Source organism: Haemorhous mexicanus, chromosome 1, assembly GCF_027477595.1.
Source record: "Haemorhous mexicanus isolate bHaeMex1 chromosome 1, bHaeMex1.pri, whole genome shotgun sequence".
NCBI classification, from domain to species: Eukaryota; Metazoa; Chordata; class Aves; order Passeriformes; family Fringillidae; genus Haemorhous; species Haemorhous mexicanus.
This window is the reverse complement of record NC_082341.1, coordinates 24523932-24668110: the sequence shown is the minus strand read 5'-3', so window position 1 is coordinate 24668110 and position 144179 is coordinate 24523932. Positions and strand designations below refer to the sequence as shown.

The 144179-nt window shown below is 38.6% G+C and overlaps 3 protein-coding genes and 1 non-coding gene across 12 annotated transcripts; 2 read left to right on the top strand and 2 right to left on the bottom strand.

Moving 5' to 3' along the window:
* Positions 1-30325: 30325 nt before the first annotated feature.
* On the top strand, positions 30326-63178 carry SGCE (sarcoglycan epsilon). 9 transcript variants are annotated; one of them, XM_059843385.1, is made up of 12 exons: positions 30326-30503; positions 38645-38749; positions 42595-42717; positions 45233-45390; positions 48099-48171; positions 48986-49184; positions 50848-51010; positions 54165-54376; positions 55133-55159; positions 55880-56068; positions 57659-57702; positions 61663-63178. In XM_059843385.1, the coding sequence occupies exons 1-12, from the start codon at positions 30395-30397 to the stop codon at positions 61716-61718; spliced, it is 1458 nt and encodes a 485-aa protein (XP_059699368.1). In that variant the 5' UTR covers positions 30326-30394; the 3' UTR covers positions 61719-63178. The 9 variants fall into 9 exon arrangements, with proteins under 9 accessions (XP_059699368.1, XP_059699384.1, XP_059699373.1 ...); XM_059843401.1 differs by having other exon boundaries at positions 60280-63178; XM_059843390.1 differs by lacking the exon at positions 61663-63178 and adding an exon at positions 58522-60190.
* Positions 63179-64120: 942 nt separating this feature from the next.
* Positions 64121-92998, bottom strand: CASD1 (CAS1 domain containing 1). The gene is made up of 18 exons (XM_059843376.1): positions 92734-92998; positions 87525-87621; positions 86696-86816; positions 85129-85173; positions 82940-83002; positions 81714-81758; positions 78807-78930; positions 76845-77059; positions 75456-75881; positions 74958-75047; positions 74279-74398; positions 73178-73334; positions 71561-71640; positions 70579-70680; positions 69142-69282; positions 68553-68630; positions 67459-67551; positions 64121-66449 (listed from the first exon to the last, which is right to left on the bottom strand). Exons 1-18 carry the CDS (start codon positions 92864-92866, stop codon positions 66183-66185), a joined length of 2397 nt encoding a protein of 798 aa, XP_059699359.1. The 5' UTR covers positions 92867-92998; the 3' UTR covers positions 64121-66182.
* Positions 92999-98372: 5374 nt separating this feature from the next.
* Positions 98373-98446, top strand: TRNAN-GUU (transfer RNA asparagine (anticodon GUU)). The gene has a single exon. It is a non-coding gene; the product is annotated as a tRNA-Asn (tRNA).
* Positions 98447-105012: 6566 nt separating this feature from the next.
* On the bottom strand, positions 105013-143936 carry COL1A2 (collagen type I alpha 2 chain). The gene is made up of 52 exons (XM_059843366.1): positions 143715-143936; positions 141563-141573; positions 140921-140938; positions 140178-140213; positions 138490-138573; positions 137136-137192; positions 134967-135011; positions 134817-134870; positions 134487-134540; positions 134058-134111; positions 133473-133526; positions 133146-133199; positions 131402-131446; positions 131145-131198; positions 130995-131039; positions 128984-129037; positions 127763-127861; positions 127636-127680; positions 127429-127527; positions 126795-126848; positions 126588-126695; positions 125705-125758; positions 125503-125601; positions 124582-124635; positions 124103-124201; positions 123294-123347; positions 122580-122633; positions 122413-122466; positions 122260-122313; positions 121500-121544; positions 119287-119385; positions 118534-118641; positions 117673-117726; positions 117048-117101; positions 116436-116489; positions 116274-116327; positions 116060-116167; positions 115044-115097; positions 114897-114950; positions 113826-113987; positions 112998-113105; positions 112452-112559; positions 111463-111516; positions 111247-111354; positions 110984-111037; positions 110546-110653; positions 109868-109921; positions 109629-109736; positions 108999-109245; positions 108417-108610; positions 106529-106771; positions 105013-105942 (listed from the first exon to the last, which is right to left on the bottom strand). Exons 1-52 carry the CDS (start codon positions 143782-143784, stop codon positions 105796-105798), a joined length of 4095 nt encoding a protein of 1364 aa, XP_059699349.1. The 5' UTR covers positions 143785-143936; the 3' UTR covers positions 105013-105795.
* Positions 143937-144179: the final 243 nt, after the last annotated feature.

Genomic DNA, 144179 nt, shown 5'->3' with positions numbered 1-144179 from the left:
TTGGAGAGAGAAACAGAGCCCAGAGTTCACAAAACACAGCACACCACTGCTGCTTTGCAGCGTGCAATCTATTGCCAAGTTGGAAAAATTTGTCTGGGTTGCTCCACCCTGAAGCTGATGCTTATGGCTCTATTTGAGCTCACATTTTAGTAGTCTGTGTTCCACACCCTCTTGGTAACATGAACATAGGCTTGTTACAATTGTATTCGTGTAATTTGTTTCTCCTTTTTCCTTTACAAAAATCTAGTAATTTAAGTAAATAAAAATGAGAAAACAGCTGTTTATCTCAAAACAGCTATCTGTCACTTAACGAATGTAACTCCAAATATTGTTTCTCATGCCTTGGTTACCTGTCATGTACTTTGATTCTCTTTTCCCTTACCTTACAGGTACTGTCTTGCAAACACACCATCAAGTGAAAGTTCTCTCTTAAAGCTAGATTTGGTATTCAATTTAATTTATTGCACAAAAGCATTAAATACTTGATTACTGTGTTCTGTATGGCATCAGATAATGAACATAGGCAAGCCAAAAATATTCCATTATTTTGGAAAAGCTCTGTTCTTTGCCAAAGCATAGAAACAATATCACAGTGCTGCAGTCACTGTGGAAGTAGAGGTTTCATTAGTTCAGTGCTAACACTAAAGCACTGGAGTAAGAGAAAGAGAAATCAAGAAGGGATCACACTATTAAAAAGAAAAATGAGAACACTGCCATCAGGTTGAAACACAAAACATAAGAATTAATGAATCAAAGTCTACAAATTTAACTACACCATGTTTAAGAAAGGAAGAAAAACTGCCGTTAATCAGTATAGGATTACAGAGGGAAAGGATTACATAAACATTTGCATGAAACAGAACAGAAATTGCACGATACAGAAGAGAAAAGCTGTTGAAGGGTCTGGGCCATTGCTCGGGAAAAAACCGCCCAGCAATAGTTGCTGTAAGGTAGCCAGTTTTGCACAGGCAGAACCATCAAGCCGCGAAGGTGACAGAAAAGCAAGCCCAGAAGCCCAGGTGCTGAAAAGCGGGTCAGACACCGAACTTTGGCGGATGTTTTACAAAGCCCGAGTTTTTCACACCCGAGCCCAGAGGCGGCGCTGACCAGCGGCTCTTTGGCGCCTCCCGTCGGCTGAAAGGGGCGGTGCCACCCCCGGCACAGAGCAGTCCGAGCCTCCTGGAGACGCCAAGGGGGAAAATGCGGGGAAAAAGGTGGGAAAAGTACTGGGCTTCTCTATTGCTCTGCAGGATTATGTCCCGTTAGCTCTGCATGTACTTTATGCATCTTTAGACAAGGGAAACCTCTTGTCATTTCACTGTCAAGTCAATGGCTGAATCCACACAAGACAGCTGATAAATGAAATCTTCCACTTTTTGCAAGTTCCACTTCCAGTCATTGGAGAGAAGGGCTGCATTCTGGAAAGCTGTGTTAGGTTGGGAATACTCTGATGCAATACATATTGCTGGTAAAAACGAAGTAGATGCACACTCTCTCAGAAGGGAAGCAGCCCCTGAGAAGCTGTAACCTGTATTGTCAAGTGTTTGCCTAGACCTGCGTGGTGGCTTTTGGTAACAGGTCCTGGTCACCAGGAGGAGAAGGTTCTGTTGAAACCAGAGGCAAACAGAACTCTTGCTAGCAATGCAGGGTATATTTGCATACAACCTGCCCATCCATTTTCACTTAACAAATAATGTCTGATTTGGTCATTTGTATCTTAACTGTGAAATGACAAAGAGACCTAAGAGCTCAGGGGTATATCTGTTGAATGGCACTCGGACCTGAGGGATTATTCCTGTGCCCCCTTTTAAGGGTGGATGTTTTTATTTATTCAGGTGTACAATCATGCACACTTTAGCAGAATAACAAGATCACTTAGTAAATAAGCTGATAGTAGGATTTGGACGTAAATATTTTTATGTGCTGGTGTCTGAACAGCAAAAGCAAGTGCTGCAAGCAGGATGCCTCATAGGTCAGCAGAAGCAAACATACCAAAATCAAAAGTCTACAACACGTGAACGGGAGGGGATGCAGAATCAAGAAGAAATAGGATGAAGAATTTCAACTGTTTTACCAAGGACTTCACATAAATACATAAATTTATGGAAAAATTCTATGTAGTGAGGTCATGTTACTAGTTTTTCCTCTGTGTTGTGTGGCATCACTCTACATAATACACCTCATACAAATGCCCATCCTCTCTTCTAAGCATTATCTTGTCATCTAAGAAAAAATGTCTGTAAAGAAGTGCGGGGGAAGAGGACTGGACTGAAGGGTGAGTGAAGGGAAGTGAGATTACAGAGGTCTAAACTAGTTTAGGCCTACTACCCAGCAGTCTGCATTAGTTTCACATCATGCAGTGTGAAATAAAAATCACATTTAGGAATGGATGGTAAGGAGGGAGAGGCAGAGGGGAAATACAGGTGGGTACAAAACTGCCAACAACCTATGAGATCTGAGAGGGAAGTCATAAAGAGTGCATGAGGAGCAAAATACTTGACCCTTATTATTTATTTATTTTCGATGTAGTGGAATTTTCAGACAGGGAATAAAAGGACAGTAATAAAAGAGAAGTTAGCTGCATGTGCCCACACCTCTATGAAGGCATCTTTGAGGGTTCCACCAGTGCCTTGACTCTGATGCCTATCAGGCATGAAAACACTGGTTTTGATTCATGTAGGTTGTATGGCAGAGACACCATCTAATCAGTCTCAAATAATCCCTGCTCTAGGTGAACAGTTTTGCATTATATTTCAGTAACTCCAGCTTGTCCTGTAATTGAAACAGGAAAAGAAGTTTTTAAAAATAAAAAGGAAGGAAGCAGCTCAGGCAGAGGAACAAGGGAATGATTAGCTTGCATGGCAGTGCTCCTCCCAGACTGTGCAGAGGACTCACTAGGAACCAAGAAACAACATGCTAGCAACCGGGCTGGGAGAGGCTGAGGACAACAGAACATTTTCCCTGTACCCTGTACTTGGGAACTTACTCAGTTAGCTTTGCACAACTGCTCTACAAGAGCATATACAGGCAGTGAAGAGACTGATCTCATTACAAAAAAATATTTTTTCATTATTTCACTGCAAAGAAAGAAAGAAAGTGGATATTTAATATAGCATGAGGTAGTAGTAATTCATGGTGCTACTACTGGTTATACTCAGTGCCATTCAGAGCAGGAAAAAAACCACAGTGCACCAAATTTTCCAAAACAGCTGAGAGAGTGAGAGTTTAATAAATCCCAAATTCACTAACACCACAGTTCGCCCATGCATGGTGTTCTCAGCAGTTTAAGTGCTTTGGGGAGGCCATCTGAACTATACATAGATGCATGCCTGCAAATGGGTACCACATTACTATTTCACTATCTTTCTAAAAGATAAAAGAATGCTAGGCATAAGTTTAAGTACGATCATTTTTCACTTCCCACAATTACAAAGCTGTCAAGTCTGTGCCAGATGCCTGAAGATTTGTGGATTGCTGGAGGGAGTCTGCACCTAGTAAATGAATTTGAGATTTTGCTATTTTTTCTTTTCATTGCTCTTCATCCTCTCTGGACAGCAGATGGTGGCATTATCATGAATGCATCATTTGTTAAGAAGAAACTTCTCAAGACTTCTCAATATAAAAATCATCTAAATATCAGAACACAGGACACACTAATGTATTACCTGTTTTAAGTTTAAAAGGACAACTGAAACAACTTACCAGGAAATAAAAAGTGGAAAAAATTATTTTCCATTGCAAAGAAAAAACACTGAATGAAATTCTGCTGCCTTAACTACTACAAATTTATATTGTATCAAGACACTAAATCCTGGGTTTTCAAATCAGGGTGAAGATTCTTAAATCTTCAAATTAGGCTACAGCTTTCTTGAATTCATTATGTTTAAAAATTAGGGGCCACTCAGTAACACTGTGAATCACTAAAGAGAACATCAAATGTCCTTCTGACTATACTGAAATATCCTGATTACTAGAAAAGGAAATGTCTGCAAACCTCTTAAACTGCAGAAAGCACTGGCTTGTTTGATAGTTAAGTTTAGGACTTTGAACCTGTGCTGTAAATGTAGAAATATGGGCAATACATGCATAAGGCTAAAATACTTCTTTTTAGGCAGGCCTTCTGATTGTTGTCCAGAGTATCTCCTACTATTCTTAAATGCCCCAAACACTTCTATTTACATTTTTAACAGATTTGCTGAAGCTTGCATTCAGTACTGCTATAATAGTGAGCTCACTAAACAGTCAGCAGAACTATGTGTTGGCAATAGAACAAAAATTGGGAAATATATTGAACAGTGCAGGAGGCAAGGCAAAAGATGGAAAAGATATTTTATGGAAATATAAATGTATATATTGTCACTTAGACCTTTCTTTTAGTATGCTGAGTAAAACTGGGATGCAGTAGTGATACAAAAGGGTAAGTAAAGCATCCTTCCAAGGATACTGTATCTCAAGTTACTAAAGAAAAAAGAAAAAACTCTATTATGATCAAAAGACAGGCTGGACAAGTCACTTTAGGATCTCAGTGTAACTAATCAGCTCCCCTCACCCCATTAATTTTTATGGGCCTGTTCATACAGATAAGTTTTAGAAAAATTGTCTATACTATTTTCCCCATTTATACATAGCACTCACTTTTTCTGACCTTGGGGTCTGAAGTCTAGCAAACAATGCCAGCAGGAAGTACAAGGATTCAGAATCTCAGAGTTGAGGCTTTTATTTTTTTCTGCCTTTTTTCACTGAGGGCTTTGCTCTATCAAAACATCTAATTGCAAGCAAAGACTTCTGATACTTTGCTCATTGAGAAAATCAGCCTCCTGCCCATGTTTATTCTTTCTCCTTCCTTGTCAAACTGTCTTGGTAGATATAAACCATCTGATTCAGCACTGGTGGAAATCACTGACCATGTAGCCTTGTATAACATTTTGCCTTTTTCCTTTCATTTGTAGTGAGCTTGAAAAGCATAAACTTGAAATTAAATATCCAACCATCTGCAATTAATACCATTACTAATATACACAGTATTTCTCAGACCAAAAGTCTCTGTAATACTTTGTACCACAGAATATGTGATTAACCATGATACTTACCAGCTGTGCTTGTAGTTAGATTGCAATGCCAGAAATCCTGAGTCTGATCATGCCTTCCATTTCAGCAATAACTCAATAACAAAATCCTCGTGGATACAATATCGAAAAGAAAATTAAGAACTTCTTGCTGATGAAATGAGAAAGCTTGCAAGGACATAAGTCAGTAGGGGTATGACCTTCAGGCCACATAGGTGGGGAAGTTCAAGACATTTTTTTCTAGGAATGAATCATAAACTTTTCACTAACTGATTCATCTGTAACACAAGAAATTTTAAAGAGGAGGCATACAGAGCAGTCTGTTTTTCATGGAAGGCTCAAAATTGGAGAAGAAAAATAGATGCTCCAGAAGAGAACTCTATTTTTTAATTAGCATGCTAATCTTGGGCATGATTATGACAATATTTATTTAACTTTTTTGCCTTTTGAGGGCTGTGCATAACTCATAACAAACCAGACTGTTTTTAAAGAGTAATTGTTGCAGGCTATACTGCCTTAAAGTGTTCTAATAGCAGCAATTCATGTTAATTAGAAAGTTGTTCATGTCTCATGAAGTAGCACTTGTTCTGTGTTGCTTTTTGAGAAGGGAGTTGTTCTGTTTATTTATTTATTTTATGTACTTTATGTAGGTGTAATTGATTCTGTAATTTCACAAATGTGCAGAATTACGTGTATAAGGTAATGTGAGGTAGTATTTCCTAAAAAAAAGCAAAAAGCAGAAGTCTTAAATATTGAGCTATGCCATAATTATTTTTATGTACACTTTGAAAGCTGATTGTGTATATTTAACCAATACCAGGCAGTAGGAAATTATTATGATGATGTTTATTTTTATGTTCTTATTTCATTGTTTAGCCAAGCCTATACAAACAAATTTAATAAAATCCAGATCAAAATTCTACATTCTTTTTAAACTTTTTTCCAACTTACTGAATTAAAAGGTTGTAGACCAAAATCAGGAGTTCTGCTGGGGGGTTGTGGCCATGTAGATCACTACAGTATACTGAACCCCCCCCATCAATAACAAAACAGACTACATAACCTTCTTCACAGTCAGTAGATGTAGACACTCTCCTTTTCCCCTGCTTCTTAGCTGAGTCAATCACAGTCCATAATAAACACACAGGAGAAAGACAACTACTAAGCCCTTCCTGTGGCATAATCCTATCCTACCACACAAGCTGTGGTCTGTTCTCTACATGGTAACAGAGCAGAGAGCAGCATGCAAAAGGTTCCTGCACCTCCAATGTTAGAATGCCATGTTTAGATACAGAAAACAAGAAGGCCAACTCCATCCCCCTTGACTACAGAGTCTATAGCTTTGCTTGCCCAAACAAGGCAGAGCAGAGCTCCCAGTATTGTTCTCTTTACCCATGCACACAGGCAAGGGTTAAGTACATAGGTACATAGGGCCACTGAGGGAGGGTAAGCAAGCAGAGCATTGTTCCCTGGAGCCATTGTCTTGAGAGGTCATGAAGGCCTGAAACATAGTGGTGCAAATCTCCCAAAATACTGCCCCAAATTCAGTCTTTTGAGAGCTTGTGTGGGAGTCCTGGTGATTGACCCTGGCTGGACACCAGCAGTCCCCCAAAGCCACTCTATCCCTCCCCTCCTCAGCTGGACAGAGGAGAGACCATATAACAAAAGGCTTGTGGGTCGGAATAAGGGCAGGGAGAGATCATTCAGCAGTTACAGTCATGGGCAAAACAGATTCGACTTGGGGAAACAAGTTTAATTTATTACCAATCTAATCAAAAAATTAAAAAAAGAAACCTTAGAAGACCTTCCCCCACCCCTCGCCTCTTCCTGGGTTCAACTTGACTCTTGAATTATCTACATCCTTCCCCCTCAGCACAGTGGGACAGGGGATGGGGTTTGTGGTCACACAATGTCTCTGACACTCCTTCCTCCTCTGGAAAAGGACTCCTGACACCCTTTCCCAGCTCCAGAGTGCACCCCTTCCACAGGGTGCAGTCACTCAGGAGCAGCCTGCTCCAGTGTGAATCCCCCATGGGATTTCCCTGCTAGCAAAACTCCAGTGTGGGCTTCTCTCTTCTTGGGGCCACAGGTCCTGCCAGGAACCTGCACCAACATGGGCTTTCCACAAGGTCAAAGCCTCCTTTGGCCATCCACCTGCTCTGGCATGGTGACTCCACAGTCTGCAAGTGGATCTCCATGGGCTGCAGGGGAACAGCAGCCTCACCAGGGGCTGCACCATGGGCTGCAGGGGAATGAATCTCTGCTCCAGTGCCTGATGAACCTCCTCCCCCTCATTCTTCTCTGGCCTTGCCGTCAGCAGGGATTTTTCTCTCACACATTCTCACTCCTGTCTCACCTGGCTGTAATTGCTTCCACCAATAATTTTTACCCCCTTCTTAACTGTGTTAATCCAGAGGCTCTACTACCACAAGTGATGAGCTCAGCCTTGGCCAGCAGTGAGTCCATCCTTGACCCTGGCATTGGCTCTGTCCAATACAGGAGAAGCTTCCATCAGCCTCACATTGAAGTCACAGTTGTAGCCCGCTGCTACCAAAACCTTGCCATGCAAACCAAATACATTGTGGGAAAGTTTTACCTCTAGAAATGAGCACAGTGTAAATCCCTGTCAGATTGCTGTGTAAGTCACAGTCATGTTACCAAGGACAAAAACATAACCCTGCTTATTAGAGTAGATCCTCTTTTAGCCTAAGTCAGCATTGCTTGAGTCACGCTGCACCAGCCTAACTTGTGTATCACCAGGGCATCTACTGAGTTCTTGTGAGCCCAACTCCTCTGCTACAAACACTGAGCAGAAGACAGCCTTGAATTTCAGCGAAATCAGGAACAGTCCCGGGGAAGGTTATGTTTCCAACATACAGAATTATAGCTGTTTCTTGGGTGCTGCTTTTACTTGGTCCTGAAAAAATTCCTTGCCAGATGCTCTAGGATCTTCTGATCTAGCAGCCCTTTCTTTTGTTTAAAAAAAAAAAAAAGTGACTTCAGTAACTTTAAGTGGTATAACTCAATAAGTGGTATGGTAAAGGGAATACCTGATATTATTTCAGACACAAACAGTATGATGCTGATGTAGTAAAAATAGTCCTAAAAATAATTTAAGCTATGTCATACATGTTGTAATATCCGCCTAAGAAATGAAAAAGAAATATAGCAGTTCAAGCAGTAGATGGATATAATGATAAATGGATTGTAATTCTTGAGCTGCTCCCCACAATTGTAAAAGTAGAAGAGAAGCTCTTTTGACACATAGCACACTCTTTTTGTGTCTTACTTAACCTTACTTACTTACACTTTTAGGTTTGCCTTTCATAAATTTAACAACTTGCAGAAAAAGATACATCTTGTTTGGAGGACTACTTAATGGTCAATAAGTTACTTCTTGCCAAATTATCAAATAATTGCCTCAAAGGTTTCTGTAAAGTAAAATATATTTGACATACATAATTAGAAGAGACAACATAGAACATACATTGCATCTTTTAAATAAACAAAATATTTTTGGTTTACACAAGACTACAGAAACAAGTACCAAAGACTTTGCTGGCAGAATTTTCTCACTGTGTCACTAAAATAATTCTGCTTTCATGCTTCTGCTCTTCCCTGGGAATCAGATTTTTCTTTCTTTTTTTAATTTAAAATGACTACTGTTATCCTTGCAGATAAAAACTTACCCCAGCACATTGATGTTAGACATGAATGTCACAGTAACAAGCCTCTTTTAAATGACTCTTGTGACATTCTGAACAGTGCTTTTTCTAACCTAGCGTACATTTTAAAAGTGCCTTCAAGCTTTTCATCTCATAATGCAGTTCAAATAGTAAAACACAATAAAATGTAGATCTCTGATAATCAAGCATAATATCAGAGAATAAACACACAGTGGACAGTTTTTTAGTGATTCTAAAGTATTTGATGCTTGTATTTATTCAATGAAAATCTTACCAAGAAAACTTTCCTTTTTTCCTGGGATGTGTAAGAAAAAAAATGTAGATCTGACAGTTTTGCCTTTTGCTGGAATTCTACACTTTAGAAAAGAGTGAATTATCCATTAGCATCGTTCTACCAAGATTCTCAACAATGAAAAGAGCATATAATGAACTCTGGCTTGTACCATATCAAACTTAGATTAATTCCAGCAGTGAGGCAGACCTTATGCAGTTTGAGAAGAGCATGGCTGTACTTTTCACAGTCAGGACTACACAGGTCCTTCTGTAACCTCTAGAAATGTAGGCTCTCCTGGGAGGGGAGAAGATACCTGTTGCTTCACTGAAAGCTTTCCTAAAGCACCTACATTTTTATAATAACAGAGGGAATTGAATGGGTTCAATATAAAGAAGACCACAGCATATAACCATAGCTACAGGAGAAAGTCACAATAAATTTGATGAGGTTTCAAAGCAATTTTGTTTGCAGCACACTAATCTGCAATAAACATTCATTTCAGTGAGTGTGAGAGCAATATTTAGAAAAAAATGAGTGTCTCACATGCAGGTCTGTAGATTAGGCTGATTACAATGAATTAACTTAAAGTTTGATTTTAAGTACAATTTTCTCGTGAAGACAAGCCCACTTTCTTGGAACATTGCCCACATTTATCACACTTGGACATTTTGTTCAGAGGAGACATAACATTTTTGATAATATACAGTGTGTAGGATAAAGCTACAGTAGTTTGTCATGGATGGGCTGATCCTCGCCCACTCGAGTTAGACAGGTTTTGGAGGACTTGTGAGAACAGCAGAGAGCTGCTCTCATGATTAATAGGCACGCAGTGTTGTTCCATCTCCCAGGAAACAGTGCTGTTGGATAGGGGCATGCTGTGATGAAATGGCACTTGTGTCAGCCCTGTCCTTTGTTCCACTGTCTCCTATCAGATGTTTGGGAACCGCCACCATTTCTGCTGTTCCCAGATGAATATCATCACATTCTTCCTCACCACACCACCCAGACCTTCAGAATAAGAAGCAGCCCTGATGCTTTTTTCTCAGGAAGAATAAGTGATTGAAATTTATAATTCATCAGTGGAAATAGTCTTCAGTTTCTCCTCTAATAATCATCTTGCCTGCTGTCTGTGGTCAGCAGTTGGGGATCCAGCTCAGAGAACAACAGGGAACAGCATTAAGCAACCTACCAATACTAGCCTTTGGTGGCCTGTTACACACCTCATCCACATAACCCCTGTTTTACAGACTGTTGGAAAGAGAAGAAGCTATCTCTTTCCCAGCCTAACTTCAATTATGCCACTTGGTCACAGGAATAAAGAATTTTTGTGATGTTCTTCTCTCCTCAAAGTTGAGGCAGGCATAGAACTGGGCAAACGCAAGCAGTAAGAAGTGAATAAACTCTTCTAGGCATTAAAAACATGAAATAGTTTTTATTTCTGTTTACCTTTGATCACCAGAGCTTTACAGAGCAGTATTTAACACGAAGACATTATAAAACATACAGTAGGAAATCTGATATTGAAATTCAAGCAAATCTGATATTAGAATTCAAGCACAAATTGAACACTACTTTGCAATTTAAACTGCACAGCTCTTGCTTGCAGGGTCTCTCTGTGCATGGCTAAGGGGGCCAAAATAAAGTGACCCAAAGACAGAGCATAACTGTGCTGCACTCCATCCTCTTCCTGTATGCTTCAATATTACCATTAGTATACCTGGGTTTTTATCTCAGAAGCCCACCAAAATACATCTTTAATGTAAAAAAGAATTTTCATGCTTTTTTTATTAATGCAAGCATCTTGTTTTATCTTAGCTTCATGCACAAGCTAAAAAAATTATTTTAGAAATCGAGTCCTCATTTTTCAATACAGTAACTGCCATCAGTGTTTCCAACACAGTAATTACTGGTAAGAGACAGAAATGGAATTTCTTGATTTAATCATTGGATTAGCTCATTAATCACATCTATATCTGATATATTGCACAATACAAAGTAACAATTTTCTCCCTCAGGTTCTATTATTTCAACTAATTGCAAAAGAGAAAAAAAAACTTCCAAGCCAATCACCACCTGTGATGATAATCTTTGTGTACTTTTCCTTTTTCTCTCTTTATGTTTGTGAAATGGAGATCAAAATAATTACACCAATAATTACACCACATATTAAATACTCAAACTCAAAACCACCGGAAAACCAAATGATGGTAAAGAATATAAAAATTAGTTTAAGATAAAATACATTTTTAAAAAACATACCTTGACATTTACCCCCCTATAATTCAAGTTTAAATTGTGCTATATTAAAACTCAGTTTCTTGGCCAAATTTAATTCTCTGTAAGGAAACACTTCTGGTCTTTTCTGTGCATCAGCAATTTTAGAGAACTGCAACTTGGCTGCAAGATTTGTGGAACCTGCTTTCTTCTCCTTTTGGAGGTCATCTTTCATAACAATATCACAGATCTAACAGAGGGCAGACATTTCTCTACCTTTTCCATATTTTTTTCTCACAAGAATGAAATGCTTCTCTTCTCAGTATTTCAGGAAAATAATCCCAATGACTGTAAGTGGGGCAACCAAGTAATGGCCAGTTTAGCAGAGCACCTCATTAGCCTTCAGAGTGACTTTATTCATTACCTCACATCACTCTTGAGGGACTCTTCTCCCCCCATGAAATTGCAATAAACAGCCCCCATTGTACCTAATACTCAGGCATAGTAAGAGGGCACTCAACACTGTGCAAAAACCAGCACAGTTCAGTTCTGGAGACAGGTCAATGTCAGCTCCTGGAAAGCATTCCCCAGGGATGCTTTCTTCAGGATCATTCAACAGCCTCTAAAATTCTGCATTCATGAGGTGACTATATCTCTGCCACATATTTAATTAACTCACCTTCTCATGACCACTACAGAGAGTTTCCCTTTCTATCATTCAGGAGTCTGCAAGCAGAATGCAAGGAATACAACCCTGCAAGGAGAACATAGTGATTTTCCCTTTTAACACAGCAAGAACGAACCCTTCAGGTATACAAAGCAGACTTGCTCTCCTTTCACATATCTTCCCCCCCCCATTCAAAACACAAGCTCTAGTGCCTTCCATTAAACAGTGGAGAAGTAAATCTTTGCCCACTGGTAAAAAGGAAGATTATTATTTGACTGTTTCAAGACTCATCAGTTCTCACTCTCCGGTTCCCATGGAAACTATCCCCAGTGAAGTTTGAGTGGGGCTTTGCATGCAGCAGAAATAACAATAATTATGGAGAGAATTAGGTTTCTGTAGGGGAAAATCATAAGTAATTTTCAATTTTTGTCCAGACCTTAGACAGCAAATCATCCACTAGTTTCATTTTTGCCAAATAATAAAGTATTAATGAGTATTTTGCCATGTTGATTTTTAGTTCATGAGGTTTCTTAGGGGAAAAAAAATTCTGGAATAAAGAAATATATTTTATCTGAACAGAGACCAATGTGATCAGCATAAAATAAAAGAGTACACTGTTAGGCTGAAATTAGTCCAAAAATGTTTTCTGAGAGAAGCTCTAGCTAAATTTATGGATAAATTTCTGTTGTGAGAGTTATATCTACCATCTCCCTTGAAAAAGTGATGCTATTTCCCTGTACCTCTACTATAAATTAATTTGATGGAACAAGAAGTAAACTGGGCCTGCATCTTCAACAGAAAAATACAGAGGTAAAAGGTTACAGTAAAAAAAAAAAATGGAGGAAAAAAAGGGTTGACTTAAATACAAAATTTTATAAGATGTTTCATTCCTTGATGAATGAAAGCAGTAGATTCAATAATGACAATATTTCCTAAAAAACTGTATACTTAGAATTCAATCTAATTATGTTCTGTAGAAAGAAGTTACACAGATTTAAAACAAGATGGATGTTAGAAAGAAGTTGTAATGATGAACAATATTACAGAGACATAACTATCAGGTAAAGTATTACAGAAATTATCATGAGTAACTATTCTATATATTTTTTTTTTAAGATTTGGAAATAGAATAGGCAAAGAGACAGGAAAAGGAAGAAGGACACTAACATGGGGGCCTAGTCAGTTAAGACTACATTCAACAGAAAATTTAAATACCTGTATAATTGTATAGCAATTCCAAAACCATAATCCAGGCATCTACAAGTGCCTACTCCAAAGGGCGCCTCTCACTTAAACCTGGAAGTTTTCTAAAAGATTTGCTTCTGTACAAGCTGAAAATGAAACATCTTGGCAGTTGTGTCACTTGCCTATTCTAACTGAAGACCCCAAAATCCCAGGTGACACTGGCCCTAAGGAGCCAATACCTATACTCTCAACACACCTAGCCTACAGCTGGAGCTAGCTGTTCACAAAATGAACAGGTAAACATTTTCTTTTAAAACACAGCCAGAGAGGACAAAAATGTTGCAAGTGTTTATGTTCATACAGTGTCCTGCTGGTTAGAGCACTCACTGGAAGAAAACATGAGACACCTGGGTTAAAGTCCTCTGCAGCATGAGGAGGTTCCTCTCACCTCTTCTCTTTCTTCTGCCTTAAAAACATGCTTAAATGGAGGGTGGACACAGGAGAGATGGAGGGGAGCAGAAGACATGAAAGAGTATACATTCACCACTGAGTAGTTTGGGCTGTCACCTGAATAACAAAAATACAGACTGGACCCCTTGGACTTGTTTTGGAGTTGTGTTTAAAATGCACAAACAAGTCTGGAAGGTGGGACTCTGCTCCCTTCCCTGTCAGGAAAGCCAAGTCCCGAATCATCCTCCTCCAGGCCCCAGGACTCCCAGCTTGCTCACATAGCCTTACAGCACAGCTCCCTCCCTAGCTCCAGCCTCCCAGGCAGCCTGCTAACTTGGGCATGCCCCCAGGATCTGGGAGATGCGACTTCAACATGCCCAAGTGAGCAGTAAGCCTTCTCAGTCAATGCTTATGCTACTGATTAATGTATATGGAATGTGAGGAAGAGAGAATCCACCATGGGTTTGGTGGGGGTTTGTGTGTTGGTTTGGTTTTCTCTTTTAAATAAAAGACATAGAAGGATAAAATAAATGTACCAAAACTCAGAGCTTGCATGCACTGGCAGGAGAGGCAGTGTGCCAAAGAAAGGAGGTGCCACAGAGAGCTAAATGCCAAAGCTTCAGAAGGAGGTGGAGGCCCTGAAACATCCCTGTTCTTGCTAACTGGCTCAGAGCATCTTCCTGCTGAGAATGTTGACACTTTCTGATCACTCTTCCCCATACGCAACACCCATCACCCCAACTGTTTAACAGAGGTAATTAGGGTGCCAAACACCTGGAAATTATGCACAGGAGCCTGCTATTTCTTCCCCTTAAAGGCTAGATGAAATTCTAGCCTCTACAAACCAGTTTTCCCTTTTTTAAAAATAGATAAAAAATAAGATTTATATTCCACTGGGCTGGCAAGGATAAATGTAGTGAACATTGAGGTGCTTAGGCATTCAGTAATGAGAGTTGTAGCACAGAATAAACCTTGCAGAAATAAGATCCCTGTCTGAAATCTTACCTGTGCAAGCAATAAACATAACCCAGAAGAGTAATATGAATGTGATACAAAACTATTGGAATACTGAGTTGGTTAAAATAGAATGATCAACCAACATTGTGGGAGGAAAATAGCCCTGTGGGCAATGCTAAAATCACAAGCTTTCTGCATAAAAGCAGCAAAATTGCCTTCAAAATTCTCTCCCAGTTCTGCTACATATGTGAAGGAATGACAGTAAGAGCTTAGGCCAATACTTATCCCCTCACAGCAGCACAGAATAACTAAGGAAGGCACATAAGGAACTGGCACAACCAAAAAAAGATAGAATTTTTTATCCCTGGACTGGGGAGAGATGAGCGACTGCAGAAGTGAAAAGCTTTGCATAAAATGGAGTGGGGCTCAGATTTTTACCCTGCTGCTAGGGCTGCTTAAAGAAAGACATTTCTGGTTCATGAAAGCTGGTATTTCAAAATCTGGCTTTAAGCCAAACCAAGATAGATTTTTCCAAGCTGATGGTTTCCAAACATGACTTTAGGAAAATAAGCAAGATGCTTGATTTTCCATCCAGCAATGATCCTGTAATGCAAAAGCAGCATTTGTCATAAAACCACAGAATTTAGACTTCAGCATCAGAATTTTTTGGTTTTGCCAATGCAGCTTCAGTTGTAACTACATGATTTAATAAAATTTTCTAAAATAACCGACTTTCTTGATGAATTTCTCTGTGAAGTTTCTGTCATTAACCATTCATAAGTAAGACTCATGGTGAACACAGAACTACAAAAAAGGCAGGAACCGGACACAAAGATCAAGTCAGAAAATAAGTACTAACCGAGAGAAAGGATGAATCTTTTAAGGTATGAGAATGAAGGTAGTATGAAGGCTATTTACCTTATCTTGTCTCAAGAGTGTATCTATCCAGAGTTATGCAGAGTTTCACAATGGTAGTGATTGTCATTAAAAATACACTGATGTGGGCAAGACTAGTGGTCTGTGCAAATAAAGCCTTAATAATTCTGTAAAACAAGAGCAAGTATACTAAAATTCATCAGATTAAATAGTTCCTTTCTCATTTTTTGCCAATCTATCTCTGCTTTGTCATTGTGCCACAGGAGCTTCTGCACAGATTGATAGCAGAGCCTCACTCCTGTATATAATCGAAGTCACAGTCTGAAACACAGATTGTAGATCTAAGGTTTCCTAACCTCCCCTTCCTTCAGGCACAGATATTCATTTCAAAAGTTGCCCATTTTTCAACTGAATCACATATATTTTGTCTTATATGTAGAAATATATGAAAAAGAGAATAGATGGATAAAAATAAGCTCAGTCTGGGACAACAGAATTTTCAAACATTCACCACTGTGAACTGTTAGGAGCTGTAGAGCTGTTTAGCAGAGGCCCCAGTTTGGAAGCCTAAGGTTGCCATCTTTTGGAATTACATGTGAATTGTGTAGCTCCCACGCGGTGCCATTTCATGAGGTCAGGAAACAGCAGTAGCCTAGTGAACAAAATTTTGGATCAGACAAATTTTCTAAATTGCTAAAAAGTCTTTACCTCAAAGTATTTTAATCACTACTAGCATCCAACTTCAGAAGAAATTTCCATGCTTGCCATCAGTTCTCACCTCACCTAGGTAAGTTTAATAATGGTTCTACACAGGTGAATGTGAAAGACCCCCAAATCCACCTCCATCTTCCATGGAAATGACACTGAATCTGCATTTGAAGGGAACATATGGCTTTCTATTTTAACCTCGATCCAGTTCTCCTGCCTTGCCCCTATACTCATTTAAGGTGTCTTCCTCCCATCCTGGATGAGAGCTGGCCCAGGGTTTACACAGGAGCTTTCCCATCTTCCTTCTGGTATGGAGTAACTTACTCCTTCCCTTCCATGTCCCACTCTGCACTCCAGCCTCCCCATATCATGCAGCTTGGGTTGCTCTCCTAGAAGATGCCATCTTTACTCTTCTTTGTCCAGTGTGCAGGAGACAGGACAAGAGGCAGCCTGTATTCCTCTCTTGGCCAAGATGCCTCCTTTTCAGCTTAAGGATCCAGAAAATGTCAGCAGGTTAAGCTGTTTTCCAGAATCACAAGATTCAGTTCATATCCTCAGCTTCAACAAGAGCTGCTCTTAAGCCTAATGAAATTTTCATCTACAGAAGTCATAGACACCACTCTAGTGATGGAAATAACATCTGTATAAAGCAACTTTTCTTTCCAATACTTCATGGTGGATATGCCTCGTACAGCTGGTGACTGAGAAAACCGGATTATGAATGACATGGAGACTACACCATCAAAAGTTCACTATATTCTTACTTCAACTCTCTGGCTTCTGTCAAGGCAAACTTTGTAGGGTGTTGACAAAGATGGCCAGCATACTTCTGGGCTATATTAAGAAAAATGTTGCCAGCAGGTTGACAGGCCCCCCTCCCTCCACTCAGCACTGAAAAAACACTCCTGGAGTACTGAGTCAAGTCTGGCCCCCACAGTGTGACATAAACAATAAACTGGAAGAATTCCAGTGAAGGGCCATGAAGATGACTGAGTGACCGAAACACATAAAACAGGCTGGGAGAGCTGGGGCTGTTCTTGGAGAACAGACAGGAGAACAGAAAGGGGCATCTTGTCAGTGTGTACAAATTTTGGATGGGAGTGTGTAAAGAAGATGGAGCCATGCTCTCTTCAATAGTTCCCTGTAACAGGATAAAAGCAATGAACACAAATTAAAATATTAGCAATTCCACTTACGTATAAGAAAATACTTTTTGACAGTGAGGGTGGCCAAACACTGGAACCCTGCTCTAAACTAGGGTCTAAACTTTCCATCAGTTCACAATGACCATGTATTTACTTCCCATAAATATATCTCCATGATCCTTTTCCCTCAAAGGCTCTCCTATTAAACATCCTCACAGTTACAATCTCATCAACCTCAAAGTCACATGGTAATGCTCTTTTTACAAAGTCTGCAAAACTTTTAGTTATTGGGTTGTTGATGGGTGGTGATTACCACAGGCAGTCTTACTAACCTTTTTTCTCTTTCTGTTTTCTGTGCTCTTCTGTCATGTTTTTTTATATAAAGTGTGTAAACTTTGAGAGTTAGGACTGGCTTCTTATTCTGCAAATATGCAGCCTTAAGCACCTTATGCATACCTAGTGTTCCTAGATACTATCTGTAAAAGCAAGCAGTTTAGCTTAAGTTTAGCCATTTAACTGTCAGAGACCTCATGTAAAAACAGATAAGCACCATCAGAAAGGCATTAATCTCACCTCAGGAGACTTGTCTCAGCCTGGTGTGATCCTGCCTCTCTCTTTATTAGAAAGTGAGCAGAGAGACACACAATTCAGCCAGCTGAGTTTATGCAAAAAAGCATTTCTTTGACTAGACTAAATCTACACACTCATCAGTAAAAATGTAGCTTTGAAAATGTTTATTTAGATGGCCTGAACAAAATCTCATCTTTTGTTTCTCCCCCAAAATGTCAGAGAGTAATACAAGATCTCTTATAACACATAATTCATATGATTTAGTTACAGTATTATGCTTTACTAGTTGCTATGTTTCTTTGCAGAAGCTGAGAGGAGATTCCAGTATGCATCTACTTCTTTGTGCACTGACACTGCTTTTTGAGAAAAAAACTGATTTTCTCATCACAGTCTGTAAAGCTGCTATGAAACACAAAAAGCCACTCAACTGATTTGTTCCATTTCAGTTAAATTTGCTTAAGATCTGGGTTAGGCATTTCTAAAATAACCTTCAATGCTTTGCTACTTAGATAAAATTGAAGAAGCACCAATAACCTAAAGTTGTGTTGAGGACTCTGAAAGTCATGCTAGACTAACTGCAACAGTTCTGGTAATTAAGTACTCCTGCAAATGGCATTCAGTATTCTGACACTTCTATTTGGGTGAGGAAAAGACTTGTTAAAAGTAAAAACGGATGACTGTTGCGGTAGAAAAATGCTGAACTCCAGCAGTCTGTGATTAACAACCAGGCAATTAATTCCTGCCTTTGCAATATAACCTAATTTACAAAATGCCAGTGAGAAAAATGAATTTTATTCCCCAACAAGCTGACCAAGGCTGTACAGTCTTCTACACAATCTGAAGCTAATTTTGAGTAAAAGAGATTGAGAGAACTTTTTTCCTTTGTTGTGAAATTCAGTCATGCAGAGAGAGAACAAGTGTTTACTATTCTTTCAGAAAAAAGAAGTATCTGTGATGATTGCCAACAAGAACTCGTTCATTTAATAATGTGCAAAATCTTGGTCACGGGCTGGAAATATTTTAAGTTGCATTTGAATTTCAGAAGGAACAGTGCAAAAACTACTTTGTGCATCTATAACAGTCATCTACAGGGCTAATAAAGGAGACAGCATTAATTTTGGACCTTGTCGTGCTTTTTAAGTTTATAGTAATGCAACTACAGGATTGGCAAGTATTAAATCTAATCATTTTTGGAAGGGTGCAGGAGGCAAAAAGAGGCAGGCAGGATTTAGGTTTGTTTTCAGCAGCTTTAACTCGTTTCTAAGCATGATTTTACTCACTAAATACTTTTAGTTATCTTTACATTTAAGTAGCTACAAGAAAATCTAATTTCTCATAAAAATGTAGAAGGGAGAAAAAAACAGATCAAACAGGCTTTTGAACCTAGATGTCAATTCAAGATTTAATGGCATTTTAAAATCAAAGGACAACTTAGCTGGCAGCATAATTCTCAGAATTATTCTACAGAATCTAATTTTGAATATAATTTATGTTGCTTTTTTTGCTGTGAACTCATAAAGCCAAAGCTTTGCTAAAATGTTTAAGACAGAGTTCAAGTTACAGACATTAAAAAGGAGGTGATATAAAATCTTTCATCTCTGGCAAAAATTGAAGAATCATAGGATAGCTTAGGCTTGAAGAGACCTTTAACCTCATCAAGTCTAACCCTTAACCCAGCACTGCCTAGTCCAGCACTAAACTGTGTCCTCAAGCACCACATTTACACATCACATCCCGCAGGGATGGTGACTCACCCACTTTCCCGGGCAGCCAGTTCCAATGCTTGGCAACTCTTTCAGTGAAGAAATTTTTTCCCAATATCCAATCTAAACCTCTCTTGGCACAACCTGAGGCCATTCCCTCTTATCCTGTCTCTTGATACTTGGGATAGGAGGTCAGCCCTCAGCTGGCTAAAGAACCTTCCAGGTAGTTGTAGAGAGCACTAAGTTCCCCCCTGGGGCTTCCCCAGGCTAAACACCCCCAGGTCCCTCAGCTGCTCCTGGTAGGACTTGTGTTCTGTAAAATACCAAATATTCTCATGAATAATGGCTAGTTGAACTCAAAGTAGGCAGTTGAAGTAAAACTAAACATAACTTCCTTGTTTTTCTTTCTTTAGCAATTACAGGAGTCTGTGAAGCAGTAAGATCTTATGGAGAGAGAATCTGCTATGTTCCATGAATGTTCCTGTCCCAATATTTAAAGCTTTAAGACAAAGCTCAGCTATACTGTGACAGTTGCACTACCAACACTTGAAGTCAGTCAAAAAAGAATTTCATCATGTGAGCTCTTATTGCAAGCCAGGGCCTGTCTTGTCACACTTAAGCATATCTGCTATACTTCCTGCACACATGAGAAAATATGTGTTTGTTCCCTACAAGCCAATTTTTGTTACATGATTGTCAAAGGTTGCAATTGTTGCAAAAGCATAAACAGGAAAGGCACAGAAATGCCAATTAAAAGCCATAACTTGCAGTTACACCTATGTAAATATCAGGATCTTCAGTCTGGAAATTTCAATGGGAATATTCAGCTTTGTTCGACTATACTTAGTACTTGACTGTATTTATAATCTCACAGCAGCTGCTCCATTCAAAACCACTCTTCTGTGCTTTCACAGCTCCAGCATCCTCCTGTTTGTCAGAACAACACATCTATCATTTTGTAGTTACTCTTCTCTCCCACCTCTCTGAGTAATTTGCCGAGCCCTGTTGATTACCCCTTTATAATATGTTCTTGAAAAACAAGCAAGTTCTTTCTCTCACTTCCTGTGGGGGAAACCTTTCTTGAGTTCTGACTGCCTATCTACTGAAGTTCCTAAACTACTGCTACCTCCTCTGCTGCCTTTTCTAATTCCTACTTGGTACTCTCACAATTGCTACAAACCCTTTCACAAAAGCATCACCTCTTACAAACCATGAATTACCATACTAGTTTCCTCCATCCTAGCAAGCAAATATTTCCAGTTGTGCTTATCCTGTTCTTTCTGATCTTTCGTGTTTTTCTTTCAATCTTACATTCAATTGTATTGGCACTTCCAAACTGACTCCATTCATGCAAAGTCAAATCCTACTCCCTGCAACCAATTTTCATTGTCTCCTTCCAGAATATATCACTACCATATAAATCATTATTCTACATACATCCTTTGGGCACTTTTTTCCCTCAGGGAAAGTAGGGTTTGAGTATTCCTGAGTCAAACAAGAACTTTTGCACACAGCTTTCTACACTGCCTGTGCGACAGGCTCACATTACAACTTCAAGGGGAATTAAATACTGTAATTTCTACTTTAATGCAGCTGATCTGCTACATACAGATCCTCCTACACAGTAAGTTCTCTCATGCAGAGATTTTGTCTTTGTTCTGACACTCTGCTGAGAACACACGTCTTCAGTTCATATACTATAGGACATCTATTCCTTGTAAAAGCAAAATAACTCCCTGCTGTTTCCTTCCTGCCAAAAATATAAACTACCCTCCCTCTCTCTCCCTCAAATAAAAGCCAATCAACAAACCTCTAATTAAACAAAAGGACTTGTATCATTAGCTTGTCTGGTAGCAACAATTTTACAACTCAAGGGATGGCACATGCTGAAAATGGAATGTTACTTTTTCAGGGAAAATACTCAAATTTGTTCTCCAGATAGATAATTTGGAGTGGTTTAACCTTTATAGAATTATGTATTTACAATGCACTTTCCTTGAGTTCCAGAATATTCCACTGGTTGTGTACAGTTCATTATTTCATTAGCAAGGTTATTACAAGTCTGCTGGTTAAAATCTTTTCTCCAAAAGATAAACAGAACTGTCACCTTTAGTAAGGTAAATAAACACTTTTGTCTTGGCATATACAAGGTGTCTGAGACTTTTCTTCCCTGAGTTCCCCCCTTTAGGCCTTACTAACCAGAGTGACAACATGTATTCACAAGAAGATACCAAAAGGGAATATATCGTAGAAAGGATGAAAATGACAAACAAGTCAGGCAAACTCCCCAAACCTGGGTATTAATCCCTCCTGCCATCGTTATGGGCATACAACTCACTCCTCCCAGCAGCCAAACTACATCATGTGGAAAAAGAGAGCATGAGAGACTGCACACAGACAAGCGGAGAGGTCTAAATACTGCTCTGCAATTTTCACAAATCTATACTAAAAGGAGCAAGGAACATTTCCATTTCTGCAGGAACATTTTGGAGAGAGCAAGGTACATGGAAGGAAATATAAGCATACACTCTCTTGCAGAGTTAAAGAAGGAAGAGATTGACAAAGGACCAATAAAAAATTGCAAAATTATTTTAAACCTCTAAAATTGTCTGTAGTAAAATTGTATGCATAGATTAAGGTTACATTTTAAACATTTGAAGAAGAGAAACTGAGAGGTTTAAAGATAAAAGTTCTAATCAGATGGAAGATACACACATGGTAAAAAAAGACTTGAAATAAATCTTCAAAATAATTCAAAGTTGCTGGGAGAAATGGAGGTCTGACTGGTTAAAACATGAATAATTTCAGAATGCCAGCAGATACAATCTATAATATTAAATCAAGGAGTTTTATATCTGTGGTCTATATTTGACACAGAATTTTATTTGCAGGAGAAAATGGCACAGATGAAGATTTTAATTTTGCAGAAAAACACATCAGGGCAATGAAACTCAATTGTATTTAAAATGCAGATTTGCCAACAATGCTATATGTACCTAAGAAAAACTATGGAAATAACAGATCACAACACCAATTTGACTTAAAAGTCTGTAATAATGCTGCACTTAAATTCCATTTTTTTTCCACCTACTTCATATCAAGCTAGGATTTATTGAAAGATAATATGTGAAAGCTTAAAAACATTATTATAAAAACCTGAGGAAACATTATGGGGCTTATTTATTGCAAGACTTGTGAAACCAGAACTGTCAAGTACTAATTATGTTTCGTGGTCAGATTCATTGACCTGATATGTTTGTAAGAACTTACAATACTCAGCTTTTTGCATTAAAAAAAAGGTGTATAATAATATAGGTTCATATAATCCAAACACTTTGCATGAAGGCAAAAACAGTGGGCTGCCAGAAAGCTGTAGTTTATTTCCACATGACAAACAGAGGAGCAAACCTAGAAGAGTCAGAAATCACATTCCTTCTCCTACTGCAGAAGAAGCTGAAAAGAAGAATTTTGAATTCTACTGATCTGAAGAAAAACATGCCAGCAGCATGTATGGATGGGACTAGACCCAAAAATCTGATAATTAGAGAAAGCTTTGCCAAATTTTCAGTACTGCACAAACACCTTCTAAAGGAGAGGCTCACAGGACTTCTGACTTCCACATTACCCCTTCCTTCTCCACCTCCCTATGATTACAGGGATACATTTAACAGCATTCCCAGTTCACAGTGGTACTGCCCACTTTCATTCATGAGATAAAAGCACTATTTACAGTCTGCTGCAACAACTATATTCTTAATCTATCTTGGATATTTTAACATTCACATGATTTACTATCATAAGATAGAGAAACCTTACCAAGAGAAAATTAAAATCACGTCCAAGACAGGTAAGTGAAAATCTTGAAATGTGAATGCTCAGAAAAAGACTAATGCATTAACTCTTTGGGCACCCAAATTTAAAATTATCTAATTTTCCAGGGTGCCAAATTCTCAATTCCTTCTGAAATTAATGAGAGTCACAAAGGGCAAGACCCTCTCTAGGCTGTCCCTTCCCAGATTAATTTCTAGCTTTTCTGATCACCTGCCTTTAGCTGGCTGGTCCTCCACCTCTCCAGATGAAACACTGTAATTCAGTAACTCTCCGTTACATTTCCCCCCTCAGGATCTGTAATATTTCATAAACTGAGACATCTGGCAGCTGCTAGATAGTTGATTTGAAAGCCAAAACACAGTGATACAGGATTAGCTTCCCCTAAACAAAACACGTCTTACTTGCCAAAAGAAGTAAGCACTCCATGTGTGAAGACATGGCAGTTAAACAACAACCACCTGAGCACAACCTTGTTTATATGTGTCACTTTTTCTGAAAACTGAAAACATCTGTCTCCTTTGGTACTTATTGTCTGGGGAAAAAGTGATAATGTTTGCTGCTCTCAGTCAATACACATCTCACAAAATCACATCCATACGAGACTAGGCTAGGCTAAGATTGTCTGTATGAACTCCACACTACTCAAGACTAGTTCTGATATGTTTAGATAAGGCACGCCTTCAGGTCCCAGTTTAGACAGAAGCACATTCAACAATCCTGAAACTACAGCTGCATTCCACCCTTCCAGCCTCCAGTTCTTCTGGATGTAAATCTGATAATTGTACTCTGTGGCATGCTCTTTATTTTTTTAGTCTTTCTTAACTGCTACCCTCAAAGAGCCACTTTCAGCCTGGATTTCTCCATATAAGGTCACACCTCACATAAACACATTGGAGAGCACATGATACTTATTTAAAAGAAAACATACAAGTATGTCACTTTTCCTCCAAGCAAAGCTTGTTCTGGAACAGAGAAAAAACTTGTTCTTTGTTCTATGTGAACTTTGGCCCTTCCTCCTAACATCACTTTCAAATTTCATGCCTTCAGGCTGAAAATATGCTATTTTTCATCAAACTATTTTCTTAAATCTGCATATAACACACCTGTCACAAACTTTGCTCTGCTCCTTTGAGATGTTCCTGCAACTCCCACACTCTTGGCAAGAGCTTACTCTAGGTAAAAATCCAACACCCTCCTTTATTCATCATCTAGGATGTATGATTAACTTGTTTTTTTCAAAGATGTTGCCTTAAGCTCTGGGTGTTGACTACTCCCATAGAAGGAACTACACCTTGTTCAGTGTTGGCCCATGTTTCCACTTCTTTGGGCTGAGAATCCCTAATCTATGTGTTATGTAACCTGGCCAACTGACATCTAAGGTTTGGCATTTGCAGGAGTTCCTGCTAGGTGTGTTCCATTCCACAATTATTTATAGATACCATTTTGACGTGGGAACTATTTCTCCCAAAAACCTCTTTGATTTATTGCACCAAGCATAACAGAAGACTTAAGTTCACAGACGTACACAGTCTCACCTATGAGGATGCACAAGAAACCCCTTACAAGAACATGCAACCTTCTGTCTAGTTACATTTCACAGACAGTAAGTTGCTTTCACTACAAATTCTGGTTCTAGGATAATACCAGCCCTTTCCAGTAAATTTTGTCATAAATTATTTGGTCAAGTGAGAAGAGATGGACATTTTTGCCAGAGATTAGGATTTACTCACTCTGCATTCGCCAATGTGCTCATCTAGCCCATTGTTTTCTCTAATAATTCTTTTTGAGCTATTTCTGTGTAGCCAGGGAGTGCATCATCATGCAGCTGCACTCCAGGGCCTGAGCTCTGTTGAAAAGAAAACAACAACAAGTTAATCCAAGCTATAAATATTCTCCTGTTTCCACACAGAGGACCTCTGAAGTACAGAGTATCTTAGTTACATTATCCACAAAAGGTGCATAGCTTTGGTAAGACACATGATAGCAGAATTTAGAAGCTCTCATTTTTCAGCCATTAACTCTGATAATTGTATTTCACAAATGCTTTTGAATAGACACTCACATTTACCTTCCCAGGTGGGGGAGATTCGTCTTGCTGAGGATTACTAAAAAGGCTGAAAAAAGGAATTTTTGTAAGAATTGTTGAACAATGAAGACACAATAATAGAATTTTTAACAAATTTAGTCATCAAACTAACTTCTCTCTGGAGAATTTACAAGAAATTAAGCCAAACCTAGCAGTTAAGGAATGGCAGAACTCACAGAAAAGATGAGGAAAATAGTAATTTTGTCCTACTTATACTGGACTAAGAAGCCTACTAATCTGAGTACTACAGACAGATATTTAAAGAGATGAGGCTTCTGGTACTATTTTTCTTCCTATGATAAAGCATTATATGTACAGTATTTACTCTCTGTGCCATTTTACAGGATGCAGCTTTTCCCAATACAGAGCAAGAAAAATCAAACTTACCACTGTCTAGCTATTTTTTGGATACCAATATTAATGCTTTAAACCAGTATGTTCCCTAAAAGCTTTGACCACAGGAAAAATTGTGATGAAAACCACAGTCAGTACTTTTTTAAATCTATAGTACGAGCCATCAGTGAGCACCCAGCAGCAAGTATGTATGAAATGGAAGCTTTTCATAAAAAAAAAAAGCACACCTCATTATTATTTTATTCATTGCTACCTGACAGTGCCTTGAAGAGGGAGAGAGGGGCAAATATGGGCTATTTGTTCACAAAAAGGTGTAAAGCTTGCTATAATGTTGACAAGAACCAGTATTTTAGACGCAATAGAGCATGTCTTAAAAGCCAGAAGAACTACATTAACATGTGAAACTATAATCTCTAAAATAAGGTCAAAGTTACTATCACATAGGGTGCTGGCTATACAAGTGTTGCTTCAGCGAACTGAAGACACCTGTGGGCTGTTTTAACTTACAGTGCACTTCTTGTTTCTTCCAAGTTCTTATTTTTTTAAATTTGTTCCTGTTTATCACTCCTATGATCGGATATAACCTTCTTTCTCCGGTATTTTCCAAAATATATGCCAGATTCTAGAGACAACTACTGTATTATATAATTTGATCTTCTGAGCGCCTCTTTGCACTTTAAAATTCTAGTAGAAAATAAAATACATGGGCTAAATCAGCTAAAAACACTGTTCACAAATCTATTTCTGTTCAACTCTGGAAGTTTTGAATAACGTGCTTTCAATAAGCATCTGTTGGGTGCAGTTGACATAATACCAAAATTCTTAACCCCCTAATTTTTAAAGAATTTTTTGTTGTATATAGTATCCTGTAGCAGTGCTGCATATAAAATATTTAGTTAAACATGGCATGAAAACAAATAGTGTACTGTAGTCACAAATTACTACATTAACATGCCAAAAAGCTTCCAGTAAACATTATAAAGACAAGAAGTACAAATGGAAACAAGAATCCTTGGAATGTAATGAAAGGTGGTATTATAAACTCCTCAGGACTTGCAAACTGGAACAAGAATTGCAGTTGCTCAGTTTATGTCTTACATAATGACTTGGTATACTAGTTGCTAGCCTTACTGAAAGCTACACAACAATATTTTTCAATGCAAAAATACAAACAATATAAAAATGTTTTTCTCACAAGAATGCTTAAAAAACAGGAAGGAAAAAAAAAAAAAGACTGCCCTTTCTCCTTTTGTTTAGGTGGGCTGATCTCCAGAAACAGCAAACACTTGCAAGCATTCAGTACCTATAAAGATCAAGCTCCAAGAACCTGTGCTCTAAAAGAAGAGGCAAATGGATTAGGCTGTAGTCCTTCTGCAGGAAATCAGCCTCCTAATGTGTCTGAACAACAAAATAAACCTTTGAAGTCTGCAAAATGCATGGGGAAGCAGTAGTTGTTACTTTTGCATCCCTGAAAAATGAGGGGTATATACTCTGGAATTAAAAAGCTTTAACTAAAAACTATTGTAGTTCTAGAAGCTCTTCTCCTTGCCAAAGTAAATGCAGTAAATATGGAACACAGAACCATTTCTGTAAAAATGTCTCATCACCTTTCCCTTTCAATTAGTTTCAATATAGGCAGTCTGTTAAATTACAGGAGAAAGAAATACTTACAGAGGGAGTATTTCTAATCAATATCAAATCACTGGTGGCTGATTTAAACAAGCTGCTGTGTTCATATCACTTCATTTTAGGAATGTAAGGGTAGGATTCTTAAGTGCACTGCATTAGCCGAAGGTTCCCAGGTGAGTCAGTCTGTCTTGCAGGGCTGGGTCAGTGATGTGTGCTTTGGAGTGTCAGCCTCAAGATACATTTAAAAATAAGACAGAGATACCCACCCACACACAAGTGCAGCCAGAAAGGAAGCAGTGGGACAAGGCAGGCTTTTGTGGCACTTCTTTCCATATCCATGACCTTTTCTTCTCAGGCAGGACATCTCACAAACATGTTTTAGATAAATGGACACTTCTTTCTCTGCAAAGCACTGAACACTACTACATTGCTGCTACTACATTAAAATGATGTTGACTGTTTTATAGTGTATAACATTTCAACATGCAATACTTGGAAAGAAAATGGTAATTAATAAGCTGATAACAGTACAGATGTTTACAAAAATCAGACACTTCACTAGCATAAAAAATTATTGTTGGAAAGCTACCAGTATATTATATAGACTTGTTAGTCTAAACATTACCATCATAGCATGAGCTGGCTATCCAAGATTCTTATGGAACAGCTGCATCTGTATGGCTTTTTATACTTACATAAGGGAATGAGCAAAAAAATCACATTAATTTCAGATAGGAAATAGGCCTACTCAAAATCAAAAAGTGTCACGAAACAGAACAGTACTTCTAGGCACAGGTAAGCGAAGGAGTGTGATTTCTGCTCTTAAATATCTTAGTAGTCAAATTAAAATTTAAATATATTCTGAAAGTCTCTGTGGAATGAGAAGAAAAAAAGTCTTTTATCTAGGATAATGAGCTGGCTGACTAAAACACCAGACTATTTTGCATCTTAATATCAGGCAGAATATTTATACTGAAAAGCCTCTTGCTATGTAAAGCTCTCCTTCATGAGATGGATTAATGGAAATTTAGAGCTGTAACAAGACTAAAGATGGATAGGGTAAAGTCTTCTACAGTTGTCTTTTTTCCCCAGCTTATAAAGAGTTCAATAAGATCAATACAATTTGAGTAAGACAGATTATATTTCTTTCTTCCAATTCTCAAAAGCATACATTTATTATTACTTTTTTGCAAATACGTTTGGCTTGCTAGAGGAAATGCTCATGAAATTTCATGAGAAATCAAAATTCTCTATGCAAAATGAAGGAAGGTTATTTTCATGGATAATGGAAGACTTACTGCAATCTTCAAATACCAAACATGACAGTTCAGTACAATGAGAAAATAAGAGTAAAAACTGATCTATTTGTTGAGATGGGAGTATGTAGTTCTAGTACAGGGACTACTCTTATATTAATCATTCAGAAAGCTGAGAGAGAGTAGCTCCCCAAAAGAAAATGCAGTATTTACATAGCACTGCATCTTAAGCAGTTATATATGACATATACATACACCTACTTTCAAAATACATCACCATTGACAAGAACTACATTTGGCAATATTCTTCCATCCTCCACAGGGAGATTTGCTTTCACAGCTCAGCAAAGACTGCCATAGCTTTTGAGCTATGCCACAGACATTAAATGACAGTCAAAAAACAGTAATAAGTATAGAAAGCATAATGCAGACAGTGGAAGTGAGACAGCATGGAATGGTCAGACCTGACACAGGAAATTGGATGCAAGCCTCCACACACAGGTCAGCCTGGAGCTGGGACCCCAACCAAACCCCCCAGACACTTCACTGACAACTCCACCAGCTGCAGGAACAGCTGCTGAACACTGGAAAAAACAAACCAGCCTTGTGTGGAGTAAGGATATAGGCTTAAAATAGGGTAAGTTGTCAGAAAACTGCAGTTGCAAGGGCTTTTGCTGTGATGTCCTCCAAGAGCATGCCATATCTGCGTGCACTTGGCAAGCCTGCCAGGTGCCCTACTGCTGGTGTCACAGAATCACAGAATTGGTAATATTGGAAGAGACCTCAGGAGATCGTCCACTCCAACCCCCTGCCAAGGCAAAGTCACCTAGGGCAGATCACACAGGAATGTGTCTAGGTGGGTTCCGAATGTCTCCAGAGAGGGAGAGTCCATAACCTCCTTGTGCAGCCTGTTCCAGTGCTTTGCTGCCCTCAGTGTAAAGTTCTTCCTCGTGTTGAGATAGAACTTCTTGTGTTTTAATTTATGGCCATTGCTCCTCATCCTGTCGTTGGGCACCACTGGAAATAGCCTGGCACCACCCTCTTGGCACCCGCCTTTGAAATATTTATCATCTCATTGATGAGATTCCCCTCAATCTTCTCCAGACTGAAGAGGCCCAGTTCCTGCAGTCTTCCTGCAGTCTCTTCTTAGACTCCAGACCCATAATGATCTTTTTGACCCTATGAACCCCCTCCAGTGTGATGGGGTAAAGTGTTCAAAAAGCTGTTGTTAGGAGGTTTCCCCACGATATTTTCCAAGAGCACCGCACATTCGTGTGCACCAGGCAAACCTGTGGGGTGTGGGATGTCTCCCTCCCCGGTCGGGTTTCCAAGGGAGGGCGCGGGACAAGGCTGGGCTGGGCAAGGCATCTCAGCCTACGCCTTGCCCCTTCACCAGGGGCACCACGGCTTCGTCCCACCACCTCTGCACCGCGGGGCGGGGCGGGGCAGCCCCCGCCTCCGCCGAGGGCCACAGCGATTCTGCCCCTGCCCTGAGGGGAACCTTGGCCCGTGGAGCCCGCTCCCTGCGGAGCCCGTACCGAACAGCTCCGCTGTGCCCACCCCGCCATGGCGGCGAAAAGCTCCTCCCAACATACCCGGCATTTCCCGGCCGCGCTGCCTGGAGACGGCGGCCGGGGCGGGGCGGGGAGGAGCGGGGCGGGAAGGGGAGGATGCTGCGGCCGCCGCGGGGCGAGGCAGCGGCGGCGGCCGGAGTAGCGGTACTTGGCGGCATAGAGGATGCGGCGGCGGTGGTGTCGGCAGCAGCAGGCGGAGGAGCGGGGAGCGATGCGGTGCTGCGCGGCGGGGCCGTGGCCGCACAGCGCCCTCACCACGCTCCTGCTGACAGGTCGGTCACGGCGCGTGTCCCCGCCGCGAGCGGTGGCGGGCCCCGCTGGCAGCGGCCGGCCTGCGCCGCGGTGCTGCCTCTGCTCGGGCTTCGCGTCCCCTCCTGGCCGAACCGCCCCCCTGCCTCGCCCTCCGGCTGCGGCTCGCTGCGCGCCCCATTCCCGCTGCCCCGTGCCCCCCCGTCAGTGCGGAGGCTGGGCTGTCCCAGCATCTCCCCATGCCGCGGCTCCCGGAGGACGCTCCACAGGCGGCGCGGGGATGGCGGCCTGCATGCCCCCACCCCGGGACCGCCACAGCCCCTCCCGGCACGGCGGGCGCGGCGGGGGCCCGGGCTGAGGGAGCGCGGGGGCGGCGGGTGAGGCCGGAGCAGGAGTGCCGGCGGGGCGCGGGAGTCAGGCCTGGCTCAGAGCCGCTGGATGGCGCGGGAGCCTCCGCTCCCGGGGACTGGGCCGGGCCCGCTGCGCTCCTCCGGTCTCTCGACCTGGTGCCTGACGCGAGAGCGGGCTGTTGTGTGTACGGGGGTGTCTTTTGTGTTGTCTTTCTTCTCCGTTATTTCCCATCTTGACCACTTAGTCCAACCGAGCTAGAATTAGGAATTCAGAAAAAGTCTTGATCCTGGTCCCTAAAAGCTAAATAATAGCTTTCATGCAGGTTTTTCACCTGCAGGTTCTTCGCAGTGAAATACATCAAACAGCTAACACTTAATAGCAGCCCAGTCACAGGACTGCCTTTGTGAGACTTGTTACATCAAGAGTAAGTTAACAGCAAGAAATGTGTTTGGGTTATTTTTGAGTTCTGAGAGGTCAGTGGTGTGTTATCTGCAAGCAGTCTGCTCTATATCCTCTTGAATAGTATCTAGGTACCCTCCTAGTACTTCTTTTGCTTATGGCCATACTTGTCATAGGTTATTAGCAGCAGAATTGACATGAGGCACTGGATATAGTAAAGATATGGTAAGAACTTAAGTGTGAAGTTGTTCAATGTGAGGATGAAACTTTGTTAGATGCAAGACAAGACTGCTTTTCCCTTACGTGGAAATTTTTCCTACCTCTTCCACCTTCCCCTCCATGACTGATTGTGGGATAGCAACCAAGCAAGAACTAGCATAATTGAGAATAAGCATTCAGTATCAGCTGAAATAATGTTTTTTACAAAGGTCAACTAAATTACCTTATAGAAATTGAATTATGAGCTTAATCCACAAGTCCTTTCCAAGCTACATGGTAAGGGACGAGGTCTTAAAGTTTTTTCATGATAGCTTTTCCACTTAAACCTTTCTAAGGTTGGTTCAGTGAGATTTCATTAGTTAAAACAGAATATATGGTTTGAAACTGATGTAAAAAGGGAGACATGAACTTTAGTTCAGTTACATTATTTTAAGAGATGTCTATATAAAATTTATTCTTCAACAAGGTGGAGATTTGTAGTATGTTCTTGATCTGAATGAAGCTGTCCCAGGAGCTCACCCAAGCTCCCCTCCATACTCCCTAAGTAAAGAAGGTCCAATCTCATCTGCTGGCTCAAAGATGCATTGCCCAGCATGAAAATCCATTATTTTGAATCCTGTCAACTCTACAGTACTGCAGCATTACTTAACAGGGCAAGAGATATCTGACAGACAAAACGGCATGTGAGAAGTAGCACAGGACTTGAAAATAGATTTCTTTTAGTTCTCCTCAACTAATATGGATTAGTTTTCCCCATTTATGTTGTAGCACTTGATTTACAGAAGAAAGTTGACTTATGATTTTTGCATTTCTTAAAAATTTGTGAAAAAAGGCTTTCTGGAGGAGGATAGCTGCTGTCAGAAGTCAGCAGGGTTGTCTGCCTCTCACTTCTTCCTATCTTCCTTGAGGCAAAACATTATTTCAACATCCAGGAATTTCACGAGAATGAAGAATTTAAAGGTTGTAAGAGTGATTCAGTTGCTCCTAGGGGTCTGGTATAGTACTCAAATTGAAGGTATTGACTCCCAAATGCAAGCTGATGATACTCCACTGCTAGGAAAACATGGGACTTCGTTGTCAGAAGTGATATATAGGATTAATCATCTCTACTTGAAACTAGTTAGGTGTTCTTTGACTCTAGCTTTGTAGTAACAGACTTCCTAGAAGTTTGCTGAATTACACTAGTAGAGCTGTCTGTCATATTGGTTTGGCAGAGCAATGAGTTGCCCCCATACTGTGTATCTACAGAGAGAGTGGTTGCCAAAACTATTTTTGAGTGACTGTGGCCAGTGGTTTTGCCCTATATTTCTGCACTTATAATTAGTTGTCAGTGCCTGTGTTGTTGCTGGAACTCCTGTTTCATCCCAGGGAGTAGAGCAATGGAGTTGTATTCTCCTTTCCTTATAAACGGGTCAAAATGAGGAAGAAGCTCATTAGTTCTCACTTTGCAAGCTGTGGTTATGTGGTCACATTAATTTGTCATAAGGCTGCACTGCTGCCAGAAAGCATTCTCCTGCCGTTGCACAGCTAGGGATTATTTGCTGCTTTCCCTAGTGACAAATAACTAGTATAGTGATACTGTGGATTGGGTCACCTGGCTCAAAACTAGTCGACCCACAGAAACAGTTCACTGAGGTGTATGTACTGCCCAGGACTGGTATGGGATTGTTTCCACTGGTGTGTGCTAGGTGATGAAGAATGTGCTGGGAATGCCCCTTTTGAGCAGGGCTGCAGACATGCCCATTTAGAACAGCTGTGAAATCACTGGCTGGGGCAGGGATCCAGGAGGCTGAACCAGATCCCTGCACTTGCCCTGCTGTTGACAGCAGAAGTGCTGTTGGCAACACTCCTCTGCTAAGCCGCGCCCTGTGCAAGGAGGCAGAACATTTCACAGATGGTCTGCTGTTTTCAAGCTAACACCACAGCACACCTGCCCTTGTTCTGTTGTGGAACAAACATAGGGCAGAGAAGTAGGTTTCCTTCAGAGAGCCTCTGGATGTCTGCCTGCCTATGAAGATGCTGCCTGTACTACTCATCTGAGCCAGGTCAATACAGTCTACTGTCAATAGGTACTTACTTGAGTAAGTAATTACAGGAGGGAGAAAAGTAGCTGTTCCATTAATATGCTTTTCATTACAGAAACACATTATTTATAGGCAGTACGTGGAGACATCTTGGAGGTCCTAAAGCCAGGCAATAAGAAGTCAGCTTTATAGCAGAAGATGTAACTGTTCAGTGTGTAGAGAGGCTTATTTTTGCTCCTTTATGTTTTTAGATTTGGTTGGAAGTTCATTAAAGTACTTCAGGAATTGCAGTCACAGAAGTAAAGCCCTTTCTTTAGAAGAAAGGTTATTTCCAATCAAAGAAAGAATTATTTAAAACCTAGACAAGAGTATCTGGTTTTTTTTTTCAGTATTTGAAGAGCTTTTGAATTCTTCCTGAATAGAGAGTGATAAATTTACAGTAGTCACTAAGAGTGTAGACTATCTTCCTTGGCAGACTTCTAGAGGAAAGAAGGAAGTTGCTGGTTTTGATTACTTCCATAGGAATTTCAGTCTGTGTCTAAATGTTGTATAATTGCAACACAAACAGCCTTTTAAATGTAGGTTATTTTAGTGACAGTCCAAGCCATGAAAATGAGAAGTTAGAAAGAACAACCTACTGAGCAAACAGAAATTTTAGTGTATTGAAATCAATGACTTTTCTGAATTCCTTAGTCTTTCAGAACAATTGCCACCTCTGAAATCTGGAATGCAATTGCAGGGATACCCTGATAGTTCATATCAAAAAATGATAGAAATGTAGGAGACATCCTGGAATAGCAGGCCACCAGGGTGGCCTGGTACATACCCCCTTGGTTACTTTACACTCGGGATGGAACCACAGGAACTGATGGTGTTTTCCTCTCCTTCATGGAAATGCTAACCTAATTTGGTTCTCTTGTCAGGCCTGCAGTAGGAGGGAGAATGGTGGTGGGTAAATGCTACTGTTAATAAATCATGAGGATTTTGTTCTCCAAGTAGTTAATTTGTAGCATTCCCATGAATGCAAGTGCTGAAGTTTAACAGTTAGACTGATAAATGCTTTATTTGGTTACTTTACTTCAATGATTTAGGAGAACTGTTCAGATGTTACAGTAATCAGTGGATAGCCCAGGAATAGATGGAAAACCATTGCCTACTGAACAAATATTATTAAGAATAGAGCCAAGAAATATTTCTGGGGTTGATTTGGACTTTTAAACAGTTTGAATGTAGAGGGTCCTGAGCAGTCTGCAATGGAGAACTAATACAAATTAATTCCTGTTTCTTATGTAGTAGCTGTTGAAGAGGGTTAGAACATATCCAGTTTCAATGTGAATTTCCGCTGAGAGAATCCCTTCTAAGTAAATTTCTGCCATGCACTAGCTAGTAGTCAAGAGGACAGTGCGTGGAAGTTGGGAGAGAAGTGAGAGTAGGTGGGTGCTGCAACTTCTGCCTCCTCTAAGGGATGATGTGATCAACTGAACAAGTATCCAGTGCGGACACCAGTGGATCCTCAGTAACTGCCTGGCTACAAGCTCTGATTTCAGCTGTGGGCTATGCACCTTGCAGGGGGTTCTCTCTTCACAGATGTTTCACTTCAACTAATGGTGTCGGTTTCTAACTGTTCTGCTGGGTGATTCTCAGCAGTCCTTCAGAAAAATGTGCTGTCTATGAATCTGCACTTCCAGCTCAGAATTCAGAGGAAGGAGGACTGACCAGATGGGATATGCAGTAGAGGAGTGCAAGGGTAGCTTTTTGCAGTGGGGTTGTGCTGTAAGAGAGTAAGGGGCAATGTAAGCATGGTCAGAGGCCCTGCTCTGTGGTGTCAAAGTAGCAAGCATGTGTTTATGTTAGGTCCCAGGAGAAGGTGGAGGTGTAGGAGAGAGGGGAAGTGGCTGGGTTTGGTAGCTTGAGCTTTGTGCTGCTTTAATAGTAGGAGAGATGGGCTTGAGATCCTACTTCAAAGAAGGAATAAGAGGATAGGCAGAGGTGCAAGATACTGTTTGGAGGTCAGAGTGCAGTAAAGGAATGGGGAATGTGAATTTGGTCCATGATACTTGTGTTCTTTTCTGGCTGTTGTGTGGTCAGAAATTGTTGTTGGTATCCACTCTGTTAAACATTCAGTTGTTGAATATTATGCAAATATACTTTAAAAAGGGGAAAAAAGAGTATAAATTAATATAAATGTGATTTTTATTTATAACCAACACAATTATAATTAAAGAATAATTTAAAGAAAACCAAATTGGAGAAAGAAGAAAAAACTGTGATGTGCTTCACCTGGGCATGTTCAAGTCCCAGGCACAGGGCTATGAATTGTTCCTGTTGAAGGCAGTGGTGGCTTCTCCAGTAACTCTGGCAACATGTGTAACAGACTGAAGAGCCTGACACTATTAACATTCTTTTCATCGTGAGTACAAGGCTGATTAAATTAATTCTAAACTGTCTCTTTGATAAAATGCGTAGTTTGAATCCCTGCATTCTGTAGTATAAGGTCTCTTTTGTCATCTTTTAATCATATTCAGATTTTCCCAGAGCCTTCCTTATGCTGACATTTGCTTCTTCAAGGCTCTGCTAGACAGAGCATTTGAACAGGGATCATATCTGTGTCAAGTACAAAAATAAAGTCTGCCTGTTCCTTCTTGATGTTGCTGTTTACATGTCAGCTGTTCTAGCCAGTGTTCTGGTGAAAGCTCTGTTCAACCTGACTTGCTAGGTTGTTACCCAAGCTGAGCATCCCTGAATTGTGTGCTCACAGTATGTGTTTGGCATGCTGATGCCTTTGTTCCTGCTGTGCAGTTACATTTTATTCCATTGAACTGCACATCACTGATCACCTTTTCACAGACAATGCAGACTGTTCTGTCATCTCTATTGTTTGTCAGTCTCCTAGTCTTTGTTTTTACCTGCAAATTCTCTCAGTATATTTGATACATACAAGTCATTCTTTGTCTCCCTCCCCATCTCCGTCTCTATCCTGCCTCTCTTCCCTCTGCCCCAGTTACATTAGGCTAATGCCAAAACTTTGAGAGACCGACTAGAAAGCTCATATAACTTTTTAGCAGCCCTATTCTCTTGCTTTTCACATCTGTCATTTGAAATCAAATCAGTAGTGATGTATATGAAAACATCACACTATAAACTAGGATCTGAGAACAGGCATACTGGTTGCTTTTCCAGTTCCCCTGTGAAATGCAGCATAGCATGGAGAGGTAGACAGGTGACTTCTTCAATCCACACAGCCAAACCTAGCACAACTTGGAACCCAAATATAAGATACTTACTAACCATTTATATTGAAAAACACAATGTGGAACTTGTCTTTATTTTTTTCTGTTTTTTAAATGCATTTAAATGTGCTAAAATGATTTAGTATCTACTTTTTCAATTGAAGTGATAAGTGACAAGCTTGTATAGCTAAGGGTAATGTCATTATTGCTGTCTTTATCAGGAAAAACTTGTGGGCTCACCAAAAGTGTCGAAAAAAAAGCGTTAAATCCTTAATAAGGATTAAATAAGGACTGTGATAAGTGTAATAATTTTGACAACTCTAATACTATTCTCCATTTAATAATTCAGTTATCTAATCTCGTATTAATTGTTTTGTCTGATACTGGTGCTGGTTTGTAGCTGACAAGCCTCTGATTGCCCAGCTCATACTATTGGAATAATGGAGCAACTCTATTTGATTTTTTTAGGAATTTCTTGAGTTTTTCAAGAATTACTAAAATTTAAACAAAGTCCTATGCAGTACTAAATTTTATTCGTAGGATGTTATTGTATTACGACCTGCAATATATGCAGATCAGTTCAGCAGGGTAAAAGTTGCTAGAAGTGTTATTGTGTTGGTATGGTAATTATTGCATTAATCAAATTATTAAATTTAATAAATAAGTCAAATTAAAAGTGCATTAAAAATTAGTTTTTAATTACAATTCATCCTCAATTAATTTTTAGATGTTTTGTATAAATTATCAATAATAGATATCTGTCTCACTTGTGTAGATTGAGTATGGTGTATCTTTATTACTGCTTAAGCCAGATCTGTTTGACCTCCTGAAACCTCCTGAATTCTGTTTGAAGAATGTCTTATCACTAATTTAATAGCTGCCTAGTGTAACAGGTCAGAAGTTTCCACAGATGTTTAGGCTTCTTTCATGTACTGTGCATGTTTTCCAATAAGTGCTCATTTCTTCCTGCAGACTGGTGTATCTGTACACAAGTACTGCTCCTTGATGTTTCTGGTATTGCTGTTTTTACAAAGAAATTAAGATGCTAGTCCAAAACCATCTTTGATTCAGGATTTGACATGAGTTCTCACTCCCAAACTATTTCAAAACAAAAATACCTACTCATTATGGCCACTTTCCCTTTCCTAGCATCTGACTGCAGTTCCTTCCCTCTGCACTTTCAGCTGGCATGTAACTGTACAGCTGGCATACCTATTATTCATCACAGAAGAGCAGGAACAAAAAGTGGGAAGTGAGGAGGGAGCTTTCTCAGGCACCTCTGCTGCTGTGAGATGGAATCTTTCTGTCAGCTCCACAGCTGCTTTCTGTCTCCAGTAATCATTTGCTCACTGCATTTAAAACTTCCACCTTCAGCTGCATGTATCCAGCTGATTTCAGGCTGTGTTCTAGTTGTGTAGGATGTAGGCAGCCATTTTTAATGGGTTCTTTTTTTGAAATTGATTATTGGTTATGCCTGAAAGGCAGTCAGCCCCATGAGTCTTTATATAAGCATCATTATAAAAGTAAAGCTTGCTTACTTTAATTTTCCCACTTTGACCAAAATATACCACCCCAGTGAAAGCTGCTTTATATATTTCTGCCTGTATGTGAGATTTTGTTAGTGCAAATATATTTATTAGAGAATGCTCTTCATCTTTGTTATCCATACAATTATGTCAGCAGAAGTGTCTGCAGAGGTTTAAATATTTAGTGTAGACTTAGTTTATTTGGAAAAATGGGTGTCAAAAAGATGATTGTCAGAAATATTATTATATGTTTATATACTCAAACCAATTAATTTTTTTACCTGTGATTCCTAAATTTTGACTAAAACCAAAACATGCTGTAGAAGGTGTCTGATCCCATCTGATCAGGTTGTTTGTGGCAGTCTGTTGATCTGACTAATTTTTTTTTTTTTTGCATTTGTTTTATTGTGAAAAGCTATTTTGCTAAGCTCTGCTGATGGCAATAATGGAACTGTTAACTGGACGACTAAGCGAGCCCACAGTTATGTTATCAGCAGAATAAAGGCTGTTCAGAAGAATGGTGAGTTTAGGTTGCAAATTTAAGTACCCTGTTGGTTCAAGCAAACCTGCTTTTAATATTACTCTTGCTTTTCCAGTCATGTCCTTGTTTTAGGAGTAGGGTGCTTTTTTAAGGTAAGTAATTTGGAAAACTTTACATTTCTTCAATCTTCAAATATTCACAGACCTGCGTGTACTTGTTAGTCTTCCCTGACTTTTCCTGTAGCTTTGCTTGAAATAATGGCTGTGTTTATACCTAATACTACAGATTTTCTTATCGTGGCTGGTTGCTTGAAGATACCTCTGCAGTTTGCTTAATACAATAACTTCTCTGTAACAATTTAATAAGTCTTCTCACACATGAATGTAAAAAGACTATTTTACTGTCATTTATGCAAGTACACATCAAATACGGTCGCTAGTGCACGCTGGCTGAGAAGAAGCTTTGCACTGATTGCTCATCTCTAGGCAGACAATCTGGATTGGCCTCCAGATCAAGTTATTTTTGGGATTGTTCTTCATCTGCTAAATATCAGTGGGGAGAGAACCAACTGAAATTTCTAGGGGAAAAAAACCACCCAAAAAACTTCCAGGTGAATTATTTCCTGAGGATCATCAACATACAGGCTGCAACAAATATGGTGAAACTTCTGAAATTTCTAGAGATGGGGGTTTTCTCTTTCTGGTAACAGGCCCTGGGCTGCAGGCTGATAAAATCCTGTCTGAATTCCTGGCTGTGCCTGTATTCAAGATTTATAAGGAGATCTAGGGATCTACAGAAAGTCCTCCAAGCGATCTGGAAACAAGAAAGAGGAAAGCAGTGCTGTCAAGGTAGCTGATTCTAGCAGGGATCTGATGTGATCCTAAGTAATGAAGATTTTTAGTTTCCCATGATTAGGTTTACAGAAGCTTTTCACAGTCCCTGAGACTTTTGTCTGCCACAGGGAATTTGCCCAGACAATTCACAGCTGGCAGTCTGCTGTATTAGATTAGTATCTATTTAAGTATATTCAGTTTCATCCCTGGATCACCCAAGATGATGATTACATGTTCATCTTTAGTCTGTCTCATGAAAATAATCATGGGTTTTAAAACCTCGTGAAGAAAGTAGCATTTCACTTGTTTCATTATTGAAAAGCTAATGATAGCTGTAATAGACTGAAGACTCATTATTTTCCTTCTAGTTTTGAAGAAACTTCTTGGGGGGAAAAACAAGGAGGGCATCTTTGACAAGAAGGGCAAGAACTTCTGAGTTTTTAATCACCATACTTGTGTCATTATGATGTGTTTGTCATTACAAGATAAAACAGGTTTCTGGGATTTTTCCTTCTGAGAGATGTTTCTAGACTTCCACCAAGATCAGTGTTTTATATCTGCATCAAATCCTTACTAGTATACTTATTTCAGCAGCAAGGAATGTCTCATTGCTAGGAATGGGCAGGCATTTAGTGGTGGTAATAGCAGACAAAATAAGTGTTATATAGTTTTTTTTCAGTAATTGCTGATTCTATGATGCTTGTTTCTTCCTGAAAGAATTATTTACTGCGAAAATAATGCACATTTCTTTTTCACTCTTCTTCCTGTTTGAAATGGATTTTCATTGTAGAGGAAAAGCATCAGAAATGGAAAAATGAACTTTTCTAGGTATTTGATGCACCTTCACCCAGCCACCATATTTTTGTCAGCTCTTCTGTTAATGTTATTTTTTCAGCTTTTCTTGAAAATATTTTAAAGCAAATTAGTTAATTTCCTTGTGCTGTTTACAGCCCATTCACAGAATTGTGTGCAGAGGTTTTTTGGATAATAATTTACTAATTTTAAGTAAGTAAATCAACAATCTTACTGTACATAAGTCTACATAATGAAAATGACACTGTTTTATGAACCACACAGAATAGTAACAATTTAAACTTCAGGATAATTTAAATTTTGTCACTAAGATAAACTTATTTGAAAGAATAAGTTTAGAAAAGTGCTCTGTTCAGTACTGTGTTAAAAGTGGTTTTCAAATATGGGAAAAAGCAAATGCTGTGGAATGTGATCAGTAGTATATCCAGAGCTATGCATTCTGCAACATTAAGCTTGAAGAGTGGGGAGTGTGTAAATGTGGAGGTCTACAGTTACAGATGTCTGCATCTCCTCTCAGATGCCTCTGCAGTCCCTGGAGATCTAGTCAGTGTAGTGTGGAATCTAGGACATGGTTCATCTCACTTTACAGGAGAAATCAAATAAATCAACCCCTAGAAGCATCTGTTTCTTCTACACTGACTATAAAAGGAGCCTGACTAACTTAGTGTTGGATGTTGTTTCTGTAGGCATCTAAAATTAGGTGAGATAGATTCCACTCCAAGTACGTGGTGCGAGGGCTGGAATGCCTGTGATTAATGCCTAATTAATGGTGCCTTTTTAAGCAGATCTCAATTAAGAAAGTTGGTATAATTATAAGGCTGGAGAAATTATACCAGGATTAAAAAATGACACCAGCATTGAAGAATTACATGAGCTTTATCCACATTTCAAATGTGTCCTGCTTATTGATCCAAGGTTGAAATTATCACCTTTGGGACCTACAAGTTTATTCCTATCAGTTTGTTACAATATCTCTGAAGTGTCTTTTGGAGTCTGTCTTCCCAGCGACAGTACCTCCAGGCTGTATGGCCTATAATTTGCATTTGGAGATGTGATTCCTCATGAAGTTTCTTCCAGCTTCTCAAGCAAGGCTGGTAGCTGTGTGTGGTTGTCTGTGGCTTACCATCTTTATCTACTACTTTTGTAATCTTCATCTCACTGACAAAGTCTGTTAGCAGTGATCAATTCTTTCAGGGCATTAAATTAAAATTCAGTAGTAATAAAAGTAGTAATACAAGCTACAATCAATCTTATTAAGACACTTTGAGAAACGCCTATTAAATCAGTATTCTCTGTTTATGCTTAGATTTTGAAACTTGTTGATAAAGTGGCTTCTTATCCATCTAATTTATTGTAATGATTTCTTCATTCTTCTAATTCATTAAAATGTGTATGTAGTTCTGCATCAAATGTGTTATACTTAAAAAAGCTATGCCCTTGTTGGCAAATTTTGTACTAAATAAAAACCACCTTATTGCTTTTACATATGCTGATTGTTCTGAATTTTCTTCAAGTTTTTGATTCTCAGTCCTGTAAACCATGGCTTCACTTTTTTTGTTTGGAATCAGTTTCACTTGACTGACCTATAAATACCCTTGTCCTTTTGTTTTATCCTTCAATACAAGCCCAACATCTTCAGTAAAGAGCTCTCTAACCAAAGTTTGAGTTGTATTTTACCCTGGTGGTCTGAGAAAGTCTAGCTCTAAGAACTCATAGGAATCAGCTGAAGTGAATTGCTATGTCCTTTTCTGCACAAGAAGTGAAAAATCTGCCATTTCTGTTCAGTGAGGAGTGACAACTGTCAATTGGTAAGGTTCCTCTGTATTTCTCTGTTGCTTTCTCTATGTAAAATATCAGGAAAACATGATTGTGTAATTCATTTAATGTACTTTTATTAATGTAATATTAAAAATAAACCAACCATAAAATTACAACAGCCTTCCTCATTTTTTCTTTATTACTATAAAAATAAAGAGCTTATACAACTTTTGAAATCTTGACATAGGCAGTTTTGCTTATTGCAATCTTGGAAAGGATCCTGTTGGGCAAAGAGAAGGTTTGCTCTGTGTTCTGTTCTTAAATCTATGTAACCTTTTAAAAATCTTATTAACAGGTGCCTAATATTTGTTGCTCTCCTTCTCCCAGATGCCTGCCTTGCTGTTGAATTGCATGAAGTTACCTAGAGCATGTCTCATTTTTGCCTTTTTTCTGTCTCTTATCTCTCCTTCTGCTTTTCAGTGTACACAATTCTGTCTAAGGTGCACTCTGATCGGAATGTATACCCTTCTGCTGGAGTTCTGTTTGTTCATGTTTTGGAGAGAGAGTACTTTAAGGGGGAATTCCCTCCTTACCCAAAGCCTGGTATGAGATGCTAAGATCTTCCATATTATTTGCAGATACAGAAAAAATATTTTAATAAAAAAATTGAAGTCTATTTAGCATACCTTGTGGTTCAACATATAAGATAAACAAGACAGGTTTTAGTTTCTATTGAAATATCTTCAAATTAAATAAAATGTGTAGTCCTACACTTCTAAAATATTCTAGTTTCATCACTTTTGCATTTAATATGAAATTGTGGAAATTTATATCTGTTAAAAATGCTATTTATCTGGTCATTGTTTGAGACCTAGTATGTATCAGGCTATATGAAGGAGCAATTTGGAAGCATATAGTAAATATAAGACAAAATAGAAGATTAAATCAAATATGAGATTTCATAATACTGTTTTTTTTCATTTTTAAAAATAGTCCTTTGGCTTCAGCCTTCTTCCTATATTTAGGAACAGTTTAATGTTAATAAGCAGATTGGTTTTAGAGAAGGAGCTGTGATTTCCTAAGTATGGTTTTGCCATACAGTAAAGCTAAAAGACTGGTCACCACAGGTTAGAATATGTGTAAGCAGTCTGGTAGGAGTGGGAAGAGAGAGAGCATTCAGCCACACATGCTTATCAACAGTGAAAAGGAATAAATGTATCCAGCTTATATAAATATGATTATTTTCCCATAACAGGAGAATAGGAAAAACCTTTGTACAGTGCACACATAATCAAAGCCTGTTTCATTAATAAACTTTTGAACTGATTTGGGAGTGCTGTTACTAAGACTCACTTTAAAGAAAAAATAAGCTTCTGTTAGCATTGGTTAAATTTTGAGTAAACATGAGTAAGTGCAAATGTTTTTAAAATTTCATCTCTTAGTGAAATGGGTGTTTTTCCTGACACGGATACCTGAGTCTTCATTTATGCTATGGTGACTGGCAGAGTGAAGTTTGCCTCTGTTCCAGTTTTCTCTCAGTTTTGGCACACAGGTGGAAGGAGCTGGGAAATTTTACTAATGATGGATTGTCCTACAGCTGCAGCCTCTTGACATTCATGTGATTCCAAGGCAATAGGAATCCGGTTTCACATCCTTTGAAAACTGTCTGTTCCCACAGACAATTGGGATTATGTCAGTAATTCACTGTGTGTTGTCATGGTACTCTTATTTTTGTCTGCTGAGCTGGATCATTGCTATGGCCTATCTTGATGAAGGAAGGGCAAACCACAATGTCTCACAGGTCGCTTTCAGAATTTTCCTCAAATCATTTGTGGTGCTGAATTTGTTTTGAGCAGGGTGCTGGTAATGCCAGCCTGTGGGTTCAAGCTCTGTACGTGCCATTCACTTAAGAGTTGGACTCCATGATCCTTGTGGGTCCCTTCCAACTCAGAATATTCTGTAATTCTGAATTCTGTGATTCTGACTGCAATAGATCAGATTACTGGGGTGTCCTGAGAGAATTGTGAGGGAAGTTGTGTTACACCCAAGTACTGGTTTAGTCTGGTTCTGGTTCATTTTACTCAACCAGATGTGGAAATGTATACCTAAAGATTAGTGACCCTTGGGCAACACACCTCAGTTTCTTTGTCCCTCTCTGGAGGAGATGAGAGCTGTTCATTCTTCACTGGGCTCAGTTTCTGCTTTCTGGGCCAGGCTGGGTGGTATCTCCTTTTATCACCTGTCCTATAATGCTGTTGCCCTCTCAAAGCCAAGGTGGAGCACAGGGCAGAGGTGTCTGTGCAGGCTCAGAATGGATTTGACTTGAGTTCTGTGCCTCAGCTGGACCCCGCCTTGGTGGTGAGTATTCGGTAGTATTCAGGCCTGATCTCATTTACCAAAGCTAAAATAAGCTGAAGTAAAATCCTGACTTCTATAAGAGTATCAATAAGAACCACAAGAACCAAGGTACTGGTTTCAGTTGAGGGGCTTTTACAGCTGGACCGCTGTATTTAGTAGCCATCAGTGGCTCCAGTTCACAGGAATGTCTGATCCTTTTTTGAATTAATTTGTTCTCTAAATTAAAACAATTGCCAGGCTGTTGGTGCCAAATACCTGTATGTGTACCCTAATGCTAACAGAAGCTTTCAGGCATTATTGATTACGAAGCCACTCTTTACAGTACATTGAGTACCTGGATCATTAAAAGCATCAATAAAAGTAAGTTGGGAGGGGAAATTAAAGTACTGAAATTTTTGTGCTTTTGTCTATAAGGAGGTTAGATGCTTCAGTTTGAGGTGGAGCTGTGCTCTAAAATCCAGAACCACTAGTTAGTGAACATAAGCGTTCAGTTAGCCAAAGCTCTAGGAAGTACCTGCACATTATGTCTGCAGTTGGTTACATTTTCCAGATATGAATTCGTTAATACCTAGAGGTGCTAAGTAATAGTTCACTTGTTTCTGATATGGTAAAGGTTAGCAATTTTTTTTTTTTATTTTTTTTCTTCTTAGAAAAGTTCAGAAAACAAGTGAAAGCAGAATGTGACTTCCTACTTGAAAAATTAAAATCAAAGCATTTAACATTTTCTTGTAAATATTCTAATATAATTTCTCTTATCTAGGTGAAATAAGTAATGATCCTATAACGTTTAATACCAATTTAATGGGTTACCCTGACAGACCTGGATGGCTGCGCTATATACAAAGGACACCGTACAGTGATGGAGTGCTGTATGGCTCACCAACTGTAGAAAATGTAGGCAAGCCAACCATCATTGAGGTATTTGCTTTTGAAAGTTCAAAAATATGTATTTTGGTTTAGAGTGTAAGGTTCAGAACTGTCAACAAGTACCCCTTTGTTTTTGAAGAGTTAATTGCTATTTCATATTCAAGTTTTATTCAAAATACAGAGCAAAAAAGACTTTTTAAGCAACTGTACTTGAAGAATAACTTAATCATAACTTAGTAACAATCAACCTAAATATGGGTCAGACTTTTCCCCACTAGAGCAAAGTGTTCAGCCAATAAGCAGTTGTGGGGTTTTTTTGCTTGTTTGTTTTTTTTTTTTTGCATGATTGGGGTTTTTGGTTTGATTGGTTTGGGGTATTTTCAGTTATTTTTCATCAAATATCCCACCATTCATTATTCATATTTATTTATTTTATTTTATTTTATTTTTTTAGCACTTTTATGAACTTAATTCATATGAGTGTTACAATGACAAAACTGTATTTTTGAGAGTTAGCTATTCAAATGGTTTAAAGCACTAATCATTCATTGAGCAGCAATTCAAAAGGGAAAAGGGACAATATTTTCTACCATGTATTTAATAGACAGCAGACTGAATCAGGCACTGTGTAGTTCTCAGTGTTAAGAAATCTGGACAATAACTTGCTCCAGCAATTTTGCTGCTTCAGCAGTATATTTGTCTTAAACACTTGATGAGTATTTTTTTTTCTAAATTGCATTTGATGTGGTTTTTCTTCCTTCAGAATGATAGCTCTGAATGTTGTTGTACTGCAGATAGTTTCACCCATGTTAAATTTTGTACTCATGCTTCTGTTTTGATTTCAGTAGGACTAATACCATCTGAGAATTGATCATGTGCAGAAGTTCTTGCAGGCTTTGCTTAGTTTTATTTAGAGGAAACCATTATTTGAAATTGGCAGTTTTTAAATGGCATGTACTTTTTGATTCTAGGATCTTTATCAAGACCTCCATTCTAAGCTTGACCTCGAGCCATATTTGAAGTAAATCATGCCTAGCATACAAATTAATTCCTTGCAGTTCCAGTCTTAGATGTGGCTTTTGAATTAATTTTGTGGCGTATGAGGAGGGCAGATGGCATTTGATCCTCTTCCTAGTGCCCTCTTAGAGGAGTGATTCCATATTCCTGGCCTGAATATAACTTCCATCATGTTATAATTCCTGAGGGGATGTCATGGGGAGCTCACTTAACTAGAGGAGACCTCATGATTAGGAGAGCCTAGCATTATGCATAGCACTGCAGTAGAGCAGGTAACCTTCTGAGCTCAAGCTCCTTTGAAAGTTGTGCAAGGACAGTTTGTGTCTGAATGAGTATTCAGGACAGAGGCAATCTCTGCCATGCCTGCCTGTGGTGTATGGGCTATGCTGGCAGCTCCCACTGCTGGAGTGCAGGTTCACAGTGATACTGCCCTGCTCCTGTGTAGATCTTGTATGACCAGGGGTTGATTTTCTGGGTACTAGTGGTTCAGCTGCTGGAGAAACCCTTTGAAAAATTAGCAGAATTAGGACTAGAGAAATCTCAAATTTATTTTCTGTTAATTTTATAATGAAATTGTAACTTTAAATGAGATCTGATTGTAAGCTTTTCCCTCTCCAGTTAAACAAACCTGCAGTAGATACTCCACAGCATTTTTCCTTTTCATTCAAATCCTTTAAAAGAAGTGCAACATCTGTTGCTTTTTTTATTTATTAGCCAGTGGCACAATGGTTTGTGGCTCTGCTGAGAAGCAACATAGTTCTGTCATTATTGTCACTCCTCTGCCTCTCCTTTGCTCTTGAAATGAGTGAAGTCTAAAATCAGAAATAAAATTAGTTTTTTTCAGTTTATTTCATGAGAGATTTATCACCTTGCAAGGATAAAAAAGGTAGAGAAGATAATACATAATTATACTGATAGCCAGCCTTGTTCTGTATTTCTTATGAATGTTCGCTTAATCATAGTACAGCCTTGGAGTGCAGTCACCACTGAGAAGTAACCACTTGCATGCATTTCAGGTATCCTAGATATTTTAACTTTTAGATTAGTATCCTTGCTTATTTTATTTGTGAAGGTGTATGTTTCAAAAGATTAGAGTCACAAATGTTGCATCTACCTTCTAGTTTTCACTTCCACTACAGCTTCTGGGATTTTTTTTAAAACTACTTTTATTGGAGCATTATTTTGAATCCATTCATGGAGTGAGACTTCACTGGGACCAGAGCTAAAACTAAATAGCAGTCCCAAAGATGAGAATTCCTGGCATCACAACACTTTTTCCTTCAAAAAACCTCTCCATGTAGTTTATTTCCTTGGAGCTATCGATGGATTTAGATCTTACAGTATTGATGGAGGTGGGGATTGGAGGCTGCATGCGAAAATGGAGAAACCAATCTGTCCTTATGGTGGTTCTTAAAGATAACAGAAGAGAAGTAATACACATGTAAGGCAGAACATTTCTATCAGAACCAAAATGTATTATTTTCACATATTCATTAACTTTATTTGGCTATAGACTGGCCAAGAAAATTCCAATATCCTGACTTGATGGTAGTACTGCATTAAGTAAATTGACCTTACCTTTCAAATTTTATATTAGTGAATGAATGTTCATAGGTTTCAAAATAAGGAGGCAAAGTACTTAAAAACTGATAAGTATTTCTAAGTTATCAATTTAACTTTCACTGATGTTTCATTTATATAATTTTCATTTTTGCATTGTTTTGTAATCTTTTTCACTCCAGATCACTGCGTATAACAGGCGTACCTTTGAAACAGCGAGACACAATTTGATCATTAATATAATGTCAGCAGAAGGTATGTACAGATACTAGCTGGTTGTATTTTTAACTGAATCAGCAAAACTCTCTTATGGGCTCCTGCTTTTGAAGATAAATACTGTAAAATAGTTGTCTGGTGTTCAAACTAAACACAGAGGCACAGGGGAGAAGTAAGAGAATTTTCCCTGCTTTAATTAATTGTGATTTTTTTTAATCCAGATTATTTCTCTCATTCAGGACTGGTTTTTTTCACTCACACTAAAATGTTTGCATCTTTGTTTTTCATTAAACTTCTAATTTGAAATTTCTCTTGTCTTTTCAAATGGACCTTACATGAAGGATTTCACTCTTTGCATGTTATTTAGTTTTCTTAGTTCTGTGTGTACCTTATGCAATGAACAGTTGTGTAGGCAGAGTCAGAAAACAGCAGGTTATGGCATATGGCATTTGGACCTTAAAATTAGTTCTCTATCACATTTACCTTCTGGAGTGTCAAGAGCTTGAATCCATTGTTGCTGCTGATTGGTTTTGACCCCCAAATTAGCCTGAAAGTAATTATATCTGTTTAATGAAGTTTTAGCAACTGAGACTCTTTTCCTCTGGTCTGCTTCTTCCCTGTTGTTTTACAAATAACTGAAGGTTTTCAGCTCAAGTAGCAGCTAATGGTACTCTCTATTGAATTTAACATAATCACAGCACGTTCAAAATTAGCTAATTCAAACACAGGATTTTTGGAAAGGTGAATCAATCTTAAAGTAGTATTACATTCATCATTACTCCAGATATTTTGAAGATTTGTTTTTGGATTTATGGAGCCTTTGTTTAATGCAACGCTCTTTCATCACGAGTAGATTTTCCTTTACCATATCAAGCGGAATTCTTCATAAGGAATATGAATGTGGAAGAAATGCTGGCAAGTGAAGTTCTGGGTGACTTCCTCGGAGCAGTGAAAAATGTATGGCAGCCAGAACGCCTGAACGCCATAAACATTACTTCAGCCCTTGACAGGGGAGGGAGAGTTCCACTTCCCATTAATGACATGAAAGAGGGGTAAGCATGTGTCAGTATGATGTTTTTGCTTCACTTTTTTTTCTTTTGTTACCCAGAAGCCTAATATTTTTTCAAGTTTTCTAGATACTTTGCAAGTGCTGTTTCATGTTTTGGAATTAGATATGAAAAGTTTACTCCTGTTCTGAGCCCCATTTATGAATTTATTGTGTTAGATATACTACAACAGGGCACGTTTCCTATATATGGATGTTATAATCCAAGGAATACTAATAAATTCCATTAATTATAAATGAGTTGGTAGTTAATATGGGTTTTTTTGTAATCCCAGTTTTACTTCTGAGCAGTTGCTTGGCATGCTTTTCAAGCTTTTAACCATTCCCAATTCATTAAACTCAAAATTTTGAGGCAAGTTATGATAGAGCAGAGACACTTCAATTTCTGAGAGCAGTTTGCATGTAACAGTGTAATTTTTAGCTGTTCTGACTAAGTGAATTAGTTATATGATTCAAGAGCACTGTTGGCATTCTTCTGAAAGTCGTAAGGTGTCTGGGGATCTCAGGTTACTGAGTGCAAACTGCTGGAATGGACTGGTTCCAGTTGTGATTTGTAACCATAAATACTGTTCTGAACAGTATTTAACAGGAAAGTAGTAAGGATTCAGTTTTTTCAAATATGGTTCTGACAGTGCTTTTCCCTGGTGAAAGTGAAGATGCCTAGTTATTTTTAGATAATTTTAGATATTTTGGAGTCAAATAGTATCTAAGAAAGGGATGAAGGTTCAAAATATGAGATGTGTGCAAAAAATACTGGCTTTTTCAGAGCCCTGTTGTATCTCTGAAGTTTTTGAGCAAATTTAAAGAAGTGACTTCTGTACTAGCCAGAGTAATAGCAGAGTCACTTAATACAAATAGCTACACTTCAAATATTTAGTTAGATAATGCCTACTGTAACAAGTGGCAACTGGGACCTAACTGTTTCTGTTTCAGAATCCATTGGTACCTTATAACCTGGTGCAGCAGACTGTATTTTACAGCAGCATTCCATATACCTAAATATGACAATGAATAATACAATCAGTGCAGTAGCTCTTATTTTATGTATGGTGATGCTAAATCAAGTATTAGGTTTACATTCAGCTTTCAGTATTTTAAGCAAATTTTGCTGGCCATGCATAGCTACAGTATGAAATCTTTCAGAAGCAGCTGGGGGTTAGCATGTTCATATCTATGTTAGGTTTAACAATAACTAGTCATTGTGAGTTTATTTTGAAAGCATGGGAAAAAACTCTAAAAAAAAAATCTGTGATGAGTAAGATTAAAGATTTCCTTACAACAAAATGATAGTATTTTAATGCAATTTTCAAAAATAGTACTGATTTACTTACATGAGGAAGCCACACTTGGAGCTCTTTGACTTCATAGACATTGGCACAACTGATGGTACTGAAACATTTACATTAACAAGCAAACCAGAATATGTTGTAATAAGCAGCTAGGAAAGTTGTTTTGATTTCAGTCTGTTACTCGTATGCTCAAAGAGAAAAAAGTATACTATGAAGGAAAATTATTTTAAAAAGTAATTTCAATCTTTAAGTAACAGCTGAATGTTACTGTGTACAGCAATAATATTTGGAAGAGTACATCATTGTCCACTGGGGATTTGTGAGACATCCTGCTGGTCTGTCACTCATCTCTTTCTGCAGTGTGTATGTGATGGTTGGGGCAGATGTTCCTTTCTCTTCGTGTTTACGAGAAGTGGAAAACCCACAAAATCAGCTGAGGTGCAGTCAAGAAATGGAGCCTGTAATAACCTGTGATAAAAAATTTCGTACTCAATTCCATATTGACTGGTGTAAAATCTCTCTGGTGAGTTATTTTATTGTTGCATAAAAGTGATGTTTGTAGAAGTACAGGTAAGAATTTTACCAGTCTGGTCAGACAACGTTGCCAATTCCACTTCATTGTGACTGATATTTTTTCCCACCTAGCAGACACTCTTAAGATTGTGAAAGGTTTTTGCTATCTGGGCTAAATTCTGTTAGAGTTGAGCCCCAGTGAAATCACTGTATTTGTTTTCACTAGCAGTGAATTCTACAAATGGCCAGAGAACTCCAGGGCTTAAAAAAATAAAAGTAATGAGAGGTGTATTCTGTAATTCAGAATGCTGCTAGTTACACTTCTCTAAAAAGTGTGTGCATACATACATGTTTTTTTCAGATTCTGATTCTACACTGACCAATTGATAATATGCTGTTAAAAAACTGTTTCTGAAAAATATCTAAAACATATTTTATGTTAAAAATTAAATAGAAAAAGGAATGAAAGTAATGCTGACTACTTAAATGATAAATAGGAACATTCTTCTCTGTCAAATGCAAGAAAAAAAGATAACCAAGCACTAGACTATTTGCCATGAAAGGAGAATAATTCCCAGAGAGGCTTTTTAAGGTTGGGTTTTTTTTTAGTTGCTGTAAGGAAAATCAAGAAATGATGCAGTATTGGAAGAGAGTGTTGCAGATAAACTTACATGGTTGTTGAGCTGCTTCAGACATTACCCAGGAGGAAGCTGAAAGGAAGATATTAAACACTGGATGGAAAAAAACTTATTGAGTATATAGAAAGGTATTCATACACAAAATTGATGGGATAACTTCCAGTCTTTTGTACCTATACACTGTAAATTAGGAAAGGTTCTAGAAGGTTGGAAAATACTTGTTTCAAAAGAATACCCAGATTATTTGCTTTTATTGGCTTTCTGTTGAGAAATTTTAAAAGGCCCAAGTGTATACAGTAATACTTACCAGCACCTGCAAAATAGCAGAAGGCAGGTGGTCTTTGGCAAGAAAAAACTATGTCAAGTCTTCCATTTCCTTCTGCAAGGAAGAAGTAGAACCAAGGCAGAGCAGCAAATATCATTCCTTCTTGGTAAGGTTTTTTGATACCGTCTCACAAGCAAGCTCAGGAACATGGCCTAGGTGAAGCTAGGAAGAGCTGGTTGGTAGCCATAATCATAGCAGAATTAATAATAATTCCTGGCTATTCCTCATTAATAGCTGGATGATGGAATGTGCTTATTAAATTAAATTTGTAGTTCCCCATGAAAGTGAAAGGATCTGCAGGTGCATTGAAGGACAGAAAGGTCTTGAGAAATTGGAGAAACAGTCTTGGAAAAAAGGGTGAATTTTAAAATAAGCAGCAGACTGATTGTGCAGTAATGCAAGAACAGTCAGCTGTGCCCGTGCAGAAGGAAAAGAAGCTGGTTAGGAGTACTTCTTCAGAAAAAAAATGCCTGATAATGGCAGTGGCTTATAAACTAATCATGAAGCAACATTGTCACGCTGGTTTGAGAAAAGCAGAGATCACCTTGGGATGTGTAACAGGAACAGGCTTTCAGAGAAGTATTATTTTCTGCAGCAGCTATAACACAGCCTTCTGGAATTCAGCACTTGTTTTGGCCATGTGCCACAGTAACTGAATTTAAACTGTCTTAGGGGTGTTTGCTGTTGCCAGCAGCAATTCTGCTGTAACCTGCTGCATCAAAGGGAAAAGGGACCAAGCTTCCCTCTATCTAATCACAGTCTGCTTTTCACAAGGCAGGCTGAGAGACAGGAATTCTCCCCAGACCTATGGGCTGGGAGGGAGTTGAGCTCTGTTTCCCATATCTACAATTAAAACAAGTGATAGAAAATAGAGCCATCATATCCTCATCCTCCCACTGTTATGAGGTGGTGTTGGCAGTTAGCACCCAATCAAAGAGTGGATGTAAGTTTGGGGTCACACATTCTGCAAGGAGGGGCAATGAAATGAATGCTCCACTTGAAGCTGCTGTCTGACAGCTTGTTCTCCCATTGTGTATGGACCTCTGTCAGTCACACCAATAAGTACATATTTTTTGTGCACTGTTAGGGTTTGAGATTCAGCTAAGCAGCCAGGTGGAACTCAGTGTACCTAACATAGGAGATACTCTGGAAATAATGAGCAGAGAATGCATCAAGTTTTGTTAAACAAACACTTACATGTGTGTGTGTGTGTGTGTGCGTGCACACATTTGAGGCTCAGCAGGATTTCTGGAATTTCATAAAAATCTCTTCACCCATTGCCTAAGCTGTAATACAGCATTTTATGACTTGAAGTGTAACTGATAAAGAAGTGACCATCATTTGCAAGATTTCTCAATGAAAAGTCACACAAAAGGTCAAGCATGTAAGCAAATATATTTTATTTGTATTAATGATCTGGAGATTAATGATTTTAAAGCTAGCACTGATAAAACTTGACAGTAACATATAACAAAAAATGGATGCAGAAAATTAAAGCATCTGGGAATGGCAGTCAAAAGCAATAGGAAATATAGCAGCAAAACAGCTTTGTATTTTTAAGACCATTGGGTACAGACAAACACACACAAAAATTGTGACTAGGGATGCAGTTTTTGGAGGCTAATTGAATTTGAATTTGTGTGAGGGAGACAATGAGCTGTCCTTGGCAGCTCAGTTGACGGCTCTTGATTTTTTGAGCACTGGATGTAAAGTGTGATATGAAGAAGAAGGAGGAAGAACATTGTAGGTATGTGACTCTTCATTTTTGCCATCTTTATACAAGAGAGGATAGTATTGTCATTTAGGAAGACTAGTAAGAAATGGATTAATTAATCAAAAAGAAATCAGAATCAGTTAATTAGTTTGCACTAAAGATGTTTAGGGAATCTGTACTCAAATACTGTTTGTGTGAGATATGTGTGCCTAAAATTAATCTTTAAAAGACATGGTATCTCTGCTAGGCACAAAAGAGAGTAGTAATATTATAACATTACTTATCACACTGATCAGAAGCTTCATAAAATATAAGTTTCTATTATTTAAAAAAAGTGGTTGGATTAAATTGTTTAGAATTTTTAAAACGAGTAATATGGATCTTTTTTATATGTTATGGTTAGTTAAATACCTGCCTGTTTTTACATTATGTTACTGTGTTATTTAATAGTCTTTTTTTCTTCTTTTTTTTTTTTCCTGGGTATTAGGTTGACAATACAAAACAAGTTTCCACCTTTCAGGAAGTGATTCGTGGAGAGGGAATATTACCTGATGGTGGAGAATACAAGCCACCTTCTGATACACTGAAAAGCAGAGACTATTACTCGGATTTCCTAATTACACTGGCAGTGCCCTCGGCAATAGCACTGGTGCTTTTTCTAATACTTGCCTATATCATGTGCTGCCGACGGGAAGGAGTGTGAGTACTTGAACGTGCTAATAAGTAACTCTTGATTTTTCTGAGATTATAATGCATAGAAGGTTATTTGTTAGAATATCTCCCTCCATTCAGTTCATTATAAACATTTAAAACAGGCCAAAAGGTATCTGCTTGTAATACTGAACTGTTTGACGCTTAAGCACATGCACTGATTTCCAAGCAAGTGGATGTAGGGCCTTTAGTTGTTCTAGAAAGGGTTAATATACTCAACATATGCACAGAACTCCCCAAAATCTCAACATATGCACAGCTCTCCAAAATGCCTCCAGCAAATAAAATACTAATAAAGGATCATTGGTTCAGGAGCATATTAAGTAATTTCTAAAATGCTAACTTTTATAACATAAACCTGGTTAAGGAGATTAACTGAATTTAGACATATTATCAAAGAAAAACACATAAAAGGAAAGCAGCAAGTAACGTGATTTCTGCCATTTCTTACACAAACTGCAATTTCATTTTGTCACAGAGTTTCTTTTAGCCAGAAGCTTGTTCTTTAACCTGCATTTTTCATTTCCCTGTGTGTGTGTCTGTGTGTGTCTGTCACCACTATCACATCTCTCTACGTGCGTCCATCAAGGCCTCATCACAAACCCCGTTGCAAATGCTGCCAAGCTGCGTTTAGCCATAACCTTGTCAGCATTTCTACATCATGTACTGTTTTCATCATCAGATAGATTAATGTTCCAACTATCAATGCTATTATTTAATTCATAAATTTTGTTTTGTTTTTAGGGAAAAGAGAAACATGCAAACACCAGAGTAAGTGTCTTCTTTCCTGTTATTTTTCTTTTACCATTTAATTTTCATTCTCAGTAGCTCGTCATGCTTCATACATATGTGTCATAATCTTCTTTCATTCTCTCTAATTCATGGTTTAATTCATAAATGTGAAAGCTGCTTTTAAATCAGTCTTGGCAAGGATAGAAGACCAGAATAAAAAGGGTTTGAAATTAAAGACTGTAATTCAAAATAAAATAGTGCTGTTAGAATAAATATGTTAATATGCAATTAATACTCCTGGCTGTTGGACTTCCCAGCCTGTCTCTTAAAGGCAGCGAACAGGAGAAGAAATATCCTGGAAGGTATCCAGTGCCTATAATACGTAGTGGTTTAAAATTAATTTACAAGCTTTTTGAATCTACCGCAAGAATCAGGAGTTAACCAAAATGAAAATGAAACCAAATTGCAGCAAATAAATGGAACATCAGTCACAAACTGCGCAGTCTTGAATCTTACGGAAAATATCTATTCAGACAGAAAAATCTAATGGAATAATTACTGCCTTAAAAAATTAAATAAATCAAATATTTATTAATTTAACTATGTGAAGGTTGTAATTGTTGCACTGTAGTCTGCAGCATGCATCCAAGTCTTTGTACTTTAATAATAATGATAATAATAATAATAATTGCAAACTTCTCTCTGTTTTGATAAAGCATTTAAAGTATGTATTCACTATTTTATTTCCTTCTGACACAGCATCCAGTTGGTGCACCACAGTGCTATACAGAAATCAACCAAAGAGCTTCGTGACATGTCCAAGAACAGAGAGATCGCGTGGCCGCTCTCCACACTGCCCGTGTTCCACCCCGTGACGGGCGAGATCGTCCCGCCCCTGCACACGGACAGCTACGACAACACCAGCATGCCTCTGATGCAGACACAGCAGTAAGTGTTCACACTCACTTCTGGCTCTTGATGCCCACTGTGCTGCGTGACCTCACTGTAGATCCCAGTGCTTGTCCTCCGAAATGTGTTCATTGTGGGAGGATTCAGTAATGACTCTCCAGTTCAAGATTGCTCTGATCTTTGCATTTCCAGCAGGAAGAAAGGCCTTCTGTTATAAGATTAAATGGCTGGCAAGAGGCTGCAGGCTTGCAAGAGGCTTTGCATGGAACAGTTAGATTTCTGCATGTTTTGGAGAAAAACTACTTTTGACAGAGGATTCAGTTAAAACTGTTCTATTTTAGACACCCTGTCTCTTGACCCATATCATACCCAAATCTGTGGTAGCTTTATACCAGAAAATCCAGACTTTGTAAGTGGTTAGTCACGCACCTGTCACACATGGTTTGTGTTTGAAACAGTGACATTGAACGTTCTCCATTACACAGATAATAAATTCAGGCTTGCCAAGAAAAATGCTCATAGCTCTCTCCCGTTTCCATTGTTGCTACTCTCTTTCCAAGACAGAAACCAGAAAAATAATTCCTGTTCCTTAGAGTTCATTTATCATAACTTAGTGAAACTAGTGAGGCAGACACCAATGCTTGCACATGTTCTAGTTCAGATAACTCCATAGAGCTGTAGCAAAGAGGCGTTTCTGGAAAGGTTTGGTTGAGGTGCCTGGGGCTGAGCAGATCTGAGGCAGTGGTCTCAGAAGTGGCTGGTGTTTTCCAGTGCTGTGCTGTAACACCAGCTCCAGCTGGTGCCTCCTCTGCTGGCAGGCCTGCATGGCCCCAGTGGTGCTGGTCCTGTGCCAGCTCTAACTCAGCCCTAATTTACTTGTCCTAAATTCCCTTCACAATGTAGATCCATGCTGCAGCAGTGTTTTCTTCTCCCTGTCCCAGAAGCTAAAGTCTCCAGAAAGGACAGCTGTATAAATTATTCCTTGTACAAGTGCTGCAAAGTGCTCTGCCCCATCTTTTAAAGCTTCTTCTCTATTCAGAATGGCAATTTTTATGACTGGGGTGCCAAATCCTGTACCAAAAGCTTTCTTGAATTGTACATAGGGTATTTATCTGCTTCACCTACATTGTACCCCTTAATTCCTTTCTGTAAAAACACCTCTATCTGGTAGCTGTTAAAATAGACACTTAAGCAGGGCACAGAAATGCAGCTTTGCCTTGCTAAGTGAACTGGTCTGACACATAGAAGTGGCTGACCATTCATTCCACACTCAATAACCATGTTGCAAATGCTGTCACCTTTGCTGTATTCATGGAATATGGAATATTCACTTACAGAAACCAAACTTTGCTGAACTTCAGAAACCTGTGGTGACTCTTGTTGCCTCTGGCATTTCAGCAAGTCTGAGCCTTTGAACATAGCTGACAAGTGAAATAATTACTTTAGCACTGATTGTCTTTATTTCATGGTCGTGGCTAACCTTTGGACATCTGTATTTGCATAGTGAAAATAGATTATTGCTTCATAAGCAAAAAAAAAAAAAAAAAGAAGTGTAAATACTGAGCATTCATCATAATACACTTCAGACTTCGTATGGAAGCATTAAAGATATTAAATGGTTTTTTATAGGAACCTGCCACATCAGACTCAGATTCCACAGCAGCAGAGTGCAGGTCAGTACTGAGAAAATACTGTAATTATTAAGTGACCAGTGTGGAGAAAACACTTGTCAAAATTTATACAGTCTGTGGACAGTGGAAATAATTTTCAAATAGAGTGAAGTATTACGGACTTGTCATTCTAGAATTTTTTTTTGATACATTAGTGAGAATTTTGGCATGGGATTGTTTAAACAAGGAAGAAATGCTATGTCAGGCTTCTGCATTATAGGCTGGAATTTGGTTCAGCTAACTTAGAAACCTCATATAAATAATTTTCTGTTACATGAAGCTACAGCCAGATTCCCAAATGCAGTTACATGGTTTGGATTTTGACACTTGATAGTAAACATAAATTTCTGATTCCCACCAATATTAGTTAAGCTTTGAAGAAGGAGCTCAGTTATTGGACAAAGTGTTGATACTGGGGAATCTGTGGTGAGGCACATCCATGCTTCAGGTTTCCTGTGTTCTAGTCATCACTTTTGTATCATTCTCACAAATGCTGGTGTACTGACTGAGGTTAGGAATGACCCATTAGACTAAGGCTGACTGTCCCCTCTATTTAGCATCTCAGGTTTGAGAAAAACCTACAGCCACAGCCATGTGAGAGGGGGTTAAGGACCACACAGGCAAAAAGTAGAGGCCAAGTGTAATTTTTAAATATTCAAGGAGTTATCAAAATCAAAACTCTAGAGAGATACATATGTTTTGAACATAATATGAGAACTACAGCTCCAAGCAGAAGATTTGTTTTAACTTAGGAGTTACATAAGCAACTCTTTCTTTTCATTGAAAATTCTTCTTCTTCATTACTGCTTTCGGGGATTAAAGGAGAATTTCGTATGACAACATTTCAAAGATTTGAGGCAAGTATATAATAGAAGTTTCTCTCCATGTGGGTTTTGTTATGTGGAAATTAGAAACACAGGTATAAAAAGTCTGACAGCAGTTCTGGTAGCTTTGCCGTTTGTGTTCTTCATTGTACATATGCAGGAAATGGTGGATGACCCTGGCAGTCACAGCCTTGATCCAGAGCCTCCAGCACTGGTTTGGGTTGACATTTAGTACAGCTCTTCTCACTCACACTGTTTAGAAGGCAGAATAAGTGACACACAGTGCTGCTCTTCTGCTATGACTGTTTCATTTCAAGAATTCCAGTCTGTCTTGCAGCAAATAAGAGGCAAAATCACCTGGTAATACTGTACAGTGACAGCAGTGAGGCATTTTTTCAAAGGTATGAAATACAAGCTAGCACAGCTCTAGGCTCAAGCTAGCACAGCTTTGGTCTTAGGCTACTCACTTTTGAGTAGCACTGAAAAACTGCCCTAAAATTAGATCTCAAAAATTCTCCTGTGTCTGTATTTTCTGCAGTACATTATTTCTGTAGAATACAACTGTTCTTTCATATTCATCACAGATGCTGCCTGTGACAAGCTCTCAGAAATCCAGGGGGGGCATATGGTGGAATGAATTTGGGACAGGGGGCGTTTCCTCCTCTTCCCTTGGTTTATAATGACACCTTGCTTTGTAGCTCAGATGTGCAGGTGACTGTGCAAGCACTTCCATGACATGATGGCATGTGCCTTTTGCAGCTTTTCTGAAAGAATATCCATAACCTGTTGCCAGAATGTTAGAATTTTAGAAAGTTATGATTTAAAACAAAATTCAGCCATTACTACGTGTTTTTTAGTAGCATGAGTACAAATTTAGCAATTGATTTTATTGATCTGCTCAAGTAAGAAATTCAGAGAAATGGAATGCCTAAGACCAAAACACCTATAGAATGAGACATTAATGGTTAAATTTTCTTCCTTTTCTATAGAAAACCCACAGTAATATACTGAGGGAATTTAACATACTATCAGTCACAGCTGTGAATGGAAATTTCTATTTTAAATCTTCAGTAGACCATATTTAGTAATTTGAAGAGCAAACCATGGATAATAACTGTTTTCCACTTCAGGAACTATCTGAATCCCCAGTAAGGAATAGTTTTATTTTAACCTTATATAAAAAGACAGACTTAATAGCTGACATAATACTTGACTATTTCACAAAGTTAAAAGTTAATTGGGAAAGAATTGTGTGAGAGATGACCACTCACATCTAATGTTTATTACAGTGATGAAAATTGCTACTGGTCTCCAGTATGAACAGATACATTAGGTTTTATAATTGTCTCTCTGTCAGTAGGCAGAATTCACAAGGACTGTTTGAGGTGCTTGGATGAAAAAGCTTATAGGGTATTCCTAAAATATAAAAGACTAAATATTGCATGTACATCATGTACCACCTTTTCTGTTTTGTGCCTCAGCCTCCCTATGAAGTCTGTTAGATCCCAAGTAGAAAGATAAATTCCCAGTTAAACAATCTTTTCCCAGCCCTCTCCCTTCCCGGAAGAATGCTTTGCCATGTATATGTTGTCTTTTGATCCAGGTTGCACTTGCAGTGTTTCTCCAGTGTGGTTGTTGAATAATAAATAAAGGAATAATAAATACTATTTTAGTGCTGTGCCCATAGTTGACAGTTCAGTACTGTTGAAGCATCATGTGCCACTGATGGGTTATATAAATTCTTATCTCTTTGCAGGTAAATGGTATTCCTGAGGAAAGAAAACTAACAGAAGCAATGAATTTGTAATCAAAGAAGGCAGCAAATTGTCTCACTTCCTTATTTGTTCTGGTTGATGCATGAGTTTTTTTGGTGTATATTGTGCATGCCCACAGTATTATGATGCTTTCAGTGCCAGGAGTACAATCACTTCCATATAACTGATGTACTGTATCCTTTTGTACTTTGGACATTTTTGACAATTTGTAAACACTGATAACTTTTTATATTTGTTACATTCAGGAAGTAATCTTTAATGTATATATATATATATACACACATATATACATATATATATATATATATATATACACACACACATATATATATGTGTGTGTGTGTATGTATATCTATCTATATATATATATATGTATTAATAAATATCAAGCTTTATTCTGTCTTATGATCTCTCCTGAAAGTTCTAACAGGGAAATCAAAACTTCAAAGGATTTCAGACTGTTAATGGGATGATATAATTGCCTAACATTTGCACAAGAAAAGAAGTAGTGTACAAGCATGAAAACTTGTGCAACATGATGAGGCTCAGAAATAATATTGCACATATATTAGGTATTAATTTTTTAGAGATTACCAAATATAATGAACAAAGTTATTTTTGGAAAATAAATAAAGAAATAACCCCTTAGAGAAAATAACTAAAACTTCTCATGATAAAAATTGGGTTTCTGTTCTTTTAACAGATATTTACACTATTTCAATACTTGTAAGCAATAAAGCATTTAAAATCTGTCCATTCACCTGGTTATGTTAGAAGAAACTGTTACAAACTATTGTAGGCAAAAATTAATGTCTGCAAATGAGCAAGGGTTTAATTTGGTATACTTGGACTAACTCTTTAAAAACACTCTTTAAATTTTCTTGTGGTATTCACAATAAAGAGCCCCAATGCTGTTTATTTTTTATATCCTCCACATTTTTTTTCTTTTTGGAGTGCAAACTGTTGTGGGAGAATTAAATATCCAGTAAATAAAGGATTATATTTTCACATCTTAAAAGGACTTAATTAAAGGCATACTTTGCTGGGAAGTGGTTTCTTTGAGAGGCATTTGTCCATGCAGTTGAAAGCCTAATAATATATGGACTTTGCTAAAAGAATTGGAACTGGGGCTTCCATGTTTTTCAATAGACAACTATAATTCATCTACTGACACTTTTCACCAGCTTTTAAATGAATTTCTGATGCTTCTTTAAATCTTCAATTTAAGGACATCATACAGGACTTCAGGGTCTGCAGCTGTAGCAGCTGACACCAAGAGTTCTTGGGGTTTTACGTCAAAGCATGGCTTTGTTTTAAGCTGACACTTATGCTTTGTCTTTTTTCTGTAATATTTTCTCTTTCAGAAGCTGTATGTTCATCAGGACATTGCATTGTAAGCAGAAAACTGCGTCTGCTTTAAAATTGCCAAGTGCTGGCTACATTTCCTTAGCTGAGGTTCCTGAAGTCTCTGCTAAGAGAAATTTGAGTAATTTTGGAATTTAAGACAGAGGATAAAAGGAATCTGTAAAATGAGGTCATTTTGTAAAAAGACCAAAATAGTTGCTCTTGGTTTTGTGGTTTTTCGTTTGTCTTTGTTTTTCTCTTTTTACAGTTATGACCCAGTTCTGTCAAAACACAGAACCTTAATTTACTTTAATTTTTAAGCATCAATGATGTGTTTGTAGGCTCGGACCTGAATGTAGGATTTCAACAGATAGAACGAATCCTGAGCTGCTTTTTAGACTAATTTTGAGCACAAACTATGATCACTGTGGCAGCAAAGTAGATAAGCAGTGCTCAGTACGTGGTACCTACTTGTATACTGTCAAACCTTCAGTATCAGTTTACAAAGCTGTTCTACATGCTCAGCACAGCCCACGGGACGTGGCAGCAAATCCTGCTGGTGGCTGTTAGACCAGGAGCAGTAGCTCAAGCTACAGGCATTCAAGTAGAGAAATTAAAGGCAGTTCCTGAAACAGGTGGAATAAAGAGCCATTCCTACTCACTTTTTGAGTGACATCCATCATGCCTTCCTACCTCATCCAAAAGATACCAGAGAAGTGACTTCACCAGTAAATCAGCCTCCTCAGAGAACCACCCCCCCTTCTTTCCAGCAGCTTGGATGGTTATCTGTGAAAAGCAAATCACTAAACTGCACACTGAGGTTTATAGTAAATTAAACATTTTCATCTCTTACCCAAGCTGCAAAAATAATTCGGGTACAATCATCATTTGGCTTCTATTAGTTTATACTACTCTTTTCAGATGTATCAGCTGTCAGTGTTTTGAAACCAAAATGAATGGAATGGATTTTAAATAATGATTTTTAATGCAACATAAGATTAAACTTTGTAAATAGTTCTGGGTGTGGATTATAGTAGTTTCTGATAACTCCAGGATGACATGACAATCAATGGATCTACCAGTTGAGCTGCTCCCACCTTATTTGTATCAATGTAACAGCACCAGTGTATTTAAGGAAATAAAGTGTTACATGCATAAAGAATTCATTTGTAGCAGTGCAGGCTCCACCTATTTTGGAAAGAATCTGATGATGTAGGTCAGTTGGGTATTAAGAATACCTGAATTATTTTATGATCGAAATCTTCATTTATCTGAGGTAAGTTTAATAACAAATTATTTATTTTTAATTATTAAAACAATTACTCTGAAAGCATAGATTTATAAAGCTGGTTAAAGACACTTAATGGCTAAAGAATTAGTAATAATTAAGACAGTAAATTCACAGCCTCTTTTAACATTATATGATGGCAATATGAATGGATATTGTATTAAGTTGCAACCAAATTAAACAGAAAGCCCTACACATCTCTTTGTACATACATGAAATGTATGATCTAATAAAACTGAAAACATTAAGTAGTGAAGTTGTTGCCTGATTATTTTACAAAAGGGTGCCTGAATAACATTGTTACAGCTTTTAATGTTCCAGCCACAATACTGCCTGGTTGGGTCTGAGACCTGGGGTGGAGCTAATGGTGCAGGGTTTGTTTAACTGGGGACAATGCCTAAACAGATATCCTGACTGGAGAGGATTTGCTGCACTTAGTATCTAAAGTGGACACTGAACTGTGTATCTCCCTAATTATAAAATCAGGAGCTTCTGGGAGCACAGAAGCACAGAACCTGCTCAGTTGGGAAAGGGACTCATCAAGATCATTAAGTCCAAGTCCCAGCCCTGCTCAGGACCATTCCCAAGGGTCACACCAAGTGCCTGAGAGCATTGTCCAAGTGCTTCTTGGACTCTGGCAGCTTTGGTGCTGTGACTACTTCTGTGGGGAGCTTGTTCAACCACCCTCTGGGTGAAGAACCTTTTCTGATATCCAGCCTGAACCTCCTGACACAACTTCAGGCCATTTCCTTGTGTCTTGTCATTGGTCACAAGATTAAAGAGATTGGTATTTCCTTTGCTTAAGGAGCCCCTTCTACTGAGAGTGGGATTTAAGTAGCTCAAGTAAAATCTAAATTCCGTAACTCAAGCAAGTCTTCAAGATGGGCTTGGTTTCTTGATGTTGCCAGACCAAAGAAAAGCTGAGTCTGTTCCTCTGCTTTCCTGCAGAGCTCTGCTGCAGAGTTCCTGGCAGGGAAAAGCATCTGACGCCTCCACTGCGGAGTTCTGCTAAGGGCTCCAGGCTGGTTTGGCTACTGGAGCTGGAATTTCATCAGAGCAGGGACAGTGCCATTTAGTGCAGAACAATTCCTGCATTGCATCTGCCTTAGTCTGTGATACAGTGACCTGCAAAGCAGCTAGAGACAAGCAATAGAGTTTTTACTTAAATGATGCTGGTCCCATTACAAAAATAAGCATCCACAGCACTTTTATTTAATGTTTAAATTACTTCATATTTTTACATAACCTGAAAAGAAAATATATTTATCCCACATACAGTAATAGTAAACAAGTGCATTATTTCAAACATTAAAAATAAATCTTTTAACCAAGTCTGTACAACAGATAAATAGAGTTATATCTACAATAGTTATGTTGTGAAGAACAAAACAAAAATTATCCCTCAAGCTCACAGTTCCCTGTTGCTCATAATACTGGCATAGATGAAGGTTATGCTGGTTATCCCCCACTATGGTGTCCACCTACACTCTTTCCTTCAGTCACTCAAATGTATTGATCAATGAGGTTAAATTCCCAAGCACTGGAAGTAATATGCACCCAGAACAAACGGCTGTGTATCTTTTCAGTATATTGAAAACAGCTGGCAGGCTTAGTAAAACTGATGAATTTGGGGGAAGTGAATGATTTCTTTTTTGGTTTTTATGATGAATGACTGCTCATTCTTTAAAAGAAACTGTTCTCCACCACACAAAAAAAAACCCCTGAAGTAATTATTTTCATAAATTTGTTTTGCATTCATTCATGGCTGCAAGATTGAATTCAATGTTTTACCTGGGATAAGAACAAAAACATGCATGTGACAGTATATATGGTACAAATTAGGATTGGTGTTGTTCATAATCATACATAATTGCACATATGCTTGGAAAATAATATTGCTCTCATGTTTTTGACTGCTAACAAATAATCAGAAGACTAAAATGAAAAAGCAACTAGAGGTCAAACAATTACTTGAACAAAACCCACAACCAACGAAGAAATGTCCATAACTTCACTGATTAGTAGAATGTAAACAACAGCTTGCCACTGCCACACTAAAGGACTGTTTCTTTCAATTTTAAGGTTTTTGCTAAAAGAAAAAATTAGTAAGAAAGACTGGGCACTCCTGAGAATGATGGGAAAAAAGTTTTCTCCAAACAGCTCCAATCTCATTTCACTTGTAATTCTGTGACTCAACCATCTGCATGCAACAAAGCTGACCACTCAATCCCTGCTCCTCATGATACCAACAGACTGACGTGCTTCCCCTTAAATGAAAATGATATTATAGCATAGAATATGGCACTACTTCCCTAGTGAGACCTTATTCAAGGTCACCTACAAACACAGGGAGAGGATCAAAGATCACCGTTCCCCTAAGATCTGATGGAGTGGATATGATGGGATTTCATCTGACTGAAAAAGGCTGGAGGGTCTTATACAAATTTCCCATCTTGAACTGAGTCTCTGAATTTTCATTTGTTTGTTCACTGGGATTGTACAAAGAACTACACAGTTAAATGAATTAGTGAAAAATTTATGAAAAAGCAAATAATTCTAGGAAGAAAACCCAAATTCTCTTTATAAAAAAAATTCATCTCAGAATTCACCATATTTGCTGAACACATCTTAAATTTCTAAAAAAACCCTCATAAAGTATTATGTAAACTTGTATATAATCTTCAACCACTGAATAGATGATTACTTTTTACTTCCACATACCAAGGGTTTCATATAACATGTATTACTATGTCCACCCCAAACACTAATTTCTAACCAGCAAATGACCACTTTGCTCAGAGCACTGCCCTGGTCCGGCTGCCTCAGCGGCGGCTCCGACGGCGGTTCCGGCGGCTCCCGGCCGTGCTCCTTGCCGAGGAGGGCTCCGCCTGCTCGGCGTGGCGGGCGCTGGAACAGCAGCAACAGCGCAGCCTCTGGCCCTGGGCTCGCCCAGCGCCGGTTGAATCCCGTGACGTGCCCATGATACTGCTCAACCACTGCACTACTTCGTGTCTTGTTTCAACAGATATGTAAACAGAAACAAACATCCAGTAGAAAAGACTCATTTTCACATGCAATTCTGTACAGTGCACTCTTGTTTCCCAGATTATTTGAGAAGGCTATTTCCACACAAAATATGTACATTTCCACTATATACATTTTCCACACGCTTAATTTAAATGTCTTCTTGTACCTCCAGTTGAGAATTTTTGTTCGGACAGACACAAAGTAAGCCTGAAGAAAGTTTCCAAGTTAATGCCTTGACTGATCTTGCATTGCTGAGAAGAAGTGTAGTCCAGAAAAAAATCCAGCTATGCATAGCAACCTTTTCAGCAGAGTTGAGTTATCTTTAGGAACCACAATCTGTGCTAGATCATTAGTGATCTGAGAAATCTCATGTGCCACACACACAAATATGAAAGTGCTGACAAGAACATTAAACATTGGATATCCAGGAATAAGCACCAAGATCCCTTTTGTGTCTGCTGCCAGCCAAATATGGTATTGGCAAATGAAGAGCTAAAAAAAAAAAAAAAAAGTTTAACAGTACTTACATATGTAAATATTTTTACTTACCAAAACCCATAGAATTATTACTATTGCATCAACAGATACACTTCTGCTTAAGTTGAAAGCTGTTTTCCACGTCTTTGCTACAGAACAAAACCATGAGCTCGTTAAATCACATGGGGTTTGCTTGGCCCTTAACCAAATACAGCTCAGGGGAGCGTTGGATACATTCCATCAGAGCAGGGAAGAATCTGCCTCCCCCAGTTACTGTCCCTCTGGTGAGGCTCTGAATTGACATGCCGGCAAATAAGAGAGAATGCATCACCTGCTGATGAATGCACAGCTCCCTGGAGCTGATCAGCACCTAAAACCCACAAGGAATTGGAAGAGTGAAATGTGATCCATTAAAAAACCCACAAAATCCTGTACCCCATATACACTGTATTGCAATGAGTTTCTCCTAGAAATGTGTTTTAGTAATACAATAAAATGTCACATTTAATATCACTAAACAGCAAATAAAGTGGGAAGGAAGATAATTCCTACTGTTTCAAAATACACACTCAATGGAACACTTGCAGTAAGAAGGGGTTTATTTGTAATGGTATATTTCTTTATTAGTCACAAAAAGCTTTCTAGGGCAAACACATTTATAAGTGTTCTTACACTAGTAAGAAAAGTTCATGCAAATTCTTTAACTGACCTCAATTTTTATCTTCCAGCTGCATAAACCTCACAGCATACTCTAGCATTTAATCCCCACTCCCACTGCCTTAAATCACCCCATCCCCTAAAACAGCACAAGAATTCAGCTTGCTACTGTGAGACTGCTATTTCAGCCACGATTCTTAAGTGCAACAAAAGCTATAATGCTAAAAAAGGTCAAACATGACAGGATGGTATTTAGTTGGCCAATAAATGTTTTCTCTATGTTATAGTCTAATCTAGACAATAACCACCTAACACCACCTTACATTTCTAAGTTTTAATTCACTGCACTTCTGGTCATTCCACTTACCTCTAAAGAAATTTTGCCGAACCAGGCGAAGAATGAGCTATACACAGATCGGACATATCCAGGAATGTTCCTGATGAGGATGAAAGCTAAAATCTTTGGGTTTTTTTTTAAATAAAAAGGTAAAACAAAGAAAGTGACTGCAGATGACAAGCCAAACAAACACATAAAAGGTGTATCCATTTTCGCTGCACTAAGTGAAGTGCATTAAGATTTCTTAAAGTGCATCATGCATTAAGATTTCTTTAAAAGCTAATAAAAATATAAACCAAACAAAAATCCATGCAGTTTATACTAAAAGTAGGTATTGAAACTAAAAATATTGTACACAAATGCTTACAGCATATCAGGACACATTTACATCTCCAGTAGAATCATGGCCTTGATGCTGACAGGTGTTACTACATGCCTCCTAGGCATGGTCACAAAACATGTAACACCATGCCAGCCTAAAATAAAGGAGGCCACAAATTTGAGTTAACCCTCAATTTTTAAAGAAAGGGTGTCAAGATGGACAAAGTAATATTAAAAATTAAGTCCCTCTTGCTGCCCCTCAAGAGAGGAGGACAAAATAATGAGGAAAGAAACAGGGCACAGAATGAGACAGCTGGAGTATAGTGGGGCAGGGCACACAGCAAGAGGAACATTTAAATTTAAGAAAACCAAATACATGGCTCTGTGGCCCACCTCTTCTCTGTCTGGAAGTGACTACAGGGTCCCATGGGTTGCTTCCTACACTAATACCTCCCAAACCCTCCTGCTTTTCTACACCTTCCTTCTCTTCCACAGTTTTCTTCTTTTCCACTGCTATGCAAATGGTCAAAATTTCGGTTTGGACTTAAATGGTGCATATGAAACCTACACTAAGGACATCCAGACAAATCAAAACCACAATCACGGTGTGCAATTTCAGGGCTTAAAGGCAATGAAAAACTGACTAATGTTGTTAAACTCTTTTTCACTTTCAGAGATGGGAATGAAGCTCAATATCTGACATTCCATGCAAAAGTAAAAATATATTTTAAAAGAATTTTTAAAAAGCTCAAATAAGAACAGACTAGATTCTATCACAGTACTCAAAAAGGACTAATAATTACCTGCACCACAGAAACAGAAGGATGTAGTTCATTGCACTCTGTCTTGTTTTTACAGCTACTAGCCCAAATAGAGTAGGTCTAAAAGATATTTAAAAATTAGTCTGTGTAGCAATTATATGTACATATAAAAATGAAACAAGAGTATGATATTTTGAATTGTTTTAGCATTAGTAGGTTCACTAATACGGGGACACTAACAGAAAAAAATACATGACTTAACCTTTGTGTTTCTCTCAAATTCTTCTTTGCAACTAATGAATAGTTATCTGATGAGTAATTCTTAATACAACTTTTTTTCATTAAAAATAGACAAGCAATCAAGTGTGGAGATAAGAGCTGTGTTATCTACCATGTTATTTTTACGATCCAATTTTCTTTTAAGCTTTGAAATAAACTGAAAGAGTAATGACTGAACAGAAAATATTTTAGTGAGTAGACAGGTAGGGCTGTACAGAAAAACCCAGCTAAAATATCTCCAGATAAAGATTTTCAAGGTTTGTTAGATAGTACTGACTAAACAACAACTTCAGAAAACTTGTTTTTCAGATATTTACAAACCTGATTATACAAGGTTATAACAGATACTTACCAAAAAGGACACAATTGAAATAAATAATAAAACATTTGAAACTCTGTTCGAGAAAAGTGGATCTCCTTTTCCTTCTGATATCATCTGATGTTTCTGCAATGCCAAATAAATAAAAGCAAACAGCATTCCATGAAAAACTACCTGTAAAAGACAAACAGAATGCAATTCATATTTCATGACTTTTACAAATACTTCAGGTATAAACTCTTACTAGAATTGCTACCAGATAAAATAGTTTTAAAGCTGTGTTTCAAAAGGTCCTTTCCCAGATTTACTGAAGCAAGTGAAATCAAACTTTCTGGTTTTATGACACGAGATAGTCATAAACTGAATTTTTAACTCAACTCAAAACCTACAAATAAAAAATCTTTACTAATGCTTCAGAGAGCATTAAAGACAAGACAATTAAATTTCAAGAAGCTTTCAAGTAACTACTATCCCCTCTGCAATCTATGCCACCACTGAAAAGGCTTTCTCTGGGAAAAAACCACAAGTCTTTGGCTTTCTCCCAATCTGGCAGGTGAAAACATTCAAGAAACAGGACAAGTGATTCCCTCTCTCACAGACACAATTCTTCAAGTGAGTGTTTTACAATCTTATGCCAAGTTCTCATCAGTTGGCAACATGAGGTCATTTCAGGCCCACACAGTTCTTGTCCTCTGTACTTGTTTTGAGCTCTGCTCTTCAGCAGCACCACCCAGCTCACAGTGCTCACAGAAGGCAGCAGTGAGCGTGGGCTGTCAGGCAGGGTGTGCTGCTGCCGGCAGCCCCAGGTGTGACAACACCCTGCCACCCAGACTGCCCCAGGGGGACACAGTGGGACCGATCCCCTTGAGGGTAAGCTCAGGGCTTAAAAAGGCTTCCATCTTAGAAACTCCACTCACTTTTGTCAAGAAGGAAAGAAAAAAAGACTAATGTCTCCCTGTTCTACTCCCACACATTGCAGAGTCAATAACTGGAAGGAAAGCACTTTCCCAATGGAAAACAATTTAAAAATACGTACAACAGTAGTCTGGTTTGGGCACCAAGACCCTGACTTTAATGTTTTAAATTTTACCTTAAAGGAAATATATCCTTAATTGATACAACTTCCAAAAAGTATTATTAAGAAAGCTACCACAGTAATTTTCCTTGTCTTTCTACAGGCTGAAGTGCTACAGGTGTTAAATTTTCACAGTAAAATTTTTGAGAAAAGACAGATCTATGATACTTGATACTTCATTTTTTTAAATCCAGAAGTAAATAAATAAACTTCCATCTTTTAAGCAAGGCTTTGATAGACATATGCAGCACTAAAGTGAGTACAGCTTTGTCTTTTATTAAACACTGGGGCAAACTCCTGTTTTCTCTGGAGGGAAGGAAAACAACCTTCCCTCTTCCCACAAATTAAAACATACATTTAAAAGACAAGTAAAAATTTATGCAAATGTTACATACGTAGCGATCCAGCTTCCACCTAAACCACCATTCATAGACATTCCCATTCAGTTCAAAACACTTGGACAATGGCCAAAATGAAAATATCTTCTCAAATGCACCCTGTAAAAGACAAACATGGAAAAAGCATTAACACTGATGTCAACTATATTTACTAAATATAAATCAATAACATGTTTAATATTATTCTCCCTTTATTTCACTAACTACATGGCACTAGAAAAACAACAGAATTCCTTAGAAGTCTTTGCCCCACAAAAAAGGAAAAGGAAAAAAAGGAAAAGGAAAAAACTTCTTCACATGAGAGAGTTTGAGGTTTGCCTCCCCTTAAGGTACTTGCACTTTGTACTGCTCTTCATAGGGAGAGATCCACTAACAGGTTGTGATAAGGAATATGCACTCCACAGGGTGTGATAAGGAATATGCACTCCAAGACTACAGTTCAACAGGCTGAAAACCAGTGAGGGATTAAAACCACACAACCCCCCTGTAAGATCCTGGAGAGACTCTACCCTGACTTCTGTCAGCTGTACTTACAGCATGCAGGGAGCTGCTAATTTTGCCTGAGAACCAATCTTTTGATGTGGTATCAAAGCCAAGACTAGGTCTCCAAGAGACACAGAACTTCATTATCACCATATCACCATACTCATCCCCATATGCTGGCAAAACCCAGTAACTCTAAGCACATGAAAAACCCCACCCCAAACCCAAAGCATAGGCCCTTGTATTTACTACATTCACAGTAGTACATTGAAAATATGTCAAACATAACAAACCAATGAGTAAGACACACAGTTGTGGGTTTTTCCAGCACCCAAACCAATTCAAATATGAGAAGAAATCAAAAGGTTCATTTTTTTTTTTCTTCTGTATTTATGATACTGGAGCAAATATACAAGTTATGAGTATATCAAAAAGTAGAGACAGGTCTAATATACTCTTAGGTCATTAAGGATAAATATAGCCAGGATTTACAAACCTGAGAATATGACAGAAAATATATACATGTCAGTAAGCAAATCAGTTTCAGCAGTAAACCAAAGTGCCACAGGCAGCTCCCTGAGGAAGAAATAAATTAATCATTATACTATCATTAATTTTTCAACAGCAAGCCCCAGAACACATTAAGTAATAACTGCCAATTATTTAGTGTAGCTATGCTTTGTAATAGATCCATTCATAAATAAATGTTCAAATATTGCTAGCAATATTTCATCACTATCTACATTTAAATTTTACTTTAAGCCATTAAAAAAACATTCACAGCAACTAAATCTACCCTCCTCTATAAAGTTTTAAGCCTAAACTAAGCCTCATTTCTAAGACAGGAGTAAAATACATAAAGAAGAGAATTTGGGTGTTCAAACAGAAATAGTTTTAAAACCTCTGCTTTCCCAAACACTCTGCAAAGGCAGTCCTTATTCTAGGTGAGTATAAATAAATATATACATAAAAATACCTTCCTTTTGTCATGTGAAATGAGTAAATATTATTAAACTTTGAGATACCAGTTTTACTCCAAAGTTCAACTGCAGGTCATTAAGGACAAGTATCTTGTTGAAACAAGCCTGAGAAACTACTCCTCAAAGCTGTTGACTGATACTAAGCTCTACCCAAACCTCAGCATGACAACAGAGATCATCTCCCCCTCCTACCATATAAATTGGCAGCTGCAAACAGGATCATAAACAACTGAAAGTTTCATTGAAAAATTTTCTACTTTTACAGTACACTATTGCTCCAAAGTACGTGAGAGTAATTTCTCTGTTTCTGGAAGAGAAGTGCCGTTGTAGGAAAAAAAAATAAAAAGATATTTGCCTTTGAGAAAGCTTGTAAAACTACTCAAGTGTATTTTTGCAGCATCTGTTCCTGGTATATATTTGGTATGTTTCATGGTCATTTCTTCAGGCTATAAAATAGGGATATTCCTCCATCAATAGGAAATGAAGATTTAAGGCTCTTAAGGTTTTTGTCCTAATTTAGGCAAATTAGATAATAAGCATTTACTACATGCTTTACAGCTTTTTAATGAACTGCAACACAAACTGGGATTTTACCTCCATTTTTATTTAAAATATTTGTACCACAAGACATACTTCTGATAGCTCATTTAATCTAAGATACTAGGATAGCAAGGCCCATGTTCTTATTTGGCCAGCTAAGGCAGAATTGGTGCTCAAGATGGACAGACACCTTGGCAACACAGAATGAGAAAGTCTAAACATTCCCTGTTCACACTGCACCCCGAGTGCACGACAGACACTGCCCCAGCAAGCACAGACAGTGCAACCTATAGTTTTCATTTCCATGCAGTAAAATTACAATTCTTACAATTCAGTAAAATACACAATCCTAATGATCCAAACCTATTAAAAAGTATTCTAATCTGACTGTAACCGGAGGAAGAATTTAGTCATCAGCTGTTATATTTTTCAACTGACCTAATTCACTTATGACAAACTGTATTTCTGTGAGCAGCTGTTTAGCATATTTTGGCTAACAAAAAGACTGAGATCTACAAACGATGCCATTTCTGTATGATTATCATTGTAATAACATACATGTTTTAGAGCAGAAAGAAAAAAATAAATCTTACCATTTGCTTTCTTCTGGACAATCTGAGGCCATACAGCTAAAGTGGCATAAATTATCATAAACCAGACAGTGACTAATGGCACAAAATAGTAGAATTGGTAAGGTCGGTCCATCACTATGCACAGTACCACAACCAAGAAATTGAGACGAAATAAAACCTGGGGGGTGTCAGAGGACAGAAGACAGAGGATATGTAAACTGGGAGGCAAAGCTGAGAAAGATGAGGACATGTTCCTTTAGCACTGTACAAAAATATCTATGTACTCTACATTGAAACATGGGTAAAGTAGCACACGGAACATCAGCAGGGCAATGCAAGACTGATTATGTGGTTCTGGACCTCTCCTACCCTGACCTGCTTGGGTAGAGATTGTGATGAAAATAAGGTTAACCCTGTCTGACTACTTCCCAGGCTGGGGACCAAGCGCTCTAGTTGCTGGATGCTATTAATGGCTCTCTTTTTTCACCCCCAAACGCTACCTAGGCTAGCTCATTTAAAGCCAGGGTAATGCCATCACCAGGCTCTAAATGTACATTTAATAAGCACAATGAACTGAGTTACAGGACAATATAAGACCTAATAGCAATAAAACATATACATTAGAAAAAAATAAAAGTACTACAGCATATGCTGCAAAACCTAGGAGGAAAGCCACAAAACCAGGTATGTGGTCCACTGTTGTTATGGTGTGAAAATTAGTTTTCTTTATTAATAAATGTAGGCTCCAATACACTGTCTTTGGAAGCCCACCTGGCTCATTACTTCCATATTGCTATATACTGTAAATTGCTACTGCAATGGAATCTCCATTGCTATTTATTAGAAAATACTTGTCTTGTAATTTCAGAGAATACATAATTGCATTTTTGACATTTTAAGTAATTAGCAGTTATATACATTTATAATTTACATGGTTTAAGTTTGTATTAGATAAACACTACCAATTAAACAGCTCAGATTACATAGACACAACAGCCATTTTTATTGTTTAAACCTTGGTTAAGTAATCTGATATCACATTATTGAGAGAGTATGGATATACTATGGATATTTTGCTATCTGAAAAATTTATTTATAAAAATAGTAGGCAGATATTCTCACCTGACACACTCTGTATACACCAAAGTCCCCTTTTATCCAAAAATATGAGAAGTGCCCATAACCTGTTTGAAACAGATACGCGGCAACCAGAACTCGAATGTGCATGTACACAGGCAAAAACTGTTGAGAAAAATAAAGTACCTTTTATAAATGTCCATGTAAATATGTTTGGCTTTCCTTTTGCCCCCTCTCTTTTATGCTATTTCTGCTTTGCACTACATCAGATTTAACTAAGAAAAGAAACACTGTGGTACATTGCCCTGTTTCTTACTAAGCTCTTTTGGTGTCCTAACCTCTGATGTTAAAATCAATTTTTTCTATTTATTTCTCTACACTTGCCATGTTCTATTACTAGTTATGAGAGACTTAAGAAGGGCTCTTTGAAAGCTCACCTTCAACAGTTTCAAGTTGCTAGCAATTAAAAAAAAAATAATGCAATATTCTACACAGAAGAAACACTTTTTTTACTGGTCAAGTAACATATATAAAGTTTTTATCAGTCAAATATACACTTAGAGAGAAAAACTAACTCTGCTAATACCATGTTTAAAACTACAGAAGCAATAGCATTATTTACTCATTCTATTCAGTTCTAATGTCCATTTACACTATCTTTCTTTTGAAATAACATACCCAAATTACATTCCCCCTAAAAGCAAAAGAAATTCAAATTACTTACAGTGCTTGCTCCAGAGATATGATAAATCAAAATAACAAGTTGCATCCAGCCCTTCCATTCATCAGTCTGTTCTCTATTTAACACTTTAGTCTAATGCAAAACAAAACAAGAGTGTTGCTATTCCAAAAAGAACAAGGAACATCTACAAAATGAGGAAAAAAAGTTCAAACAATAAACCACTTTAGGGGTAAATGGGTCTCTCTCAACTGTAAAAGTCTTGTCTAGTGGGCACAGATTTGACATTATTTAAATTCTCTTTTAGCTGAGCTCTGATCAATTGCAGTTTGAAAGAGCAAGAATGACTAAAGGGGTGACATCCACATGGCTTCAAAAAGCCTTTGCATCTAATACTATGAAAACATTATACTGCTTAGACAGCATTTTTTGCAGATGAGTTATACTGACTTTGAAAAATTAACCTTGAATACTTAGAAATGGGTTATTTTACACACACATTGGGAAACAACATTTTAAGTGCGATGTCAAGGTGATCATTACCTCTTTGGTATTTTCAGTATAAAATACCCCCAAAACCAAGATATAGACGATTGGTATGAAGAAAGATGAATGTGTGTAAAATTTATTTTCCTTCATGAAAAGATTTGCTCTGTCACACAGATAAAAATAGGTCATGATTAGACCAAGTTTGCAAAAGCAGTGTAAGAGCATCTCTAAAGTAGAAACGTTAGGTGTGCTGATGGCAGGTTTCTTCTCCTCTCCACTTTCCAAATCAGTGCATGATTTGTTCTTCCGATAATTATTCCGATGAATTAAGCTGATAATTAAATATCCAAAAATGGACAAAGTAAAGAAACAGAAAGCTATCTTCTGTATCAGAGTGAGAGGAGGCTGAGGCTGGCAGCAGGAGCCATCAATGGGCTTCATTATTTTATTGCAGTAGACATTCATAAGAATCATTGCATTCTGTAAAAAAGTAAGCATTTTTGGTAATTAATTTCTAATAAGAAAGTTAACATTTCCACCAAAAGAAATTTTCTTCTGCATATGCACTGATATCAAACATGCAATTCTCCCTTATCATTACAAAAACAAAATCTTCCAGTCCCACCATATATCCAGCTGCATCTAATAGTCCAGTCGAAACACTTCCAAACAAAAAAATACTTTAACTTCTAGAGGTAAGCAAAAATGGCTAATCTTAGAACAGGAGGGTTCTCTCTACTGGCTGCATTATTTCTGTAAATGAAAAACAAGTCACAAACTTGGGTTCTAAAGAGGCACAGTAATGCAAGTCTCTAAAACATGACAGTGAGACTGAAACATGTGGTAAGATGACATTTATTTCATCCAGTACTTTAAAGCAACTTAAATGAGCAAAGGAATAGAACCAAAAGTGACATAATAGGAGAGCTCTTTCACCAAAAGGGCAGGCTGAAAAGCTCAGAGGGGGTCATTGCATGCTATACGTATTGGTTAGTAAAAGAGAAGAAATAAAGTCAGAGGCACTCCACGCAACCAGGGAGATCTATACTGTGTGTTTGCTAGCTTCTTGATGCTCCTTACTAAACCAAATTTTCTGGACACATAGGGGGAAATTTAAGACTTACTTCTTAGCACTGCTTTACAAGTCATTACCACCTTAACTCATTCATACACATGAAAGCATGAAGTTTGCACTCAGGATCTAAAAGACCTAGTGGATTAACAGCTATTTTAAAATAGTTATGCACTAATGTGTTTGCTATTATGTTTTTTAAAATGCCTATAAAACTGACTGCACTCCCACCCACTGGAATTTTCTGAAAAAAATTCCCTGACGGATGCAGTCCTCATTACATCCATATTGTTTGCAGTTTCAGAACATTCACTTCAGATCTTGTTTTACTATTAATACTTTCAATGTTAACCAGTGATAAAAACACTTACTGTATCTCTGCTTGATTCAGGGAGATGCAGGCCATCTGTAGACTTCATGATAGTTTCTTGTGCTATCAATTTCGATACACTGAACACTTTAACTTTAGCTTTGGAATTTCGGGAGCTGCTGTTCAGAATACGAACAGCTGCTTCATTATAAGCATCTATTTTCTCATTAGTGATCATTTTCCGACTTTCACTCAGCATATCTTCATAAACAGGATCTGAATTTCAAAAGACCAAAGAATGAACACATTAATCTTATACTTATCAACGAGTTTCCTTAGCTCAAGTTGCACAGACTACTTTCTTTTAAGAGGTCACAATTGTATAACAGTACAGAAAAAGTGTACAGCAAGGAATAAATGACTGCTACAGTTACCAGAGCTGTTTATTGCTAAATGTTCTTATCACCATTCCCTGTTAATGCGTATGTAGTTGTAGTTTAGTGCGAGCAACCCCAAGACAGACTTGAGGGCAGGCTGTGGAGGTTCAGGGACAGGTTAGAAAGCTCTGGCCAGACATGAATGCTTGTTTAATTTCTCTAAATTCAGGAAAAGCAGATAATGCTAGAGTGCAGAGCTGCTTATGCTTTCTCTCAGCAATGGAATCACCCAAGAAAAGACTCCAAAAGGAAAAAGGGCAGAAGACAGGCAGCAGAATAGAAATAGGAAAAAAAAAACCCAACCCAAACTTTTTCAAACTCTCTTTTCTTCTGTGGAAAAAAAACCAGCTCCTCACTTCTCATAAGTCATAAACATATTCCACTTGCTCCTGTTGATTCCAGTTTAACTTATGGCAGAATCTCAGTTTTACAGAGAAAAAGGCTGACTTAATTGCCTACAGGCTTCAGAAATTAGGTAAAGCTTAAAAGAAAGTGATATGGGCTTCTAGATCAAAAGGTCAGCCAGAGATCTTTAAGTTCCTGTGAAAAGCTCCTGCTGTGACACACTCTGTGAGATGCAGATTGATTTACTTTAGGTACCTCATGCCTATATTTGGATAAGCAATGTCTTGACAACTCTGTACAGACTGCTTCTCCTCCCACTTTGGCTATGAAAGAGCTCAGAGATTATGTAAATGGACAAGGTCCTTAGCAGTGCCATGGTGGGACAAATCTGACAGCTAACTGCTTCTGGTATAAATAAACATGGCTTTGAAAGGAATGGGAAATTGATTTGTTGATTCAGATTTACCTCTAGAACCATATTTGATAGGAATTTGGATGTGACTGTAAGGGTACAGCTGGGTATATCGCTAGCAGGGCTTAACATCTGCCTATATTTGTAACTAAGGTGATGACAATCTAAAATCGTGTGTCCTGTGTCAGAGAAACCAGAACATTCTATCTATGAGCTCATTGGTCAGTTTCAGGGAAATATTTTAGTTTTGTTAATGAAAAGCAAAACAATGTAAGCTTGGTGCCATAATAAAAATCTCACTAACTCATTGTGAGCCATGATTTCTCGTCACAGTGTAGAGAAACAAGTTTCATTCTAGGGACTTAAATTCTCTATATTCTCAAGAGTGTGTCTATTCATTCTAGACACACATAGAAGATGCACTTGTTCAACTTCTTCTAATATTAATATAACCTGAAAATTCAATTGAACAAAAACCACAGGAATACTGCTGTTGCATGCACCTGTGTTCTTGACTCCCAGGAGGTATGCATGGAGCACAGCACAGGGAGAATAGACCTGGTATGTTGAGTCTGAGAGTAAGCTAACAAAGAATTAAGAGTTCATAAGGCAAAAGTTTTTCCTGCAAGAGCTTTGAAATTTCTATCAGTAGTAGCAGCTATTTAGGTATCAGCTTAGTGATGATTGCAAGAATGGAGAGACTGAAGCTCAACTAACACCTTTTTCAGTCTGCAAATAAGCAGTATGGATTATGTTTTCCATAGCCTACAACATAATGATTTAACAGACAGTGAGGTTAAAAATTGTTACCTACTGTTAATTACTTTACCTTGTAAGACCCAGTAAACATCACTACTTATTGCTAATTTTTCCAAAAGAGGTGCAATTGAAGTGATATTGATTTTATATTGTGCAAGAGCTTCGTTGCTGCCATTGTGAATCTTGATAGACCACTGGAGAAAAAAAGAAATAAATTCAGAAGATCTATGTCTGAGGACCCTTAATTAATTGATTCCCTTGCTCCATTTGTAGCTATTTTCATTATTTCAATACAGCTAGATTTCTTCAGTTTTCTATTCAAAAGTGCTAAAAAAATTCTTTTGGACCAAGCAGCTGTCCAGACAGATAATTACATTCAATCACATCATCCAAATACAGAGTATTTAACATTCAACTTCTGTGTATATTAGACTTTTCATAAATTAAATGACACAAAATGTTTTAATTCAAAGTCTTCTGGCTTTATCCAACAATGAAGTAGCAAAGCCACTCTTGTTATTGAAAAATCTTGGTCAGTTCAATCAATTCCTCTCTAGACTGACTACAGGAAGAGATGCATGCAAACAAAACTTGATGGTGGTATCAAGTTCCAATATTTCCATCTGTTTTGCGGATATCCACAAAGGGGAAAAAAACCCCCAAAACCAAACAAGAGCCAATTTAATTTCTGGTTTAATCTTCTATAGGAAATCCCTGGGAGAATGCTATAGCCACTCATGAATTCCTCCTAACTTTTGAAAATTATTTCCCACACTGTATGAAAAATGGAGGCAGTTTTTTTTAAAGTGTTACTGTATCTCTACTGACCTAGTAAAAACTAAAAAAGGAGAAACCATAACAATTAGCCTAAATGTAGGCTATTATTTATCTCTAAATAGGCACATAAAAATTTCATTGTAAGACAAGTACACTGATTAATGCACTTCCTGAAAATATTGTTCAATATAAATTAATACTTTGTGAAGCCAAATAACATACAGCTGCTCTGAGAACTCACACTGGAAAAAAAAGAAGCAGTTTCTCCCAGCAGCTAATACTTAATTTGAAACACCAACAGTATTTAAAAGACAATTAAAGTAGCATGTTCCATACAACAGGAAGTGAGGAATTAACAAGCAGAGCATGGTAGTGACATTCTCAGAGAAGCTCCTTTTCCCAAAATAAGAAAGCAACTGACTTTTGTATGAGCTGGAGCTCCTCCAGCTTATAGGACTTCTATTTATAAAGTGTTATGCACTTGCCATCTTAAGACAGACATGTCCAGGCTGAAGTAGCATGACCAGCCTAAGAGCTAAGTGAATGATATAGGTAAATTTCAAAATGCAACAAAGTCCAAGAGCATACACCAGTTTAATCTAGTGGCAGGTTACCACACCAGTGTCAGCTATGGTGAGGTTGCTGATATGTCTGATTTTTGAAGCTTTTATTTTTTTGGAAGCCCCTTAAAATAGAGGATGTTTATCTTTGTTCAACTCTAGATATCATATTAAATGTTTTGTATAAATATACTAGTGTTAAAAAGAGCAGAGCCTCTCCTGCATGTTGTTAGTTTCTATCTCCTGCTGTCCACAAAAGGCAACAAGCTAGGGCTAATATATACATACAAGTAAAGGGAATTATTTAGCAAAGTGTACTGCAGCTTCGCAACCTGACCTTCTGCATGCCAAAACATTATCCATATATAATGGCATTTTCTATATGGAATACAATGACTCATCTTAATAATAAATGCTACAGTTTCAGACTGAGAAATTATATTCTAGGCTTACTACAATTCCTAAAGCTCAAATGTTTATGTGGATTCTGCAATAGAAGGAAACTTAGGAGGTCACCTAAAAGAAAAGGAGAATTTTTGATGCCTCAGGAAATGTGTGGAGGGCTACATACACACATGACCTCCTCTTAAAAGTGAGAGAGTTCGTCCTTAGATGGGCATGCCCACAAGTTTCCAGACTGGTAGAGAGCCTCAACTGTCTCTAAAACAAACTGCTTTTGAAGGATTTTGTTTTAAATGCAACACATTTTCCCCCCTTTGCATTTCAACTCCTATGAAAATAAATTAGCCAATTCTTTCCAAATTCCAATTCCCAAATATTTGGAAGTAAGGGACATTAAATGTGGAAATAATGAGATGAGTGTTTGTTTGATTTGACTTTGTTACTAGAACAGACTAATTAAGGGCCCCTGCTGAATTCCATCCCTGGAAGTTTTAAAGAATTGGTTGACTCTTGCCAAGTGCAACACAGGTAGAAATATCCTTCCTGGTAGCAAACTGATGGGTCAGGACACCTCTTCTGGTACTTGTCAGCCCTGTTTTCTGTGATGCTGCAATGCATATCAGTGGTGGAATCTTCCAGTGCAACACGATTCCAGAACTCCAACTTCTTTAGTTGTTTAATTATCCATGTAAAATTATGATTTTTACATATATATATATATATATATATATATATATATATATACACACACACACACATATATATATATATATATATATACACATATATATATATTAAAAAAAAATTATGTGTGGTGAAAGAGACCATCCCAGATTGGGCCATGTTCAAAAGTAGAATTTTGTGACTGAAAAAGGTGTATTAAAAATACACTTCAGTTAGTATGCAAATACTTTAACTTTTAAAATTATTAATCTGCTTTTAACTAAATCCACTTTATTAGCCAGGTTAAAGCAAATTAATGCTATTAACCAGTATTGCTGACAAAAAGCAAGTACTTTACATCACACAGGTATAATAAAGCATACCTGGTATTTTAAAACTACTTTTTGTAACAGCAAATTGACTGAAAATGGATATTTTACTTCAGTAAAATTGTTAAACACAATTTTACTGAATTGTGTTTAACAACTTGATCATGTAACCAACTTGAGAACATTAAAAGTTATCCTAAAAGAACTTCCTTCTTCACTAAAATCCCCTATAAATGTATAACTTACCGTGGCAGCTCCTACTACAATTATATGAGGTTTTGCCACAGAACCCTAAGAAACAAACAAAAAAAGGAATTAGTTTTAAAATATTCTTAAACTCTTTTAAGACTCATATCTTCACTAACTGTGACTCACTTGCCCACCAGCTAATGGCTACAAAAGAGTAGATTGCAGATACATTGCAGAGAACATACAACTGATATATGCAATATACGTAACAGAATTCACATAACAGAATCTACAAAAGCATGAAGTACCAGTAAGCACCTATAATCCTGATCAACTGAGCAGCATAAGCTCTCTTTAAAAGCTATTTAGACGTCTTCTCCTAAGGGGAAGCAAACTGTGGATCACACTATTGAACATTTTATCCCACTCTCAGCATTGTCAAACATCTGTTAGAGCTGCTGCATTGACCATTGTCACCCCAGAGGCGTGTGACAGTTCCGTGTAGGACAAGAACAAGGGCCAGTGTACTCAAACAAAAGAGCACAAGGAAACATACAGTCCTAAGCACCTCAGTACCGGGTTTAACCCAGCAGAGCAAGGAAAACCAGCAGCTCTCAATTTTTGTAGAAACCACAGAAAAAGAAAACCAAATGATAACTTCAGCTATCCTGATGGAAAGTGTTGTGCAAGAATAATCAACAAGATAGTAAAATGATCACTGTGAGCTACTACTAAATAACTCCTATTGAAAGGTCAACAAAGGAAGAAACAAGAAGAAATTAGCTGCCAATCTGTAAATGTATTACTTGTCATCAGAGTTACACACAGAATAATATGACAGCCTGCATCATAACTGGAACACATTAAAAAATTAGCATGCTAATTGAGGGAGATATTGAAAACAAATCAAATCAAAGAATTCTTGACTTTGTAAATTACCTTTGCCCTTCAGTCTGAAACACTCAAATTAACATATATACAAAATCATAGAATCAAAGAATATCTCAAGTTGAAATGAACTCATAAGGATCCACTCACATTGAAGTGGAGTCACTGCAGCCACAGAGGAAGTAAAATGTCAAACCAGACAGAAATTCTTTTAGCTCTTAATAGGATTAATTAACCTGTTCCTATGAAGTAGGTTTTTTCTAGTTTGCTTAGGGGTTTTTAAGGTCCAAGTGATACCAGCCTTGGAAGACCGAGAGACACCAAGAAACATATACAGAAGTAAACATCCCCCTTCCACCACTCTGAAGTCAAATTATAGATCTCTTAAAACAAACCTCAGTCCAAGATTTGATACGTTGCCTCATAGAGCCATTAACTTCTGGATACCACAGAAAATCCTGTAAAAAAGAAGGCAGAGTTACTCTGCAAGCTTAATAGATAATCAGTAGACTAAAACCAAAAACTGAAAAAAACCAAACTAATTTCCATGAATTCAATTCTAAATGAAAAACATTTGGCTCAGAGTGTGATTTCCTTATAATTAGCATGAAAAGCCTGATATCTTACTCCAGCATGGAAAACAGAAAGCAAAGAGAAAAAAAGAGAAGAAGCCAACAAATCCACAAGACTTTTCCCTCACAAAAATCAAATTTTTATTTGTAGTTCAGGAGTCAGAATTTCACCAAGAAGGTATTTTTTAATGTCTGCCAAATGAGATGTCCTCGGGTTTCTATTGCAATCAGGGATAAATCCACATAAGGTCACATCTATAACTTATTAGAACTTGCTTTTTGCTTAGTTTTCCACTTCCTTACCAGCAGATTTTCTTTGTTTCAAAGCTTAAAATAATTGATAGCATGAAATCATCATTTTCAAACAAAATCAAAACCTAACAATTCTTTTAGATGCCAGGAGCAGTGCTCAGCTTTCATCTAGAAGGACACTGTAGACTAGTGCTTTTATGTCTCCCAGGGAAGGCCATGACTTCCTAGCATTTAGTTACTCCTCAGGACAGCACTATTGAATAGTCTAAAAATACACATTGAAGGGAAATGGCAGGGACTACACATACAGAAACTATTGTGAGGAAACTTTGTAACAGAATACTGTAACACTATCAGCAGAGAGAAAATATGCATCTTCCACTCCTCTGGATTGTTACATTTTGGTAGTTCACTTGAGTACTGTCAATTCCTTATTTGGCTGTGGAACTTGTGAACAATCATGCAGTCCTCTAAAGTGGCTGAAGGACAGAAGAATTACTGTGATGACTAGAAAAGGCAAAATTAAATTCTCCACTTGTTTCCAGTAATTTTCTCTTTTGATGGTCAAGTATTTTCCACATTTGGATTATTGGGTCACAGCCAGTCTGAATATGGAAATTAAGCTACCATGCCAATAATGTCAAAGAGCAATATTGCATTAAACAAGGAAGCAGCAGACTGGGAATATATTAACTATGAGACATCTCCCAAAAGCCCAGACCTGCCATCTCAAATCTTTGTGGTTAAGGAGTTTTGAAGATGTGACCCTGTCATGCTAGCCCAATGCAAATCACACTGCATCAGCCCCTTTCTATTGCCTTGTGTTCTGTCCCATCTTTTCCAGCATTCAGATAACCACATGATGAACCACATCAGACCTGACTGAAAAGGAATCCTACAAACTAACTTTTTGGCTGAATTGACTCCTGAAACAACCCACTCCACAGCTTACCAGTGCTAGCTACACCACAAACACAGGAACATACTGTGAAGGTCAGCACATGCTTAAATTGCCATGGGCTTACCACCCTAAAATGTTATTCTGTACCCTAGATCTTTACCATGTACACAAACTAGTACTGAAAACCCATATTCAGAGAACTCAGCAAACACACTGCTTCTTTGGTTTTGGTGAATAGAGAATAAGTTTTCTTCAGGGCATAAATAAATACGTGACTAGCACAATGCCAGCACTGCTGACAGCTGTCATGGGAAGCAAAGAAAGCTATTAATGACAGCATCTCCATTGCCAGGGCAGAGGAGAACAGACTCCTTCAGAAAAACTAGCCTCAAGGAATTTGTTTTCTTTTTTTAAATATCACATTATAATCAACATTGTGCTTATTTCTCCATGCAAAAACAGTGGCAGGAATACTTGTTGGGATAGCGTAGAAAACTCTATGGCAATTACAATTACCAATCCAAGGAGACCCAGATATATTTTTTACAGCATGAAAAGAGTAAACTTCCTGGCAAAAGATATGCTTGGAAAGGCCAAATTGTAAGGTCTGACAAAAATGATACACAGCTCCAGAGCTTATGCCCAAAACTAAGCCACAATACAAGTAAGCACTCCATGCCAAATTCTCTTAAAATGTAATATGTTAAGATGCACTGTGAAACATCTGTGAAATATTTATAAAGAATGTTGATGGTCTTAACTGTCTTTTAACTTTTCAGCTCTGACGGCATTTTCAATTATACTGTATGAAATAATAACATGATTATGGTTTGCAATTTAACACTAGATAAAAACTTACCACTTTAATTGAAGCAGATTTATCTTCAAATGGGATATTTCCATGCTGTCAAAAAACCCAAACAATAAAAACAAAGTAAGAGAAATTTTCAGAATGAAAACAAAATATTTACATACCTATGCTAACTTGCTCTCACCCAATATTTATCTTCAGTGGAAAGGATTTTTCTTGTATAAACTTGTCAGTGTACTCACACAAAATATTTATGTTGCTTTCTTGATAAAACAAGCTACTAAAATAAACAGTTATTTTTCCTGGAAGCAATCTAGCCAACAAAGTCTGAAATGCTTTTTGCTCACTCTTACAAAGGTATCAAATGTTTTCCTAAATATAGCCTTCCAACATCAGAAAAACTTATGACTTTTTCTCTTTATTTTCTTACGCTGCCTTTTTCCAGCCTTCGTTTTCATCTGCCCATCTCCTTTACCAAAATAACCAACACAGTTTTAATTAAAGAATAAAAGAAAATAGTGTCAGGCAGAAATAAAATCTATAATGTATTATTAACTTTTCTGAGTGAAAACTGTAAGTCAGAAAGGAAGGAGTCAGATACACATTCACAACAGTCCTTTAAAATTATAAAATACAGTGTTAATTTTGGTACTGATCCATAAGAACAAGTGTACTTCTTCAAACTGAGATCTTGATTTCAATAACACTTGACAAAAAATACTCTCAACTCAAGATCCATTACAGCACTCTATCATCTCACCATTACTTTTGGGCAGCAAGAGTAACCTATCCAATTGACTAAGAAAACCAGAGTTCTTGGATCAATCTCATTTTGATAGGTGGAAGTGATTGCATACTGCATGCTGGACAAGCTGCCACCTTGCATTTTTAAGTGACAAAATTATTAAATAATTGACAAATCTGATGTACTGTTGAAAGGTGTCTTTTCCATCATGTATGTACATAAATCTATGAAGACGCGTGCCCAAAAAGTGTCACAGAGCAAAAGAAATCTGCATTTTGTTCAACAAACAATACATCTAAATCCTTTCTTCCTCCTTCCACCTGGCTGCAGTTTACATACTTAACATTGTAAAATTCAGACAGCTCTTCATGAGTGATCAAAAAGAAGGTAAGACCTGAAGATATTTTTAGTTTCAGCTTCAAGTTAGACCTGGAAATCTGTCATTGCCCCAAGGATTTTTATGAACAGATTAGATCAGCAATTTAACTGACATTTTAAATGACAAATTAGAAGGCATGAATTACTACTATTTAAAAACACACAAAGGAGCAATCATTTTCTCATCAAGAAACCAAATACGAAGCATAAATTGCTATGGGACAAGTCAGCTTCATTAATTTATTCCCAGGCTGCTGCAAGCTTTCTCTTGAGCTTCCAGTTCTCTTCTCAGATTCACAATTATCTCATGTGTACCCAAACAATTATTTTGGTCTAATCTTGCTCTTCTTCAAAAGACCTTTCTGTGCTTCTCCTTTCACATGGCAAGGCCAGCAAACAGTATAATTTGATTTTTTGAAGTTCAGACAAGAGTTATGAGGTAAATTGGGAAGAAAGAAAAAAAAAATCAATCACCAAAACAAGCAATCTCACCTTAATTCCCTCTTCTTTGACTTGAGGATTTATCAGTTTTATGAATGAATAGAACAGCTGTCGAATTCTAGAATCTCCTATAAATACAACATGTTTGTCTATGAGGCAATTTTTTGCTTCACTGTAAAACAAAACAGCAACATTACAGAAAATATGTACCTTAGAAAGAAGTATTCTCAAAATCTACAGAGCTATATAGATAATTCTAAATATTATATCCAGCTCTAAGGCATGATACATTTTTTTAACATGCTGAATAAACAATTAATTGCAATTTATTGCAATTAATTGTTTAATAAACAATTTATTGCAATTTGTATAGAATTGAAAATGAACTCTCTTGCTAATGTGATTAGACAAAAAACTAAGAAGGTTTTCCTATTATGTGTGCTACAAATACAGCTGTTTCAAAATGGTAATATACAGCATAAATCTAAAAAAAAAAAAAGCGTCTTACTAGGAAGTGAAAAAAAGTCATAGGTGATTTTATTTGGGAAATATTTACTTGCAATTTGACACGTAAGGTCAGCAATCTGAGAGTGACATATGCAGTCTCATGTGGCTCTCCATAACTTGTGCCAGTACTTTCATCACCAACATTTATTTGTATTTTTATACAGAAATGCAACTATGGTAAACACTCTAGGCACAGATAAAGTACTTGGAAAAGACTTCTTTCTCATAAATGTACATTTTTGAAAGCCTAGAGAAGCGGATATAAAGCGAACAATAGATTACACTATTACTACAATTACAGCAATTACTACAGCTGCAGTCAAACAACAATGATGCTTATTTACAGATGAACAGAAGACATGAGTTTCCTTACCTATTTTTATACTTATGCATCATACAACTGTGAGGTTGCCATACTTTTTCTCCAAGAAATCTCCCACTGGACAGAAGATACTCACATGTATCACCACCTTTGAAATGTTATATTAAGATTAGAATTCAGACACATGAAATATAAAACATAGCTCTGTTGCCACTATAAAAAATAATTTGACAACAGCTGAAAACCAGAAATTGAAATAATCAACAGCAGTAAACAAATTTAACTGATTGTAAGGACATTTTGCGAAAGCTTCTGCAAGTTGCCTTCTCACTCATTATACAATACTGTTCTGTAAATCCCACCCCTGGCCACAAAATGTTAGTGATCCTACTTCTGCTGTCAGAAAGATGTTGTGACTTGGAATGGCATTTCCTTTAAGAGACACCAGTCCACTTTGCTATCTACTATCCCAAATACACTAACATGAAATTAAAGAATACAACTGTTGAATAAAGTAATCTTCTACACAGAATCACCATGCACAGCATCTTGTATAGAACATAAAACTCATTACAAGTTTTTCAAGACATATGGTCATGTGGTCACCTTAGAACAGGTGATATAGGTTAATACACAAAAAAACACCCCCAAACATTTACACGTCAATTTGGTGATGATTCTGAACTGCACTTATCTCTTCCAGTCAATAAGCTTTATGGTAATTAATTAATCATTTTACAGGTGCTGATGTTTCAGGTCATGTTAAATTTCAAATATCTCAGTTACGAAATCAGTGACTGTTATATTTCCAACTCGAGGTCAGATTCTGCTGCTTTATAACTGAACACAACTGAACCCATTCACTGCAAGAGAAGTTGCTCTCCAACATTTTTGTCATACTTGGCATTTCCGAGCACTGACAAACAGGGAAATGGTTGTGAATGAAGTGGTAGGGACTTGTTCTAGCTTGGGCAGAAACAATGTACCACTGCCCCTACCCAACACTTTCTCTGAAACCTTCATTAAGCTCAACTCATACTGTGGTTTTCAAGCAACACAATTTCCCTGATCCTCAAACTTGCAAACTCATGCAAACTATAATGTCAAGAAAGTTGCATAAAAAATGAAACTGTCAGGAATAATAAAAAAACTATCTAATCAAAAGCAACATGAGTTTGATAATGAGGTGGTTTAGAGTTACTACTGGTATGAAGGCCTCCACTTTGCAGATGATGACAGCTAGGAGATGTATGAAAGTGATGTAAGAGTGAACTTTGTAAAAGAATATCCACCACTAATCAGACTTTCTCTGACATCCATTAATTCGCTGATAAAGATGTGTAAGAAAATCAGGACGGTTATTCATGGTCAGTCTAGCGTAGTATTCCATCTTCAACAGGGGCAAAAAGCAGATGCTCAGAGATGAATAAGAAGAGGGAAAATAAACATTATGCTCTTGCCTAATATTCTCCCAACTATGTTCATTCCAAGGATTTAGTGAAATGGACATGCAGTCTTCAAGTTCTTAGAGCCCACAGAATCCTTCTAGAGTTTTCTATATCCAGAGCTGACACTTGAAGAATCATCTGCCTTTATCTGAAATATGGTTTCTACTAGATTTACTTGGGGCACTCCCTGGTTCTTCAATGGGAGAAGGTAGTTTGCACTTATATCTGCCATGATTTGTAGACCACTATCACTTCTTTCTCAATCGAGTTTTCAAGAGTGGAGGATGTCCTTACATAGAGGTCATGACCCAAGCTCAGTACTTGTGCACTTCATGGCACTCCCACCACAATAATTACCCATAAAGAGATCAATCCTTCCTCCTACAGTACATTCACTGAAGTTACATTCCAAACATCACACACTGTATACATTTCAAACATAGAGACAATATTGCATGTCAATGGGTTATGCCTTCTTTCCCAACTCCAGGTACTGATTATCTTACTATTGCCCTCAGCAATATTAGAAAGCTCCTGAAACTTATTCAGGCTGTTACTCAAGTTTGATATCTTCCTTTAAACATAATCGTAGAAAATAAGGGGAGAAGATGAAGCAGGGGAATAAAACAAAACTGAAACAGCAGCCAAGAAAGTAAAGAGTAGGTTACAAACCAGACAGTGCCTCCAGAAATGCTCAACTCTGGATTTAGCAGGTGAAATAGCAGCTAAAGAACAATGCTCATTTTAATACACCACAACTACTTCTTCTTAAGATCAATGAGATCTTAAAAGAAGAAACCAAACAAACAACAAAAAACCCAACAAAAAAACCAACCCAAAACCCAAGAAAAAGAATTTCAAGTGCCAATGTATACACAAAACACAGACCATTTTAAATTCTTTCTTTGTGTAAATTATCCTTCCAACACATTAGGTTTTATGCTTACTTAGATAACAACATTGTAGTTATACTAAGTGTATAATTTTTCTGAAATTTTTTATGTTCATTATTCTAATTTATCATTCTTCAAAATCATGGTTATTCAATTGAAATTGTGAAATCTCAAAGTCTTCATTCAGCACTAGAGAAGACTTTCACAAAGTTTTCTCTAAAATACATACTCTCAAAGAGCTGGAAATTCAATTCTACTCTATTACTGAAAGTAAAAAATGTAGTTTTAAACAGAGTCTACTACTGTTAATTTTAAGAATGCAAAATTTTAAATAAATTCTTATTTCCAAAATGGTTTAGGACTGTACCTTTGAAATATAACAATTGAAAACCACATAGCATTAACTTCACTGGATAGTATGTAAACATTGAACCCACTTAACTCTCCACAAATTAAAGACACCCTGTGCCTTCTCTTTATTCACATTCCTTTATAAAAAAATGTAGGTGACACCTAAATACAACAGTCTTCCTGAACATAAATGACCCTCCACAACCCCAGTCCAACATTTTTTCAAACAAGTAAATTTTATACATGCAAGTTTGACTGGAAGTACACTGGGCTGCTCCTATCTACAATACGTACTTGCATGGATATGGCGAAAATTAGCTAAAACCTTTCCATGTAATGACAATCAGACAAAAGGGGAAGTATAAAAGCACAACAAACAGCATTCACTTACGTGACACAGCCTGGCTTTCACAGCCTGGCTACTTTGAGCCTGTTTGCAGCCCTACCTCAAACACCTTCTGGAAAACATAATAACCCTTTTTGGGATATTTTGATATAAAAATCTTGGTGTAAAATGTCTTATGTGTAAAAGAAAGTGCTTTCTTGCGATCATTTAAAATGTATTACCCAATTTCATTTGTCAGTTGATACTTTTTGTGTTATGGCACAGTAAAAATCAATTTACCTTCCCCCAATAATCCCTAGCATTTGAGAACATTAAGAAGTTACTAGATTTCTGTCCAGGAACCAGAATTTTAGTTCATTATTTTTCATACAGAAGCTGTTTTATTCTTCTGCCATTTATGTTGCTCATTTGTACACACTTTCCAAATTCTATCATACCACTACTAAGAGTGGGTGACCAACACCACTGAGAGTAAGTAAGGTGCCAGTGAGTTTTAGCTGTGCACTATCAGTGAAAACCTCTGGTTTTCTCATTACTTATCAAAAGTATTGTGGCATTTGCTGAATTTCAACTGCATGATATCACTGCACGTTTGCAGAATGATCTCTTCGATTAAAGCACCTCTGCTTTTATCTATCCTAAAAATTCATCTGCTGAATTTTTCCACCTTCCTTTTCCAAACTTCCCTTTTGAACATTATATGTTCATAGAAGCCCAAATTGGTAAGTTTGTTTTCACTACAACTCCATGTCCTCCTACCTTTTAAACACTTATGGGAAACTCTTTCCCTTACCCTTTAATTGCTTCAAGAAACTAAAAGCCTTAGGTGAAAAAATGTGAAAGATTTATAACAATTCATACTGACTTTATCAATTTACATAAAAGCCAGCAGATTATCACCATTTTGCAATCTAAGACTCACCCCCCCTTCTTAACTCTCACAGAATATACTGAAATTATGCATATTTTATTTTCCTTGTAACCTGCTTGATATGTCAGCCCCCATTTGCTTAGTCTTGCAATCCCTCTTTAAAAATTTGCCACCTTCCTTTTGTCTAGTTTTGTGACTCTTTTGTGCCTTAAGGAACACTGCACAACAGGCAAGTTCAATTACCTCATGCTTGATCTACTCTAGAATTCAATAAATGCTTCCAAGTCCTCCAATTTAATACTTGTCAGTTTATCAGACTTACGACATGCCAGCTAGAGGGTGAATCTAGGGAATTGTAAACATAGAGAGCCCTACCCCTTTTTCCATTTCCACAATGAACTGCCTCGCTCAGCCTTGCCTCCCTTGAATGCTGGCAGCCAAGTGTTAGAACACGACACCAGTTGTGCTACAACAAACAGAGCCGCGGTCACCTCCCTACAAACCAACTTTTTCATTTACCCACAAAAACATACTACATTTTTCAGCGTGACACAGAAACAAGTAAATATATCCTTCAGCGGCTGCATGTGCATTTACGGATCATGCCAAGTTTCTCTGCTTCAGGGCCAAAACAACCCTAGCGAGGAGGAACGAGCCGAGCTCCCGGCGCCCCGCAACAGAGGTGCGCCCGTGGGCAGCCGGCCACGGCCACAGTGACACAAGCTCGCTCGGTGCCCAGAGCCTGGGCACGGCAATGTCCACGGCCATCGACAACACGTGAAGCCAAGGAGCTCTCTACGGCTCTTCATCTACCAAAGCGGCCGGTTTCGTTATGTTCGAGGCGATGGTTCAAAGAGTGAAACAATATATACCAGATCTCGTACCAATTAAAACTTTAACCACTAATTGCCAGGTAATTGGCCATTAATCATGCCGTAAGGAAACAAGTGACAGGGAAGAAGTCACCCTCTACCCCTGCAGCTTCACCTGCCGCAGGCCGGGCCCCCAGAGCTGAGGCGAGCTCTCAGGGCAAACGCCGCACAGCCACAGCCTCGCCAGCCCCGCTCGCCCCCCTCACTCCGCGGGGCCTCGCCCGAGCGGCGGGGCCTGCGGCGACCCCCAGGGCGGGCCCACAGGGCCCCGCGGGCCGGGTCCCCGCTGTTCCCCAGGGTCGCGTCCCTCGGCAGTCAGCGCCCCGCCGCGCTACGCTGCCCAGACCGCCCCGGCTGCCCCGGGCGGAGAGACCCTTCGTCCTCCCTGCACGGCCGCGGTTCCCGAGCTCCGGCGGGGCTCCGCCTCCCCTGCCCGGCAGCCGCGGCCCCCCGCGGAGCGCCCGCGGCCGCCCCCTCACCTCGGTAGCGGCGGGAGGCGGCGTGGCAGGCGGTGAGGAGCAGGACGGCGCCCAGCGCCAGCGCCTTGGCGCTCCTCACGCTGAAGTAGTAGTTGATCTCCCGCTTGCCCCCGGTGTAGGCCAGCGCCGCCATCTTGGCTCCTCCATGACAACAGCGTGCGATGGGGCGGGCGGGCGCGGCGGGGCAGCACTGGGTCCCCGCCGGCGGCCAACGCGGACCCCGCCGCTGCCGCTGCCGCCGTCCCCGCCGCCGCGGCCGAGAGCAGCCGCACACCCCCCGGCCCAGGGGCGGAGCCGGCGCCCCTATGGAGGTGCCGCCGCTTCCCCTCAGCCGCCAGCGGGCGGCCCCAGCGTTCGCCTCCCCGCCCCGCGGCGCTGTGAGGATGCGGTGGCTCCCGGTGGATTCCGCGGGACCGCACCGCGCTCGGCCCGAGCCCCGCAGCTGAGGGGGCGGCGAGGCGGAGAGCCCCTGGGGACTGTGCTCCGTGAATGAGGAGCTGGGCGAGGGTCTGTGCCGCACACGGTCCTTATCGGGCACTGGACCGTGAGGGCTTCGTTCCAAATAATGCGTTTTTAAACACTTGTCACTCTTCTGTTGACGAGGAAATGGTCATTCCAACCTAGGAGGCGTTCACTCCCTCTGAACGCGGGTAACTGTACGAGCAAGCTGACGCACAGAATCACATAATCACTTAGGTTGGAGAAGACCTCTGGGATCATCGAGTCCAACCTGTGACCGAGCACCACCATGCCAACTGGACCTTGTCACTGAGTTTAAGGAAAGACATGTAGTCTTTAAACACCCCCAGGGATGGTGACTCCACCATCTCCCGGGCAGCCCATAATCACCTTTTCTCTGAAGAAATTCTTCCCAATATTCAACCTAAATCTACTGTGTTGCATCTTAAGACTGTGTCCTCTCATCCTGTGGAGAAGAGGTCAACCCCCACAGGTTTACCTGGGTTTGGGGGATGAATTGACTGCTGAAATCAAACCTTGCTGAGATTTACAAAAGGAAAATTCTGCTCCTCCACAAGCAGCTAGCTACCTGAGCTGGGCAGGAAATCTGGGCACCGAATCCAGTCCCTCATCAGTGGTGCGGTTGGGAAGCTGCCACCAAACCCTGCAGGCCCGGAGCACGGCAGGCTGTCACAGGAAAGATTTTCGACAAAATAAAGTACCATATATAAACCGTATAAACAAATTTAAAACTTAGGAAATGTGTGCAGTATGTAGTATCATAATGTTATGTACATACAAAATTTGAGTTCTAAGTATTACTCTGATGTGTGCTGTTACTATATATTCAATGTATGTCCCATTTCTATCCAACCCGTGTCTAATATCTGCCAACATGTATAGACTATACTTTATTCAAGTCTGTCTGTTGATTCATTCACTTTTTCAGTATTCTTTTTAAATAATAAAAACACTTCACTATTTTAAAGCACTCAGGTTTATTCTCTCAGGGAAAGAGAGAGAAAAATGGTACCAAGTATGCAGATAGGTAGTTAGTTGGTTATGTTTTTCCAGGAAAACCCCGACAAAACCAAACTAAAACAATGACAACAACAAAAATCCGGACAAGGCAACCCTCCATTTCTGGTTGTGGTAGGAATTCTTTTGCTCCATGAATGAAAAATTCTCATTGATGCATTATTTTTTTGCTCTTGCCTCATTTAAAAAGCCAGGAATTTTCAAAGCCTTCTTACTGTGAACAAACTTTATTGTTAAAGTTTGTTTAAATTGTTAAAATATTCCTGTAAATGCTTCAGTTTCTTTGTCTTAATTTCATATGCATTTTACACTTTAAGAAGCAACTTAAACACTTTAAAACATATTCTTTAGCTAGAATATTTTGTAGCTTTTTTACATTGTTGCTTATTAATGATTTTTTAGTCTTATGAAATATATCTTTCCTGCAGTCATTGAGGACCACAGAGACTCTTCTTCATTTGTTTATATAACATTTGTTCACAAACAAGTGAGACTTTTCATCCAACCAAAATATATTTACTTCAGCCTGTCTCATTCTGCAATGTAAATATGTTAAGTTTGAGGGCTATGGGGCAAGTCTGCAAGGTCCATTTATGACCATGGGTGCAGCTCCTCAAAACTTACCCAGATTGCTGCTGTTACTATAAGCAGTGTAGATCCAGAAAGCATGGGGTTCTGTCAGAGCTCCTTGGATGTTGACTCAGCTTCTCATTTAGAGTGGGTACAATTCTTAAGCAGGGAAATTTAATTTATTATTTTATTCTCAAAATCAAAAAATTAATTCAAGTCTCCACAACAAGGTTGTCTCTGGAGAATTTCAGGGATTTTCAACTAAATCATCTCCCTTCTCTAAAAGAGCAGCAGGAACTAAAATGCTATCAAAACAACCATACTTCTGTTTATATATATCTCAGAAAATTACAACCCTTAGAAATAGTAATTCTGTCCTGCAGACTTTGGAGGGCTCTTTCAGATCTGCTGCCTGCTGCTGGAAGTCCCTGGGCATTCCTCACTTGCCACAAGACCTAACACTGACCTTTAGTAAACTCCTTGTGTGGATTTCAGCTGTGTTATTTTGGAACTGTATGTGTTGATATTGTTGCAGGTTGAGTATCTTAATTAAGATAATCCCCCTGTGTATATTAAATATTTATATGGGTGTGAGCAAGACATCTGCTTTTGCTTCCATGCTTCTTTGGAGACATTGCTTAGGAGTTTGATAATTGAGATCCCCTTCATTCAGTCAGAAGCTTTTGGCTGAAGTGCTGTGAGTTAGGAAGTGGTTTGCATACATGTGGTCTCTCTTCTAACAGGCTCCTCCTTGTTTTTCACGAGCTAATTGAATTTGGCATCATGACATATACCTAAGTAATTCACACCAAAACCGCTATATATAAAAGGCCTGATAGAAAAGGCTAATTAGGGATTGCAAAGTACCCTATCAAACCAACTCCAGATGTGAACTATTATTAGCTAGAAACAGCTTTGTACCTTCTTTATTTTCCTGTCTGCTGATCAACTTAATGTGCTGAAAGTAAACCAGAGGGCTGCTAGCCCTTCTGATCAGTCAAACCTCAGCTTTTGGTTTGCAAATACTACAGCTTCCTGTTGGCTTTCTGCTTGCTCTACTGGAAGCATCAAGGGCCCTGTGGGAGGGGAACACTTAGAGCAGCCACAGAGAGAAGACCCAGAGAAGAGAAAAGTGTTTCTTTTGAGAGGCAGAGGAGATATGATACTGCTGTGCACATGAGATAATGTGTATGAATATTAAAAGTAAAATGCCTCTGGAAGAATTTTAAATATGTTTTTTTTTCTACAGGGGTAGCCTTGGGTTAACTGGTTTAATTATTTTCATAAGAGGCTGGGGTGTTTTCTATGTTTCTTAATAACTGATGCTGTCATTACTGTGGTTTTTGGCTGCTCTATTTTCTCTATGAATCAATCTAACAACAGTCAGGAATGAAGGGGTTCATCCCACCTAATTCCACTCACTCACAGAGAACCAATCTATTTTAAACTAATCATCCTCCCTCTGAAGAACTGAGAGAGCAAGTAAGGTGGTAATTTACTTGTAAGTTCGAATACAGTGAATGACTTACCATGAAGAATGGTGACTTTCTGTTCAATTTAGAAAATAAATTAAAATTGGACAGATGTCATTTACACAGATGTAATTTAAATGAGGTAATTATTATTTTAATGCTTCCTGACCTTTCTTGGCAGGCTCAGCATAAATGGAAGGAGAACTTTGTGCCAAGGGTCAAACCTGGCAAGCACATACGAGTTTGCTGATAAACTGAGTTGGCAGATGTCCTTTTTTCCTGTTTTCAGTATTACAGCCATGTGTAGCTTCTTGTGTAGCTACTGTCCTCAGGCAAAGGCACAATGTAATCACAAGGACTGGGAAAGGACATGTAAGAAAATGAATCACAAGGACATGTAAGAAAATGAAGTGGCTACTGTAGTATAAAGTCAGATGTAACAGAGACCTGACATTTAATTATTGTCAGAAGAATAGTAGGGCATTCTCATGTGATATTTTCCCCTCTGAGTTTGTGTATAAGCGTATAATTAATTTTTCACGTCTATATAGCAAGGAATATAAGCACCAGAGCTAGAAAAAAAATTATCACTTACCTCTCTCTAATCTTCAAGCTTCATAAGGGAAATGATCACATGTTCATAAGGAACATTCTGTTTGTTATATAATATGTAGAATATTCCCTACATTAACTTACATGTTAAGTGTTGACTAATTAATTAGTAGGATCTGCCATACCCCAAACCATATAACTTCTTAATTTAAATGGTGCAGCATTGCCAGATTGCTCTGGTCAAATTGTAATTCCAGAAACAAAGTTATGTTTACAATGGGTTCCTGGGGGTTGTAGAATTTTCAGTTATACAGCTTTTGCCTGGGCAGCTTTTGGGTACCTGCCAAATGAGGGCATCACACATTTTAATTGCTGGGTTTTCAGCCTCATAATGATAATCAATTTTTCCCTAAGAATCAAGGTTCCATGTGGCATGTGTGTGCATGGTAGCCATCTATTGCAAATATTTGATTGCATTAATGAAGAGGGAGTACAAAGTGTAAGAAGTCTTTTTCTCAGTGAACTTGTTCAATCAACCAGTGTAGCTGAGTACTGAATTTGTAGTCAAATGCTGAAACAAATATGCCCTCAAATCTGTAAGATCCTGGAAATTCTGTCAGCAATTACTGCTTTTACAGATTTCTAATTTTGTAACAGTTTTAATAACAGTTTCTCAATAGTCTGTACTAAAATCAGACTGATATTAAGTGAAGCAATTATGAAATCACATGTACAAAGGCCATATTTAGCTTTATCACTAAGAGATAAATGCATCTGCTGTTCTATAACGTGAGGCTTAATAGTGTTTTCATTTCAGACTTCTGTGGGTCTGAAACAAAGATGGATCAGATGAAGACAGGGAAGGGAAATGGGCAGATAGCAAATATTTAAGTCATCTGTCCCCTTTAATTAAGGACAGTCAAGGGGCCACACCTTTCTGCATCATGGGATGCAATATTGCTGTGCAGCTGCACAGTCCTGAGAAAGGGGCTGGGACCCAGCTCAGCTCACTAATACAAATAATTTTTCTTTCAGCTGCTTGCATTTTTATCCTCAAAGCTTTGTATCCATCAAAGTAATGGGTTAGGAATGTTTGGTTTTGATTAATTTTTTTGGCATGCAGGTGTAGGTTTTTTCTATTTCCCCCCTCTCTTTTCTTGACTCCTGGTTGAGGAAAAATGGCAGTCACTGTTAGCTGCTTTCAAATTGAGTTATTCTCTTTTCATGAACACTTTCTTTCATATTGTTTCCCTTTTCATGGTTCTCCCTTGTGCTCCTAGTTGTGTCTTCTTAAAATTCAGAATTCTTTATATTTATAGGGCAGCCTTTGGAAGCCTACACAGCCACAGTGCAAGCTTTGCTCTGTTTGTGCAGCATTATAAGCCTTTCCTTCTGGCTGCCAGCAATACAGATGCCATGTGACGACCATGTTCTCTTTTAGCATCTCTGCACTAAATCCCTGCTACTTGAAATTGATGTTTTCAGGAACATAAATTTATTTTGGGTAGAAAAATTATTTTTTCTTATGAAGATTCCAGTGCCAAGGAAGTCTCTGTGGCGCAATTGGTTAGCGCGTTCGGCTGTTAACCGAAAGGCTGGTGGTTCGAGCCCACCCAGGGACGTGTCTTTGCTTTTCTTCTGCCATGGCAGGGGGTTGGAACCAGATGATCTTAATGTCCCTTCCAAACTTAGCCATTCAGTGAAACTCTAGAAATTTGGAAGTCTCTGTTTAGCCTCAGGTTCACTGAAACCCTTGTTTGCCTGAGTATGAAGCAATGGATTAACAGACTAAAATATTTCCATGCATCATTATTTAAAAATGAAATTACATAGAAATAGCTTCATTTTAGCCAAACATTGCAACGTTCCCTATTCTGTCAAATTTATGTCTGTATGGACTCTGTTGTGTTGTTTGTGAGCTGTAAAGGATTTGCATTATTTTATGGTGTTGAAATGTAAACACATATATACAAAATATCAACATGGGCTACTGTGCACCTCAGACTTAGCAAAGATTTGTCATTTAGGAATTAACAAGCAACTGAATCGTTGTGCTGTTTCCAGCAATTTTGTGTTACTGGTGAGTTGGAATCTACAGGAGAGCTATTGTTTTTTGCCCCTAGCTTTAAATCTCCTGTGCATAGCACACTTTAATAATTGCTAGGTGACTGACAGGTAGATCTAATTCTTTGATGTGTTTTTTTTTTCTTATGCTTTAAAAATACTTGAACTGAAAGTTTTAACTAATAGTGTATGGCTTTCTCTAAAGCCTAAAACCAGAACAAATCCATATGCCATGAAACAACTGGAGCTCATTTTTCTTCAGCAGCTTTCTTGTGGACTCTTTTTCAGGAGCTGTAGTGATAGGACAAGGAATAATGGTTATAAATTGAAAGAGGGAGAATTTAAGTTAGATATTAGGAAGAAATTTTCTACTATGAGGGTAGTTAGACACTGGGACACATTGCTTAGGAAGATTGTGGGTACCCCAACTCTGGGCATGTTCAAAACAAGTTGGATAAGGCCTTGAGCAGTCTGGTTAGCAGGAGGAGCCCCTGCAAGGAGTGGTCAAGACTAGATGAACTTTCAGGTCCACTCCCACCCTTTAAAATTCAATGATTCTATGATTCTATTTTATGACCCTACCCTTCTCTCACAGACCTCTCTTTCTACAGACCTGTTTTCCCAGTACATGCAAAGCAACTTGGAAATGGAATACAAATCCCAGCTGGTTTTCAACGCACTAGATCCATATCAAATAATGAATTTTAAATTTTATGTTTTTTAGGAGCCATGCTGTCCTAAATTTCAGAGTTTCAGGTTGTAAAAGGCTGTGAGTTTAACAAAAAAAAAAAAAAAAATTATTAAACTTCGTAAGCATACTAAGAAACAGATGAAGGAGTCAGTGGAAATCAATTCAAGTAGTCTCTGTAGTGTGTCTGGGCAGTGCAATTTCATCTGAGATGAAAAGACGTAAAGGAGTTTTCAGACAAAGCCCACAGAAAACAGCTGAGTTGTTGCATATGAAATTTCCACAGTATCACAGTATTTATGTAGAGTTAATATAGAGAATGTATTTCTAGACTAAGCTTCTGCAGCAGAGACTATGTAGAAGGTAAGAACATTGCTATGGACCAAGAAAGAGGGTGTGAGAGAAACTCAGTTAATCCATAGGTCAGTCCTTGGCCTGTAATTTTATTATCAGGGTATCATACCTGGAATGGATACCAAAGTCTTATTACAACAAAGAGATGTATAAGACCCTGATGCACAGACAACAGTAAAAGCTATAGAGATGGTAATATTGTATATAGGGCCAGAGAAACACTGCCTTAAACATGAGGTAGGTGTTAGAATCAGTATTGTTTACTCTTGGATGTGCTTGTCAAAATACATATTTAATGGTTAACTTGTGTGAGGGAGGTGGTGGGGGGGGAGGGTAGGAAAGTAGTTACTGGATCTCCAGAGAATCGAAGTGCTCATACTCCCAAAGCGGCTGAGGCATCCCAACACTGGAGGAGGAAGATCAAATGCTGGTTCCTCTCACCTGGAGCCAGACAAGGACACTGTCATCTGTAGGCACAAAGCACCAGCTCATCTTGCACAGGGTTAATTCTTAACCCTAGCCCTTAATGTCTCCAGAAAACTGGATAGTACTTACTAAGAGTTATAGGAACTACATGAAATAAAGTATTTGAAACTGTACTCCAGAATCACATATGGAACTGAAAAAGTTCCAAGGACCTCTTGTATCTGTCTGTATCTATTGCACCTAATGCATCTCTTGTATCTATATGAGAATTAAAGTAGATTGGAGAAATTAAGCAAAACTGTAATTCTACTTTTTGTCTACCATGGGTATGGTTTACTCTCTGCTGTTCCTGAGAAGAATAAGCAGAGATCCTTTGGATCTAATTGCAGAATCTGGGGAACAAATAATTTTGGCAATGGGCAGCTTCTGTAGGAATTGAGATTTTAGATGACTGTGGTAAAGCAAATGTGGTATAGGAGCAGGTACAGACAGCCATAACAACAATGGATGTTCTTTCAAACTGAGGAATTAGTCTTATTCCCTTTTAAATGCTGAAAAATTAAAATAAATAAGAAGGTAGCTCATTATTAATTAGAAAGAATAATGAAAAGCATTTTCCCCAAATTAAGTCAGGCTGTGTTTGGGTGAGTCCTCTGGTCACACTGTTGTAGAGACTATACTGGGATATATTGGGAGCAGAGATTTACACCTTGAGATGTTAAGTACTTTAACCAAAAAGTAGTGGTAAGTCCCTTCGGATAAAATTGAAAAACAGAAAAACTGACAGTCATTATGGAGGAAAGATTTAATGAAGAAAAAACCCTGTCCTTTATACTGCTATATAGAGAAGATAATTTCAGATTGACAGAACCTAACAACTGAAAGAGTAAATTTAATTATTGTCCTTTATTTGTGCCCTTAGTGAGCCTGCAGTTTGCTCCAAGAGCTTTCCTGTTTGGATGAATGTTCTTCTCATATGTTAGTGCATATTTAGGGTGAGTTCTGATACTGGTGTTTTGAAGAAATAGCCCATAGAGTAGTCTTGGCACAGAAGATTTTGGCAGCACCAACACTGAGATTAGCTCGTTGCTTAGAGCATGGTGTCAATAGCACCATGGTTGTAGGTTTGATACCTCTATGGGCTACTTACTTAAGAGTTGGGCAGGATGATTTTTGTAGATTCTTCCAACTCAGAATACTTTGTGATTCTGTGAATGACAGTGAATTTGGGAATAAAAGCCCTATAAAAACAGTCTTCGGGGGCTGGTAATTAGTATGTGAGGCAGTAGGTGGTGCACAACGCCTATGAAAATGCTGGAGAGCTGCTCTGCTGTTTGACTGTGTCTTCAGAATTGGCATTTGGGAAAAGGTTTCATTTCACCTGAAAGTCCAGTTTCTGCAGCTTGAACACAGTAAGATATTGATAATAATTATTGGAATTTATTTTATGTATTTCAAATGCTTGTGTTCAAAATAATATTCAAATGATCTGTTTGTTTTGATAGTTATATTTGCCTTAAAGAGAATCATAATTTCCTGAGTAGTTGGAGTGTGTATATATAAGCATGGATTCATGTGAAGAAAATTTTGCTAATGTAATATCCAACCACATGTTTTCCAGGAAAGAACAAATGCATTCCAGCCTTAGAATATAGACATGCAGTAATTTCTTTGTTTATGCACTGTGGATTGCATTCATTATGCATCTGAGATTCATGGGGGAGCCCTATAGAAAAATAGTGGATTTCTAATGAGCTCAGAATGAGGCACGATTAAAGCTAAATGAATTAGGGGTTACTTCTGTTTGCGTGTCTAATAGCTTTATTTAAGCTTGCTAATATCTCATTGGAATTGGATACATGATTCTAATACTGTAAAACACTGCATCAAGAGGGTGGTAGGAAGGCAGATTCTAGGAGATCCTGTCTGAAACCGCTACAAGAAAATGAATCAAAAGTCACATCAAAAGCTTCAACTTAAACCTGAGGGGTGGAAGTGTAGATATGTTGTCTGTTATTGTTGTTTTGTTACTCACCTGTATTAAAGGATATTTGTCTGTAGCACAGTATTCATATTTTAGACTGATAAATTCAGATACTGAAAATAATTGCCAGTGGCTAGTGTTTCTCCCTATGGGGCTATGTGGCTACAACTGCCCCTTCTAGAACCATGCTTCATGGTTTGAGTTTCTTTTTGCTCAGTGCTGGTCCTGTTGATGGTGTTCTCCTTGCCTCTAGTTTTTACTTACTTAGGCCATATTAATGCAAAAACACATGCTACAGAGATCCCAATGTGCTGCCAGCTGAGCCTGCTGCAACAGGAAACTGCATGGATACAAAAAGGAATATTGCACTGGAGATATCAGAAGTCAGCTTAGATACAATTTGAAGCACATGCTGACAGGAACCTTTTAATCTCTGTCCATCTCCTGGGGGGATGGTGTAAGAGAAGCTGAGAGACAGAACATATTTCTTGATCACACAGGTGAGGGTTATCAATCCTGCGTATTCCAGGGAGGAAAATGGTCTGAATGCTGCAGTACTTTGGTTTGCACAGTTGTGTCACAACTGAGCACTACACGTCAGCTGTCTCTCCACCCAGCTCTACAGAGCTTCCCCAGCAATTCTGTTCTGGTGCAGTACAGCCAGGGCTTGCTGCAAACTTTGCCTTTCACTTAGTTACTCCAGCTGTTTTCCTTTCCTTCCAAGACTCTTTCTTGTTACAAATGTAAACATTAATCTATTATTTTAGCTAATTTATGCTAATGCTCTAGATATATTGCTGCTGATAATGAAATTCTCCAAAGATAATGCTTATGGGGAGGCAGAGTATTCTGAAAAATAATTAAGATCAATTTAGCAGTTTATTCAACATCTTATATTCCCAAAACTAGACAATATTAAGGCTCTCTGCCCTATCTGCCCTTTATCTCTTATTTGCAGCTATGATCTTTGATAAGACAATTTCTTCAATATTGTACATAGCATAAGCAAAATACTTGATCATGCAATGAGTTCTGAGAAGCTGAAAACCTGCAAGGCAGACTGAATATCTTTCCAGCACTAATGAGGCTGGAATTTGTGAGGTAAACACTATGTATTTTTTCCAAATGAGGCTGCTTTTGGAGCAAAGATCTGAAAACACATAATTTGGATGTTATGAGTAAGCTGATAGAAAGAAGGTGTTCGCTGTCTAGAAGGACATGCCATGGGATAGATCACAGAGAGCAAAGGAGGAATCAGAAGACAACAAAAGGAGACAGTGTTTGTTAGGTGTAGTTTCCTTTCTGAACTCAAGTGTTCTTTTAGCTGTTCTTCGGGGCTTTTTTTCTCCCCAGGCAACAAAGGTCCACCTCCCTATCCTGGCAATAACCTTTGCATACCTTCTAGTGAATTGCATAACCTGAGGGATGAAATTTTAGCTTTTCAGTCTTTGTAGGAACTTTTTTGTCTTGTAGTTAATCTTTACAAAGAAAGAAAATATTTTCAAATATTGAATTATTGTTTTCAAAATAACAAACTTATTTTGAAATTATAAAAAAGTGCTTATAATAATAATATTTTAAGAATCATCATGGTCCAATGAGTAAATGCAGGTATTTACCTACAGTATGTTTTACTCAGTGAAGAAAAAATGAGTTCTATTTCATAATGGAAATTCCCATTTTTACTAATTCAGCACACACCTGCAGGCACATAGCAGCTGCACCCAAGATCATGTTTTGATATTTGCCCTATTTTTCTTAATCAGTTCAGTGCAAGCAGGAACAAAAAAAGAATCTTTAGAAACAAATTTTAGTGCTTATTCCCCCTTGCACCATTTGGAGCTGCCTTCAGACTCTCAGCTGCTAATCTTTGGAGTGGAGCTTTCTTCAGGTTACAGGGACTTTATTCTGGATATTTTCTTCATGCCACTCTTTGGGGGTTCTGTCTGTCCATCTCACCTCTTGCCTTACATGCTTTTGCTGTTTTCTTCATGGTCCTCTGTGGGTTCTCTCAAGCATCTTCCCAACTACAAAAACATGGCTGTTAGAATTGCAGTTCATTTAGGGCTTTCAGCAGTCTTCTAAATGGTCTCAGAGAAGAAGTCTTTGCTTCTTGTGGTGGTTTGTGTGACAGTAAATTTATTAAGATTAGCAAAACCATATGGTTCTGTGTCACATACACAACTGAACAAACTGTAAAGCCCTAACACTGACCTTCCTGACAAAGCAACTAAATTTGAGATTCTTGGCATAGACTTCTGCACACCCTTTCTAAAGTGCACAGGCACGGTTCTGCTGGTTACAGCCCAGCATCAGCCAGCACAGCTCTATCAACAGCCAGGAGCTTTCTGTCCTCAAGTGAAAGAGAGAAGCTTCATTTTCCTTTCACCTTTAAGTGAGATGATGATCCCTCTTGCAGCCATTAATCCTACTTACTAGTTGGAAAACAGGATGGAATTATTTCTGCTCCTGAACTTCTCATACTATGAGGCACTGAGTTTCTTGAGAACTTCTCAAAAGTTAGTGTTGAAATGAAGAGTCACGTAGACAATCACAGGCTTAAGAGAGTTGTAGGCAACCTTTTGAGGCTTTAACAAAATGTTTTGTAGCAATGTGCTGAAATCTTGGTCTGAGAATCTCCAATGCAATTAAGCAAGTAATTAATTAAATAGTTTCTTTTGGAACACTGGACATGCTTTATTTCATTTTTCCACAATTTATTTAAACATCTCACATATACAAAATACATTTTCTTTCTTTTTTTGAGAAATGATGACCTTTGTTTTTTTTTTTTACCCATAGTAGAAGATTGAAATGAAATTTGAAAGTGGGAACACCTGATTTTGGAGGAAGAAGACAAAGAGGAAGAAAAATTATCCACATGCTTAACCTGTGGGTGAGACAGGACATCTAAGTTTTAAGACAGACTTCAAAGAAACAGAGAAGCAATACTTTAAATGCTACTAGCACCATCAAAGTTCAAGTATTGGAAAGATACTCTGTAATTATGCAATTAGCACCACTGTATTATGAGTGGAATTGAAAGTACCTCAGATCATATGGAGAAGTTCCTACAAAAGATGTGGATCACTTTTGATTTAGTGTATGAGGTAGTTTAAACCTTTGGAAGTCATGGATTTAAACTTCCTCTGTGGAAGATATTCAAAGGCCACAAGTGGTGCAAACTTTCATGACTTTTTATTTTGTTTTTTTTTTTTTTCTTTACAAAGGTTGACATTTCCCAAAACAAGGTGTTAAATCTTGAAAGACTTCCAAGTCCATTTGGGGCTGTATTAAATTTCATTGCACAATGCTCCAATCAATTCTTCTCCTTCTCTTTCGCCCAGAGTTTAAGCAAGTAGATGAACAGAAGAAATGGAAGGAGTCAGCTTTCATTATAAAAAGAAATGACAAGAGAATAATTTGGGAGAGGCTTTAAGTTAATTTTAGTTCATTCATTTAAAACAGACTGGGCCAATGTCCAAACCGAATTCTTGGTCAGCGCCGCCAATATCCAAAGGTGCAATGTCAAGGATGGGCAAGCGGGATGGCTTATTTGTTCTGTATTCAATGATTGTTTTGCCCCATTCGTTGTTCTTTCTCTGTAAGAGAAGATTCATTGCAGTTGTTATTGCATTGTTCACAGTATTAAGAATTGTTTCACCTGAATGGGTAATTCCTGAAATAATTTCACATCAATTTTGCTTGTATTGCTTGCAAATCAGATACCCACATCCAACTATTTAGATTTCCAATAAAGAGAAAATATTTACTTGAATCTTCTGTAGTCCAATGTGATGCTGTATGCAAGCTACCATATTATTCAAAATTATGTTAGATCCTAAGAGAACTCTGCCTGGCTGTTTCAGGACTTAAAGATCCTGCCCCCTCTATAGCATGTGCAATGTTTTCTTATCAATCTTCTATTTACATAGAATTTGGATCTGGTCCCTCTGAAAACACTTTTTTTGGCCACATGTACAGTACAAGGTAGGATTTTTTTTGTAACCTCTTCCTTCCCACTTGTTAAGGATCTGCCATGGTTGGGTCTGTAGACTATGTAGCTTCACCAGGCAAAATTTTGCTGGTTTGACCAATAATCTAATTCTGAATTAAAGCACAGCTCTATCCCTAACCACATGCTTAGGCCTGGGCAGTCACCATGCCTATGGTTTCTGTGTTACTTACAGAGCAGCCATCCTCAAGAACACTGAAAGTGAATCTGCTGTTGCCTTCAGCTCGTAGCTCAACATCGTTGGATCCCTGCAGCACAACAGCCTTTTTAAGGTTGCCAGTTTCTGCATCCATGTAGGCAATGCTGTTCTTGCAGTGGTAGGTGATGTTCTGGGAGGCGTGGTTGGCCAGCAGACGCATGAAGGCGAGTTGGGTGGCCATATCCTTGGAGGTCACTCCTTCACTATTGTATTCAAACTGAAAAACAGAGAGGAACCCAGTCAGTTGTATTGTGGGGGAAAGGAGGATGCTCGTAATGAAAATGAGTGATAGCTGCTCTGGTGTCCTGGTTTCAGCTAGGGTAGAGTTAATTTCTTCTCAGTTGCTGATACAGTGCTGTGTTTTGTTTTGGATTTGAAATGAGAATGGAGTTGAAAACACACCGATGTTTCGGATTTTTTCTAAGTCAAGAGTACTTTTTTTTTTTTCCTGTGTCTCATGCTTTGCCAAGTGAGGAAGTGTGCAAAAGAAACTGGCAGGGAGCATAGCTGGGAGAGGTGACCTGGGCTGACCAAAGGGATATTCAACACCATAAAAAATAATGCTAAGTATATAAACTGGGATGAAGTAACCCATAAAGGTAGCCAGTCTGGGTCCAGGAAGCAGGGCGGTCTGGCACCAGTCAGCAGGTGGTTAGCAATGACATTTTGCATCACCTATTGTTTTCCTTTTTACTATCATTACTATTTACCATTGTTACTATATTTTATTTTCAAATATTAAACTGTTTTTATCTCAACAAGCCAGTTTTACCTTTATTCTCCATCCCCTTCTACCAGAGTGTATGGGTAGGAAGAGAGAGGGAGTTGAGCAGGTGGCAATGTACCTATTTCTATCTGAGCTTAAACCATGACAGCTAGGAGTTTAAAAAAAAAAAAAAATCACAAGTCTGGAATCACTTTTCCATTGCTACTCCAGAGCTAAAGAGCATGAACTAAAAGTAGTAGGAGGTAGACTGACAACCACGAGTGGTTGAACTGTAGAGTTCTGTTCCAAGGTATGGTGTTAGCAGTTTATATGGATTCAGAGACAAGATCAGATAAGTTCAAGGAAGACAATCTACTGTTCCTACAGCTACACAAACAACGCCTGTCTCAATAAAACCGTGAAACCTTTTTTGATAGAGTTTTGAAACTTTTTTTAATACGCTAGTGTCTGTGGATGGTACAAATGTTTTCTTCACTCTTATATTCTTTTTACAGCATCTACTTTTAGCCACTCTAAGAAACAGGACTCTAGACTGTTCTGATCCAATGTGATTAAATCTCATCTTAGATACTTCATCACAATATCAGCTCCATTTCATTTAAGAATTAGGTAATTAAATCTCCTTAGCTTTAAAAAAGTGATGTATTTGCAATTTGCTGGGACAGTGTCTAACATGCAAGTGGTAGTTCTTGTTTTCACTTACAGCAACAATTCTGAATGTTATGGTGGCATGCACTCAGAATTTCTGATGTGTAATATAGATATATCTTTCCAGGAACAGTGTTACATAAAAATATCAATTAAAAAGATTGATGTTTTTCTTAATTTTTCAGACATTTTCTGGAATGTCTTTATATGTACCATATTCCAGTTCAGGCTTCCCTTAGCAATAACCACTAGTCAGGCTGAATTGATCATTTGCAGACATCAAGAAAAGTTAGAATACTGAGAAGTACTTTTAACAAACTGAACCAAAACAGAATCAGAGCTCTATGCTCTTAAGAAAAAAGGTAGCTGGCTTTTTCATATTTCTCCCCTAAGAACTTAATTTATATACTTGCTTCTGAGAGTCAGTGAATTGAGAACTCTTCAGACAGTGCTGATGGAAACAATCACCCTGCCATACATCACTTACCTGGCTGCCACCATTGATAGTTTCACCAAACCATATGTGCTGCTTCTTGTCCTTGGGATTCTTGTTGATATACCAGTTCTTAGCAGGAATATTGTCAGGGTTGGCATAGATGCAAGTCTCACCATTGGAAAAATCACAGTATGCTCTAATGGCATCTGCAGTGCAGCCTTGGTTGGGGTCAATCCAGTAGAAGCCTGCCGTGAGGGAAGAAATGTAAATCATGGTTCACTCAGCATAAAATATGCATGCAGTTCATATTCACTTGTCTGATATAGGAACTCAGGCCATAAATATCACAGCTAGGGGCAGTGGGATACAGGTATTTTGGATTGTTAATATATAAGAAAATGTATTTAAAAGCACGGGTTAAATATTTTTCCATTATTTTGGAAAATTATTGCAATAACGTGCAACAATATCTACAAAGATCTTTTCAGGATGTATCTATTTTCAGCAGAAAGAACTTCTTCACTGTCATTTAGCATTTTTGCCACGTGGCCAAGGATACCTTTCACTGAAGAAAGCTAATGCCCTGGAAGTGCTCCCTGAGCCAGAAAGGGCAAACATCTGGCACTAACATACCGCTGCTCCATTCTGGGTGGCTAAGTCTGAGGTCACGGCAGGTGCGAGCTGGGTTCTTTCTGGAGCCTTCTGGGGTCAGCAGGGTCTCAATTTGGTTGTTCAGGGTTTTCAGAGTGGCATCAACTTCATAATCCTTGGGTCTGAGAGAAGGCTGATCAGCCCGGTAGTATTCCGCATCAAAGCCAACTTCATATCCACCACCATTGGGACCAGGGGGGCCAGGGGGACCAGGAGGGCCAGGGGGACCCTGAAGTTTTTCAAAAGTAGAAGAAGAAAGCATTCTGTTAGAGATATGGTGCTTTTAATGAAATGTTTCCACACATGCATAGTCCTGGTTAACTCCTGGCACCCTCAGTTCTAATTGGAGGCAGCACCCTGTGGTGTTGAAGCAGTAGAAGATACACAATGCAGGACTACCACATCTCCTTTGTGCATTTGCACTCTGGCCAAAAGGAGTGAAAAAAACCTTTCAGTTCAGGTCTATTAAACATTTCCCTAATATTACATATCTTTTTTAAGAAATAAAAGCATGTGCATTATTAAACTGCTAGGCTTCTGAAGTGATGTAATCACTAGGCTTATAGTATAACATAAATGTGTTAAATCAACCAAAAAAAAGTTTATACTCACAGCAGGACCTTGGCTACCATGAGAGCCACGCACACCAGCAGGGCCAATAGGTCCAGGGAGACCATTGCGACCATCTTTACCAGGAGGACCAGAAGGACCAGGTGGACCCTAAATGGAAGTTTGAACAGTTTAAATGACAGTAAAAATGCTACAAATAGGGATTCATATAGATGGGAGCATACATATATATTGCACAAAGAGAATGGGAGTTATTTGAATATATTCTGAAATTCACTTACCCTTGGGCCAGCAGGGCCAGTGTTACCAGGAGGACCTTGATCACCATGTTGGCCCTATTGGGAAAGATACACAGTCATCAAAAAAAGAGCAGTGGAACATGTTTGTGTTTGCTTGATTCAAGAGGGAAATGTATGTAATGTGTATTTGGGTTCAGAGAATGGGAATCTAGGGCTTATTAGTGGAGTTAGGGCATAAAATGCTTGTTTTGGGAAGAGAGTAGGGAGGGTAAAATTCTTTATATTGTTCCTTCTCATCTTCAGAGAAGGTTTTAAAAGAAAAGTCAGAATTCCTAAAGTTGATACCCAAATTTAAAGGGAAGAAAATCCACAAATTACTTCAGATTTTCTGAGATAAAAATCGTACGGTTTCTGGCCAAAATAAGAAATAATACTAAAACAAAGGCAGAAGATTTTTTAATTCTTTGTTAGCCAAATGCAATTGAGCTTCAAGGGAACTAATGGTAGTCACAATCTAGTGCCAATACCAGAATCTTCAATTTTGTACAAAAACCATTGAATGTTAGAGAGACTATTTATGACTCTTCATTTGAAAGTTGCTGCAGAGTGGACTAAGTGGTATTAACATACTGTATTGTGCATATGTAATTCCTTGCTAGTGTGACCTTTTTTGGTTTTTTTTCCTCATTATATTCAAAACCCTGAAAATCATTTACTTACAGCAAGACCAGGAAGACCCTGCAGTCCATTGTGTCCCTTCAAGCCAGGCAGACCTCTAGGTCCCTTATCACCAGGTAGACCTTTCTCACCACGTGGACCTTGTGGGCCCTAGGAAGGGATATAGGTGTCAGAGGAAAAATTAGAAGGCTTCAAACAACGCACTCCTGTCAAAGCCAGAATTAAGTGTAAATATTCTACATTAAGTCATATCCCAGTGTATTTAATGGACATCCCCTTTACACACCCAGGAAGAGTGCAAATCCTAAAAGTTTCAGGACTGATCCCACAAAAGAGAATTGAGATTCTAAGTTCCTAAAAATTTTCAGGTCCTTAAGCATTATTGTTTGGGCCCCTTGACCACAGTTATGAGTCCTTATCAATAAAGCATGTTTTCTTTTCTTGCATCAATGTGGTAATGTATTTAAAAATCAGACTTACAGCAAGACCTCTTGGACCAAAAGCACCAGCAGGACCAACAGCACCAGCAGGGCCCTGAAACAAGAATAGAGAATACATGTCACTGCTGTATATTGTTCTAATGAGGGTTCCATGCTCACACATCTCTGGAGAAAGTGAAGCAATTATCTATACATTGTAGAGGTGGGATGTACTTTGTATATATGTACATATTATAGACAAGTCTTAGTCCTCTTAGACCTTAATCTAGAAAGTTAAGGTATATCATCATATCATCAACTTACAGGTTCACCACGGTTTCCAGGCTTTCCAGAAGGACCAACTTGGCCATGAGGACCAGGAGCACCCAGAGCACCACTGGGACCAGGATTACCAGGAGCACCACGCTCACCCTGGGAACAAAGGAATGCAACAGGAGACACATTGTGTTATGACTGACTTAACACATATTGGAATATTTCTTCCATGACAATGAAATAAAAGAAAAAGAAACAAGTTACCTTGAAGCCAGGAGCACCATCACGACCTGGAGGACCATCATTACCAGGGTTGCCCTATTAAAATACCATGAAAAAAATTACTAAATTCCATCACCTTTCATCTCACACAGAACTGTGACTCAGTCTAATTGCTTACAGTGAGAGTAAGAGGATATTGAGATAGAATAGTATAAATCTTAAAGAGAAAAAACCTCTTCCTTATACATGTTATTCTCAAATGCCTTAAGTATACTAATGTTCTCAGAAAATTAAAATGGTCTTCAAATATTTTAGGTTCAGTAAAGGAAAAAATTACTGGGCTTTGCAACATTTCTCTAAATGAAAAAGCTAAGACAATAGTGGTCTTCACTAGCTTGCACTCTTTTAAAACTGAGACTTTCTTTTTAGATGAAAAATGCCAGTGGAGGGAAAAGAACCTAAACAATAGCCACAGCTAAATCACTTTATGTGGTACTTCACAAGGTTAAATGGTTTCCTTTGTGAATATTAATTTCACTTCAGCACTTAGGCTGTGTCCAATGAAGCCCATTTTCATTCAGAAAATTCCAGTGAAACAAAGTTAGGGACTTTTAAATTACTATTCTCTGTTCTCCTTGAAATTCTGCAAAGTCTCTGCAAGATTTTTATTCATAATGTATTAACTATATTTCAGGTTATCAAATAAGCTTCCCTGATAAGGCTGCAGTTTTTATACTTTCATGAAAGATATGTATGTTCCCCATTCCATCTTTCTTGGCATGTAAGTAAAAAGTGAAAATACTCTGAGTGACTTCAGGATGTATTTCAGACACAACTTTTGCTTTGAAAAGTTCTGTCACCTAGTTGGGCATAGGAATCCATATCCATAGAGATCCTGATACAATTTTCTCTGAAGACATTCTATAAGTTTGCTAGCAGAACAGCCTCCAGTTCTATCCACTTTTTCTGAGTATTTTTATTTGGATCAGAATAAAGAAAAATAAACCTGAAGAGGATAAAAGACAGCTTACATCACGTCCAGCTTCACCAGGAGCACCATTTGGACCAGGAGAACCTACAGGACCAGAGGGACCACGGGCACCAGGAGGACCAGAAACACCCAGGGGACCAGGTTCACCCTAATACAGGAACAGTTGTAAAAAAATGTGACATTATAATACAACACAAACCAGTCTTACATAACTTTTAGCCTTTATCTAAGATCAGCATTTCACTGCAAAGATTTTGGGAAGGAAAAAAGAATCAGGACACAAGAAACATACCTATCTATAGCAAATGTAATCTTCATTCTAAATGTTACTACTAGAAACCTCTTAACATTTCTGGCATTCAGAAATTTGCTCACTTGCAGATAATTCTGGTTTGTCTGCAACAAGCCATAATTTCTTCCATTGATCTAGGTTGGGTAGGTCCATATCCTTTGTTCCAACAGCAAGGAAAACAGCATAATCTGCATCTCCCAGGCATCCCATAAGACAGGACTTCAAGTGTGTGTGGGTTTTTTCTTTCTAATTACATGTTATCTGCTTAAAGCAGTTAACTAAACATATACTCACTGTTGCTCCAGAGATGCCTGGAAGACCACGTTCTCCCCGAGAGCCAGGCAGACCAAGGATACCAGGAGCACCAAGAATACCCTGAGGACCTGGGGTACCAGGAGGACCCTATGACATGAAGTGAATAATATTTATATTATTAAACAAAAATAAATGTAACATACACATCAGACAATGACACTGAAAATTGCATTCTCGGTTACAATTTTTGCAGATTACAGAAGAAATTTCTATAATTTTTTGTTCGGCAACAATTGTGGTATTTCACACAAGTGCTTACTTCAAGAAGCCAGAAACATGTATGACTTTAAAAAATAACAGTAATTTTGGATATGAAAGCTTAAAAATACTCCAAAATAATTAATTTATTTGCATAATTCTACGTCAACCTGTGGGCAGACAACTTTAACCTTGTGATCCCCACAAATCAGAGTTTCTGGTGCAGCTATGAATTGAGATTGTTCTAAATGGACTTTCACAGGTTCTTTCTTTCTCTATCCATGAGGATCAAGCTCAGAGCAGAAGATGTGCTTTCTTTTCTCAGACTAAATATCAAGTTTTTCTGTAGTTAGAGAAAGACACAACTCAGCACAAGAGAAAAAGTGAAAGAAAACCCTGACCCAGGGATCAGGCTCACTTTTTATGGCATGTTTGTCAAGCATGCCTATGAACAATTTCTTGTGTCTCAGTGGAACTTATACTTAAAGGCTTTGCTAAATTTGTGGATAAAGTAGAGAAGCACTTCACAAACACCAAATGTATCTCAGAAGCCATAATATTCACAAGAAGAGAAACATTTTTAATGAGATGTGATACTCAGTAACTTACAGCAGCACCAGCCTCTCCAGATGGACCTTTCTCACCAGCAAAACCGGGCGGGCCAGCAATACCTTGTTCACCAGTGCGGCCAACTGGTCCAACATCACCACGGAGACCTCGAGGACCATCTTTGCCAGCTGGGCCAGGAGGACCAGGGGGACCAGTGATGCCCTAGGATTGAGTATGAATATGATACCATTACAATATAGACCTGGGGATAAAATTTCATTTTAAGTCCAGATTAAAAAATAGCCCCTTGCAATAAACAGGTCATCAGCTGCTCCAAAGCAGCAACTTGTATTGCTTTGTTAGCAGTGGAGAGCTGGAAGCAGTAGAATCATTTGACTGCTTTTTTTTTTTTTTTTTCCCCTTAAAGTCTGGGCATGTGAAAATGGCAAAATTTGGTTGGAAAATATAGATCTGTCTGTCTCTTGTTGGAGACATTAATTGCCATGAGGAAAAAAAAAACCCCAGTATCTTCCATTTCAAGAGGATTATTTGCTTTGGATAATGGGACTTAAAATTTATTTAAATCTAGAGTATCTAAGAAAAGAAATGCCTTTTGGTAAAGGGGGGAAACACCTTTGAAAATAAAAGACTACAAATGTCAATCTAGAATTTCTTGCTGAAAATTAAAAAAGATTCCCATTCCAAAACAGAGTGAGTTTGCCCTGCTCAAGACAGGCACTAGAACTGCAGGTACTTTAGAAAATGTAGACATACAACAACCTTAACATTCTTCTGCAGATTGGACATGACCTTGCTTATTTCACTCCATCATGAGTAATTGCATAGCCATTGATTTGAACAAAAGCAAATAAACACTGATTTTTGGAAATGGTTGGGTACTTCAAGAGGCATAGGGATGCTTGATGGATTATAAAAACTCACTAATTAAATGCATAGGTTGTACTCTGGGAGTTTGAACAATTAGATTTTGTTTTCTCATCCAGTTCTGTAAGGATCTGAGGTTATTCCAGTGCAATTATGATTCACATAAATGAAAAAATAGTTAGGATTATCCCTAAGTAAAGCAGCTTCTGATTTATCTCCCGTTACATTTCTTCATTAGTTACTTACAGCAGGGCCAGGAGGACCAACTCTTCCAGCAGCACCAGGGAAACCAGTCATGCCCTAAAAACAAATTTGAAAATGAAGATAAGGTTTAAAGGAAACAATAACTTCATGAAAAGCAACACTGTCAGTACAAAAAGCCTGAAGACTTACAGGAGGACCAGCATCACCACGAGGGCCAGCAGGACCAGCAGCACCAGCAGGACCCTAAGTAGGAAGGATTGAAAAAGAGAGATGGATCAATCAAAACCAGCTAATGCTTGTTTAGAATAAGGGCTCAGTCTCACTTTAGTGAAAGCTAGGGGTGATTTTTACACCAGCAGGAGGACTGGGCCCAAAAAAATGCTGCCTGTCTTAATAATAAGGTATTAAATTCTCACACACATTTTGAATTAGTATCATAAGGCCTAAGAAAAGTTGCATAAGGCACTTATGATTTAGATTAATTTCCTTGCAAATGTTACATGCATCTAAACAAATGTGGAAGTCAAAATGTGAAAGCAGGGCAAAATCAAATCCTCTGTTTGCACTGTGTAACTAATACAGCCACTTAGTGCAAGAGCCTGGTATTGGTATTAAAATCATACAATAAATAACCCAAGCCACGCTATCCTGCAACAGTTTGTGGTATTTGAAGTATATGGGTCTGACTTTTTGCATCATTTCAACCTGTTCCCCAGTAATATCCATGTGAAGCAGTTTACAGCTTTGGGCTATAAAGGTAACAGCACATGAAAAGCCTATGTGCAAAAGGGTACACAGACAAATTTGCACACATTCTTCTGGATGACTGAGTCTGAAAATCAGACTGTGACAGCACATCCCAGCCTTGAGAGAAAAGTGTCAACATCCTCAACTCAGAACTTACCCACAATCACCCCCTGAATGGTCCAAGATAGAGTGATTTTGCTGATCTTCAGAGCAAGTTGAAAATTAGTTATTATTTTCTCTTCATTTCAGTTCCAGACTCACGATCTGAGCCCATATAAATAGATTGATAAAATTTACATAATGGGTGAAAATCAGCAGGGTAACTTTTCTCATAGCCTAGCTTGAAGTTCTGTTTCTTTCTTTCATTACCTTTTCAGAATTCAAGGCTTTCAGGCTAATGTATTGCTTGCATGGCCCAGTTGAGAACGATGCATTTCACAAAGACACAATTCACTTACTGGTGGTCCAGAAGCACCGACTGGGCCAATGGCACCTGTTGGTCCAGTTTCACCCTTAGGTCCTTTGGGCCCACGCTCGCCTTTAGCACCAGGCTGACCAGCTGCACCCTGTGGGCAGAAAATCAGACAAAATGAGGAACTGAAAACCTTGCAGAGGAAATAGAGGAAGGTTATGGCAGGAAGGTTTTATGAGGAAAGTGCAAACAAAACTCACAGGGGGTCCAGCAAATCCACTGGGACCTACAGGACCAGGCTCACCACGTTCACCCTAGAGAGAGGACAAAGAAGAGATGACTGATTAGAACGATCTTTAAAAGAGCAGTTTTCTGAACATCATGTCTTTGACACAGGAATAATTGTAGAAATTACAACTTACAGGGATACCACGGGCACCAGCAGGACCAGCAGGACCAGCAGGACCTCCTTCTCCCTAAAAGACAGACAAAACATTTTGACACTGGAAATGGCCTAACTGCAGCCAGAACAAGAATGCTCCTGTGGTACAGATACATATAGTGAGTCTCTTTGGATCTCCACTACAGAGGATGTTACTGAAAATGCTTCTGGTTTTGATCCACCCTGTATTAATTATATCTAATGATTCTTGGACAGCATAAAGTATCATTCTGAGCTAACGTGTGGTTATTCATCATTGTATCAAATCTCCTCTCACAGTGTGAGTAGGATTGAGGAGTTTACCTTCAGGTGGGAAAAATTCAGCCCAAGGCTGAATCAGAATCCTCTCCAGGTATAACCCCATGCCATGCAGATGTGCATCCCCTTCCCTGCCCTTTTAGAAAAAGATTTGGGGTCCTATGGCAAGCTTCACTGAATAGTCTCAAAAGCCCTTGCTTCCTGAATCTGAAAAACTTAAAGAATTGGTGCAAACTAGAAAGATGGAATTGGTTTTTATGGAACTCATCTTTAACATTCATGTGTGAGTAAACTGAACCAACAAGGCATTTTTTCATTCAAAGAGTAGACTTACCCGATCACCAGCACCACCGGCAGGGCCAGGAGCACCAATAGCACCAGGGAGACCCTACAGGCCAAGAGACAGGACATTAATTCAAACAAAATGCAAGTAGGACCAGCTACTTTAAATAAGCTTTCTCCTTCCCCCTGAAGAAGGGTGTGTAACTAACTTTCTTTCAGATGTTCTCAGTATAAAGGATACATGATTTTATGAAACAAAACCTATATTCTTATTTTCCTTCCCAAAGTATGAATCCTAAGAAAGACATCTGAAATCTCAAATTAAAGATCGATTTGTGTAACTTTGCAGGCTGCCTTTAAAATTAGCTGCCTGGGCTGAGCCCATGAAATTAAAGTTCACTATCACACCGAACAGCTGTGCAATGTCTGTGACATACTCTGCTCATGTAATTTCTCTGCTTGCATGCATGAAAAGTGATCCCTTTTCTCTCTCTCTCCTCCTAAATTCAATCATCCTTGGACAAAGGGCAACAAAATTACATTTATTTGTATAAAAAATGAGCAGATACAAGCAGTAATACAGTACAGTGGGAAATGCAAATTCTGAACATTCTTCTCAGTTATTTAATTTCTGAGGTGTAGCAAGGTAAAGTCAAGTAGAACCACAAGATACTTACACGAGCACCATCTCTTCCTGTTGCACCTGCATCACCTCTCAGACCTGGGGCACCCTGGAACACACAGTGGGAAAAATTGTATTGGTAGTGAACACAACAGTTTTTATAAAAGAAGTCTTGAGCTGTTTGCTGAGTATCTATGCATTACTTAGACATCATACAAGAACCTTATGCTAGGTTTTCTGGAGAAATTGGTGTTGATAATTTTATTCTTATTGCTGAGTGGGTACTGACTGGAAAAGTGAATGTTTGGAAAGAATATTGGCATGCTTTTCAGAATAAACCTACTTCTGTCATGGGAAGCCTTCTTGGCTTCTCTCGGGTAGCAAGAATTTTGAATGGAATTAGAAATTGAAAATGATGTTCATGTATATTACAAATGATGAATATAAATCCCCCTCAAAATCTCTTTTCTTTTGGTCAAGAGATAGCCATCTGTAAAAGTTCTTCTAGGTATTAATGTTATACCTTCTATATGAAGCAAGAAAACAGCTATTAAAATGCTGTCATGTGGGCGGACACATAAAACGCCACATGTTTCATGTAACAAAAAGTTATTTTCAGACCATCACTAGAGTCAAGAAACCAGATCAGCACTCTGTTCTCTTTTTTTCCTTAATACAGCCTAGTGTTCTTCATTATTCTGCATGTCAATACATAGTGTTTTTTAAAAAGTTTTAGGATAGCACCTTAGAGAAGACAGTCCATTAGACCAAAACCTCTACTTGCGGACCATTGAGTAATACATTTTCACAGTAAATAAAAGTCACATTGGGATAATCTACAGGTTTTTCCAACCTAATGAAATTTAGGCATCTCTCAAAACTGTGCATGCAATAACAAGTCATTTGTCCACCTTACCTTTTCACCCTTGCCTCCTGGAACACCAGCAACACCTCTCTCTCCTGGGATTCCACCAGGGCCAGCAGGACCAGGGGCACCAGCAGCACCAACATTGCCAGGCTCACCCTAGCAGCAACAGCATATCATATAAGTCAGGGTCAAGTCACTCACACAATTTGGAACAAAATCATCATTACTATTCTGCCCACCATTCTAATTGGTTGTAAACAGTGTGAGTAGTAACATTTTTGTCTTGAGCTATTGTACATGTTTTACTTTTCCAGCTACTGAATATGCCAGCTATGAACACTCTTTCTGACTTTGTGGGCTCCTGAGGTTTTAGGTCCATTTTCCAAACTAAACTTCAGTAGAAAGACTAGCCATGGAAATCTAGAAAACTAAGGCCCAGATTCACTTAGCCAACATCATAATTTGCTAGATGACCACTTATCATTGCCCTAATATTTCGGGGAAAATATTGCTAACTAGAGAAAAGGGCTTCCTGTGTACAAGTAGGTGTGGGTATAAACAGAAGTCAGTATGAATTTTGGTCAGAATCTCATATCCTATCTCCAAACAGAATGAAAGCATCCCCAGCTGACAATCTGCATTCAAACTGACTTCCCTGCCCATCATCCATATTACTAAACATAAATCTAATAAATATTAGTGTGGACTATCTGGGATGGAACTTCACCACTTGGAGAGAGGTTTTGAACAGCATTCATCAGGAATTCAACAGTAAGGCAATGGCAGCTGGAAAAGTCATACCTTGTTACCATCGGGGCCTGGTGGGCCAGAGGGACCACGGCTTCCAATGGGACCAGCAGGACCAACAGCACCGCTCTCGCCAGGAGGACCACGCTCACCCTACAGGAGACAGTCTGATCTGAGTGCTCCCCTGAATTGCTCTCTAGCTGAAAGCACTGGCTGGGAGCAATGACAGCGTGCCACATTTTTATCTGAACAAACCTTTAATTAGAACTGTGCAGCTATGAAATAAATTGGTCATAAAAACTGGCTCTAGCTTTTGACACAAAAGTATCAAAATGAAGTAATAAAATCTTGCATCGTGACAACAGCTGAAAACTAAAGTATTAATACTTCTTGAACAAGGATTTTGGCTACTGTGCTTGTTCTGTTAACATTGTCTGGCATTCTACTGTCAAATGGAGATTCTGTTTTAGGACAAATAATGGAATCTAGTGAAATTAAAGAAATAGTTATTGGCAAGAAATTATTTATACAGTGGCAAATGCCTGGTGACAAGAGAATAATAAAGTTAACTAACAATAAAGCCTACTAATGTGACCTGTACATTATAACAGGTATAAGGATAAATTCTGAATCATAGATCTGGAGACATGGAAGTAGCCAGAAACTTGATTTAAATGCACAATAGATCTATCAGAGATACAAACATTAATTTTACTAAAGATATCTCAAATTATCTCATTGTGATCAAGCTGGACATCAGTGAATAATCTGATAAGATATAATGGAGTTTTTAGTTATGCTGGAGAATTTGGAATTTGTATAAGAACTGTAATGTGGTTAAAGAACTGACTTAAGGGGAGACGGCACATGAGCAGAAAGCACCAATGATGCAACAGATAAACTTATATTGTAGAAATGTTCCTAAATTAATTTTTTTCATACATTTTGTTAATTACAGAGAAGCAGAAAAAGAAGAAATATGCAGATATCACATAGGTGAAAGCATTTGTCAACAGGAAGAAGGATTGGCAGACTACACAGGAAGAAGTGAACAACCTGCTAGATGGCTGTCACAGCAATGAGATAAAATTCAAGAGTGCAAGTACCAGCCCATTTATTTAAGCACCAAAACTGCAAATTCTGCTGTAAGTGGAGGTTTCACTGGTGAAAATGACTGAAAGGGAAAGGTAATAGCCAACAATACGACACACACATGTAAAAGGAAAATGTGATCTGGAACAAGCAGTGGGGTACTTTTAGGAAGTGCTAGTTTTGTGTATAAAGCATCAGTAAGACCTAATTTGGAATACTGGATGAAATACACTGAGGGCTTGATATGTGATGCTTAGGGCAAGCTAGAGCAGAGGCAAATACCTGCTACTGCTCTGACAAAGGGAACTTGGCTTGGATGAAATGGCAAAATGAGAGTTTAGAGCACACATGGTTTTTAATACAGGCTCAGGGCACTAAAACATAGGGAGAAAAAGTGCTGTTTAAACTGATTGAAATAACTTATACGAATGATTGGGAATATTTGTCACTGGATACATTTAATCTGGAAGTCAGAAGAAAAGAAAAAGCAACAAAAGTAGGTTAAATATCAACCTCTTTAGAGGCAGATTTGGAAAGCAAATACTTAATTGAGCCCTTTATAAACTACACCTTGCTCTGCATAAATGGGATCCTCCTGCCATGAGGGAAGGCATCCACACAAAGCCCTTTGAGGATGTCTATTGACAGTTAACTATTGACAGAACTAAAGGGAACAGGGAGGCAATACCTTCTAATGACTATTCTGGTTTCTGAATTCAGTCCACTATTTATTCAAAGACAGTACTGGGGAGGTAGGAGCTGCCTAGCAAGTGATAGTAAAGCTGAAATGGTCAGGCTAAGAAAGTCTGTGCACAGGCACTGCAGATGAAAACTCTCATATTCATCAGGCCTCAGTGTAACACTGCAGGATCAGTCCTTTATCATCCACAGTCTCATTGAAAGGTTAATACAGGATATCATTATTTGGATAATATTCATACTTCTTATACAGAAGTTTACTAGCACTAGCAACTGTGTTAACCCTAACTCAAATACCCTGACACCTGCAAAGAGCAAAGAATATTATCCTTCATTCCTGGGAGTCTGCTGCAAAACACTATTCTGTAACGGAGAAGAGCTTTTTGCCTTGAGGAACATGGAAATGTACATAGTTACAATTATTACTGAACACATTATTAAGACAGTCTGTACCAGATTTCAAATGAGTTACTCACTCTTGGGCCAGCAGGACCAGGGACACCAAATTCACCATGAAGACCCTAGAAGAGAGTAGATATAGAAGTAAAATTTATTTTACTTGCTTAAGTTGTACTTTGTTTCTTAGCAACAAACGGAAATTCTCAGTTTCAGACAAATTTTCCGACAATTTATTACATACATGTAGACATTAGATAAAATGTTTTCATCTGAAGAGCTATTTATTAAATTACAAGCTCTTTTTTCAGGTATACACAATGTAAACTCTTTTATACAGGGACACAGAGTGAACTATAAATGTTAGAGGTGATTATAACACAAAGGATCCCACACTAACTGTGCAGCAGCTAGAGCATGAATTACAACTGAACCACCTCAGCTGGATGACATTGTACATTCCCTGAAATCAGCTGAGGTGCAAAAACATAAATGGAGGTTAGACTGAACCTTGAAGATTTTGAAAGAAATGGGAAGTAAAATATTTTTCATGTACTGTCTCTTCTGGGGGAAGAAGCATAGTTTATTGCTACTTAAGGCCCCAAAAGCAAAGGACTATCTTTGCTCTATTTCATAGCAAAACTTTTAAAAAAGAAGTATGATGCAAGTTCCAATGCAAAAGGGACTATTAAAGTTTGCATGATTGCTTTTAAAGTTACCCTGACTGCTTTTCTTTGGCAAATAGATTCAACAGGCTCTTGCTCCAGCACATGTGCCATTGCAAACCCAGCCCTCATGCAATGCCTGCCCCATCCATGGAATGCTGTGTCTGTCACTCACCCTCTCGCCTGGTTTACCAGCTTCTCCAGCAGGACCCGAGGGACCTGGCAGACCCTGAGTGTAAAGAAACAAGAATACATATACAGTTAAGGCAGAAGCTCTTCATGCTTTGGGAGCCATGGATAAGATTGAACAGAGCACACAGTTACTTGCCTGGAAGCCAGGAGGGCCAGCAGGACCTGTTTCACCCTTTGCACCTTGGTTGCCCTGGGTGGAATGAAAAACAAGTGATTAACTTGAAAAACAGGGCAATGAATTTTAAAATGGGAAGTCCCATAAGTGAAAAGTAAATCACAAATTGTGTGGAGGCTGTTACTTACAGTGACTCCAGGAGGACCTTGAGCACCGTTGTTTCCCTCTGGACCAGGAGCACCCTGTATATGTTCAAGTAGAAAGCTATTATCAAAGTTTTAATATGATATCAGTAATATCTCTAAATTATTATGAGCTGAAATCAAACATCTCTGACTGAGTATTTTGAACTTAACCATTTACTTGCAAGAACTTTACAGCCAGAGGTATTAAAGATGCTTAAAACTTTAAATTTCCATAATTTTAGTTATTGTAGCACATTAATACTTAAGAAAAATTTTTTTTGGAATTACAGAATATAGAAATCATGCTGATAGCATTTTTCACAGACAAGACTGTTTCTGGGTCCCTTAAATAGAAGAATTACTAAGTTACTAAGAATTACTTTTTACTATGAGTTAAAAGTTGGAAATTTACAGGATGAATTAGAAACCATACACTGTGCTCTAAGTTTTAAGGACAGGGAGTGCTATTTTTTCCTCTTCATAGGATAATACCCCATAATTAATTACCCCACTAACATCCAAGAAGGGGAGTTTTCATTTATCCATTAAGTAATAGCCCCCACCAACAAGAGCCTAAAAATAATGCATTCTTTAAGGGCTTTTCTAATTTCATCATCAAGTCATATTTGCACAAGCCAATGCTATCCTATTACAGAGGTTTGGAAAACCTGCTTTTTTTCCTCTCTGGAAAGCGATAAAGAAAATTTATCCACGTACCCGTGGGCCAGCAAGACCAACATTGCCTTTTTCACCAGGTTTGCCAGGTTCACCCTGAAATTGAAAGAAAAAGATATAAAAGTTAACCAACACTTTATATTAGATTCAGTTTAAACTACTAAGCAGAGACTTCTTCTCACTGCCAGAAGATTTACTGTAATATTTCTTTAACCCCAATTAAAACACACACAAGCTCCATCTGTCTTTTTGGATCACTTAGATTAGCTCAAAAATATAAGTCTTTTCAAAACTCGATGCCTTTATGTTTTGAGATTGTAATTCATGGTAGTCCACGTAGTATCCTGTGCAACACACTATGTTTGCCTGTGTGTGTAGGTACAGCAACACCCAAGTCCACGACATGATTGTTATCTTTGGCCTCTGTGGGACATGTAAAGAACTCCACTGAAGTCACTGGTAGCTTTTCTTCTAAATTGAGTGAGCTTTGGATAGTCCTCTATAAATAACAGTACTCTGGAACTGGTTTAATGGCCAAACTTCACAGAATTTTACAGATGTGAATATACAGAAATGATAAAATGGACACGCTGAAATAATAAAATAGACATATATTATTCTAATAACTTCAATTTAAAAATATCCCTGAGCTAATTAAACTGCTTCTTCATTTCTTTAATCATATCTTAGATAACTGGAAAATAATTTGAAACAGAACTCTTGAATGTAAGCTGATGCCACCTGATGAGGAGGATACAGGGAGATGTGTTAGATTAATGATAGAGTTAGGACTCTACAGATTCGTCTGGAAATACTTTCATAGTAATAGAAGGTTTCTGTACTGTACTTACAGTGGGACCTTTTGGTCCAGGGAATCCAATGTTGCCAGGCTCACCTCTATTACCAGCTGGACCAATTGGCCCAACTCTACCATCTGCTCCAGGGAAACCCTAGAAAAAGAAATCATACTTTTAAATGGCTGAGGTAATTTAATTAGAGTTCAGCTTTAGGAGAAATATGTACTGACAGGAAGCAAATGTCATTTAACTTTTCACCATTGTTGATATATTGCATGCTCATGCATCCCTCCCTTTTCCTCCTTTTTTGTAGAACTCTGTATTTCTTCTTCCCCGTCCACGACACAGGCCTGATCTGAGACCCACAGAAATGAACGGAAATATTCACACTGATCTTCTGAGCAATAGAATAGAAAATCTTGCTGGTTTTACACAGTTGTGTTAGAGCTCAGTGCTGAGATGTCTGCTTTATACTATTGTACGTCATTCTCTCCCATGCAACGGTGTAACAGAATAAAAAGCAAGGTACTTACAACAGGACCTTCCTTGCCAGCAGGGCCTGGACTTCCAGGCTGACCTGGGAGACCCTGGGAAAGGAAAAGTTTCAAGTTTTTAGAAGGAAACCTACTCACACAACACATAGCCAACATTTTTTCTACGTGCACGCATGAACACACACAGAGGTGCCAAGATATCAATGTACACTGTTTAAATAGGACTGTAGGGCTATCACATTTCCACCTGAAGCACACTGACTGTTGATTGATGGTGTGTGCTCCCAGGCCAGTTGAAAATTAGTATAGGAAAGTACCTGTTTTACTCAGAGCAACTAATTTAGGCTCTGCTTTGGAGGAATAGTATGTTTCAATGTTTGCAGATGCCCAATACTCCTATGTGCATTGCAAACTTTCCCTTCAGAGGGTAGGGTAGGAAGAGAAAGAATAAGGAGCATAAATGTAGTGGGATGAACATAACCTGGCTGCAGCCAACACCACTAAAAGTAAATGGCTGTTTTCAATGAAATCATTTGCCAAATAAAAAGAAATAATTGAGATCAGCCATTAAACATCATTTCAGTAGGGTCTGCTTTCCTTTGAGTTCATTAAAGAAAACACACACCTTAATTGTGATCAGATAATGTGATAATGATCACATTCTGTAAACAATCACAAGTGGAAACCCCTTACAGAAGTCAATGCAGTATCCAGTACAAGAAAACAGAGCTCCATCCCAAGGCCATCAAATGCAATGTTAACAAAACTAACTACTTTCAATAAACATTTTGATGCTTCTTAATCATTCCTAATAGGGTTTTTTCAGGTAGTTGTGTGCCCTAACTGTGGTTAACACATGCTGAATTTTTGCAGTGGGATTTCTGAATAATTTTCTCCATTAATTGTAAGTAATTTTCTTCCTTTGTAGTTCCAAACTTAATCCACAGAGTTTGAACTTACTCTTGGACCCATAAGACCAGGCTCACCAGGACGGCCAGCATCACCATTAGGACCCTTAGCACCAACAGGACCACTAGCACCACGGTTACCAGCAGGTCCCTACCAAAAGAAAGAAATAAAATTAGGCAGAGGTAGCAAAAATGCATTTCAGATCTGTATATAAAAGGTGGCTCAAAAATAGTGACCCAGACAAAAGTCTTACCATGACACCAGCTCTGCCATCAGCTCCAGGGAGTCCACGAGATCCAGGTACACCCTGCAAGTCAACACAAAACAAATCAAGAAAGGGAAAGAAACAAATCTGTTCTTGTGAGGTGTATAGTGCCTACTAGATTTCAGCCTTCCAAGCAGGTCTGCTGAATTTGAGTTAAGTGCAGCTTTAAGCACACACACCTCAGTGTAAATAGGTATGGTGAAAGAAATCCCTCTCACTTCCGGTAGATATCTTTAAATTCTAATTGTGTAATTTTCAGTGTTCATTGTAACTAGAGGTGGCTCTAGCCAGCAGCTAGGATCCCACAGCCTTCCCCACAAAGTTCCACATTCCCTGTAGAGAGTTACTGACTCTGAATTCTTCATCTCTGAAAACAAAAAAATCTGGGGAAATGCTGCCATTTTTCTTATTATTTTCCTGCGAATTCTCTTCTTTCATGAAGGTACATGCTTCCTGAAGTTCATGGAGTGGCTTTCTCACCCAGTGAAAAGTTTACTAGGCATCCTTGAAGACACTGAATTGAAAGCTTTTGCCCCCCATTATGTGTGAGCCCATTACTGGTTTTAAGCAGTTAAATCCCTTACACAAACTTTTAAGAATAATCAAAAGATAATTCACTAAATATTGCACAGTGGATAAATGAAAGCCATCTCTAAATACTTCAGGGATAAGAGAGTAAACATGCATTAATGCAAAGTGAAAATGGGTTTGGTCCCAACTAATCAAAAGGTTCAGAATTGAAAATTATCACTGCTTAGCAGCATTAATGTCAATTTAATTACTCATAATTATTTAATTTGCCTGTGGGACTCTAGATTGATTTCCACTTTCCTTTTTGCTTCTAAGTCTGGAACATGAAAAGAAAACCTACTCTCAGACCAGCAGGGCCTGGGGGACCAGCAGAGCCAGGTTCACCAGGGCTGCCTCTCTTGCCTTCCTCACCACTAGGGCCAGGAGGGCCAGCAGGTCCAGCAGCACCCTATTTTGAACAAACAGGGAAAAAAGAAGATATCAGACACTGTGTTACAGATATTATCAGGCTTTTGATTGAAAAAGCCTTCACATTTGCCATACTTACAGGCTCACCCTTCATACCACTTTCTCCCTTGGCACCAGCAGGGCCTGGTTCACCCTAAAGTCCAAAACAAAAAAGAGATGACAGAATTAGGCATCATTCCAAAAGTCCCTCTTCTACCTGGAGAGCTTACTCATTAATTAAAAAATTCTTTTATCATCTAATGTCATGCTTCCCTCTATTGTGAAAATGGCCAATGAGCATGACTGTATTTTTGACTAAAAAGGCACAAAACCAAACATATTAAAGGTGCTTAGAAATGACATTATTGAACAATGACACATTTAGGGCTGGTTCCTCTACTGAGGATACCCACCGAGGGCCTAGTTGTGAGATTGCTGCCACATCTCTCTCAGTGCTATCAACATGGACAGAGCTTCACAGTCACACAATATTCTGCATTGGAAGGGACCCACAAGGATCACTGAGTCCAACTATTCCTTGCACTCATAGGGAGTACAAAGTGAACCTTTTCAGTCTCAGCATCTAAAGCAAGTAATGAGACACAGAAATTAACTACAATGTTAATTATAGTGCATCAAGAAAAGATGTCTGCACTATAACGAAAATGTATCCAGAGATCTTTTACAACTGTGGACACTGTGTCTGGTTTTCAAATATAGAGGAGGTCACTTACAACAAGTCCTCTAGCACCACTAGGACCAGCAGGGCCAGGAGGACCAAGAATACCACGGGGACCAGGCAGACCAGGAGCACCAGCAACACCAGGAAGACCCTGTCCAACAGAGGAGGAAAAAGGTATTGTGAGCCCATTGTCTTTTCTGCTGCATTAACTGAATTGGGGTTTTTTAGAGGAAGCACATGTGAGTGTAGTTGTACTTACAGCTGCACCTTTAGCCCCTGGAAGACCATTAGCACCGGGGTTGCCCTGTTAAGAAAGGTAACAATACTGGTTAATTCAGAATCAAAAGTGCACACATCTAAAAGATAGAGCCGGGCAAGTTACTCACTGGAGGGCCAACAGGACCACTAGAACCAGGAAGTCCAATCTCTCCTCTTGGGCCAGCAGGACCACTAGGACCAACATTACCAGCAGGTCCAATTTCACCCTGTTGGAGAGAAGGACAGAACCCTCCATCAGTGTACACAGTCTTATGGCAAGAGTGAAGTAATCTTGCATCAGTCTGGCACGAAGATAATCATATTTGCGTATTCCCACTTCAGAGACCAGGAAACAAAGCAGTTGAGAGCATTCAAAGGCACTCAAGTTGGGATGTCTATTTAGGCTCCATCTAAGGTAATGGCTAAGACAGGAAAACCAGATGCTTATCCAGAAGGTTGACCATAAAAATCAGAATTAGAATTCCAGTCTCATTTGCATCCATGTGCCTCCAGAATTGGCCTGAGGTGCCACAGTACATGAGACCTAACTGACCATTATCTTGCAATTTCAGATGCCATTTGCATAGATGTAAAATGCTAATTTATGCCTGATCAGAGTGCATACAATACTGTTCACAATGGAGTAAATGACAAAAAAAGGTTCTTGCTTTTATTTTCAGAAGGTTGTGTTCTGCAAGTTTACTACAAGAACCTGAATATAATGACATGGATTTTGTGACAAATGGTCAGCAAAATTTGTAAATGAAATACATGCAATACTCTTTCTTCAAATGCTCGGTCCTTCCTTGGTCACTCAAAATATTGAGGCTCTTACCCAGGTAAAAAATGCTAAGATTTGAGCAATAAAGTGAATAATTTAAATCATAGTCTGCAAGAGCAAAATGGTACTGCCCTAAATCTGAAAAAATTTAATGCAATTTCTGCACTGTAATTTCCGGGACTCAGAAGTAACCCAATACTCAAACGCAGCTTCTTTGTCCTCCACTATTTCTGCAAAGTGATTTAACTGCTACCTCACTTATTTATCATGACTCATGTCATCCTTGGAAAGTGTATATAAGTGCACCAATTAAAAAGCAGTAAAAGGGTTCTGTTTTCCTGAACCTGCCCAGCTTCAATCTTCAGCTGTGAAGTAAGTGCTGACTTTAAATTAGCATTCATATCTGATGTTCTCCAAATACAGATCAGGATGAGGATGAATCCCTAGAGTAACTACTAAGAAAGCACTCTTAGTTCACAGAGGATGGGGTTTTTCTGCTGCCTAGAAACTCTGGTTAGTACATTTCATCTTCACTATCAAATGTACCAGTAGAAGCAGATGTTCATACCTTAGCACCAGGAGCACCTGGGAAGCCTGGAGGACCAGCAGCACCAATAGGGCCCTGGGAAGTAAAAGGGAAACATCTTGCTTGTTGAAGTAACCAGGTTAAAGAATGCACATTTACTTATTCCACACATTACCCCCTCAGCACACTAGCTGCCTTTTGCAGCTCCAAACAGAGGGATTTGGTTCACTACATACAGTTAAGAGCCAGGTGAATGCTTAAACAACATTTGCAGTGCAAATTAAGCAAGAATTGGTAAAACCTTGCCTTGAGGCCAAACACCTGAGAAAGAACAAACAGAGGATGAGCAGAGGCAGGCATCTGCAAGGCAAGATGACTGAGTCTACTTTGTTTACCTATTGCTGTGAGATTTATAGTTACATTGGGACTAAGTTCCAACGTACCAGATATTACAAGAGAAGATACACTGATGGATTCAGAGCCTTAATTTTTAAATTCATACAAATAAAAAGGGATACTTTCTCTTCAATTATTAATTAAATAATCCAACTCATATTGGGAGTTTATATCTATCTTTTGCGAGCTAATATCTTTCAATGAGAAATATTTATATTAACACTGCCTCACAAATCCAAGGTAATAAAACATGTCAGCTGCTAGGACAAAGAGGAATTGGCTTCAGACATTCTATAATCTACTCTGTTATAAAGGGGGTACCTGGAACTGTCACTAGTTTTGCATAAGCAAAAAAAAAGACCAAATTCCCTTTAGGATATGTTTGAAAGCATAAACTCCCAGAATTTTCATTGCAATGACTTATTTACCTTTTAAATTTCAAGTGGAAAGAATGATAAAACATTATTTCTGTTTTAGTTTTATAAAATGAGTGTTAGTAACTGCTGTGCAGAATATTTAAGGTATCATCACCTAAATATGTGACAAATAACTTCAGCCTGGGATAGACACTGGGATATAATGCAACACTGTGCCCATTGTGAGTAACAATCTATGAAATCAACAGCTTCAGAACACTTTTCCTGTAGCAACTCAACTGCCTCAATTCAGAATGTCTTCAGCTAAAATGTTTTGATTCTACTACATCAGATCCTAGCTGTAGTATTTTTATTTGCCTGCAATTTAACTGCCCAATAACATATTTTTTAAATATTCCACATGGAAGAACATAAGAGATATTCACAGCCACGCTCACATTCTACTCTGCTAAAGCACAACAGGTGTTTGAAGTGACAAGGGGTATTAAAATCAACTTTGGCAAAACAGAACCAAGGGCATCTTCATCATAGACTCAATTTTTGAAGGTAGGAAGAAAAAAAAGCTATTAACTGTTAGTACTATTATTCCGATGTATTCCAGATTTATTTTACAGTTTCAAAACCATATCCTTGTACTCATATTTATGTGGCTGAGATAAGGGAGGTTTAATGGAGTTAGGGTTAAATTATGGACACACTAGCTCCTTTTAAACAGACATATCTGCACTGGATTAGCTCTTATTAGAATAGTTATAGTCAGTAGAGTTGGATCTTGCTGGCCTTTCACAATAGCTCACAACTCAGGCATTTGTAGTGAATGAAAAAGGTTAGTGACTGCAGGTGCATATAATTTACAGGATGTATATTAATACAGCCATCTGTAACACATGCAAGGTATGCATCTGTTAAAAAGTAGAAAGTCTCTTTAGCTTTTGGATGAGAATTTTTCTGTTAGACTGTTGGAAATGAGAATTCTGTGCACTGAGTATTTCCCAGTGAGATGTGCTGGAAAACCTTCTCATGAAATCACCAGTGCAAACAAGAGATTACTTGGTTCCTTTTATATGGATGTGTTAATATAAACCCTGAGAATGTCATGATTTTATCTGCAAAGGGTTTATCACTAATTCTCTTTGTGATGTTCTGATAAGCAACAGAGAACTGTGTTAAAAACATCAACACAATAAACTTCTTAAAAGCCCAAGAAATCCTCTAAAAACAGGAAAAGAAGCACAAAGCCTAATGGAACCAGGCTGTCAAAAAGCAAGACTGAAACTTACAGCAGGTCCAGTGGGGCCAGCACTGCCATCACTTCCACGAGCACCCTGTGAGGAAGAAGATGATAAACAGTTTGAAAAGAGAACGGAATATCAGAGGAAGCCACAGGAAGTGGCTGGGTCATGATGACAGACAGATAGGAAGCCACTTACAGCTGGTCCAGGGGCACCTACTCTTCCTCTCTCACCAGGGAGACCGCGAGCACCCTTGAAAGAAAAATCAAATTAATTCATTTATATCTTTTCCCTGAACATAGATATATAGAGATCTTTCCCTTTGCTAAGTCATATTACTATTACATTAGAGTATTTGGGAATCTGGAGTGTTAATAATGACAAATATTGAAGAAAATGCTGGCTGAACTAAATCTATCAGATTATACTTTCCCACAGCAGCAGTGAATACTTACAGGTTGTCCTGGGGTACCATTTTCACCAGGGGCACCAGGCTCTCCCTATGAAGAAGAAAGTTTGGAGGCTTGAGTTATTTAAAGGATGCTTTGGACAGATAGTCTAACACTATCAGAGAAATTTTCAGCTACTGGATCCCACTTTCAGTGTCTTCTGTAGCATTTTATAACATAGCACTGTCCATGTTCCTGCATCACACTATACCATAATAGCACATCCTGAGGGTGCAGAGACTGCAATTGTCCCTGCATATACTGGAACACAGCCAGATGGAATCCTTTCAGAAGGGGAGGCCAAAGTTGTGTCACTTGCTCAGCTTTCTTCACCCCCTTTCTTTATGCTGACATTTACTCTGTAGTACACATTTCAGAGATTGGAAATCCAAATCAATCAGCAGCTGTTTTTTAGCTAGAGCAGAAGCAGAATGATGCTTTCTTTTGCCTTAGTGTAAGTTGACAAAATCCTCTCAAATGGCTTAAAATAAGGATCTGCCTCAGGTATTTTTAACTTAAGTCCAATAATACTGAGTATTTGAGTAACAGCCATTAATACCTGGCTTCTTTCCCTTCAGTACTGTGTTCTGAACAGCCTTCTCAACAGGTGTAGGCTGGTCTACAATGACAAGATTTGTCATCCAGGTATATTCAGGATACAAGTGCTTGTATCCTGAATATACCTTAATGCTCTTAGTCTTAAATGCTCTTAGTCTTAAAAGTTTTTGCCTTCATTGCTGCTTTCAGCATGGTTATATAAAGAACAACCTTGATTTAATATGCTGGTGTTTTCTAGCGCTCTTACTGGTAACTGTTCTATTCTTTACTTATGTGCTTTACCTGCTTTAAATCTCCAATGACTGGGCAGACTTTGCCACCTAACTTTTTCTGAAGGGTAAAAACTTGCAGTGATATTGAAGACTGTTATTTTACAACTAAAAACCCTTTAACCAAGTAGTGCTAAGCTCTTAGAAATAAGCAAGATGGAGAATTAGTATTTGAGTTTTTCACTGAGTTTTTTATATTAGAAGTCTGTGAATACAAATCCCCTGTGAATCATTCAGAATTTCCTATAACACAATGATGCAACAGTGGATTTTTCAAGAACACTGATATTAGGCACTGAGGTGGAATGGGAGAAGAAAAAACTCAAAGAGTTTACCATAGATGTTTCTAGACTTTACTTCAGAATATATTATTAAGGGTTTTTTTAAGGCTAGTGTTCAAATGTGCTCTAATATGAAGATGATAAAAAGAAAAAAAGACTGTGAGGATCAAATAGCTTTAACTCAGAAAAGCACTGCATGATCCAAATTTTTAGCAGGAAGGCTTACACTGATCACATGTCTCACACAGCAGAGTTTTGTAGAAAAATTAGATGTTTTTATTTCAGCATGCTTTAAAAAAACCTACCCAATGTAGAATACAATCCAGAGAAGAGCAGAGATAGCAAAATCAGTCTGAAGTGCTGGTGAGTAGTCACTCATTAAGAGCCCAATTCTACAGCCTTTATTCACTGAAAGCACTAACTTACAGCTTGATTGAGGGCTCCAGACTAAGGCCCCAGGAATGTTTTCTCATGACAAGGTGCATGTATCCACTGACTGTTGCATGTATCCACTGTTACATGGATCCACTGACTTCTAGATTACTGCAGCTGGGAAATGTTTAATGGCAACATGGAAGACTGATTGGATCTCTTCTAGGAAGAACTACAAATGCATCCTACATGTTTCGATTTTGTTTTTACCTTGGTGCCAGGAGTACCAGGTTGTCCCTTTTGACCATCCAGACCATTGTGTCCCTATAATGAGCAGAAAAATAAATATTGATACATATTTTCTCCCAAATGGCTTTATGCAAATTCTTAATCTTATAACACAAAACCTTTCTCCCACACAAAATTATTTCTTAATATGATCTTCTGATTTTTCAGAAATAATTAAGTCTTTTATATCAGGTGAGACTAAAAACTTTGAAGAGGTTCATGCACTCTTCACTTTCAGAGGATTTCCAGGGGTTTTCAGTATGCTGCAGTAATGTTAGTCTTAAATATTCAGGGAAAATATGTACTCACCCTAATTCCCTTAAAGCCAGGCAGACCAGGAGTTCCAGGGAATCCACGAGCACCCTAAAAACACACAGTGCATGAATGATTGTCTCTCATATTATACACTGCAGTTAAAAGGAAAGATGATGACTAAGTCTTTCAATAAAATTAACAAGTAGATTTGGTCATTATCATTCAAGTAAGGAATAGAATCCAGATCCTAACCTCTCAGGACCAGACTTGTTTCAAGACTAACAGTAATCAACCTGATTTTTCCAGTTCTGAATCTCAGAAATTTCATGCATTACCATGTGACAGCACAGCTTTGTTAACCTTCTATGCCAAGGTGCCTGGTTACCTGCTCCTGTGTAATTCCTCACACTTCTGTTACTGTTCTGCCACTTCTGTTACTCATTTCTAGCTTTAGTGGGAATGGGGTAGGGGAGCAAAATAAAAACATAATATATGACATCCCTGCAGGTAAGGGCTGAAATTGTATTAATCCATATAAGGAATATTACTAGACTGTTAATGTGGTGAAATTCAGAAGGATTGTTAGGTTTCATGGATTAGTGAACTGGTTTGTATTGTATCCAGTGGATCACTACACACCTGAGGGCCAGCAACACCCCTCTCACCAGGTCTTCCAGGTTTGCCAGGGTGACCCTAAAAAATGCAATAAAGATTGCATAAGAAGCAAAGCTCTTATAAAACAGCAACACAAACCACTAAGAAAACAGAAATTACATTGGCAAGGCTTCTCTTTTTCCATAAATACAGTGAGATTATTAACTTTTAAGTTTTCTTCTTCCTATATTCAGGAAGTTAAATAATGTATTTGGAGTGGTTTGGAAGTTATCCAATTTTCTGTACATTTCCAGCATACTGCATCTCTTCTACCATAAAATAATTATTTCAGGGGTTTATTTATGCAACAATGTAAAAAATATGGCCAATAGAATGCTCAGCTTAGCAATGATCTGGTTGTTAGAGTCGAATCACCACCCCAAAAGAGATGAGAAACATTTAATAACCACTTACGTCTTCACCAGCCTTTCCTGGAGGACCAGGGGGACCACGAGGACCCTGGGGACCCTGTCAAAAACAGATTGAGAATTACTTGAAGCATCAGTCTTCGTATACATCTTCCCACTGTTTTCTGACTCGAGTTGGGGCACAGTTGGAGGCTAATTGACTTTGCACTTTATGACTCCAAGTGGAGAGAGCCTGAATCTGAGTTCAGGATCAAGCAGGAGTATCCAAACATTCAGAGAAGTGCATATGGGTAGGAGCAATAGGCCTAAGCATTACAAGCTTAGTTTGGGGTGCTGTTCCTAATGCTAGCAGTGTCTGTGTGTGATCTGTACTTACTGTTTGACCAGGTTCACCAGGTTCACCAGGATGACCTTGGAAACCAGGAGGACCCTAGAAAATGAGGGAGATATTATTGGTTTCCAAACAAGATAATTTGTAATTTTACAGGTATGTCAATGTCAGTAGGAGAGAGAAGACTGTACTCACAGGGGGTCCAGATGCTCCAGGTGGGCCTCTGGGTCCCATTAAGCCCTAGGGAAGGAAAAACCCAAGATCTTTTTTTAAAAACATCACAATTATATAAACTCATTTCTAACACCAATTCCCAGCATTCCTAAAACATGGTAAGCATCACAGTTTCCAATGTGCAATGTTCAAATGAAATTGGAGGGAGTTAAGAGGTCTGCATGAATTTGCACAGGCAGCCCAAGTGCAAATATCTAATGGCAACAAACCAGCACAGAAGCCAGTGGAATGATTAGAAATGTACATTATGGCTGTCAATGTCATGATTCTTCTTCTTAATCTATTCTGGCTTGTTAGAAAGTGAACTGGTTCATTCTTTTTTAAATTCTTCCCTCTACCCGTCCTGTGCAGAAATGTTTAAAGATGAGGGTCATAGCACATCATGAAAGGCTCTTAAACATTTTGTGTATACATCTATTGCCAGTAATTATCTACTTCTATTTAAATATTTCATTTATTTCTGGTGTTTATTAAATTCTCTTCATATCACTTGCAAAATAAGTCACTAATACACTTTCCTTGACATTATTTACAATTTACATACATCTTGAAAGCACAGGGTGAGAAAAATCACTTCTAAAAAGGAAATTTCCATAGATTGGTGCACTCTCTTAACAGTTATCTTAAGGTTTACTAAGCAAGCAAACAATTTGCAAATTGAAATTTTAACTTGGACTTCTATAGTCCAAACGAATGATTTAGGAGACATTTCAACAGAAATAATTATGTCTTAAATTGGTTTTAAATCTTTCTTGGAAAGTCTTTTAGATTTCCTCATTACAATATTAAAATCATATGCCGACTTTTCAGTGGTTTATGTAGCTTTTCCATAAGACTGAAAACCTTTTATTAAGAGGAATAAATGCACATTAATTACAGGCATTTACTCATGGAAGTTAAAGCAATGTTGTGGATATGAAAATATGCAGTAATTCTAGGAAAAATAATGGTTCCTAGACAGTCTGAATCTTATGTGCTGCATAAACCCTGTGAATTTCTTCTCAAATTATATTCTGTAACTATTTTCCCAATCCTGAATTTTATGTATTATTTATGAAATAAATATGCGAAACTGAGAACTTCCTCACAATAGGTAGATTCTACTGCTGTTTCTATCAAATGAACCTAACTGACTCAAAAATTGGAATATAGAAATGGTGACACCTCAGATAAATCGTCATCTATGTTTTCTGATTAATCGTCAGACACTCAGGGCAGAACTTGATTAAAGGTACTCCTATTTTCTATGTTTCTTAACTGAATGGATGCCAAAATATTTTTCAAAGTCCATCTAATATTAGAGTGTTTTTGGAAGAGGAAGAAAGCACTTGACCCAGAATAATCCTGGTCATCCTTCATCCTGCTGCTCACCCATCAGATGCACTGTCTGTGACATCAGAGTGTGTGGTGAATTTAACCCATATTCTGCTACCTATGTATACTGAAGACATTTGCTAACGTAAGGAAGGGTTAGAAATTCATATGGAGTGGCAATGGACCCCTTGAATTCCATTTGTACATAGTATACAGTGAGCTATAAAGAGTCCTCATCAGAGCAGCCTTCCAGTACCAAGTACTAACATTCAGATGCTGAGAACCAAATGTGGTGGCCAATTTCCTAAAAAACCTGTGCAATCCAAGGGTATCAAAAGAGTTGTACAGCCATGGAGGAAAAATCATCACCAACTGGAGCCAAGATGCTGAGTTACTTTTTAGGCCTATGTCTGCTTTAGAGAGCAGCTTTAGAGTTAATCACATTCCTAAAACATAATCTTCTGTTTCAGTATGGGTAAAGTAATACTATCTCCAATTAAATGTGTTGTCTAACATCAGATTATGAGATTCATTGACTCATGAAAGTGTGGTCAACAAACAGAGTTAAAGCACAAGACCCAGCAGTGCTATATTCAAGCTAAATATACAGATCCAAGACCATATTTCAAGCTCTCAGACTATTTAAAATACTTATCATCATCATATATTAAAGGATCAGTTTACAGTCTGAGTCAATATATGATCAAACACAAATTTTAACACTGTGTTTTTCATTAATGCAGCTGAACTAGAGTTAAAGGAAAATCCCAAACACATTATTCATGTGAGTAATGAAGTGCTATGTCATATACCTACCATAGGTCCGGGGCCAAAATCTGCTGCTTTAGATGGATCATATTGAGCAGCGAAGTTCTGTAGATAATAAAAAGGTTGAAATCAAAATACTAAAAACTTTACTTTAAAAACTATTTATAATCAACATTTTGTATCTAAATATAATCTGATTTTTTATATTTGCTATGAGGTTTGTTAAAGCAGCATACATGTAGCTCAGTAAATATATCCCTATTATAAATACATTTCTATTCACTTGTTTCCAAAAAGACTCAATTTTACTGGGAAGGCCCTTTCAAACCTAAGTATCTCTGCAGAAGTGATAGAGAGGCATTCAATAGTGTGAACTGAAAATTAGGAATATAAATATAGTGCTGATTTTAAATTGAAAACTTTCTTGAAACTCTCAAATTATTCTGCCTAATTTCCAATGAGGGAAATTAAGCAAAACAGTGAAAAAATATAGATAAGTAAAAATAATGTACCAGCCCTGAGTAGCTATTGCATGAGGTGGGCCCTTCAGTTTCAGAAATATCTGAGGGACATGCAGCCTCAGAAACACTGCAATGGATTTTTGATATTTTATCAAAATAGAAAAAGATTTTCCACAACACAACCAAAATCAAACCCCCTTTCTTGCTTGTTTCATTAGCATATTGAAATTTAAAAAGAAAATGTAAGCAGTTTGATATTTGCAACTAGGAAAATAAAGTATTGAAGTAAAAAAGAGTATTCTTCCATGCAAAAGGACTTACTAAACTTGATCAGTACAACACTGTCTGTATCTTCATGCTCCCTATGTAGCTAATGTCAAGCAAAGAGTTAAATTCAGCATTCTGCAGAGAGTACATGATGGACACTGGTGCACAAAGTGTGCACGCACAGCCCATTTACAGTTCTGCAGCAGGAACACAGATAAAACCAAAAAATTCTAAAGGGCAATACTCTAAAATTCTATAGCTCTTTTAATTGATTTTTAGCTTAAAGAGTCATCTCCTTTGCATATTCCAATGCAGTTGCTGTCTCTTGAATCCAACCACAAAGGTTGCTTTTCCCCATCTATTAACAGCACTGTTTTAATCTAGTTGATGCCTAACCTATAGACATTATTGCTGTGTAAGTTTAATGCAAAATAACAGGGTTGATTTGCTCTTCTTCCTAAGTCCCTGTTGAATAAGAATCCAAGTTTTCCATGGAATATATAGACCCCCAGGAGGGTTTCATTGGAACTGGGCCATCATTTTTTTAGGACTCGCAAGAGAATGTATCTTTCACTCTTCAATTCAACAACAGTGCTTTCCAGCAGATATAAATTCCATCTTGGTTACAATGCACAGCTTAGGAGTTCTGGTAATAAAAAGTTTGGATGCCTTACTCCGCCAAGACCTGGAGGACCAGGGGGCCCTGGAGGACCTGGTAGACCATCTTCACCATCCCTGCCTGGTGGACCTGGTGGACCCTAGAGTTAAAAAGAGAATTATACAGTGAAAAAAGAAGCTGAAGAAATCTCTGATGTGGTAACTTCACTAACAACCAGGCACCCACAGCACACCATACAGCAGTGCTAGACATTTCAATAAATAATTTCAATAAATGCTTAACTTGAGAAAATAAATATAGTCTGATTTTATGTTACCTTGCTACACTTTGTATCATATATGTACTGGAGCTTTGCATTTGAAAAGATTTACAGGGGCAATATTGGATTTACACTACCAAAGCATAACGTCCAAATTGGGAAGTTTCATCTTATGTGACAGACTTTGGACCTACGAACCCCAAGTGACCCATGTGGACCCACACAGCCTGGCAGACTCTGTTAGTGAGAGCCTAAAGTCTGACCAGCTGAGCATTAGAAAAGGTCAGCCCTACTGATACGAGTTAACATGGATCCAGATTAAGTCCAACATCAGTTTTTTAATCAGTATAGACAATTTACTGGTATAATTGCAAATCCAATTAAAGTTCAGCAGTGCTTTTCTACAGATTTTTGATACCACCCATCTGCTACCACTGTCAAAACTTCTTTTACAACAGGTTGAAATTACCTGTGTTCAGTCCACTAACATTTGTCCTTACATTCTTTCGTCCTCAGTACATAAAGCTGGCAACTGATATGAGGTATTTAATTTGTTGAGTTTTTTGGACCCAGTTCAGTACTTAATGAAATCAATAATAAATGGATTTCTAAAGGAGCAGAATTAGGCTCCTTGCCTTCAGAACAAATAAAACATCTCCTTTCTCTAAACAAATTTAGTTAGTGGCAGCCTAAAGCAAATATCCACACTGATATAGTCTTCCTAATAGTTTCCATTACATTTGTCAGCACACTATGATCTCAGAAATCTTTAAGAGCTCCCTCATCAGTACTATAGCATTTTCAGATGATAGAAAAAATACACATAGCTACACACAACCCAGATAAGTATGTGAAGTTGAGAATACCACTTTACAAAAACCAGCAACGATGCAGAAGCAAACCAGAAAAGCAGATATGAGCAATACGAATGAACATTACAATTAAATTATTCAACTGTCCTTATTTAAGGTTACTTTTAGGGTAGAGCCTTCAGCAGTATAACATCCTCTTTGACTAGCAGAAGGTAGATAACAAATGCCCAGCTGCCAAGAAAAGAGCTTTTCCAAAACACCTTTGGAGGTACAGATAATGGATTATCTTCAAAACTGACTTAGTCTATTCAGGTTTTATGTAGAGAGCCTACCCATACACCATATTATTCAAAGATTGCATGTCAGCTTTTCCCTCTGCATTTCTATGTGTTATTTCCACTGTGAACAGCTGGAAAAACATTTTTCAAATTGTCACTTGAAGAGCTAGGCTGCCCTATGATCTCAACCATATCTACTCAGGCACAATGCCCATAATTAGGCTGAATTTGGTACATATGTAACTTGGTTTCTTTTTTTAATTAAATTGCATGTGCAAGCTTCTACAGGTACAATCATTTGATCTCACAGAATGCTTAAACTTAGTTTCTTCCTACTGGTCTTCCAACAACTACCATCCAAAGATCACAAGTAAACATCAATCTAATTCCTTACCCTTTCTCCCTGTGGCCCTTTGTCTCCTCTAGGGCCCTGCCGGAAGAAAATAACACTCAATGAGTTACTGTGGAAATTTTCCAGGACAATACAGGGAAACAGATACATGAATCAAAATTAGGGTACATTAAAAAGGAAAAGAGGGCTGCACATAAAGGTCCAACAGCTATTTTCCGCAGACAGTGCATTTCTGTCCACAGTAATCTACTGGAAATAGATTAGCCACTGAATTAAAAGTGTCACTGCACATACCACAGAAGTGCTTGCAAAATTGGGGTTTTTTTCTACTGAATGATTAATTCTATTTTAACATTACTGACTTTTAGGAATAATATAGAATCAATTTAGCCTTTTAGACCCGTATGGATATTGCTGTACTATTCAATCCACGTAAATCTTTACAAAGGAACTCTGTTTAAATTCGAACGATACTTTGATGACATTTATGTCTTGGTAGGCTTAGTTCTGCTCACAGGTAAAGCACCTTTGATTTAATACTTGAATTTACCCTGGTGTTAAAATGCTCATTTCCTCCTTTTTATACCTGGCATTAAAATGCTCGTTTGATCATTTCCGCTTTTTTTCCTACCTGTTCATCTCAGCATTATTTCTATTTTCAGAGAACACTGAAAATAAGCAGAGTAGCCAATTTTCCTTTCATCCAATAGTTAACAAAATATCAATCTTCTGAAGACTACCTGATATCATCTTTATTTCCACACAAGAAAAATAAAGATGCTTACCTTGCGCCCTGCAGGTGCCTGGAAAAAAATAAGGAAGAGAATTAAAAAAAGAAGTTACAATTTCTGCCAGTATTTTGAACTAAAATAATGCATAAACTTAGACTCACTTTCTTACATAATTATACTTTTTCTCAGACCAATATATTTAACTATGCCCTGTGATTAAAATTATTTTGAAGGCTAGGAGGTTATATACAGCAAAGATGTTACTGTAACTATATTAAAATGTTGTGTTGAAGACTGACAATCGTATAGCTACTACAGCCTAAAATATTAGAATCAAAAAAAAAAAGAGTCACACCTGAGTTCTTTCATAATCCTACTGTGCAATGAAGTTTAGACTCTAAAAATGGCTTTAAAGTAGAGTAATCTCCAATCCAGTCTGCCAGGCACAATGTCCAAAGAGCACTGCTCCGTTACTTTCTCCTCATGGTCTCTACACCTATGAAGGCAGTCTCTTAAAAAGGCCATCCCACTTGTGAAATTGGGGTGGGTACCTTTCCAGGCAGTGCCTTCAGGATTTAATCACCACTTTTCCATTACCATCTCTGGAATGAATGTTAGAAAATAATACTGCCACAAGAAGAGAAGCCTAGCCTGTTAACTGGAGTGTTTCATATTAGATAAAAAAATTATACAGACCTGACTCACATCTGCAAAGAGAAGGGAAAGAAAAAAAGAGATAATTAGAGCAGAGATTCATATATTTTACAAGTTTTAAATTTTAAACATGTTTCAATTCAAAATTAAATTTGCTGCTTTTAATTTGAAATACAATTTAGTTGATTTCCTTAATGCAATAAACATTTTCCTAACGTAATTTCTTCCTGTTAAGATGATTATCTTACACTGGAAAAACACAAGGGTGAAATTGCCATGTATTTTGAATTCAAAATGGACTTGCCAAGTAAGTCAAAACAAGTGGATATGGTGGATACAGTAAAAAAGCAGATATCAACTATAACCTGCTTTAAATATGTTTCAACATACCTGCATTGAAAGCCCCCCACACCTACGTATTTCTACATATGCAAGAGATTAACAAACCCAGGCAGACTGACACATGTGAAGATACTAAATTGCAGGAGTAATCTGAAATTTTCACATAAATGGCCCAATCCCACTTTTTATCGGGGAATATTCTAGCCAAACATCCATTTCCATCTATTTCCACATTTTCCTGTAAAACTGTGTAACAGGGAACAGTTTGAAGCTATTAAACACCAGATTGCAAATAATTATCTCTGTATGTTATGCACTGTTAAGTGTGAGTATGCACTTTTTTAATTAGTTGAAGAAACAAATTTTCTGAGTTTCTTAATCTCAAGGAATTAAAAATCTATTTTGACCTAAACTCCCCACACTAAAAGAGTCCCACATCACACTTGAATCCCTGCAATTTAGCAATACCACTATCTAACATGTTGTTGGATGTTTTTCCACAACGTGTCACTTTGGCAGTGCACGACCACGCTAAATCGGATGATTCGTGCACTCCAGAAAAGGTAACAGTGCTGAAATGCTGAATTCCGCGGCAGAACAAACCGACAGCCTGTGCTAACCCGACACAAAACTAAAGCCATTACTGCCCGCAGGTGACGGTGACAGCGGGGCCACCCAAACTCCCTGCGGGAAGCGCGGGGTGATCGGTTCGGGGACCCCCACAAGAACCGCTCCGTCTCCTTTGCGAAGGCACAGCTGCCTCCCGTCACCGGGGTTAGGGGAATGTCCTCAGAACGCCCGTCCAGAAGGGCCCCGCCGCTGCTTCCCGCCCCAGCGAGGGCGACCCGGGGGACATCATCCCGGGGGACATCATCCCGGGGGCTCCCAGCGCCAGGAGCGGGCAGCGCACGGCTGCTCCCTCCCTCCTCCGCCCTGCAACGCGGCCAAACCCTGGGTCAAAGCCAGGTGGCCAGGGGCTCGGGGGCCCTTCACAGGGCGCTGCCCTGCAGGAAGGCTCCGTTTCGCCCCCGCGCGAGTGGCGGGGTGCGTTTCCGTCCCATCTCAGTGTGCGGGGGGTGTGTGTGCGTGCGTTTGTGTATGCGCGCTTCGCTGGCTGCGGTGAGGGGGCACCACATCCCCATCCAACGAGGCGGAGAGCTGCACTGCGCCCTCGGGGAGCCGCGCTCCCTACTCGCACAGGAGCGGAGCACTGCTCCTTCCCTGCCTCCCTCCTGCTGCCCCTCACGGCGCTCCCTCCCCGGAGCCGCGGCAGCTCCGCCCGCCGCGCTGCCCCGAGCGGCCCGCAGGGGGCGCCCCGCGCGCGGAGCCCGCGGAGGGAGGGGAGCGAGGGATGGAGGGATGGATGGAGGGATGGGTGGATGGATGAGCCGCTGCTCCACCGCTCCCCCGCTTCGGAAAGCGCGCCTCAAGTCTCACAAAAGTGCAGCCGGGGTGCTTCCGCTCGCCGCAAGCACTCTCCTCCCAGCCCACGTATGTATCTCCTCGCAGTATCTGCGCCGGAGGCGAGGCTTTGTGTCCTCCTCTGGGCACGAGCCCGTATGGGGAGGAGGTGATCCATTTTATTTTCTTTCTTTTTTTTTTTTTTTTTTCCCTGTAGAGGGGATCTCGTTGGCCATTTGCCATCTTTTTCTGGGGGAAAGAAAGAATCTAGAGTCCTAGAGTCTGATCTGGGACGGAGGTGGCAGGTTTGAGCTGGTCTCTATCGTTTGGGAAGCAGCAACTCCCTCCAGACTGCCGTGCGTGGGGCGGGCGTCGGGACAAAGCACAGAGCGCAGAGCCGGACAGCCACCCCTGCCACCACCCCTGCCACAAACAAGCGGAAAGCACTTACGTTGGCCTGTTGCTAGGTATGAAGTTACTGCGAGCAGCAACCAAATCCGTGTATCCACAAAGCTGAGCATGTCTAGTTGCAAGACATGCAGACTCCTTGTGGTGCCGAGTCGGTTGGTAAGCTATCGCCTGTGGGACGCAGGCATACAGTCTCGAGGAGTAACTCCAACCTTAGCAGAAACCTGCTGCCAGGGACGCTAAATTAACCCAGCCCCGGTCCGCCCTACTTATACCGCAGGAGGGTCCCGGCACCGCCCAGGCCATCACGTGCCCCGTGTCTCCAGCCCTCCACAGCAGCCTTGGCAGCGGCAGCGGCGGGGGGGCGGCGACGCTAAATTGGTTCCATGCTTTGAGGACGTGGACACTGAGGCTTTCGGAAGGAAAATCTGACTCGTCGTCTCATTTTTTTTTTTCCCGTTTCTTTTTCTTTTTTTTTTTTTTTTTTATTCACCTCAGCCGTCCCACG

Excerpts from the sequence above, each read along its gene's own strand:
- COL1A2 (XM_059843366.1), bottom strand. The coding sequence starts at position 143,784 with ATGCTCAGCTTTGTGGATACACGGATTTGGTTGCTGCTCGCAGTAACT. Across the intron at positions 126,696-126,794 it reads GTGGTATGAAGGGTGAGCCT|GGTGCTGCTGGACCTGCTGG; the intron begins GTAAGTATGGCA and ends TGTTCAAAATAG. Across the intron at positions 109,922-110,545 it reads AGGGTCTTCCTGGTCTTGCT|GGCCAACATGGTGATCAAGG; the intron begins GTAAGTAAATGA and ends CTTTCCCAATAG.
- CASD1 (XM_059843376.1), bottom strand. The coding sequence starts at position 92,866 with ATGGCGGCGCTGGCCTACACCGGGGGCAAGCGGGAGATCAACTACTAC. Across the intron at positions 81,759-82,939 it reads GTATCAAATCTTGGACTGAG|GGTTCTGTGGCAAAACCTCA; the intron begins GTTTGTTTTAAG and ends TTTGTTTCTTAG. Across the intron at positions 70,681-71,560 it reads ATTTTCTGTCATATTCTCAG|GGTGCATTTGAGAAGATATT; the intron begins GTTTGTAAATCC and ends TGTCTTTTACAG.
- SGCE (XM_059843385.1), top strand. The coding sequence starts at position 30,395 with ATGCGGCGGCGGTGGTGTCGGCAGCAGCAGGCGGAGGAGCGGGGAGCG. Across the intron at positions 38,750-42,594 it reads AAAGGCTGTTCAGAAGAATG|TGTACACAATTCTGTCTAAG; the intron begins GTGAGTTTAGGT and ends TCTGCTTTTCAG. Across the intron at positions 45,391-48,098 it reads GCAAGCCAACCATCATTGAG|ATCACTGCGTATAACAGGCG; the intron begins GTATTTGCTTTT and ends TTTTCACTCCAG.